General features: G+C 38.1%; 11 protein-coding genes across 19 annotated transcripts; all 11 read right to left on the bottom strand.

Annotated features, from left to right (window-relative positions):
- Positions 1-12478: 12478 nt before the first annotated feature.
- LOC116205934 (terpene synthase 10-like) lies at positions 12479-15299 on the bottom strand. The gene is made up of 7 exons (XM_031538632.1): positions 15043-15299; positions 14563-14827; positions 14109-14484; positions 13773-13988; positions 13512-13650; positions 13136-13387; positions 12479-12960 (listed from the first exon to the last, which is right to left on the bottom strand). Exons 1-7 carry the CDS (start codon positions 15223-15225, stop codon positions 12664-12666), a joined length of 1728 nt encoding a protein of 575 aa, XP_031394492.1. The 5' UTR covers positions 15226-15299; the 3' UTR covers positions 12479-12663.
- Positions 15300-22862: 7563 nt separating this feature from the next.
- On the bottom strand, positions 22863-25385 carry LOC116205620 (beta-bisabolene synthase-like). Its single transcript, XM_031538253.1, has 6 exons — positions 25124-25385; positions 24340-24718; positions 23985-24200; positions 23737-23875; positions 23391-23639; positions 22863-23281 (listed from the first exon to the last, which is right to left on the bottom strand). The coding sequence occupies exons 1-6, from the start codon at positions 25359-25361 to the stop codon at positions 22949-22951; spliced, it is 1554 nt and encodes a 517-aa protein (XP_031394113.1). The 5' UTR covers positions 25362-25385; the 3' UTR covers positions 22863-22948.
- A 4178-nt stretch (positions 25386-29563) lies between these two features.
- Positions 29564-32382, bottom strand: LOC116205924 (terpene synthase 10-like). Its single transcript, XM_031538625.1, has 7 exons — positions 32126-32382; positions 31646-31910; positions 31192-31567; positions 30856-31071; positions 30595-30733; positions 30219-30470; positions 29564-30045 (listed from the first exon to the last, which is right to left on the bottom strand). The coding sequence occupies exons 1-7, from the start codon at positions 32306-32308 to the stop codon at positions 29749-29751; spliced, it is 1728 nt and encodes a 575-aa protein (XP_031394485.1). The 5' UTR covers positions 32309-32382; the 3' UTR covers positions 29564-29748.
- Positions 32383-39946: 7564 nt separating this feature from the next.
- Positions 39947-43045, bottom strand: LOC116205547 (beta-bisabolene synthase-like). Its single transcript, XM_031538174.1, has 7 exons — positions 42772-43045; positions 42207-42474; positions 41423-41801; positions 41068-41283; positions 40820-40958; positions 40474-40722; positions 39947-40364 (listed from the first exon to the last, which is right to left on the bottom strand). The coding sequence occupies exons 1-7, from the start codon at positions 43018-43020 to the stop codon at positions 40032-40034; spliced, it is 1833 nt and encodes a 610-aa protein (XP_031394034.1). The 5' UTR covers positions 43021-43045; the 3' UTR covers positions 39947-40031.
- A 3604-nt stretch (positions 43046-46649) lies between these two features.
- Positions 46650-49468, bottom strand: LOC116205927 (terpene synthase 10-like). The gene is made up of 7 exons (XM_031538627.1): positions 49212-49468; positions 48732-48996; positions 48278-48653; positions 47942-48157; positions 47681-47819; positions 47305-47556; positions 46650-47131 (listed from the first exon to the last, which is right to left on the bottom strand). Exons 1-7 carry the CDS (start codon positions 49392-49394, stop codon positions 46835-46837), a joined length of 1728 nt encoding a protein of 575 aa, XP_031394487.1. The 5' UTR covers positions 49395-49468; the 3' UTR covers positions 46650-46834.
- A 6783-nt stretch (positions 49469-56251) lies between these two features.
- On the bottom strand, positions 56252-59208 carry LOC116203205 (alpha-terpineol synthase, chloroplastic-like). Its single transcript, XM_031534870.1, has 7 exons — positions 59010-59208; positions 58393-58663; positions 57897-58278; positions 57441-57656; positions 57210-57348; positions 56880-57128; positions 56252-56748 (listed from the first exon to the last, which is right to left on the bottom strand). The coding sequence occupies exons 1-7, from the start codon at positions 59139-59141 to the stop codon at positions 56437-56439; spliced, it is 1701 nt and encodes a 566-aa protein (XP_031390730.1). The 5' UTR covers positions 59142-59208; the 3' UTR covers positions 56252-56436.
- Positions 59209-70602: 11394 nt separating this feature from the next.
- Positions 70603-73697, bottom strand: LOC116203204 (beta-bisabolene synthase-like). The gene is made up of 7 exons (XM_031534869.1): positions 73424-73697; positions 72861-73128; positions 72078-72456; positions 71723-71938; positions 71475-71613; positions 71130-71378; positions 70603-71020 (listed from the first exon to the last, which is right to left on the bottom strand). Exons 1-7 carry the CDS (start codon positions 73670-73672, stop codon positions 70688-70690), a joined length of 1833 nt encoding a protein of 610 aa, XP_031390729.1. The 5' UTR covers positions 73673-73697; the 3' UTR covers positions 70603-70687.
- Positions 73698-87162: 13465 nt separating this feature from the next.
- Positions 87163-109212, bottom strand: LOC116202963 (alpha-terpineol synthase, chloroplastic-like). Of its 3 annotated transcripts, XM_031534602.1 has the most exons (8): positions 108804-109211; positions 108223-108487; positions 107751-108126; positions 107386-107604; positions 107137-107275; positions 106813-107048; positions 106761-106780; positions 87163-87187 (listed from the first exon to the last, which is right to left on the bottom strand). In XM_031534602.1, coding segments are annotated over exons 1-8 (1332 nt in total). In that variant the 5' UTR covers positions 108879-109211; the 3' UTR covers positions 87163-87185. The 3 variants fall into 3 exon arrangements, with proteins under 3 accessions (XP_031390462.1, XP_031390460.1, XP_031390461.1); XM_031534600.1 differs by lacking the exons at positions 87163-87187; positions 106761-106780 and adding an exon at positions 106249-106718 and having other exon boundaries at positions 106800-107048; XM_031534601.1 differs by lacking the exon at positions 87163-87187 and having other exon boundaries at positions 106553-106780; positions 108804-109212.
- Positions 104831-105493, bottom strand: LOC116202964 ((+)-epi-alpha-bisabolol synthase-like). The gene is made up of 2 exons (XM_031534603.1): positions 105234-105493; positions 104831-105111 (listed from the first exon to the last, which is right to left on the bottom strand). The coding sequence occupies exons 1-2, from the start codon at positions 105487-105489 to the stop codon at positions 104975-104977; spliced, it is 393 nt and encodes a 130-aa protein (XP_031390463.1). The 5' UTR covers positions 105490-105493; the 3' UTR covers positions 104831-104974.
- An 8275-nt stretch (positions 109213-117487) lies between the features above and the next one.
- Positions 117488-128069, bottom strand: LOC116206090 (monoterpene synthase-like). Of its 6 annotated transcripts, none has more exons than XM_031538854.1 (8): positions 127771-128069; positions 127495-127559; positions 119604-119838; positions 119106-119481; positions 118748-118963; positions 118501-118639; positions 118163-118411; positions 117488-118077 (listed from the first exon to the last, which is right to left on the bottom strand). In XM_031538854.1, exons 2-8 carry the CDS (start codon positions 127552-127554, stop codon positions 117763-117765), a joined length of 1590 nt encoding a protein of 529 aa, XP_031394714.1. In that variant the 5' UTR covers positions 127555-127559; positions 127771-128069; the 3' UTR covers positions 117488-117762. The 6 variants fall into 6 exon arrangements, with proteins under 6 accessions (XP_031394714.1, XP_031394710.1, XP_031394712.1 ...); XM_031538850.1 differs by lacking the exons at positions 127495-127559; positions 127771-128069 and adding an exon at positions 120115-120414 and having other exon boundaries at positions 119106-119373; positions 119452-119481; positions 119604-119871; XM_031538852.1 differs by having other exon boundaries at positions 127495-128069.
- A 5227-nt stretch (positions 128070-133296) lies between these two features.
- Positions 133297-136135, bottom strand: LOC116203133 ((-)-alpha-terpineol synthase-like). 2 transcript variants are annotated; one of them, XM_031534794.1, is made up of 7 exons: positions 135818-136135; positions 135237-135501; positions 134765-135140; positions 134400-134618; positions 134151-134289; positions 133827-134062; positions 133297-133794 (listed from the first exon to the last, which is right to left on the bottom strand). In XM_031534794.1, exons 1-7 carry the CDS (start codon positions 135890-135892, stop codon positions 133710-133712), a joined length of 1395 nt encoding a protein of 464 aa, XP_031390654.1. In that variant the 5' UTR covers positions 135893-136135; the 3' UTR covers positions 133297-133709. The 2 variants fall into 2 exon arrangements, with proteins under 2 accessions (XP_031390654.1, XP_031390653.1); XM_031534793.1 differs by having other exon boundaries at positions 133297-133732; positions 133814-134062; positions 135818-136132.
- Positions 136136-143760: the final 7625 nt, after the last annotated feature.

The raw sequence follows: 143760 nt of genomic DNA, 5'->3' as shown, positions 1-143760 counted from the left end.
ATGGCTGAAATATATGGAATTTGTATTGAAGTTCCTGTATAAATACAGTTATTTCTTTTATATTGAAAATCGGATATTTCAATAATTTCTTAAGCTAATATATATATATATATATATAATTCAAAGTACTCACACAAGAGCCTCCCGTTAGATTAACGAAGACGTGTCACATTCGCATCCTGGGACACTCTCCGCTCCCGACAGTGTTTTGAGAGACCCCCAACTCTTAGTGAAGAATCTCTTAACATTTTTCGCATTAAAGTGTATACATAAATGTGTCAACTTTTATAATTTTCACAGAATCTCTTTATTTCTCTAGAAGATACTCTTTAGTAATACCATTAATGAATTTTGAATTTTTCGAAATTTTATCTAATAAATGTTCAATCTACTTAAACTTCTCCCAAAAATGTAAGTACCTTCACAACGCTCGCGCTGAGGGATTCGTTATTTTATTATTCTAAGCTTCGTATATAAAATTATAATAGTTCTAACTCTGCTTCTTGCATAAAGAGAAAGCAGTAAAAACTAAAAAGTATGCAAATGAGAAAGCCCCATGTGCGATGAAATAAATGCTAAAGTCAAATAGAATATCGCACATGGGGCTTGCGTAACAATCAATTATATCAATAGGTGTTGACCATGCGCGTAAGAGAATACTGGGCAATCTTCTATGGAGACCTTGACCTTGTCAGAGAACGTGTGGAAGAAGAAGAAGAAGAAGAAGAAGAAGAAGAAGAAGAAAGAAGAAGAAGAAGAAGAATGATCATCCGCCTCTCGTTCAATTCGGGTGCTCGTCCTCCTCTCCCATCCCCTGAATTTAGGCAACACCCTCAGCTCTATTTCTTCTAAGGATGGAAAGAAATTATTATTAGACTGCGGCATCCCACTCTCCTTGTCCTCCTGGCCGCCAGTACCCTCCCACAATTCGATGCTCTCCAAATTGTGCAAGGACTGCAAGGAGACTTTTTTGAGGAAAGGGAGCTGATCTAGAGGTGGTAGATGGCTGCATTTATTACAACGGATAATCTCAATCTGGACTAGTCTATCCAGTTGAGAAACCCACGATGAAAGCCAAGCACCTCTGTATCCTATTATACCCAATCCCTTCAGATCTGGATGGGATCATTGTTGTAACAATCAATTATATCAATAGTATATGTAAAATATAAAAGCAAGTGTTTTTCATAATTAATGTAATAAAAGTTGCTGGTAGAGATTAAAATTTTTCTTAAGGATAATTGCATATTTCGGTTATCAGGAAGGTTAGAATAAAGAAATAAAAAGTTAAGTGAAAGGGTACGAGGTGTTTCATTAACGAGAATCGAAATTAAGACCTCTTCATTCTTATAAGAGGGCACGGTATAGCAGTACATTCTTTTTCTAAAAATAAAATAATTGCATTTAATTCATTGTTTCTAAAAATACAATAATAAAATGCAATACCTGCCGAAGAGCCATAGTTCAACTTTCTGTATCGTATTTTTAGTTTCTCGTGGGTTTTTTTAAGAAAATTTTTCCTAAAGGCATACTTTTCTATTAGCGGGGCAACTACAAGGTCACCATTTCCATGAGATTTATAAGAATTTAATAAGATCTCAACTCTTTGTTTCCTCTCTCTTTCATTTTGTCGAAGTGATGCATGTCTCAACGTGGACGTACTGATCAAATCAACTTTCATTCGGTTTGTGACTGCCCGTAAATATATGTGTATATTCACGGGTTGGTCTAGACGGTACATTGGGGTCGCACATATGGTTAAAATGTTCAGCATATTCAAGCGTCTTACAATGGTTTAGTCTACAATACGTTGGGTTGAAAAAGTACGTGTATGATACATTCAAGTAATTTCTTTTTACTTTCTTTAATAAATTACTGGACCTCAAACAATTTACTTGATTTTTACATAATTCATTTAAATTATAGTAAGTAAATTATTTGAAAATTCTCAGAAATTACTTGTATGTATTACATTTAATTTTACCTCAATGTATTGTGAAATTTTCAGTCATAGAAACGTCTGCTCTGCTGTACTGTGTATACATAGATAAACACAATGCAATGCGATACCAAGGAAAAAGGAAGAGAAGGGGAAGAAAAAAAAAAACCAATGCAATATTCTCCATTGGGGGGCGGTGCAAGGGGAATCTTAATGCGCATAATTTGTGTTTCCATGAGAACCACGTTCGAGATCTGGGACTAATGGAATAATTTCTTCCTCTCTCTCATCCAATTTCTCTGTGTCTTTGATCCGATAATTTATAGTAGTTGCCTTGCGTTATGCCCGGGAATCGGAAGATCCGAAGAAAACAAACATGCTTTGGTATGATTTTGCAAAATGGGAAGTTTCCTAGTTGGTGGGGGTAGATATGTTCTTTCTTACTATTAGGATCCATATAGTTTCGTTCATGTCAATATACTCCCTGGGAACAGGCGAATCATCTCCATTCACTACAGATCTCTAACAGCATTATCAGTTTGGAAGGAACGAGAGTTTTGTGCAATTCACATGACTCTTTAATAAAAAAAAGTACAATAGAAATTTAACATATGCAGACGCACATTTTTCTTTGTTAATGCATGTCAAGTTTTTTCTTCTCACTTTATGCGCAAGAAGAGTCGAAACATAGAAGAAAAATTAGGAACAATGCTCTGTTGGGTATCCCTCCAATTTGGAGGAAGTTGGACTCAAATTGTATTGGGCTTTTATCGGGCTTTAATAGGCCCAAGAACCCACTTTTGTTAGGGTTAATTTTCAGCTAAATTAGCTGGGTAAGAGGCAGCAGAATATAGCAGCAAATTAGCACAGAATAACAGAGAAGAGCAGAGCAGAATTCGGATCAACAGGGGGCAGCGCGCAGCTAGAGATCAAACCTCGATCGGTACGTCAAACGAACTCCGATTGGGACGAAATTTTGACAGCAGCTTCACAACACGTGGGGCTAAGTTCGAAACGGTCAGAATTTCTATTCGAGCTCTGTAGGTGCTATTTTAGCTGACTTTGTGAACCACCCGGTGTGAGTGACGAATTTAGTATTTGGGTGATCCAAGAAAGTGTTTTTCTTGAGTTTGGTGATCCAAGGGTTTACCCTTGATGAAAGACATTGTATAACCTTCATTCATAGTGGATTGTTGATTCGGAGTTGGTCCCGTGGTTTTTCCCCACATCGGGGTTTTCCACGTAAAATTCTTGGTATTCTTTTACTTTACTGCTTGTTGGTTGATTTGATTAGTTCCTATCTCGATTACACTAATAGGGGAGAAAGATTAATCGCTGCGTTATTATTTGGTTAAGTACATCCCTTCCCAACAAGTGGTATCAGAGCCTCGGGTTAGAGAAGTTTGAGTTTTTTTCGGTGTTTTCGAGATGGAGGAGTCTACAGGATCTATGTTCAAGTTGAATGCAACCAACTACTCTATATGGAAGTCTCGGATGGAGGATCTTCTATTTTGCAGGGATTTGTACGATCCCATTGAAGGGGATTCCGCGAAACCCAAAGATAAGGATGACAAGGCTTGGGAACGCACAAATCGGAAGACTATTGGTTTGATTCGGCAGTGGATAGACAATAGTATTTATCATCATGTTGCTCGCGAAAGCTTTGTGGGATAAATTGACAAATCTCTATGCGAGGAAGACACCGCAAAATAAGGCAGTCCTCGTGAAGAAGCTGGTTCATCTTCGTTACCATGATGGAGGTGATATGGCTGTGCACATGAGTAATTTCCAGGATTTTATTAACCAGTTGACGAACCTGGAGATAATATTACCCGATGAGTTGCAGGCTTGTCTACTTTTAGGGACTCTACCAGATAATTGGGACACACTTGTGGTTGCTTTAAGTAATTCTGCGCCAAACGGGAAGTTATCGTTGGCCACGGTGACAGACAGTTTATTTAATGAGGAGACTAGAAGGAAATGCTCGGGGATTTCCATTCAGTCTGAAGCTTTGGTTACTGAACAACGGGGGAGAAGTCAAAGCAGAAATTTCTCTTCCAAGCATAGTAACTCACGTGGCAAATCGAGGGGTAGATCAAAGTCGAAGACGAGGAAAGTGGTCACTTGCTATCACTGTGGAAAAAAGGGACATTACAAAAGGGAGTGTAGAGCTTTGAAGAAAAATCAGAATGGCAACGGTGAGAGCAAGAAGGAAGAAGGCACTACAGCAGTGGCATCTGATGGAGAGACCTACATCGTTTGTGATGAAGCCTATGTGAATTTCACGTGTCAGGACTCTACCTGGGTTGCAGATACAGGTGCCTTGTTTCATGTCACTCCTCATCGGGATTTCTTCTCATCTTACACTACCGGGGACTACGGTTATGTGAGAATGCGGAATGGACAATCATGCAAGATTGTCGGTACTGGTGATGTCTGTCTAGAGACCGAGCTTGGCTGCAAGTTGCTTCTAAAAAAGGTGAGGCATGTTCCAGAAATTCGCCTTAACCTAATCTCGACGAGTCAGCTTGATGATGAAGGCTACAGTAATGAATTTAGCAATGGGAGATGGAAGCTCTCCAAAGGTTCGTTGATTGTGGCACGGGGTCAGAAAACCGACACTCTCTACAGGCTGCGTGCCAGGCACAATTTCGGTCAGGTTAATGTTGCTGAGGATTATCCTATCGAGTTATGGCACAGGAGACTTGGGCATATCAGCGAGAAAGGTATTCAAATTCTTGCTAGAAAGCAGTCTTTGCCCGTTAAAGGTATGCACTTGAGCACTTGTGATCACTGTTTAGCTAGTAAGCAGAGGAGAGTTTCTTTTATTAGAAGTCGTCCCTCTAGATGCGATCACATACTTGATCTTGTGCATACTGATGTTTGTTTCATGTCGGATAGATCTCTTGGTGGTGCTCTCTATTTTGTGACTTTTATAGATGATCATTCCAGGAAGGTTTGGGCTTACCCTATGAGAACTAAAGATCAAGTGACTGAGATTTTCAAGAACTTCCATGTAGCAGTGGAAAGAGAAACGGGCATGAAGCTGAAATGTGTCAGAGCTGCTAATGGTGGTGAGTATAGGAGTCCTTTCGAGAACTATTGCAGGACTCACGGTATCAAACTTGAGAAGACGGTACCGAAGACACCACAGCAGAAAGGGCTTGCAGAGAGGATGAACCGCACAATTGTTGAGAGAGTTCGTTGTATGCTTTCTCAGGCGAAACTGTCTAAGTCTTTCTGGGGCGAGGCAATGAGGTCAGCGGTTGATCTTATTAATCTTACACCGTCAGTTGCACTTGATGGAGATGTACCCTAGCAGGTGTGGACCGACAAGAAAGTATCATACAAGCATCTCAGAGTCTTCGGGTGCAAGGCATCTGTTCACATTCCTCGAGATGAAAGATCAAAACTCGATGCCAAGGAAAAACAGTGCATCTTCTTGGGTTATGCACATGAAGAGTTCGGGTATAGGTTTTGGGACCCTGATAGCAAGAAGATCATCAGGAGCAGGGATGTTGTCTTCTTTGAGGACTAGACAATCGATGATTTGCAAAAGTTAGAGAAGGCCAGAGTAGGCAATCCTCACGAGGTGATCTCGAAGCCCCTGTAGGATGCGAGGAAGAGCGTGCCGGACCAGTCAATCTTCACACCTTGCGTGCCCAGTCATCCGCGTTTCATATGGAGCTATATAGTATAAACCCCTTGGGCTTGGCCATTGGGGATTGGTATCCCCTGGTGCTCCAGGTTGGCATGGATCCCCAGGTGTCTCGTCAAATAGAAATCTGCAGTTAAAAGGCCAAAGATTTGTAGCATAAGATTTGAAAACCATCACAGGTTCGTAGACAAAATTACCACACCATGAACTGACCAAATTCAATAATATGCTGATACAACAAATATCACGGCTCTAGATAATCATGCACGTGTATGTGAATATTTCTTGTCCCGATTTATTTCTTCTAAAAAATTCGATTTTTCAAACCCTACTCGTCCATCCAGTAATGAAAGGCTATAACTATGTAGGTTCTAGCTTGTCTTGATCTCCATATTGATGATCAGTCCGGATATGATGTTTTCATTTGCTGATATTGGAAGGACATCGAAATTCACATGGAGTTGTCGAGCTTACTAATTGCCTTATTGGTAAAAGGAAAAAATTATTATGTCAACTGTCATTAATTACTTTTTTTATTTTTATTCTTTTTCTATTTTTTTCCTATGATCATTTTTATCTTTTAAATTTTTTCTATTTTAATACTTTCGTTACCAATACTGTTAAAAGTGTTGAGTTGAAGCTACGTCAATTGCTATAAGTGATACCCATTCCACATCATCAATAATGAGGGCCATATTTACGGCTTATATGTAATTTTATTGGATATTACTCAACCAAATTCCCCGAAATTTGCTCCTTTTACTAGCACTAATGATTCATTATCATGTCAAGCGAAACTACGCTGCTTCTAATTGGTCATATGGGTTTTTATTTCGTCAACTGCATGCGCGAATCGATTTTTTACAAGTGGCTTCTCTAATTACGCCATATGTCTCATCTAACCCCAAAGACTAAGCATGTGTTTGATAACACATATTGAGTGTTGAAATTAATTATTCAGCACTTAATGAAGTTAAGCTTGTTTGATAAACACTAAACCAAGTGGAGGATGCAACCAATTGATCGGAACGTCACCGTTTCGTTCAACTTTACATGTATTGAAGGAGGGCATTCCGTCGAGGCAGGGTACACCTGTAAAGTGGATAAGGGAGAAGGAATTAAACAGAAATCAAATAATTGTTGGATTAGATTGATCAACAATGACAGTGCCATGCAAAAGATGCATCCGATTGTCAAACATAACAAGTTTCTCTAATACTTTTGATCCTGAGCCATTATTGGAAGTTAATGCTTTAAATCAGCAATGTCATGTAGAACATCAATCGGCAATGTCATCAATCGACTATCTAAAAAAAGAACGGTGCTTTGGCAATCAACGGTTGGGCTGATAGTACGGATGCGTTGGCGTCATTAGCAAGTACAGTGTAATAATCAAACTAATTAAAGCGTTGTTGAAGGAGGCAAAATGGCACCACGCGGAACACGAACTGAGGTTGCAGTAGTATCACGAAACTTACAATTACAGGAAGGTCTAAGTTGCAATTACTAGTAAAGTGATTTCATCATATACACAAATAAATTACAATGTTGTAATAAAGTTGTCCCAATTAATTAATTTTTTTTCCATTTAGATCTTTCTTAAGTCATATACAACCATTTTCTCCATCAAAACAATGAAAATGATGAAAATGAATAATTGGGTTTCCTTGGAGGCCGTTTGCTTTGTGATCAAATTTATCACTTTTTTTGTTTTGTTCTTTCAGGCCAAATGCTTAGGTGATTTACTTTTTAGAGGAAATCACGGTGGAGGGAGAGAGGAAAAACCTTGTTATTTCCGTATAAATTTGCAGTGGAATGGTATAGTGATAATTTTCTTCTTATATAAAATTCAAATATCGATATAGGAATATTATCCACCCACCGTTATATCTTAATCTTCTACTCCCTATTTAAAAGTAAATTAAATAATAAAAATGCTTTATATAAATATTTACAAATATTCTTCACCAACTTTTTTTTTTTTACTTTTACATTTCTCATCCTATTGTGAGAATTATATCGGTTACTTTTCTTTTTTTTTTCAAAACACTTTTATTCTAATAAAATTTATTTTCATTACTAAAGGAGCGGTTGCTTATATATACACACACACACAAAATTTAGTTATAAAATGTGCAAGAGGCAAAGAAAATTTATTTACTTTTAAATTATAAATATCCAAATTATCTTTCGACAAATTATTATTTAATAAAATCAAATTTATTATCGGTATTATCTTAAAAATATCTCATATATCATATCTATTATATTATATAATACTCTATAGAATATTATTTACATTAAGTGTTAATCACTAAGAAAAATACAACTTTTGCACTTTTTTTCAATGTAGCACGACCTTTGAAAAGTAGCACAAAAAGGCGGGACCTTTGATTTTTCCTATCTATAGCACGACCTTTGGAGAGTAGCACAAAAATGCACGACTTTTGCACTTTTTTTTTATATATCATTGCTTTTAAAAAATAGCACAGAAATACACGACATTCGAGCACGATCTTCTTTTTAAACGTGCTAAAATCGCAACTAAAATTGAAGGTTGTGCCTTTTTGTTTCATTTTTAAAGGTCCTGCTATATCTAGGAAAAAGTGTGACGGTCGTGCCTTTCTGTGACTAAAAGTCGTGTTATATTTAGGAAAAATACAAAGGTTATGCATTTCTATGTTATTTTTTAAATGTCGTGTTATATTTAGAAAAAAGTACAAGTGTCGTACTTTTCTAGGTGATTAACCCTGAATATAATATATAGATTAATAATATTATATTATCACTTAATACTAGCAAGTTTGCTTTTTGTCTCATTTATATTACTAGGGTGATAGCCAGTGCTAGCGCGGTCATTAATGATATTATTATGAAAATTTTTTATTATGACATTTAAGCTAATATAAGATAGTTAATGGGGAAAAATTATGTGAGGTTAATCATTTTTAAAGTAATAAGATAATTAATATTATGTAGTGGGTGGAAATTAAATTTAAGCAATTAATGAAACTAGTAGTCCTTCTCATTGAATAATATCAGAGTTAACATGTATTTGGTAAGCAGCAAAAACAACACTTTTTTTTTTGCGTCGGCTAAACTTAACAATGTCAGCATAGGGTTAACAAAGGGCAACGTTTTTTAAAATGTTGGCTATAAAGTGGTCAATGCCGACATTTTCCAAAACGTCGGGATAGGTCCTTTCCAACAAATGTTTTCTCCACGTTTTTCTTCGCATCGGGCCAAAAACGTTGGGTTGGGCCCATTTTTCTGTTTTGATGCATGGCAGTAAACACATCTCTCCACATCCCTCAGTTCAAATTAAAGTACCAACTTGTGTGCCCAAATTTTCATATTATTATTATTATTATTTGTTATAAATATTTATTATTTATTCTTCAACTGCCCAAATTCTCCTGTATAATTACAAAAAATTAATGAATAATGTATGTTTACACTTATTTTCCATAATTTCTGAAGATTGCTGAGTCGTGACGTATAATTGGTAATTTCAATGATTTTCCCGGGTTTTGGGACATGTTGGTTCGGGTAGAGGAAGAGGGCTGAGATCATTCCATTGGGTCGGGTTAAATTCAGGTAAAGGTGAATAGAGAGCCCAAGAATCTATGAAGATTGACCCATTTATGAAGAGCCCAATGGAAGTCCATCAACATGAAGACATATACATATATGGCATATATATGGACGTCCATCTCATGTCCAAAGGCGGTGGAGGAAATATCTACGGCAGCCGGTATTCTTGTGGCCTAAGCACACGTTATTTTCGTGATATTTTCGCATTATATTTGATTTTAGAAAATAGAATATGTCGGATGTTCCTCTGATTTTATTTGATATCTTATCTTTTGGTAAATTGGGTATTCTAGATGGGCATTTCCTATTTGATTTTATCTCGATATCTCGTAATTATAGGTACTACTGAAGAACACATCAATCGTACTCTTTACTTATCTTTCCTTTTTCTGCACTTTACATTTATTTATCTGCTATTTTCCTTGCACATTTATCTTACCTGCACTTTCGTTTATCCCACTTCTTTTACCGTACGTTTCAATTCCCGTTCGCTTATCACTCAATTGATTCCCCGTGGATCGAAGCACTCCGTTCTTGAAGCTTCCAGGCATCAAGTCGAAGACTTTTATCATTTTCGACAACGGTTGCTGAAGTTACTCAAGAATTTGGGGTTCCCTAGAATTAGCGAATTTCTCAAATTCATAACTCAGTTTACTGAGTTGAATTGGCTGAGAAATGCGTGGATAATTGGTGGAGAACTCATATTAGCTAAATCTCCGAGTCAAGAAATCATATGAAGCATACTTTAATTCGAAGATTTAAAATCTAGCCGTTGTGTAATCCTGTGAACTTCTAGAGCCGCGTGGTACACGCTTTGAATCGGTGGGGTCGGCTAGTGGCACGTCACATATCTTAAAACTACTTCCTAGCCTGCTTGTAATCACCACGAGCGTGGCTAAAATTGTTGTGACTTGTTGTGTGTTTGGGTTGGAGTCACAGAGCTAAGAATGTTTTTTTTTTCGGTGCGAACCTTGATATCTGAAAACCTAATTGGTCCCTGACTAATCCAATCTAGCCGAGTCAGCCCACTATGACTTTTCTTTGCATTTATTTTCCTCTTATTGTTGATGATGTCGAATGGGTATCACATATAGCAGTAGACGTGACTCCAACTCAGCACGTTTTGACGGTGTTAGTAATGGAAGTACAAAAATAGAAAAGTTTCTAACAGTAAAGGATGAAAATAAAAAAGAAAATAGAAAAAGGATAAAAATAGTAAAGTATTTAAAGGTAGAAGACTAAAATTAAACTTTTTCCTTGCGAAAACCCAAGGCCGGGAAGCACCTTTAACCGGAAATAATTTTTACCATCCTTGATCGATGCATGGTTCCTGATCTACACCTACCACATTCATCATGTATGGTCCAATGGCAACGTGAAAACTTCAAGCTTTTCTCTTACATGTCGCGTTTTGTAATGAAAAATTCCCAAAAGTTCACTCAAGACCACCGTGGAAACGTTTTCTTTTCCGGATTTTAAGACAGAATACGAGGTGATCCTTGCAGTACTCCTCGTCTAGACGTAAGTTTGATACCCTGGAAGGTACCAAATTAGTGCAGAGTATAGAATGCAGAGTTTGGAAGTGGACTTATATCCATTCAATTTTAATCTATTATTTAAAAATTTTCTAAGGCAGTCTTAACATTTATTTTCTGTTTCAAATTTAGCCTAACCATCAATTTTCCGTCCAAACTTCACGAACGGAAACGTACGACGTCACATTTTCCGCAAGTTCTCAAGGTGCAGCATGCACAATGACGTACCCCGATGAATGTGAGGGGTTTAGGGCCATTGGAGGAATACGAGGAAGAATAACATAATGAGGAGAAGGATAAGGAGGAGAGAGCTATGATGATAACATGACGACTTGATTAATTAAAGCCGTGAGCTAAGCTTAAAGCTTTCTCCTTCCCTCCCAAATTGATGTTCGTACATATTGATTAATTAGGTCCAACACCAAGAATTCAATGAGAAAAATTTGGACCTATACATGGACTGAACTCAATCACCTCACTCTTAAATTTTTGGATTGAACACGAATTGACGAGACAAAAAATATCTGTAGGGCCTAACTATATATATGACATACCGAATTACCAATAGTTCCATGTGGGATGTAATAAATGGACACGAAACTATTAGAAATAACATTATTTCCTCTTTCAATGAGATAAAGCTTAAAATTATGTCCCAAATGGGAAAGTTGAGGTGTACGGAAATCACACAGGTATATATGATATGATGTCCTTGCGCGTAACTGAGATATTTCCATTGTCTTGATTGTATAATGATAGAATTGGTCCCAAACACATGAAAGTTCTATCCAATTTTATTTGGGGAGGAATTGTCGAAGTGAGAAAGATACAGTATAAAATACTGCTCACAAACATGTATGTATGTTCATGAAATTTGTCAAGTGCACGAGTGCTAATTATAGCGTTTACGCATCCAGCATCCATAGCCATTACCAAACACGACTTTTGCAATAATTCCACTGATGAAGGATGCGACTCACTGCTTGAACACGACCAAAGTGTTTTACACAGGTTACGTTTCATTAGTCGATACTAGTTTATGATCCAATCACCACCTGATTATATAGGTATATAGAAAACCTCAGACGACAAACCATATGATCCAAAAGCCTAGAGTATATATGCTGTCTTTAATGTTTCAATTATTGTGAATTTGGGAGCAGAAGTCACTCATGCTGATCAGACTCCTGGCTTGGACTAGAGGTTTGGCTCAATTACTATAATCGACAAGATTTATGGACAATATTAACATTATAAACACCTATATAAACGAAGTGGGTCCTTCTTGTCCGTCCACAATTGTAATTAGTCATCTAACTGACCATATCAATTGTGATTTAACCGATTTTTTGTTTTTGTATGAAACAGATATACAACATCGACATGCATGCACCGCTCCATTTATGGGCTTAATACTTGCAAATGGTCAAGTCTACTTTACTCCATTTAGGACGGCGGTTGATTCATATATGATTTTTTATACAAAATATACAGAAGAATTATGATTTTAATTACCAAAAAAACTAAAAAAACTGATCAGTTTTTTGGAGCTCAGTCTCGATGACATGAAGTAGCAGTCCAACGCATGCAACGGGTTAAGGTTGTGCCCGCGGGCACGAGTATTTTAGCACGAGGGTTGCGGATGGGGCTGCACGGCTAGGGCCAAAGCGAAGGTGGTATCTCGGGAGTCTGTAATTGTAAATCAATCAATGAATTGTTACAAGTCGTGTTCCCTGAAAAAAGATCATAATATGAGGGAAAATAATTTGGAAATACTCTGAAAATATTATAAATTCAGAAGTCAAATTATGATTACATTCTTAATCTAATTTTTGTTATATATCGTACAGCTAGCAGTAGCAAATCATGATCTGATCGTACTTTAAATTGAAACCACTACCCAAAATAATATTCCATGCTTATGGACCATTATGTAACTAATACATCGGAACTGGCTGGATCAGAACGGAGTTGAGATGCTCTTTGGTCTCCCTGTCAGGAATACCGTGCCCATCCCCGTATTGGTAAAAGCATTGAGAAGCCCGTGCAAGATCTAGACACGCGCCCACGAAAGTTTCCGAGAGCGGGTAGTGATCGGCCATATCCTCATTCAAGTTCTTCCAGGTTTCACGTATAAGATCCTTGATGTGGTCCCGAGCGGCTTCTTCTGAACATCCTGTCTCGTTCATGTAGCACTCCACCGACTTCAAAACATCCCCCCTCGCTAGCTCATGCTGCAATCAACCAGTTAGATCGTAAATTTCATTTAGGCATCCCTGCCATATATTTATCTATCTTTACGTGATAGCTATGAAATTTGATCCAGCTACATACAATAGTTTGGATACTTTAGGACGAAGCTAACTGTTGCATATATGGGCGTATATATATATATATATATATGCGTACCGACGATGTGCCCAAATCATTGCTGAGTCGAACAATCAAGGACGAAGAGAGCATTATCCTGGGTATTTCGGAAATGGAATCGAGTGTCTCAGCTGTTAATGTGTCTGTTGTAGCCAAAAAAACACATTGCAGCAGAAGAAACCCTCCGACGGTTGTTACGGCCGAGTTGAGATACTCCTTCAGTGTCGGAGGCTTCAAGCCCCGGTGATACCACTTCGCCTCAACCAAATATGCTTTGCATTGATCGGCCCACTGATACGAAATGTGTTGACCAAATTAAAAACAAGTTCAACTTTTTGTTCAATTGAACCACGACTATAGTATACACTTTATGTTACTGGTCTAAAGTGAGAACTATATATAGAGTATGTCTTACCATTTTTCGAAGATATGGGATGATGTTGATGCCACGTTCTATCAACACTGAAAGGCCAATCTCGTTCGTGGTGTTGTACAAAGCCAAGAAACAGGTTTTTATCGTATATGGAAGCTTGTCAATGCCAGTAATATCCCATCTATTCAAACATATATATAATCATGTATCAATTAGAGATGTGTATGTGTGTATATGTCTCTTTTCCAATGTAATTATATGCAATATTTTACAGGTAGACAATTATATAATTTGGAGAAAGACCTGTTTACGAAATCTGTCAAGAGTTCGAGTTCTTCCAGCAAGCCATATACGTCGTAAACATCATCAATCATCGTTATCATGGAACCCAATTTGGTAGTTATCGCTCGGGCAGTTTCGCACTTTGGTTCGAAAACCATAAGAATACTCCATAGGTAATGTTCCAAGAGTCTATCCCTGAAGATGCTCAACTTGGTAATGCCCAATTCCTCCCACCACCTACGAAATACTTCAATCAATTAATTGCTCTAAAAGATTATTTATAATAGTTAATCTTCATCGTGACAAAAATTATGTAAGTTCATCCGATGATGTCTTGGTTAAATTATAATTATGTACCTTGCCAATTTGCTAACTTCCTTCATGTAGATTGATTGCACTATGTTGTAGTCCAATTTTGCTAATTTAAGCAACGTACGGTTTATGCTGGTTTCTTCCTCGTACACCGGCATGAACCATCTTGCCTCCAATCTGTTGGTCCTCCAGTGAATGGGCATGTCTAGGGCGTGATCTACTTTCATGGCCAATCTCTTTGGCAATTTATCTTTGTCCAATGCCTTCAAACAGGTAGAAGAGAACTCCATGGCTTTATCAATGATGGTTTCGCCTTTCAGTCCATGGAATGAAGCTTCATAGAGACTCAGCAGGCCCTCCACATTCTCCTCTAATGATTCCCTAAAACTGCCGGTCTCGTCCACGAAACCTTTGAAGACATCTAGATTCGAAGAAGGTGTCATCAAAGTCAACAGGACCTGAAAAACTAACCTAATAATAAATTGGAAGGTGCCCATACCTTGAGATACATGATATCCATGCTGCCTTAGAAGCCTAAATCGTAGGGCTATGGCATAGATATCATCAGAAAATCGAGAATCCTCTGCTCTCTGATGAATTACATGCAATGCATGTTTTATCTCCGCCTTGAATTGGTATTGCAATCCGAGCCGATGAACAGCATCTATCAGCTCGAGTTTTGCTAATGGATTCTCTTGATTTGCCTTGGTGAGATCTTTCACATCTTCCTTCATCTTCTCAAGCTCCTCTTTGTAGTCCTCCTCCTGCATCTCCAGCAAAGCTTGTTACTGCGGTGAAAATAAGTACCGGACTAAATTCTTCTCATAAATAATTTAGAGGAACACATTTGACAACATTTTCTTGTGAAAAATGTTTATGCTCATAACCATTATTTACTAAAAGCTCTGTCTAAGGACTTCCAATTTCAATACAGAGAAGAACGACGAGTGCAGTTGAGTTTTAGATAATTTAATTATACGTTGAACCCATTGTTGAGCGATTGCATAGAGCCGTAGTCCCACAAATTAGGGTGATAGCTAGCGTTGCGTCTGATGACCGGCTGATCATTATGCTCAATTGATCTCGAGGAGAAAGAAGGAGCTGGGGGATGAGAGTGTGAGCGCTGGGAGACGGACATGCCTTTGGTAACAATTAGAGCCATAATATGGATTGAGCTTTTAGTTTAACCTCTCTCACTCTCTGGTTCCTCCTCCTACTGCGAGGAGCAAAAGGTGAAGACGGGCACCTATTTATATTGAAAATTAGGAGTTCATATCCCCTTGGTGATATCAACACTAATAAAATACTATTAATAATTGAATCTTTAGCCTGGACATGAATTCATACTCTTATGTCGGTCTGAAATACTTGTCCATGTGTCACGTGACAATGGGCCAGACCTTGGCATGTAATAAATGGTCACGACACCATTCTTTCTTCTTAGAGTTACATAATACAAATTTCATGATATCATTATAATCAAATGGTCACGTATAACCCAAAAAAGAAACATTAGATGGTCACGGGATCATTCTTTCTTCTTAGAGATATTATGACGACAAATCAAATGGCTTGTCGGAGCGTCCTCCTGTGGGCCATTTCATCGTCCGCTAGTACATGAGATCGAGGGGCTACTTCAGAAGGATTGGGACGTCTAGATTTGTCATGTGTGTTTCGTGAGGGAAACTTTTGTATAGATTCGGCTTGCCCGACGTACCATTTTTCGGCCTATCGGCATTCAAGTCCTTAATTATGCTCCTAATGGTTTAGGATTGCTACTGTTAGGAGATATTGTAGGGGTCATCACAGCCCGTTTTTATTATTTTTTTCGGTGTAAACCCTGATATCCGGAAGTCCAATTGAACTTCAACTAATCCAGTCGAGCCGGGTTGACCCACTAAGGGATAAAACTCTATCAGAGTGGATTTTATACATTCACGAGGACTGAAACCTGAGATCTTGCTTAAGCGGAACAAACGCCGAACCGCTTAAACCAAAAGACCTTGCTTTTAGCTCAATTTCTCGTCCAGTTATACTCTCGTGGTTTTTCTAGGTACAATAAGTCGGAATAAAAAATGGAATGAAAAGTTTTTGCTTTTGTTTGGTTCGATAAGGAACCAGAGATCCATTGCATTTGCTTCAATTTGGCTCATCACCTAAGAATTGGAATTAATTTTTCAAATTTAATAATTGTTTGTAAATTGTAATATATCAGATAAACAACTAACAGATATCTATGCAGGTCAATGATTAGTCATATAACATATATGAGAAAATTCAATAAATTCATAAAATTTACCAAATCTATTTAATAACATGTTGCGAAGTAATATATGAAGAAAAGTCTGATCCGAGTACGAGTTCTTAGAAAACATTAAAAGATTTTTCGTAATTACTCATAATATATAAACAGTTGAAAAAGTGTGATATTAGTCTAGATTATTCAAGAAGTAAGCAATAACTAATAAATAATTCGGCTTCTCCATTTATATTATTAATTAAAGTTATCATTAAAATTATATAGAAAGAAAAAATTATTTTAGATTTTCTCTTCTCCTCCTCTAGGGGATCTCAGGGACGGATGATTCTCTCGTATGGGAGAGTCAATTTCCCATTAATAAGGAATCAGAAACCGATTCTCTTCAACCAAACAACTACAATCTTAGTGCTTCATTCCTATTCCGATTATGATTCCCATCTTATTTAAAAAGAACCAAAGGTGTCCAGAGGTCAATAGCTGTCTCCGCTCAAGTGTACTCATCAGTTATTTTTAGTGGGTTTCAATTTTTATTTCCTTTTTCAGATTGCACCACTTCGATTGTATCTGGAAGTTTAATGAGCCTTAAACAATCCATATTTAAATTAAGGTAAAACTCTTCTAGTCTCATTATCTCTCTCTTTTTTTATTTTATATTATTAATATGATAATGAATTTCCCGATCCCATAAATATCTCATAGGATTCTTATGGTAAACTAGTGAGCTATAGTACATGTGATAAAGGCCTCATTGAAAGCTAGATGTGCTCACGGATATCTAGACTTACGGCCCTAGAAAAACATTAAATGAGCATTACTCATTTACTATCGATGAGTAACTACTAATGAAAATGCATATAATTATGGAGCGATTATGGGCTATATATACCACTTACATGTAATTTTATTGGATATTACTCAACCATACTCATCGAATATTTGCTCATTTTACTAGCACCAATGATTCATTATCATGTCCATCGAAACTACGTTGCTTCTAATTGGTCATATAGGTTTTTATTTCGTCGACTTTCTGTGCGAATTGATTTTTCATAGGTAGCTTCTCTAATTATGCCATGTGTCCCTTTTAACCCCAAAGACTAAGCATGTGTTTGATAACACACATTGAGTGCTAAAACTAATCATTCAACACTTAATGAAGTTAAGCTTTTTTGATAAACACTAAAAAAGCACTTAGACTTAAATAAAAAAGACGCTTAATGATTAAGTAAGTGAAGACCTAATTAATCATTAAGTATCTTTTTGCTGACTCGCTCAGTCAGGGAGCTTTATGAACTTATTGCACCGGTGCGCCCAAAGTTTTCATGTGTTTGCAAATCAGTGGTCCACCCCTTACCCCATCTGGTAGAGAGAGAGAGAGAGAGAGAAGACGGGCGATTGAGCCCCCTTCCATCGATTTGGGGCGGTGGTGGCCCCGTCGCCGACCACCACCCCTCTGGCAAGGTTGCCTTCCCCGGATCTCCCTCCTTCTCTCTCTTTGAAGAGAAAGTGGAGGAGACAACTGTGTGCAGTGGTGGCTTGTCGATGGCCACCACCGCCACAGACAAGAGAGAAGGATGAGAAATTACGGGCAATGGTGGTTCGTCACCCACTACCATTGCTATAGACGGGTCGCGGGCGAGTTTTGTGCTCGTCGACGACCTCTGCTAGGGTGTTGGGAGCCATCGACAGAGCCCCCACCACCCCATCCCTTCCCCTGCAATTGGATCTCGATCTATTTTTTTTTATTCTTAGAAATTTAAAATAATAAAATATGAGGTCAAAATAGAAACAAGCAAAATATTGGACTGACAAATAAATCTACTACGAAATAACTTTAATTTTTACCCATTTATTTCACCAATCAATTTTGACTTAACCAATTATGCACTTATTTATTAAGTGATTAAAAATTCAGCACTTAAACTTTAAGTACTCAATTTTATTTTTTTTTTGATAGAGAACTCGGAGCAAAGGCTCAGTAGAAAGTGCTTAATTTTAAGTGGAAACACATATGCTAATAGTGTTAGTTATTCAATTAATTTTATTTTCTTGATTAAAATTTTCTACTAATTGTCTATTTTGGTGCGACTTCATTATAACTTGAAGATCCAACAAAAAGGTCATGACCACGAGAAGGTTGACTGTCGTTATGCTTGGCTGAATGCAAGCGAAGGTGGAGAATTGTTGGATGTGTTGCACTGTGTCTTGCATTAACCCTCAATCTCGAAGACTCAGTATACGAGGAAAAAAATCATGAGAGATATTATTTTCAATATTTCGTAATATCTTGTCACCTCAGAATATATTCAAAGGGGAAATTATCGTTGGAGAGATATTATGATATCTTTAGGATATATCTTTTGGATATTATAAATGGGGTCTTGTATGACTTGTAAAATAAGGCTCAATTGCTGTGAAACTCCGATCCCTTAGGGGGCCGATTAAGAGAGTCTAGTATCTCGGAGATAGTGATGGCGGATTTTTTTGGAGTTATTTTGTGGAAATTTCTTTGTAACTCTGGAGTAATAGGGTAACAAAGTTAAAGAGAATTGAGAGATCAGATTTGACGTATTAGGGTAACAAAGTTAAAGAGAATTGAGAGATCAGATTTGACTCTCCTCGGTGGGGGTTTCGATAACTTAAAATAGTATATATTCACAAGAAAATCAATGGAGGACGAATACATTGACCAAATAATTGAATGAATTAAATGGGATGGTTGATTTGAAGGTCGAGATGGCCAAGTGGGTTTATGCAATAACTGATAAAACTTCTCAATATAAAAAAAAATTAAAAAATATTTTTGATGCCATAATGTTGGCATTTCGTTGTGGACCAATTCCAAAAGAATAGCATGTTCTGCTGTTTGGTTGCATTTTTCGGCCATGATTCAGCCCAATGTGGATATGAGTTTCCCCGTCAAGAAACGCAGATTATTCAATTTGGGCCGGTTTCTTGTGGCGTGAAAAAATAAAATCCATACTGAAATTTTTTTACTCCTTAATAAATGATTCAACTCAAATTAGATAAGTCGAGGTACATTGAGTTTTAAAATATTATGGTGCACACTGAAAAGAAAAGAATTAATGAAATACCATTATTGACCCAAAGCTTACAATAACTAACAAGAAAACCTATACTAATCATTCACTTTCTGAAGGCCTAGGGGAATGCATGATTGACTGACACGGCAGGCAAGAGCAACGGCGATTGTTACGTAGGAGGCAGCAATGGTGGCGACGGCAATAGCAAAACTGAAACCGTAGTAGCCACGACGAATATATTTGAAGCATTTTTTTCGACATTCTCTCTCTCACACACACTTCAGTCTCGGTTCTCCACGAGCTCATTGACTCTCCTATCTCCGATCATCTCCGTCGCAAATCTCCAGCGAGAAAGTACATAGCAATCACCAACTAGGCATGCACATCATTCAGACTTCTCGGTCTTCTTTGAAGTCGATAGTCTGTGTCATTGCAATGTCAGGTTTTTTTTTTTACGCAATTCGGAGAAGCTTAGTTAACTTTCAGAAAATTATCTTTCACTTCTCGTTTTCATTTTCTTCTCTTTCTCTAAACAAAATTTTCTATAGAATAGAGTAAGATTTCATCTTCCATACATGGTAAGAGGAGGAGAGAGGATATTAACAACGACCCACTTAACCTGCCTTGACGATAGATTATACATGACATGAGCCCACACGTGTATCAAACTCGTAATTGCTACCGCCATTATACCATATAAGAACTTCCACCAGGTCTATTAAGCCATCAGGTCCGTTTCTAATTCAAAAGTTTGAGATGAAAAGTTGTTATACCTAATTTATTAGGGGTATTTACCTAAAATGGCCCATTGTTTGCCCGTTTTGTCAAATATATCCTATGCTTTTTTTTGTCAAATATATCACATGGTTTACTTTTTGCATCAAATCTATCACGGCGTTATCTTTTCCGTCAACACCTAACGGCCGTGCTGACGTGGCGCCTACGTGGCAAGTGTGGCCCACTATCTCTCCATTTGCCACTTCAGCACGGCCGTTAGGTGTTGACGGAAAAGATAACGCCGTGATAGATTTGATGCAAAAAGTAAACCATGGGATAGATTTGACAGAAAAAAGTATAGGATAGATTTGACAAAACGGATAAACCATGGGCCATTTTAGGTAAAAACCCCAATTTATTATAAACTTGTGATTTTCTACTTAACTTTTTTCATGTGGGATATTTTGACCCTACACATTGTAATTGTTGGGCGTGTCTTGTATTGATCCGCAATCTGAAAGACCTAATGAACAAGGAAGAAATCAGAAGAAAAATTATTTCCAATATTTCGAGATATCTTGTAATAACAGAATATATAAAAAGGGGGAAAATATGTATTATGATATCTTTAGGAATAGTGATGGTGAATCTTTCTGGAGTTCTCTTGGGAAATTTTCTCTGGAACTTTAGAGTATTAGGGTGAGAGAGTTAGAGAAAATTGAGAGATCAAGATAAACTCTTCTCGGCATGCGGTTTGCAACAAGGGCTAGGATAAGAGACATCTCTAAGGGTTGTAATCTCCAGTTCATTATCTAGTAGATTCTCATGCTCTGTGCCGTGGATATTTCCTCTTTCTCATTGGGAAGGGTTTTACCACGTATATCCGATGTCCGAGTACAAAAGTTGAGCACTCCGTTTGTGCTGTAGCACAGAGATGGATGTTGCAGCACTGGAAGGCCGCGTGCGAGATTTTGTTTCTATTTTGACGCGACTTCATTATAACTCGAAGATCCAACAAAAAGGTCATGACCGCGAGAAGGTTGACTGTCGTTATGCTTGGCTGAATGCAAGCCGAGGTGGAGAATTGTTGGATGTGTTGCACTGTGTCTTGCATTAACCCTCAATCTCAAAGACTCAGTAAACGAGGAAAAAAATCATGAGAGATATTATTTCCAATATTTCGTAATATCTTGTAGCCTCAGAATATATTCAAAGGGGAAATTATCGTTGGAGAGATATTATGATATCTTTAGGATATATCTTTTGGATATTATAAATGGGGTCTTGTATGACTTGTAAAATAAGCCTCAATTGCTGTGAAACTCCGATCCCTTGGGGGGCTGATTAAGAGAGTCTTGTTTCACGGAGATAGTGATGGCGGATTTTTCTGGAGTTATTTTGTGGAAATTTCTTTGTAACTCTAGGGTATTAGGGTAACAAAGTTAAAGAGAATTGAGAGATCGGATTTGACTATTCTCGGTGGGGGGTTTGTAACGAGGACTGGGATGAAAGACATCTTTGAGGGCTGTAATATCCGGTTCATTATCTAGTGGATTCTCTTGCTCTGTGCCGTGGACGTTTCCCTTTTCTCGTTAGGAGGGATTTTACCAAGTATATCTGGTGTCCGATCTTATTTTTATGTTATCTCATCTCATATTACAAACATCTTGTCACAATAATTGGTATCAAAGCCTAGTTTCTGGAATTGGACCCTGAAGATTTCAATTGTGAGATTTGAGGTTGAGAAGGTTGATGGATAGAGCAACAACTAATTATGCAGATGGAGTGGAAGGTATTACTGGGGTAGCATGGCCTTGATGGAGGACTAGGAGGAGAAGCCCCGACGACCATGACTCGAGCAACGACAAATGAGGTGGAGCCATTGGAAGCTATAGCAGAGTAGGAGGCAAATACGAGTCAAGGTGGAGACTTGAAGACTCGTAAAGAAGGACGAAATATCGACTAAAGATAAGGAGGAGTATTCAGCAGTTGATGTCGCAGCACATAAAGGGATGTTGCAGCACTGCTCGAGTACAAAAGTGGAGCACTCTATCTGTACCGCAGCACAAAGATGGATGTTGCAGCACTGGAAGTCCGCGTGCGAGATTTTGTTTCGATTTTGATGCGATTTCATCGTAACTCGGATATCTAACAAAAAGGCCGTGACCACGAGAAGGTTGATTGTCACGATGCTTGGCTGAATGCAAGCCAAGGTGGAGAATTGTTGGTGTGTCTTGCACTAAGCCGCAATCTCGAAAACTCGGTAAGCAATGAACAAATAAGGAGAAATATTATTTTTAGTATTTCGGGATATCCTGTAACCTCAGAATATATTCAAAGAGGAAAATTACCCTTGGAGAGATATTATGATATTTTTAGGATATATCTTTTGGTTATTATAAATATGGTCTTATACGGCTTGTAAAATAAGCCTTAATGTTGTGAAACCCCTGCCCATCGGGGGGGCGGTTGACAAAGTTTTGTATCACGGGGATAGTGATTGTGGATCTTTCTGGATTTCTCTTGGGGAAATTTCTATGTAACTCTAGGGTATTAAGGTGAGAAAGTTAGATAGAATTGAGAGGTCGAGTTAAATTCTTCTAGGTGTGAGGTTTGCAACGAGGGCTAGGATGAGAGACATCTCTGAGGGGCTGTAATCTTCGTTTTATTATCTAGTGGATTCTCCTGCTCTGCGCCGTGGATGTTTCCCCTTTCTCGTTGGGAGGAGTTTTATCACGTATATCCAATGTCCGATCTTATTTTCTCTGTTATTTCATCTCGTGTTACATGCATCTTATCACAACAGTACTTAATATGAGAATGGCAGACATTAATATATGTAAGCATTTTTCAGAGCTTCGGCCTTATTTCACCCCCAAAATGAATTTATGATCCAATTGCTCGATTGGAATAGGTTGGACTAGAGCCGACATGAGATGCTCTTTGGCTTCTTGGCTTCTTATCCCATGCCCATCTCCGTATCTGTAAATCCAATGAGATGCCCGTGCAGCATTCAGGCAAGCCGTCACGAAAGGCCCGGAGAATTGGCAGCTATCATTGAACACATCTTTGTTCAAGGTCTTCCACGTTTTGTGCACGAGATCTTTGATGTGTCCTCTTGCCTGCTCCTCAGAAGCTCCCGTTTCGTTCATAAAGCACTCCAACGAATTCAGTTTGTCTCCCTCGGCCAACCCTACCTGAAAATGATGATGTGACCTAGCCGAACACACTAGCTCATGGCAGATAATACCACAAGAACAATTAAGTTGATAATATTGTGAGTGCAATTTGGACAATCACACATACCGCTGTTGGAACCAGATCATTGTTAAGTCGAATAAGTAATGATGAACACCGGACAATACTTGGGATCTTGACGATATAGTTTAGTGCGTCTTCTGTTAGGTTGTCCGTAGTAATCAAGAAACAACATTGTAGAGTAAGGAACACTCCGACCGATCTCACCGCGCTGCTGAGGTACTCCTTCAGCGTAGGCATGAAGTGCTTTTGACACCACTTTGCCTCTTCTAGATATGCCTTGCATTGATCTGACCACTGTTAATATTTTCGGCAAAAAAAGGCTGTCAAATACTTTACGGTAACGGCTTTGAGAGGGGCTTAAAAGAAACTTTAACCGATATATATATCTTACTGCTTCCCGCATATATGGGATGATGTTGATGCCTCGCCTTGTCATAGCCCAGAGTCCGATTTCATTCGTGATGTTGTATAGAGCAACAAAGCAAGTGGCCATATTAAGAGGAAGCTCGTCAATTTTGGTGATATCCCATCTGAATATTCCATTTCACGAAAAGATATTTAGATGTTGAACGGTGAATTAAAGTCCTTTTGATCATTCAGAGCTGAAAAGTTTGAGGTATGGTAAGATGGACGACTAACTGATTGATGAGATGAGTTAAGAGCTCGAGCTCCTCCAGAGTACCCAACAAGTCGTAGACATCATCTATAAGTGTTATCATAGCAACGACTTTTGTTGTCATTTCTCTCAGGTCACTGTATTTTGGGTCGAAAATCACGAGAGATGTCCAGAGGCAATGTTCGACGAGGTTATCCCTGAAGAAGGTCATATTGCCCAATCCCAATTCAGTCCACCACCTGCAGGAAGCAAAACATGGAAAAACCATTTCCGCACATAGGATACGGCAATCAAATGTGATTATGTATACGCTACTTTAGGCAGTACATCCTATTTCATGAACCCTTGGTGCTTTAGGTAGAGAAATCTGGTATGCACCTCACGAGGCGGCCGAATTCCTCTCGGTGGATCAACTGAACAATGTTGTAATCAAGTTTGGCCAACTTAAGCAGATTGGGGTTCATGTCTGGCTGTTCCTCATACACTTCCATGAACCATCGCGCCTCTAGTCTGTTTGGCCTCCAATGGATCGGCATATCCAAGGCATGCTCCACTTTTACAGCTAAATCTGGGGATGATATTATCTTCTTCTTCTCCTTCAAATGTGCAGTGGAAAACGCCAGAGCCTTGTCCATGACAACTTCGCCTTTGAATCCTAGAAAAGAAGCTTCATACAGACTCAACAATCCCTTCACATCATTAGCCAACACTGACCTAAAGTTGCCCGTCTCACTGTCTATGAATTTTCGAAATACATCTGCATGAAAAAGAGGAGAGATATATTGATGATCAATAAGCACTTGGGCTTGGGAGCATGGAGAGGAACGACTATTACGAACTATTTTAAGATACGCACACATCATCTTTCACACTTGAGTCGCTCACTAACGGTTTTTGACTTAGGCATCGAAGGGTCAAAATGGGCCATCACCATCAAATTTTGACTTTCCTTGCCTGCTCCAGGAAGTGGAGCTCTCAACCTACTTCAGTGGACCGATTGTACCCAAGCCATCTAAGACATGTTACATTCAATATGTAATATCAAGTCCAATGATTTGATTTGGTGAACAAGCAAATCCTCATCCCGGTTTGTTTCTCTCAGTTTTTCCTTTTGGTGAGAGATATCTTTCAATAGAAAATAACTAATGCATGTACAGTGTACCTTGCGGTATTTCGTAATAATGGTGCTGCCTGAAGATTCTGAATCGAAGAGCTGCGCTGTATAGATCATCATATTCATGTTGAGCAGCAGCAGCACTTTCATAAAGTGACTTCAATGAGTGCTCGATCTCCATCTTAAAATGGTACTCTAATCCAAGTCGCTGAATGGCATCAATCAACTCGAGCTTTTCCAACGGTTCCATCTTTTTGTTCATTATGACCCGCACGTCATCCCCCATCGTCTGGACCTCCTCCGCCCACTCCTTTTCCTTCACATAAGAATTAATAAACGTGCTAATATTATTAATTTAGGAAATGAATCAGCCACGACTAATTCAAACATACATACATAATTCATCAATATATATACACACACACACACACATATGTATACCTAGTGTGCTTGGGGTATTGGATATGATCCATTTCACAGTCGCATAATTTGGTAAAATAATTTGGTATACTCAATGAGATCAGGCAACGAGAAATTAGTACATGTATAGTAGCTCGTGACAAAAAAAAAATTGGGATAAAGAAAAAAAGATTAGGCAACATTGTACGTACAGTGTACTCAGTGTTGCTGAGTGACGGTACGATTCCGTAGTCCCACGTCCTTGGTTTGGTACTCGCAGAGCTGGCAGTAATCGTCGGATTCCAAGTCTCTGAAGTGCAAACGATAGTCTGATGAGCAGCCCGAGCATATGCATGGGACGTAAGGGCTTGGAAGGGATTAGAACGCAGAGAACAAGGAATCCGACTCAAGGGGTCGATTAACAGCTGTGATTGTGTGAAGAAGATAGCCTGAAGAGCCATAGCTTTCTTTCTTTCTGCTGGACAATGAACTACTGCTAGTACGTTGATGCATTATATAGCACAGTGCCAACTACAAAGTAGATCACGTTTTCTATGAGATTAAAAAAGAAATAATTAACAAGATTTTCGGAGGTTTCCTCTCTCTCTCGTTTTGTCCAAGTGAACATGCGGTGATTAAACTAACTCTCATTCTGTTCGTGTCTACTTGTCAATATATGTATTGTAAAATTTCTATTTACCTTATAAGTTATTGGGTCCATCTTCAACCCAAAAATTTGAGCACATAGGTTATGGTTCTCAATCTTTTAAGGAATGTTTTGAATAAAATGCCAATTTACATAAACTCATGAAATTCTTCTTATATTTCCGATGTGGGATTAACTCATTTTTTAAACTCTCTCAACATGTATATATTCATTGCGCCTCAGTAATGTCTTTGCTCCCCTGTGTACAAATAAAACAATACAATGGTCACCAGGTGCGTTGGTACAGTTAAATCGGCATCTCTTTCCTAGTAAAATTTTCGATTCGAGTCTTGTGAATAGAGAGGAAAGTCAAGATTGAGAGAGTTTTACCCCTTAATTAATAGGCTGATCCAGCTCAAACCTAGATTGGTTGGGTTGCATTGTGCTTCCAAATACCAAGTGATTTATACAAAAAGAAATGCAATATAGTCAAGGAAGTGGGTTTCGTCCACTTCAATCGTACTCTTTACTTATCTTTCCTTTTTCTGCACTTTACATTTATTTATCTGCTATTTTCCTTGCACATTTATCTTACCTGCACTTTCGTTTATCCCACTTCTTTTACCGTACGTTTCAATTCCCGTTCGCTTATCACTCAATTGATTCCCCGTGGATCGAAGCACTCCGTTCTTGAAGCTTCCAGGCATCAAGTCGAAGACTTTTATCATTTTCGACAACGGTTGCTGAAGTTACTCAAGAATTTGGGGTTCCCTAGAATTAGCGAATTTCTCAAATTCATAACTCAGTTTACTGAGTTGAATTGGCTGAGAAATGCGTGGATAATTGGTGGAGAACTCATATTAGCTAAATCTCCGAGTCAAGAAATCATATGAAGCATACTTTAATTCGAAGATTTAAAATCTAGCCGTTGTGTAATCCTGTGAACTTCTAGAGCCGCATGGTACACGCTTTGAATCGGTGGGGTCGGCTAGTGGCACGTCACATATCTTAAAACTACTTCCTAGCCTGCTTGTAATCACCACGAGCGTGGCTAAAATTGTTGTGACTTGTTGTGTGTTTGGGTTGGAGTCACAGAGCTAAGAATGTTTTTTTTTCGGTGCGAACCTTGATATTTGAAAACCTAATTGGTCCCTGACTAATCCAATCTAGCCGAGTCAGCCCACTATGACTTTTCTTTGCATTTATTTTCCTCTTATTGTTGATGATGTCGAATGGGTATCACATATAGCAGTAGACGTGACTCCAACTCAGCACGTTTTGACGGTGTTAGTAATGGAAGTACAAAAATAGAAAAGTTTCTAACAGTAAAGGATGAAAATAAAAAAGAAAATAGAAAAAGGATAAAAATAGTAAAGTATTTAAAGGTAGAAGACTAAAATTAAACTTTTTCCTTGCGAAAACCCAAGGCCGGGAAGCACCTTTAACCGGAAATAATTTTTACCATCCTTGATCGATGCATGGTTCCTGATCTACACCTACCACATTCATCATGTATGGTCCAATGGCAACGTGAAAACTTCAAGCTTTTCTCTTACATGTCGCGTTTTGTAATGAAAAATTCCCAAAAGTTCACTCAAGACCACCGTGGAAACGTTTTCTTTTCCGGATATTAAGACAGAATACGAGGTGATCCTTGCAGTACTCCTCGTCTAGACGTAAGTTTGATACCCTGGAAGGTACCAAATTAGTGCAGAGTATAGAATGCAGAGTTTGGAAGTGGACTTATATCCATTCAATTTTAATCTATTATTTAAAAATTTTCTAAGGCAGTCTTAACATTTATTTTCTGTTTCAAATTTAGCCTAACCATCAATTTTCCGTCCAAACTTCACGAACGGAAACGTACGACGTCACATTTTCCGCAAGTTCTCAAGGTGCAGCATGCACAATGACGTACCCCGATGAATGTGAGGGGTTTAGGGCCATTGGAGGAATACGAGGAAGAATAACATAATGAGGAGAAGGATAAGGAGGAGAGAGCTATGATGATAACATGACGACTTGATTAATTAAAGCCGTGAGCTAAGCTTAAAGCTTTCTCCTTCCCTCCCAAATTGATGTTCGTACATATTGATTAATTAGGTCCAACACCAAGAATTCAATGAGAAAAATTTGGACCTATACATGGACTGAACTCAATCACCTCACTCTTAAATTTTTGGATTGAACACGAATTGACGAGACAAAAAAATATCTGTAGGGCCTAACTATATATATGACATACCGAATTACCAATAGTTCCATGTGGGATGTAATAAATGGACACGAAACTATTAGAAATAACATTATTTCCTCTTTCAATGAGATAAAGCTTAAAATTATGTCCCAAATGGGAAAGTTGAGGTGTACGGAAATCACACAGGTATATATGATATGATGTCCTTGCGCGTAACTGAGATATTTCCATTGTCTTGATTGTATAATGATAGAATTGGTCCCAAACACATGAAAGTTCTATCCAATTTTATTTGGGGAGGAATTGTCGAAGTGAGAAAGATACAGTATAAAATACTGCTCACAAACATGTATGTATGTTCATGAAATTTGTCAAGTGCACGAGTGCTAATTATAGCGTTTACGCATCCAGCATCCATAGCCATTACCAAACACGACTTTTGCAATAATTCCACTGATGAAGGATGCGACTCACTGCTTGAACACGACCAAAGTGTTTTACACAGGTTACGTTTCATTAGTCGATACTAGTTTATGATCCAATCACCACCTGATTATATAGGTATATAGAAAACCTCAGACGACAAACCATATGATCCAAAAGCCTAGAGTATATATGCTGTCTTTAATGTTTCAATTATTGTGAATTTGGGAGCAGAAGTCACTCATGCTGATCAGACTCCTGGCTTGGACTAGAGGTTTGGCTCAATTACTATAATCGACAAGATTTATGGACAATATTAACATTATAAACACCTATATAAACGAAGTGGGTCCTTCTTGTCCGTCCACAATTGTAATTAGTCATCTAACTGACCATATCAATTGTGATTTAACCGATTTTTTGTTTTTGTATGAAACAGATATACAACATCGACATGCATGCACCGCTCCATTTATGGGCTTAATACTTGCAAATGGTCAAGTCTACTTTACTCCATTTAGGACGGCGGTTGATTCATATATGATTTTTTATACAAAATATACAGAAGAATTATGATTTTAATTACCAAAAAAACTAAAAAAACTGATCAGTTTTTTGGAGCTCAGTCTCGATGACATGAAGTAGCAGTCCAACGCATGCAACGGGTTAAGGTTGTGCCCGCGGGCACGAGTATTTTAGCACGAGGGTTGCGGATGGGGCTGCACGGCTAGGGCCAAAGCGAAGGTGGTATCTCGGGAGTCTGTAATTGTAAATCAATCAATGAATTGTTACAAGTCGTGTTCCCTGAAAAAAGATCATAATATGAGGGAAAATAATTTGGAAATACTCTGAAAATATTATAAATTCAGAAGTCAAATTATGATTACATTCTTAATCTAATTTTTGTTATATATCGTACAGCTAGCAGTAGCAAATCATGATCTGATCGTACTTTAAATTGAAACCACTACCCAAAATAATATTCCATGCTTATGGACCATTATGTAACTAATACATCGGAACTGGCTGGATCAGAACGGAGTTGAGATGCTCTTTGGTCTCCCTGTCAGGAATACCGTGCCCATCCCCGTATTGGTAAAAGCATTGAGAAGCCCGTGCAAGATCTAGACACGCGCCCACGAAAGTTTCCGAGAGCGGGTAGTGATCGGCCATATCCTCATTCAAGTTCTTCCAGGTTTCACGTATAAGATCCTTGATGTGGTCCCGAGCGGCTTCTTCTGAACATCCTGTCTCGTTCATGTAGCACTCCACCGACTTCAAAACATCCCCCCTCGCTAGCTCATGCTGCAATCAACCAGTTAGATCGTAAATTTCATTTAGGCATCCCTGCCATATATTTATCTATCTTTACGTGATAGCTATGAAATTTGATCCAGCTACATACAATAGTTTGGATACTTTAGGACGAAGCTAACTGTTGCATATATGGGCGTATATATATATATATATATGCGTACCGACGATGTGCCCAAATCATTGCTGAGTCGAACAATCAAGGACGAAGAGAGCATTATCCTGGGTATTTCGGAAATGGAATCGAGTGTCTCAGCTGTTAATGTGTCTGTTGTAGCCAAAAAAACACATTGCAGCAGAAGAAACCCTCCGACGGTTGTTACGGCCGAGTTGAGATACTCCTTCAGTGTCGGAGGCTTCAAGCCCCGGTGATACCACTTCGCCTCAACCAAATATGCTTTGCATTGATCGGCCCACTGATACGAAATGTGTTGACCAAATTAAAAACAAGTTCAACTTTTTGTTCAATTGAACCACGACTATAGTATACACTTTATGTTACTGGTCTAAAGTGAGAACTATATATAGAGTATGTCTTACCATTTTTCGAAGATATGGGATGATGTTGATGCCACGTTCTATCAACACTGAAAGGCCAATCTCGTTCGTGGTGTTGTACAAAGCCAAGAAACAGGTTTTTATCGTATATGGAAGCTTGTCAATGCCAGTAATATCCCATCTATTCAAACATATATATAATCATGTATCAATTAGAGATGTGTATGTGTGTATATGTCTCTTTTCCAATGTAATTATATGCAATATTTTACAGGTAGACAATTATATAATTTGGAGAAAGACCTGTTTACGAAATCTGTCAAGAGTTCGAGTTCTTCCAGCAAGCCATATACGTCGTAAACATCATCAATCATCGTTATCATGGAACCCAATTTGGTAGTTATCGCTCGGGCAGTTTCGCACTTTGGTTCGAAAACCATAAGAATACTCCATAGGTAATGTTCCAAGAGTCTATCCCTGAAGATGCTCAACTTGGTAATGCCCAATTCCTCCCACCACCTACGAAATACTTCAATCAATTAATTGCTCTAAAAGATTATTTATAATAGTTAATCTTCATCGTGACAAAAATTATGTAAGTTCATCCGATGATGTCTTGGTTAAATTATAATTATGTACCTTGCCAATTTGCTAACTTCCTTCATGTAGATTGATTGCACTATGTTGTAGTCCAATTTTGCTAATTTAAGCAACGTACGGTTTATGCTGGTTTCTTCCTCGTACACCGGCATGAACCATCTTGCCTCCAATCTGTTGGTCCTCCAGTGAATGGGCATGTCTAGGGCGTGATCTACTTTCATGGCCAATCTCTTTGGCAATTTATCTTTGTCCAATGCCTTCAAACAGGTAGAAGAGAACTCCATGGCTTTATCAATGATGGTTTCGCCTTTCAGTCCATGGAATGAAGCTTCATAGAGACTCAGCAGGCCCTCCACATTCTCCTCTAATGATTCCCTAAAACTGCCGGTCTCGTCCACGAAACCTTTGAAGACATCTAGATTCGAAGAAGGTGTCATCAAAGTCAACAGGACCTGAAAAACTAACCTAATAATAAATTGGAAGGTGCCCATACCTTGAGATACATGATATCCATGCTGCCTTAGAAGCCTAAATCGTAGGGCTATGGCATAGATATCATCAGAAAATCGAGAATCCTCTGCTCTCTGATGAATTACATGCAATGCATGTTTTATCTCCGCCTTGAATTGGTATTGCAATCCGAGCCGATGAACAGCATCTATCAGCTCGAGTTTTGCTAATGGATTCTCTTGATTTGCCTTGGTGAGATCTTTCACATCTTCCTTCATCTTCTCAAGCTCCTCTTTGTAGTCCTCCTCCTGCATCTCCAGCAAAGCTTGTTACTGCGGTGAAAATAAGTACCGGACTAAATTCTTCTCATAAATAATTTAGAGGAACACATTTGACAACATTTTCTTGTGAAAAATGTTTATGCTCATAACCATTATTTACTAAAAGCTCTGTCTAAGGACTTCCAATTTCAATACAGAGAAGAACGACGAGTGCAGTTGAGTTTTAGATAATTTAATTATACGTTGAACCCATTGTTGAGCGATTGCATAGAGCCGTAGTCCCACAAATTAGGGTGATAGCTAGCGTTGCGTCTGATGACCGGCTGATCATTATGCTCAATTGATCTCGAGGAGAAAGAAGGAGCTGGGGGATGAGAGTGTGAGCGCTGGGAGACGGACATGCCTTTGGTAACAATTAGAGCCATAATATGGATTGAGCTTTTAGTTTAACCTCTCTCACTCTCTGGTTCCTCCTCCTACTGCGAGGAGCAAAAGGTGAAGACGGGCACCTATTTATATTGAAAATTAGGAGTTCATATCCCCTTGGTGATATCAACACTAATAAAATACTATTAATAATTGAATCTTTAGCCTGGACATGAATTCATACTCTTATGTCGGTCTGAAATACTTGTCCATGTGTCACGTGACAATGGGCCAGACCTTGGCATGTAATAAATGGTCACGACACCATTCTTTCTTCTTAGAGTTACATAATACAAATTTCATGATATCATTATAATCAAATGGTCACGTATAACCCAAAAAAGAAACATTAGATGGTCACGGGATCATTCTTTCTTCTTAGAGATATTATGACGACAAATCAAATGGCTTGTCGGAGCGTCCTCCTGTGGGCCATTTCATCGTCCGCTAGTACATGAGATCGAGGGGCTACTTCAGAAGGATTGGGACGTCTAGATTTGTCATGTGTGTTTCGTGAGGGAAACTTTTGTATAGATTCGGCTTGCCCGACGTACCATTTTTCGGCCTATCGGCATTCAAGTCCTTAATTATGCTCCTAATGGTTTAGGATTGCTACTGTTAGGAGATATTGTAGGGGTCATCACAGCCCGTTTTTATTCTTTTTTTCGGTGTAAACCCTGATATCCGGAAGTCCAATTGAACTTCAACTAATCCAGTCGAGCCGGGTTGACCCACTAAGGGATAAAACTCTATCAGAGTGGATTTTATACATTCACGAGGACTGAAACCTGAGATCTTGCTTAAGCGGAACAAACGCCGAACCGCTTAAACCAAAAGACCTTGCTTTTAGCTCAATTTCTCGTCCAGTTATACTCTCGTGGTTTTTCTAGGTACAATAAGTCGGAATAAAAAATGGAATGAAAAGTTTTTGCTTTTGTTTGGTTCGATAAGGAACCAGAGATCCATTGCATTTGCTTCAATTTGGCTCATCACCTAAGAATTGGAATTAATTTTCAAATTTAATAATTGTTTGTAAATTGTAATATATCAGATAAACAACTAACAGATATCTATGCAGGTCAATGATTAGTCATATAACATATATGAGAAAATTCAATAAATTCATAAAATTTACCAAATCTATTTAATAACATGTTGCGAAGTAATATATGAAGAAAAGTCTGATCCGAGTACGAGTTCTTAGAAAACATTAAAAGATTTTTCGTAATTACTCATAATATATAAACAGTTGAAAAAGTGTGATATTAGTCTAGATTATTCAAGAAGTAAGCAATAACTAATAAATAATTCGGCTTCTCCATTTATATTATTAATTAAAGTTATCATTAAAATTATATAGAAAGAAAAAATTATTTTAGATTTTCTCTTCTCCTCCTCTAGGGGATCTCAGGGACGGATGATTCTCTCGTATGGGAGAGTCAATTTCCCATTAATAAGGAATCAGAAACCGATTCTCTTCAACCAAACAACTACAATCTAAGTGCTTCATTCCTATTCCGATTATGATTCCCATCTTATTTAAAAAGAACCAAAGGTGTCCAGAGGTCAATAGCTGTCTCCGCTCAAGTGTACTCATCAGTTATTTTTAGTGGGTTTCAATTTTTATTTCCTTTTTCAGATTGCACCACTTCGATTGTATCTGGAAGTTTAATGAGCCTTAAACAATCCATATTTAAATTAAGGTAAAACTCTTCTAGTCTCATTATCTCTCTCTTTTTTTATTTTATATTATTAATATGATAATGAATTTCCCGATCCCATAAATATCTCATAGGATTCTTATGGTAAACTAGTGAGCTATAGTACATGTGATAAAGGCCCCATTGAAAGCTAGATGTGCTCACGGATATCTAGACTTACGGCCCTAGAAAAACATTAAATGAGCATTACTCATTTACTATCGATGAGTAACTACTAATGAAAATGCATATAATTATGGAGCGATTATGGGCTATATATACCACTTACATGTAATTTTATTGGATATTACTCAACCATACTCATCGAATATTTGCTCATTTTACTAGCACCAATGATTCATTATCATGTCCATCGAAACTACGTTGCTTCTAATTGGTCATATAGGTTTTTATTTCGTCGACTTTCTGTGCGAATTGATTTTTCATAGGTAGCTTCTCTAATTATGCCATGTGTCCCTTTTAACCCCAAAGACTAAGCATGTGTTTGATAACACACATTGAGTGCTAAAACTAATCATTCAACACTTAATGAAGTTAAGCTTTTTTGATAAACACTAAAAAAGCACTTAGACTTAAATAAAAAAGACGCTTAATGATTAAGTAAGTGAAGACCTAATTAATCATTAAGTATCTTTTTGCTGACTCGCTCAGTCAGGGAGCTTTATGAACTTATTGCACCGGTGCGCCCAAAGTTTTCATGTGTTTGCAAATCAGTGGTCCACCCCTTACCCCATCTGGTAGAGAGAGAGAGAGAGAGAAGACGGGCGATTGAGCCCCCTTCCATCGATTTGGGGCGGTGGTGGCCCCGTCGCCGACCACCACCCCTCTGGCAAGGTTGCCTTCCCCGGATCTCCCTCCTTCTCTCTCTTTGAAGAGAAAGTGGAGGAGACAACTGTGTGCAGTGGTGGCTTGTCGATGGCCACCACCGCCACAGACAAGAGAGAAGGATGAGAAATTACGGGCAATGGTGGTTCGTCACCCACTACCATTGCTATAGACGGGTCGCGGGCGAGTTTTGTGCTCGTCGACGACCTCTGCTAGGGTGTTGGGAGCCATCGACAGAGCCCCCACCACCCCATCCCTTCCCCTGCAATTGGATCTCGATCTATTTTTTTTTATTCTTAGAAATTTAAAATAATAAAATATGAGGTCAAAATAGAAACAAGCAAAATATTGGACTGACAAATAAATCTACTACGAAATAACTTTAATTTTTACCCATTTATTTCACCAATCAATTTTGACTTAACCAATTATGCACTTATTTATTAAGTGATTAAAAATTCAGCACTTAAACTTTAAGTACTCAATTTTATTTTATTTTTTGATAGAGAACTCGGAGCAAAGGCTCAGTAGAAAGTGCTTAATTTTAAGTGGAAACACATATGCTAATAGTGTTAGTTATTCAATTAATTTTATTTTCTTGATTAAAATTTTCTACTAATTGTCTATTTTGGTGCGACTTCATTATAACTTGAAGATCCAACAAAAAGGTCATGACCACGAGAAGGTTGACTGTCGTTATGCTTGGCTGAATGCAAGCGAAGGTGGAGAATTGTTGGATGTGTTGCACTGTGTCTTGCATTAACCCTCAATCTCGAAGACTCAGTATACGAGGAAAAAAATCATGAGAGATATTATTTTCAATATTTCGTAATATCTTGTCACCTCAGAATATATTCAAAGGGGAAATTATCGTTGGAGAGATATTATGATATCTTTAGGATATATCTTTTGGATATTATAAATGGGGTCTTGTATGACTTGTAAAATAAGCCTCAATTGCTGTGAAACTCCGATCCCTTAGGGGGCCGATTAAGAGAGTCTAGTATCTCGGAGATAGTGATGGCGGATTTTTTTGGAGTTATTTTGTGGAAATTTCTTTGTAACTCTGGAGTAATAGGGTAACAAAGTTAAAGAGAATTGAGAGATCAGATTTGACGTATTAGGGTAACAAAGTTAAAGAGAATTGAGAGATCAGATTTGACTCTCCTCGGTGGGGGTTTCGATAACTTAAAATAGTATATATTCACAAGAAAATCAATGGAGGACGAATACATTGACCAAATAATTGAATGAATTAAATGGGATGGTTGATTTGAAGGTCGAGATGGCCAAGTGGGTTTATGCAATAACTGATAAAACTTCTCAATATAAAAAAAAATTAAAAAATATTTTTGATGCCATAATGTTGGCATTTCGTTGTGGACCAATTCCAAAAGAATAGCATGTTCTGCTGTTTGGTTGCATTTTTCGGCCATGATTCAGCCCAATGTGGATATGAGTTTCCCCGTCAAGAAACGCAGATTATTCAATTTGGGCCGGTTTCTTGTGGCGTGAAAAAATAAAATCCATACTGAAATTTTTTTACTCCTTAATAAATGATTCAACTCAAATTAGATAAGTCGAGGTACATTGAGTTTTAAAATATTATGGTGCACACTGAAAAGAAAAGAATTAATGAAATACCATTATTGACCCAAAGCTTACAATAACTAACAAGAAAACCTATACTAATCATTCACTTTCTGAAGGCCTAGGGGAATGCATGATTGACTGACACGGCAGGCAAGAGCAACGGCGATTGTTACGTAGGAGGCAGCAATGGTGGCGACGGCAATAGCAAAACTGAAACCGTAGTAGCCACGACGAATATATTTGAAGCATTTTTTTCGACATTCTCTCTCTCACACACACTTCAGTCTCGGTTCTCCACGAGCTCATTGACTCTCCTATCTCCGATCATCTTCGTCGCAAATCTCCAGCGAGAAAGTACATAGCAATCACCAACTAGGCATGCACATCATTCAGACTTCTCGGTCTTCTTTGAAGTCGATAGTCTGTGTCATTGCAATGTCAGGTTTTTTTTTTTTACGCAATTCGGAGAAGCTTAGTTAACTTTCAGAAAATTATCTTTCACTTCTCGTTTTCATTTTCTTCTCTTTCTCTAAACAAAATTTTCTATAGAATAGAGTAAGATTTCATCTTCCATACATGGTAAGAGGAGGAGAGAGGATATTAACAACGACCCACTTAACCTGCCTTGACGATAGATTATACATGACATGAGCCCACACGTGTATCAAACTCGTAATTGCTACCGCCATTATACCATATAAGAACTTCCACCAGGTCTATTAAGCCATCAGGTCCGTTTCTAATTCAAAAGTTTGAGATGAAAAGTTGTTATACCTAATTTATTAGGGGTATTTACCTAAAATGGCCCATTGTTTGCCCGTTTTGTCAAATATATCCTATGCTTTTTTTTGTCAAATATATCACATGGTTTACTTTTTGCATCAAATCTATCACGGCGTTATCTTTTCCGTCAACACCTAACGGCCGTGCTGACGTGGCGCCTACGTGGCAAGTGTGGCCCACTATCTCTCCATTTGCCACTTCAGCACGGCCGTTAGGTGTTGACGGAAAAGATAACGCCGTGATAGATTTGATGCAAAAAGTAAACCATGGGATAGATTTGACAGAAAAAAGTATAGGATAGATTTGACAAAACGGATAAACCATGGGCCATTTTAGGTAAAAACCCCAATTTATTATAAACTTGTGATTTTCTACTTAACTTTTTTCATGTGGGATATTTTGACCCTACACATTGTAATTGTTGGGCGTGTCTTGTATTGATCCGCAATCTGAAAGACCTAATGAACAAGGAAGAAATCAGAAGAAAAATTATTTCCAATATTTCGAGATATCTTGTAATAACAGAATATATAAAAAGGGGGAAAATATGTATTATGATATCTTTAGGAATAGTGATGGTGAATCTTTCTGGAGTTCTCTTGGGAAATTTTCTCTGGAACTTTAGAGTATTAGGGTGAGAGAGTTAGAGAAAATTGAGAGATCAAGATAAACTCTTCTCGGCATGCGGTTTGCAACAAGGGCTAGGATAAGAGACATCTCTAAGGGTTGTAATCTCCAGTTCATTATCTAGTAGATTCTCATGCTCTGTGCCGTGGATATTTCCTCTTTCTCATTGGGAAGGGTTTTACCACGTATATCCGATGTCCGAGTACAAAAGTTGAGCACTCCGTTTGTGCTGTAGCACAGAGATGGATGTTGCAGCACTGGAAGGCCGCGTGCGAGATTTTGTTTCTATTTTGACGCGACTTCATTATAACTCGAAGATCCAACAAAAAGGTCATGACCGCGAGAAGGTTGACTGTCGTTATGCTTGGCTGAATGCAAGCCGAGGTGGAGAATTGTTGGATGTGTTGCACTGTGTCTTGCATTAACCCTCAATCTCAAAGACTCAGTAAACGAGGAAAAAAATCATGAGAGATATTATTTCCAATATTTCGTAATATCTTGTAGCCTCAGAATATATTCAAAGGGGAAATTATCGTTGGAGAGATATTATGATATCTTTAGGATATATCTTTTGGATATTATAAATGGGGTCTTGTATGACTTGTAAAATAAGCCTCAATTGCTGTGAAACTCCGATCCCTTGGGGGGCTGATTAAGAGAGTCTTGTTTCACGGAGATAGTGATGGCGGATTTTTCTGGAGTTATTTTGTGGAAATTTCTTTGTAACTCTAGGGTATTAGGGTAACAAAGTTAAAGAGAATTGAGAGATCGGATTTGACTATTCTCGGTGGGGGGTTTGTAACGAGGACTGGGATGAAAGACATCTTTGAGGGCTGTAATATCCGGTTCATTATCTAGTGGATTCTCTTGCTCTGTGCCGTGGACGTTTCCCTTTTCTCGTTAGGAGGGGTTTTACCAAGTATATCTGGTGTCCGATCTTATTTTTATGTTATCTCATCTCATATTACAAACATCTTGTCACAATAATTGGTATCAAAGCCTAGTTTCTGGAATTGGACCCTGAAGATTTCAATTGTGAGATTTGAGGTTGAGAAGGTTGATGGATAGAGCAACAACTAATTATGCAGATGGAGTGGAAGGTATTACTGGGGTAGCATGGCCTTGATGGAGGACTAGGAGGAGAAGCCCCGACGACCATGACTCGAGCAACGACAAATGAGGTGGAGCCATTGGAAGCTATAGCAGAGTAGGAGGCAAATACGAGTCAAGGTGGAGACTTGAAGACTCGTAAAGAAGGACGAAATATCGACTAAAGATAAGGAGGAGTATTCAGCAGTTGATGTCGCAGCACATAAAGGGATGTTGCAGCACTGCTCGAGTACAAAAGTGGAGCACTCTATCTGTACCGCAGCACAAAGATGGATGTTGCAGCACTGGAAGTCCGCGTGCGAGATTTTGTTTCGATTTTGATGCGATTTCATCGTAACTCGGATATCTAACAAAAAGGCCGTGACCACGAGAAGGTTGATTGTCACGATGCTTGGCTGAATGCAAGCCAAGGTGGAGAATTGTTGGTGTGTCTTGCACTAAGCCGCAATCTCGAAAACTCGGTAAGCAATGAACAAATAAGGAGAAATATTATTTTTAGTATTTCGGGATATCCTGTAACCTCAGAATATATTCAAAGAGGAAAATTACCCTTGGAGAGATATTATGATATTTTTAGGATATATCTTTTGGTTATTATAAATATGGTCTTATACGGCTTGTAAAATAAGCCTTAATTGTTGTGAAACCCCTGCCCATCGGGGGGGCGGTTGACAAAGTTTTGTATCACGGGGATAGTGATTGTGGATCTTTCTGGATTTCTCTTGGGGAAATTTCTATGTAACTCTAGGGTATTAAGGTGAGAAAGTTAGATAGAATTGAGAGGTCGAGTTAAATTCTTCTAGGTGTGAGGTTTGCAACGAGGGCTAGGATGAGAGACATCTCTGAGGGGCTGTAATCTTCGTTTTATTATCTAGTGGATTCTCCTGCTCTGCGCCGTGGATGTTTCCCCTTTCTCGTTGGGAGGAGTTTTATCACGTATATCCAATGTCCGATCTTATTTTCTCTGTTATTTCATCTCGTGTTACATGCATCTTATCACAACAGTACTTAATATGAGAATGGCAGACATTAATATATGTAAGCATTTTTCAGAGCTTCGGCCTTATTTCACCCCCAAAATGAATTTATGATCCAATTGCTCGATTGGAATAGGTTGGACTAGAGCCGACATGAGATGCTCTTTGGCTTCTTGGCTTCTTATCCCATGCCCATCTCCGTATCTGTAAATCCAATGAGATGCCCGTGCAGCATTCAGGCAAGCCGTCACGAAAGGCCCGGAGAATTGGCAGCTATCATTGAACACATCTTTGTTCAAGGTCTTCCACGTTTTGTGCACGAGATCTTTGATGTGTCCTCTTGCCTGCTCCTCAGAAGCTCCCGTTTCGTTCATAAAGCACTCCAACGAATTCAGTTTGTCTCCCTCGGCCAACCCTACCTGAAAATGATGATGTGACCTAGCCGAACACACTAGCTCATGACAGATAATACCACAAGAACAATTAAGTTGATAATATTGTGAGTGCAATTTGGACAATCACACATACCGCTGTTGGAACCAGATCATTGTTAAGTCGAATAAGTAATGATGAACACCGGACAATACTTGGGATCTTGACGATATAGTTTAGTGCGTCTTCTGTTAGGTTGTCCGTAGTAATCAAGAAACAACATTGTAGAGTAAGGAACACTCCGACCGATCTCACCGCGCTGCTGAGGTACTCCTTCAGCGTAGGCATGAAGTGCTTTTGACACCACTTTGCCTCTTCTAGATATGCCTTGCATTGATCTGACCACTGTTAATATTTTCGGCAAAAAAAGGCTGTCAAATACTTTACGGTAACGGCTTTGAGAGGGGCTTAAAAGAAACTTTAACCGATATATATATCTTACTGCTTCCCGCATATATGGGATGATGTTGATGCCTCGCCTTGTCATAGCCCAGAGTCCGATTTCATTCGTGATGTTGTATAGAGCAACAAAGCAAGTGGCCATATTAAGAGGAAGCTCGTCAATTTTGGTGATATCCCATCTGAATATTCCATTTCACGAAAAGATATTTAGATGTTGAACGGTGAATTAAAGTCCTTTTGATCATTCAGAGCTGAAAAGTTTGAGGTATGGTAAGATGGACGACTAACTGATTGATGAGATGAGTTAAGAGCTCGAGCTCCTCCAGAGTACCCAACAAGTCGTAGACATCATCTATAAGTGTTATCATAGCAACGACTTTTGTTGTCATTTCTCTCAGGTCACTGTATTTTGGGTCGAAAATCACGAGAGATGTCCAGAGGCAATGTTCGACGAGGTTATCCCTGAAGAAGGTCATATTGCCCAATCCCAATTCAGTCCACCACCTGCAGGAAGCAAAACATGGAAAAACCATTTCCGCACATAGGATACGGCAATCAAATGTGATTATGTATACGCTACTTTAGGCAGTACATCCTATTTCATGAACCCTTGGTGCTTTAGGTAGAGAAATCTGGTATGCACCTCACGAGGCGGCCGAATTCCTCTCGGTGGATCAACTGAACAATGTTGTAATCAAGTTTGGCCAACTTAAGCAGATTGGGGTTCATGTCTGGCTGTTCCTCATACACTTCCATGAACCATCGCGCCTCTAGTCTGTTTGGCCTCCAATGGATCGGCATATCCAAGGCATGCTCCACTTTTACAGCTAAATCTGGGGATGATATTATCTTCTTCTTCTCCTTCAAATGTGCAGTGGAAAACGCCAGAGCCTTGTCCATGACAACTTCGCCTTTGAATCCTAGAAAAGAAGCTTCATACAGACTCAACAATCCCTTCACATCATTAGCCAACACTGACCTAAAGTTGCCCGTCTCACTGTCTATGAATTTTCGAAATACATCTGCATGAAAAAGAGGAGAGATATATTGATGATCAATAAGCACTTGGGCTTGGGAGCATGGAGAGGAACGACTATTACGAACTATTTTAAGATACGCACACATCATCTTTCACACTTGAGTCGCTCACTAACGGTTTTTGACTTAGGCATCGAAGGGTCAAAATGGGCCATCACCATCAAATTTTGACTTTCCTTGCCTGCTCCAGGAAGTGGAGCTCTCAACCTACTTCAGTGGACCGATTGTACCCAAGCCATCTAAGACATGTTACATTCAATATGTAATATCAAGTCCAATGATTTGATTTGGTGAACAAGCAAATCCTCATCCCGGTTTGTTTCTCTCAGTTTTTCCTTTTGGTGAGAGATATCTTTCAATAGAAAATAACTAATGCATGTACAGTGTACCTTGCGGTATTTCGTAATAATGGTGCTGCCTGAAGATTCTGAATCGAAGAGCTGCGCTGTATAGATCATCATATTCATGTTGAGCAGCAGCAGCACTTTCATAAAGTGACTTCAATGAGTGCTCGATCTCCATCTTAAAATGGTACTCTAATCCAAGTCGCTGAATGGCATCAATCAACTCGAGCTTTTCCAACGGTTCCATCTTTTTGTTCATTATGACCCGCACGTCATCCCCCATCGTCTGGACCTCCTCCGCCCACTCCTTTTCCTTCACATAAGAATTAATAAACGTGCTAATATTATTAATTTAGGAAATGAATCAGCCACGACTAATTCAAACATACATACATAATTCATCAATATATATACACACACACACACACACATATGTATACCTAGTGTGCTTGGGGTATTGGATATGATCCATTTCACAGTCGCATAATTTGGTAAAATAATTTGGTATACTCAATGAGATCAGGCAACGAGAAATTAGTACATGTATAGTAGCTCGTGACAAAAAAAAAATTGGGATAAAGAAAAAAAGATTAGGCAACATTGTACGTACAGTGTACTCAGTGTTGCTGAGTGACGGTACGATTCCGTAGTCCCACGTCCTTGGTTTGGTACTCGCAGAACTGGCAGTAATCGTCGGATTCCAAGTCTCTGAAGTGCAAACGATAGTCTGATGAGCAGCCCGAGCATATGCATGGGACGTAAGGGCTTGGAAGGGATTAGAACGCAGAGAACAAGGAATCCGACTCAAGGGGTCGATTAACAGCTGTGATTGTGTGAAGAAGATAGCCTGAAGAGCCATAGCTTTCTTTCTTTCTGCTGGACAATGAACTACTGCTAGTACGTTGATGCATTATATAGCACAGTGCCAACTACAAAGTAGATCACGTTTTCTATGAGATTAAAAAAGAAATAATTAACAAGATTTTCGGAGGTTTCCTCTCTCTCTCGTTTTGTCCAAGTGAACATGCGGTGATTAAACTAACTCTCATTCTGTTCGTGTCTACTTGTCAATATATGTATTGTAAAATTTCTATTTACCTTATAAGTTATTGGGTCCATCTTCAACCCAAAAATTTGAGCACATAGGTTATGGTTCTCAATCTTTTAAGGAATGTTTTGAATAAAATGCCAATTTACATAAACTCATGAAATTCTTCTTATATTTCCGATGTGGGATTAACTCATTTTTTAAACTCTCTCAACATGTATATATTCATTGCGCCTCAGTAATGTCTTTGCTCCCCTGTGTACAAATAAAACAATACAATGGTCACCAGGTGCGTTGGTACAGTTAAATCGGCATCTCTTTCCTAGTAAAATTTTCGATTCGAGTCTTGTGAATAGAGAGGAAAGTCAAGATTGAGAGAGTTTTACCCCTTAATTAATAGGCTGATCCAGCTCAAACCTAGATTGGTTGGGTTGCATTGTGCTTCCAAATACCAAGTGATTTATACAAAAAGAAATGCAATATAGTCAAGGAAGTGGGTTTCGTCCACTTCAATCGTACTCTTTACTTATCTTTCCTTTTTCTGCACTTTACATTTATTTATCTGCTATTTTCCTTGCACATTTATCTTACCTGCACTTTCGTTTATCCCACTTCTTTTACCGTACGTTTCAATTCCCGTTCGCTTATCACTCAATTGATTCCCCGTGGATCGAAGCACTCCGTTCTTGAAGCTTCCAGGCATCAAGTCGAAGACTTTTATCATTTTCGACAACGGTTGCTGAAGTTACTCAAGAATTTGGGGTTCCCTAGAATTAGCGAATTTCTCAAATTCATAACTCAGTTTACTGAGTTGAATTGGCTGAGAAATGCGTGGATAATTGGTGGAGAACTCATATTAGCTAAATCTCCGAGTCAAGAAATCATATGAAGCATACTTTAATTCGAAGATTTAAAATCTAGCCGTTGTGTAATCCTGTGAACTTCTAGAGCCGCGTGGTACACGCTTTGAATCGGTGGGGTCGGCTAGTGGCACGTCACATATCTTAAAACTACTTCCTAGCCTGCTTGTAATCATCACGAGCGTGGCTAAAATTGTTGTGACTTGTTGTGTGTTTGGGTTGGAGTCACAGAGCTAAGAATGTTTTTTTTTTCGGTGCGAACCTTGATATCTGAAAACCTAATTGGTCCCTGACTAATCCAATCTAGCCGAGTCAGCCCACTATGACTTTTCTTTGCATTTATTTTCCTCTTATTGTTGATGATGTCGAATGGGTATCACATATAGCAGTAGACGTGACTCCAACTCAGCACGTTTTGACGGTGTTAGTAATGGAAGTACAAAAATAGAAAAGTTTCTAACAGTAAAGGATGAAAATAAAAAAGAAAATAGAAAAAGGATAAAAATAGTAAAGTATTTAAAGGTAGAAGACTAAAATTAAACTTTTTCCTTGCGAAAACCCAAGGCCGGGAAGCACCTTTAACCGGAAATAATTTTTACCATCCTTGATCGATGCATGGTTCCTGATCTACACCTACCACATTCATCATGTATGGTCCAATGGCAACGTGAAAACTTCAAGCTTTTCTCTTACATGTCGCGTTTTGTAATGAAAAATTCCCAAAAGTTCACTCAAGACCACCGTGGAAACGTTTTCTTTTCCGGATATTAAGACAGAATACGAGGTGATCCTTGCAGTACTCCTCGTCTAGACGTAAGTTTGATACCCTGGAAGGTACCAAATTAGTGCAGAGTATAGAATGCAGAGTTTGGAAGTGGACTTATATCCATTCAATTTTAATCTATTATTTAAAAATTTTCTAAGGCAGTCTTAACATTTATTTTCTGTTTCAAATTTAGCCTAACCATCAATTTTCCGTCCAAACTTCACGAACGGAAACGTACGACGTCACATTTTCCGCAAGTTCTCAAGGTGCAGCATGCACAATGACGTACCCCGATGAATGTGAGGGGTTTAGGGCCATTGGAGGAATACGAGGAAGAATAACATAATGAGGAGAAGGATAAGGAGGAGAGAGCTATGATGATAACATGACGACTTGATTAATTAAAGCCGTGAGCTAAGCTTAAAGCTTTCTCCTTCCCTCCCAAATTGATGTTCGTACATATTGATTAATTAGGTCCAACACCAAGAATTCAATGAGAAAAATTTGGACCTATACATGGACTGAACTCAATCACCTCACTCTTAAATTTTTGGATTGAACACGAATTGACGAGACAAAAAAATATCTGTAGGGCCTAACTATATATATGACATACCGAATTACCAATAGTTCCATGTGGGATGTAATAAATGGACACGAAACTATTAGAAATAACATTATTTCCTCTTTCAATGAGATAAAGCTTAAAATTATGTCCCAAATGGGAAAGTTGAGGTGTACGGAAATCACACAGGTATATATGATATGATGTCCTTGCGCGTAACTGAGATATTTCCATTGTCTTGATTGTATAATGATAGAATTGGTCCCAAACACATGAAAGTTCTATCCAATTTTATTTGGGGAGGAATTGTCGAAGTGAGAAAGATACAGTATAAAATACTGCTCACAAACATGTATGTATGTTCATGAAATTTGTCAAGTGCACGAGTGCTAATTATAGCGTTTACGCATCCAGCATCCATAGCCATTACCAAACACGACTTTTGCAATAATTCCACTGATGAAGGATGCGACTCACTGCTTGAACACGACCAAAGTGTTTTACACAGGTTACGTTTCATTAGTCGATACTAGTTTATGATCCAATCACCACCTGATTATATAGGTATATAGAAAACCTCAGACGACAAACCATATGATCCAAAAGCCTAGAGTATATATGCTGTCTTTAATGTTTCAATTATTGTGAATTTGGGAGCAGAAGTCACTCATGCTGATCAGACTCCTGGCTTGGACTAGAGGTTTGGCTCAATTACTATAATCGACAAGATTTATGGACAATATTAACATTATAAACACCTATATAAACGAAGTGGGTCCTTCTTGTCCGTCCACAATTGTAATTAGTCATCTAACTGACCATATCAATTGTGATTTAACCGATTTTTTGTTTTTGTATGAAACAGATATACAACATCGACATGCATGCACCGCTCCATTTATGGGCTTAATACTTGCAAATGGTCAAGTCTACTTTACTCCATTTAGGACGGCGGTTGATTCATATATGATTTTTTATACAAAATATACAGAAGAATTATGATTTTAATTACCAAAAAAACTAAAAAAACTGATCAGTTTTTTGGAGCTCAGTCTCGATGACATGAAGTAGCAGTCCAACGCATGCAACGGGTTAAGGTTGTGCCCGCGGGCACGAGTATTTTAGCACGAGGGTTGCGGATGGGGCTGCACGGCTAGGGCCAAAGCGAAGGTGGTATCTCGGGAGTCTGTAATTGTAAATCAATCAATGAATTGTTACAAGTCGTGTTCCCTGAAAAAAGATCATAATATGAGGGAAAATAATTTGGAAATACTCTGAAAATATTATAAATTCAGAAGTCAAATTATGATTACATTCTTAATCTAATTTTTGTTATATATCGTACAGCTAGCAGTAGCAAATCATGATCTGATCGTACTTTAAATTGAAACCACTACCCAAAATAATATTCCATGCTTATGGACCATTATGTAACTAATACATCGGAACTGGCTGGATCAGAACGGAGTTGAGATGCTCTTTGGTCTCCCTGTCAGGAATACCGTGCCCATCCCCGTATTGGTAAAAGCATTGAGAAGCCCGTGCAAGATCTAGACACGCGCCCACGAAAGTTTCCGAGAGCGGGTAGTGATCGGCCATATCCTCATTCAAGTTCTTCCAGGTTTCACGTATAAGATCCTTGATGTGGTCCCGAGCGGCTTCTTCTGAACATCCTGTCTCGTTCATGTAGCACTCCACCGACTTCAAAACATCCCCCCTCGCTAGCTCATGCTGCAATCAACCAGTTAGATCGTAAATTTCATTTAGGCATCCCTGCCATATATTTATCTATCTTTACGTGATAGCTATGAAATTTGATCCAGCTACATACAATAGTTTGGATACTTTAGGACGAAGCTAACTGTTGCATATATGGGCGTATATATATATATATATATGCGTACCGACGATGTGCCCAAATCATTGCTGAGTCGAACAATCAAGGACGAAGAGAGCATTATCCTGGGTATTTCGGAAATGGAATCGAGTGTCTCAGCTGTTAATGTGTCTGTTGTAGCCAAAAAAACACATTGCAGCAGAAGAAACCCTCCGACGGTTGTTACGGCCGAGTTGAGATACTCCTTCAGTGTCGGAGGCTTCAAGCCCCGGTGATACCACTTCGCCTCAACCAAATATGCTTTGCATTGATCGGCCCACTGATACGAAATGTGTTGACCAAATTAAAAACAAGTTCAACTTTTTGTTCAATTGAACCACGACTATAGTATACACTTTATGTTACTGGTCTAAAGTGAGAACTATATATAGAGTATGTCTTACCATTTTTCGAAGATATGGGATGATGTTGATGCCACGTTCTATCAACACTGAAAGGCCAATCTCGTTCGTGGTGTTGTACAAAGCCAAGAAACAGGTTTTTATCGTATATGGAAGCTTGTCAATGCCAGTAATATCCCATCTATTCAAACATATATATAATCATGTATCAATTAGAGATGTGTATGTGTGTATATGTCTCTTTTCCAATGTAATTATATGCAATATTTTACAGGTAGACAATTATATAATTTGGAGAAAGACCTGTTTACGAAATCTGTCAAGAGTTCGAGTTCTTCCAGCAAGCCATATACGTCGTAAACATCATCAATCATCGTTATCATGGAACCCAATTTGGTAGTTATCGCTCGGGCAGTTTCGCACTTTGGTTCGAAAACCATAAGAATACTCCATAGGTAATGTTCCAAGAGTCTATCCCTGAAGATGCTCAACTTGGTAATGCCCAATTCCTCCCACCACCTACGAAATACTTCAATCAATTAATTGCTCTAAAAGATTATTTATAATAGTTAATCTTCATCGTGACAAAAATTATGTAAGTTCATCCGATGATGTCTTGGTTAAATTATAATTATGTACCTTGCCAATTTGCTAACTTCCTTCATGTAGATTGATTGCACTATGTTGTAGTCCAATTTTGCTAATTTAAGCAACGTACGGTTTATGCTGGTTTCTTCCTCGTACACCGGCATGAACCATCTTGCCTCCAATCTGTTGGTCCTCCAGTGAATGGGCATGTCTAGGGCGTGATCTACTTTCATGGCCAATCTCTTTGGCAATTTATCTTTGTCCAATGCCTTCAAACAGGTAGAAGAGAACTCCATGGCTTTATCAATGATGGTTTCGCCTTTCAGTCCATGGAATGAAGCTTCATAGAGACTCAGCAGGCCCTCCACATTCTCCTCTAATGATTCCCTAAAACTGCCGGTCTCGTCCACGAAACCTTTGAAGACATCTAGATTCGAAGAAGGTGTCATCAAAGTCAACAGAACCTGAAAAACTAACCTAATAATAAATTGGAAGGTGCCCATACCTTGAGATACATGATATCCATGCTGCCTTAGAAGCCTAAATCGTAGGGCTATGGCATAGATATCATCAGAAAATCGAGAATCCTCTGCTCTCTGATGAATTACATGCAATGCATGTTTTATCTCCGCCTTGAATTGGTATTGCAATCCGAGCCGATGAACAGCATCTATCAGCTCGAGTTTTGCTAATGGATTCTCTTGATTTGCCTTGGTGAGATCTTTCACATCTTCCTTCATCTTCTCAAGCTCCTCTTTGTAGTCCTCCTCCTGCATCTCCAGCAAAGCTTGTTACTGCGGTGAAAATAAGTACCGGACTAAATTCTTCTCATAAATAATTTAGAGGAACACATTTGACAACATTTTCTTGTGAAAAATGTTTATGCTCATAACCATTATTTACTAAAAGCTCTGTCTAAGGACTTCCAATTTCAATACAGAGAAGAACGACGAGTGCAGTTGAGTTTTAGATAATTTAATTATACGTTGAACCCATTGTTGAGCGATTGCATAGAGCCGTAGTCCCACAAATTAGGGTGATAGCTAGCGTTGCGTCTGATGACCGGCTGATCATTATGCTCAATTGATCTCGAGGAGAAAGAAGGAGCTGGGGGATGAGAGTGTGAGCGCTGGGAGACGGACATGCCTTTGGTAACAATTAGAGCCATAATATGGATTGAGCTTTTAGTTTAACCTCTCTCACTCTCTGGTTCCTCCTCCTACTGCGAGGAGCAAAAGGTGAAGACGGGCACCTATTTATATTGAAAATTAGGAGTTCATATCCCCTTGGTGATATCAACACTAATAAAATACTATTAATAATTGAATCTTTAGCCTGGACATGAATTCATACTCTTATGTCGGTCTGAAATACTTGTCCATGTGTCACGTGACAATGGGCCAGACCTTGGCATGTAATAAATGGTCACGACACCATTCTTTCTTCTTAGAGTTACATAATACAAATTTCATGATATCATTATAATCAAATGGTCACGTATAACCCAAAAAAGAAACATTAGATGGTCACGGGATCATTCTTTCTTCTTAGAGATATTATGACGACAAATCAAATGGCTTGTCGGAGCATCCCCTGTGGGCCATTTCATCGTCCGCTAGTACATGAGATCGAGGGGCTACTTCAGAAGGATTGGGACGTCTAGATTTGTCATGTGTGTTTCGTGAGGGAAACTTTTGTATAGATTCGGCTTGCCCGACGTACCATTTTTCGGCCTATCGGCATTCAAGTCCTTAATTATGCTCCTAATGGTTTAGGATTGCTACTATTAGGAGATATTGTAGGGGTCATCACAGCCCGTTTTTATTCTTTTTTTCGGTGTAAACCCTGATATCCGGAAGTCCAATTGAACTTCAACTAATCCAGTCGAGCCGGGTTGACCCACTAAGGGATAAAACTCTATCAGAGTGGATTTTATACATTCACGAGGACTGAAACCTGAGATCTTGCTTAAGCGGAACAAACGCCGAACCGCTTAAACCAAAAGACCTTGCTTTTAGCTCAATTTCTCGTCCAGTTATACTCTCGTGGTTTTTCTAGGTACAATAAGTCGGAATAAAAAATGGAATGAAAAGTTTTTGCTTTTGTTTGGTTCGATAAGGAACCAGAGATCCATTGCATTTGCTTCAATTTCGCTCATCACCTAAGAATTGGAATTAATTTTTCAAATTTAATAATTGTTTGTAAATTGTAATATATCAGATAAACAACTAACAGATATCTATGCAGGTCAATGATTAGTCATATAACATATATGAGAAAATTCAATAAATTCATAAAATTTACCAAATCTATTTAATAACATGTTGCGAAGTAATATATGAAGAAAAGTCTGATCCGAGTACGAGTTCTTAGAAAACATTAAAAGATTTTTCGTAATTACTCATAATATATAAACAGTTGAAAAAGTGTGATATTAGTCTAGATTATTCAAGAAGTAAGCAATAACTAATAAATAATTCGGCTTCTCCATTTATATTATTAATTAAAGTTATCATTAAAATTATATAGAAAGAAAAAATTATTTTAGATTTTCTCTTCTCCTCCTCTAGGGGATCTCAGGGACGGATGATTCTCTCGTATGGGAGAGTCAATTTCCCATTAATAAGGAATCAGAAACCGATTCTCTTCAACCAAACAACTACAATCTAAGTGCTTCATTCCTATTCCGATTATGATTCCCATCTTATTTAAAAAGAACCAAAGGTGTCCAGAGGTCAATAGCTGTCTCCGCTCAAGTGTACTCATCAGTTATTTTTAGTGGGTTTCAATTTTTATTTCCTTTTTCAGATTGCACCACTTCGATTGTATCTGGAAGTTTAATGAGCCTTAAACAATCCATATTTAAATTAAGGTAAAACTCTTCTAGTCTCATTATCTCTCTCTTTTTTTATTTTATATTATTAATATGATAATGAATTTCCCGATCCCATAAATATCTCATAGGATTCTTATGGTAAACTAGTGAGCTATAGTACATGTGATAAAGGCCCCATTGAAAGCTAGATGTGCTCACGGATATCTAGACTTACGGCCCTAGAAAAACATTAAATGAGCATTACTCATTTACTATCGATGAGTAACTACTAATGAAAATGCATATAATTATGGAGCGATTATGGGCTATATATACCACTTACATGTAATTTTATTGGATATTACTCAACCATACTCATCGAATATTTGCTCATTTTACTAGCACCAATGATTCATTATCATGTCCATCGAAACTACGTTGCTTCTAATTGGTCATATAGGTTTTTATTTCGTCGACTTTCTGTGCGAATTGATTTTTCATAGGTAGCTTCTCTAATTATGCCATGTGTCCCTTTTAACCCCAAAGACTAAGCATGTGTTTGATAACACACATTGAGTGCTAAAACTAATCATTCAACACTTAATGAAGTTAAGCTTTTTTGATAAACACTAAAAAAGCACTTAGACTTAAATAAAAAAGACGCTTAATGATTAAGTAAGTGAAGACCTAATTAATCATTAAGTATCTTTTTGCTGACTCGCTCAGTCAGGAAGCTTTATGAACTTATTGCACCGGTGCGCCCAAAGTTTTCATGTGTTTGCAAATCAGTGGTCCACCCCTTACCCCATCTGGTAGAGAGAGAGAGAGAGAGAAGACGGGCGATTGAGCCCCCTTCCATCGATTTGGGGCGGTGGTGGCCCCGTCGCCGACCACCACCCCTCTGGCAAGGTTGCCTTCCCCGGATCTCCCTCCTTCTCTCTCTTTGAAGAGAAAGTGGAGGAGACAACTGTGTGCAGTGGTGGCTTGTCGATGGCCACCACCGCCACAAACAAGAGAGAAGGATGAGAAATTACGGGCAATGGTGGTTCGTCACCCACTACCATTGCTATAGACGGGTCGCGGGCGAGTTTTGTGCTCGTCGACGACCTCTGCTAGGGTGTTGGGAGCCATCGACAGAGCCCCCACCACCCCATCCCTTCCCCTGCAATTGGATCTCGATCTATTTTTTTTTATTCTTAGAAATTTAAAATAATAAAATATGAGGTCAAAATAGAAACAAGCAAAATATTGGACTGACAAATAAATCTACTACGAAATAACTTTAATTTTTACCCATTTATTTCACCAATCAATTTTGACTTAACCAATTATGCACTTATTTATTAAGTGATTAAAAATTCAGCACTTAAACTTTAAGTACTCAATTTTATTTTATTTTTTGATAGAGAACTCGGAGCAAAGGCTCAGTAGAAAGTGCTTAATTTTAAGTGGAAACACATATGCTAATAGTGTTAGTTATTCAATTAATTTTATTTTCTTGATTAAAATTTTCTACTAATTGTCTTATATTAACTTTTTAATTCAACCCATTTTATTAAAGGCAACAATCCCATATACAATATGTAAAGCATAAAAGAAAAAACCTTTTTGTATGGTCTGTTAAACGCTCATCAGTTCCCCTGTGCAACCTTCAAATCATACCAACCCCATCTAACTTTTTTCTTCCTATGATCAAAAGTCTGTTCTTTTCAAGATGTTGATAATCTTCTAAAAAATTCGATTTTTGAAACCCTAGTCGTCCTTCCACGGCTCTACACGGAGTTTCTCTCCATATACATAAGGAGTTGTCGAGCTTATTATTGTCTTATTGCGAAAACCTACCACAATCATCGTGCATGGTCCAGTGATAACGTGAAAACACCGAACTTTTCTCTTTCATGTTGCGTTCTGTAGTGAAGAACCCCCAAGAGTTCACTGATGGTCCAGTGATAACGTGAAAACACCGAACTTTTCTCTTTCATGTTGCGTTCTGTAGTGAAGAACCCCCAAGAGTTCACTCAAGACCACCCTGAAAACGTTTTTCCCGGATATTAAGACAGAATACGAGGTGATCCTTGCAGTACTCGTCGTCTAGACATAAGTTTGATACCCTAGAAGGTACCAAATTAGTAATTCACAGTCAATAAGAGGATAGGGGTCCTAACGGACAAAGCAAAATGTGGTCCATCTCCCTTAAAAATTTTATGCTACGTTTGTTTCGCCGTAATGGAATAAGAGATTAATGGAATTAGTAGGGAATATAAATACATAAAATAATAAAATGAAAATTACAACTTATTTGTTTGGCTGGATGTAATAATGAAAATGAGAATTGTAATTCTCAATTTGGTCTGCAAGAATGAATATGGAGAGGTTTAACATAAAAAGACAAAATTATCCTTATTATAGAAACAGCCCCATATTAGAATTTATTTATTAGAAATATATTTGAATATTTTTTTGTTGAATAAATAATATTTTAGGGAATTAATCTTAAAATCACTCGTCGATAGACAGTCTTTGAAGCGATTAACGTTAGGCAACAATTATGAGGAAGGACATCACGTCCTCGAGCAGCTAGACACAGCAGGGTGCAAGCTAGATGGTTCAAATATATTTATACTAGTTTTCTAGACCAACTCATTGCACTGATTTTATAAAGAAAAATTTTATTATAAAAATAATAATTATATAAATTTATAGTTTATATCAAAATGCAAAAATTTATTTTTTTATATTTTATAAATTTTAATACGATAAATTCAGACTTGTGATCAAAGAATATATATATATATATATATATCAAAATTCTTAAGAAAGAAATTTATACATCATTGCAATTATCAACTTAATTTCTTGAAAATTTTTATTTAAAATTTCAATACTTTTGTATCAAATCGTTAATTTTATTTGATGGAAGAATAATACTCTTAAAGTCTATCAAATTTTTTAAATTTTATTGTTTGCTTCTTTTATTATAACAAACATTTCATATATTGATTTTTTATGAATTCGAATACTTTAAGAAAAAATGACCCAATCACCTCAATAAATAATTTACTTAATTGAGCTCTACTAAGATTAGCTATAATTCTTAAAATTTTTAAATTGAATTTAACTTTATATAATTATAAATAATTCTTTATTTTTTAATTATGTATATATTTATTATTTAATGAAATGACAACAAGTGATCGAAAATTTGAAATATTCTCTTCTTTAATATTTTCTATATCCATATATTACTATTAATTATAATATAAATTATTATCTTTTAATTTTTTATATAGTATATTAACATATGAATTATTAATGGATTTACTATTTTACTCCTATTTATTGGAGTGCTGTCAACTTTATATATATATATATATATTGTATTTATTTATTGATTAATGAAATGGCAATAAATGGTCGAATATTTGAAATATTCTCTTCTTTGAATATTTTCTTTATATTCATATCTTATTATTAATTGTAATATTAATTATTACCTCTTAATTTTTCATTCCTTGCTTTTAGAGGAATTTTCTCAAATTTTTTAATATTTTTAATGACGCCTTTTTTATTTTTTAATATATATATATAGATGTAGATTCGTCAGACCAGTCATTAGTTTCTTCATTTGAACTTTCTTTAAAAAAATAATTTTTAAAGTTTTTACATTTTAATAGTTTTAAAAATTGTATGATTTATGGGATTGGTTGTTATGTTCTCGAATTTTTAAGCATTTTTGAGGTGACGAATTTTTGATTTTTTAATTTTTAAACACACAGATATAGATTTATATGATCTACACAAAATATAATAGATATAGATGTATAGATATTTTGTATAAGATGTTATGGATGGGATGTATTATATATTTTCTATGGTTCCATTAACCAGTGAGACGGATACGTTATTATGTATACTAAAATTGAGTAGGATCTTATCTTATTTATAGAAATATATCATTTTTGTGTTTCAAAAGATCCAATATCATATTTACTTTTTAAAAAATAAATCAAATCGTATATTTTTTTAAGATATGATTTGCTACCGTATCTACAAAAATAGAAAACTTTCTTTATCTAGTCACACATATATACTCGATAAATTACGTTTTCTATTTAACAATTCTTGCATGAACTTTTTTTAATAACCTAAAAATGCACAAACTTTTTATTTGATAACAATTCTAGCATGACATCAAATTTTCCGTTAATTTAGACGGAATCAATGCCCTAGAGGGCGCCAGTGATCCCAGTCAGGGGAGGGCGTCGGTGACCCCAATCGAGGGGTGGGACCGGGGTCATGGCTTCATTCGCCAGAATTGGAAAAATCCCCAATTTGAGTGTCCTCTCGATTTCGGGGGTTGGGGGCTCTCGATTCCTGCCACTACCCCTTGATTGGAGTCGTCGGTGTCCTCCCCTCTGATAGGGGTTATAGGCGCCCTCTGTTATCTCGATTCTGTCCAAATTAATAGAAAATTTTGACATTGTACTAGAATTGTTATCAAATCGAAAGTTTGTATATTTTTATGTTAAGGAAAAAAGATCATGCTAAAATTATTAAAATGTAAAAAATTTATGGTTTTTTTTGTTATTAACCCTAGTTTTAATGATAGTAAATTACGATTTATAAAATTTCAAAACATGCATATAATATATAATAAAATTGAAAAAAACATAAACATTGAACAAATACGATCTCGTGCAACGTAGGGCTCCACGTCTAGTTTGAGAATGTAGCAAGATTTCGTGATTTTCACAACTTTTTTTTTTGTTTTTTGTTGCAAGATTTTATGAGTTACTATAAGAAAATAAAAATCTTAATAATTGATAAAGGGGTAGGAGAAGTCCCATGCGAGAATCGAACCTGGACCTCTTCATTGCCAGGTGAAGGTTATACTATTGCATTACGCCCCTTTCTCTCGCCAAAACCAGACATTTAAAAATATGTAACATTTAGCGATGCAGTTTGGTTTGTTAACAATTTGACACTTTTCCTCCTTAAATTAATATGGTGTCAGATTTATAATTTGCAATGTAGGAAATTCATGATTGTGAGAGTTTTCATCTCTTAATAAACCGATATGGTTCCATATGGATTAACTAAATAGTTAGAGGATATTGAGTTTTTGGGTACCTATTGAAAAAAAAAAGATGAAGCTTATATATATAAATATATATATGGGCGCAAGTAATTACCATATATATGCTCCATTATAACAAGAAGTAATTATCTTTTTGTCTGTAATCATCATATGATCATAGTGTCAATTGAAACACTGCAGCAAAATGATTTTGCAATGCTTATAGTCCTTTGAGACTTTTGATCAAGCCGAATAATATGGACTAGCTGCTAGCTGCTGGAAACCATTCGATATTATGGCAATTAGCCTAAAGATCTTTTACATACCTATTAATTCTTGGATAGGGACTGGTCGGACAAGGACTGACATCAGGTAGTTCTTCGTTTTGCCGCCAGGAACCCCATGCCCGTCCCCATATTGGTAAAAGCACTGAGCCGCTCGAGCGAGATTCAGGCAGGCATTAAGGAAAGGCCCCGTGATCGGGTAACTCTTGCAGACATCTCTGTTCATGTTCTTCCACATTTCCCACACCAGACCCTTGACGTGCTGCCTTGCAGCTTCTTCACAGGCCGCGCTCTCATTCATGTAGCACTGTATCGACTTGTAGTTATCCCCCCGTTCCATCTCATCCTGAACACGGTTGTAAATGCAATCGGAAAAAAAATTACCTCAAATGTAACTCTATAATACGGTGGACGACTGATCAAAACTGCAAAATTATTGTATATACGAATTTGTGCACATGGAACTGTTGTACAAACCGAGGAGGTGGCAAGGTCATTGTTGAGTCGAACGACTGCGGTGGAGCAGAACATGATACTCGGGTACTCAGAGATGAAATCCAGGGCTTCCTTCGTGATCTTGTTAGTGGTCAGTAAGTAGCAACACAACATCATCAGAAGTCCTCCTATAGAAGTAACCGAAGTTTTGAGATATTCCTGCAACCTCGGCTTGTGTCTGGCATGGTACCATTTTGCCTCCTTCAACAATGCTTTAGTTTGGTCCGCCCACTGTGTTAAGAAAAATTGAAGTTCCTGAAGAAACGGTGCTGCATAGATTTCTGAATAAACGATGAAAATTTAGTTTCTTACCATCTTGTGGATGTAAGGAATGACGCTAAAACCTCGCTCTTTAATGGTCCACTGGTTGATATCATTGCTGATGTCGTACATGGCCAAGTAACATGTTCTTATTGCCGGTGGAAGCCTTCCTATTTCAGATATGTCCCACCTGATACAATGTTTCATCCCTTAAGTACTCAGCTTCCATGGACATATGCACATTTTACAGTAGGCTTGTTAAACCGACTATGCTATGCGAACCTGTCTACGAAATCTGTCAAGATCTCAAGTTCTTCCAATGTGCCAAACACATCGTAAACATCATCCATTGCCGTTACCAAGCAGATGATCTTTGTGGTCATTTCCCTGCAGGCTCCGAACTGCGGCTCGAAAACGACCAGGGCGTTCCATAGGTAATGTTCCATTAGCCGGTCCCTCGCGAATGCCAAGTTGTTCACGCCCAAATCCACCCACCATCTGGATGCATTAATTACCGGTCTTAATGAAGCAGTTGACAAAATCAGATGATATGCCGCCTATGTCTATATATAGCCTATGCTCATGTTAATGTTGATTAGGCTGTTTGATCATTTCAGTTTACACATCTAAATTAAAAAGAGTCAGCTACCCTCTTTAAGTTACGCCTATGAGAGCCGTTAATTAATTACGGAAGAAATCCTCGCTTCACCTCTGAAACAGAGTAACATGGATATGTACCTTGCAAGCTCGCTAACTTCCTTCTTGTGGATCGACTGGACCATATTATAGTCCAGTTTGGCCAACTTGAGCAAAATTGGGTTCCTGTCGCGCTCTCCCTCGTATGCATTAATGAACCATCTAGCCTCCAGCCTGTTAGGTCTCCAGTGGATGGGCATGTCCAGGGCGTGATCCACTTTTCTAGCCAAGCTTGGGGACATATTAATGTCCTTTTTCACATTCATCAAGCATGTTGAGGAGAAAGCCTTGGCATTGTCTAGGATCATTTCGCCTTCAAGGGCGTGAAATGAGGCTTCGTACAGGCTTAGGAGCCCCTTCACACCATCTTCGTTCGATGGCACTCCAAAACTACCCTTGTCATCTGTAAACCTCTCGAACACGTCTTCTCACATGCAATAAATTTCACCAAAATTTAGATAAAATTCAAAATCAAAGAAATAGGGCGATTGTGGATTTCTTGCACAATGGATTCTACTCTAGAACTGTGTTGCATTACCTTGGCATACGAGGAACTTGTGCTGTCGGAGAAGCCTGAATCCGAGGGAGCTCGAGTTAAGGTCCTCGAAGCCCCAGCCGAACTTGGCTTTCTCATCATAGATGGCGCTCATTGCCTTTTCAATCTCTTCCTCAAAATGGTAACCCAACCCGAGCCTCCGGACACAGTCTATTAGCTCCAACTTCGACAATGAATCCATCTCTTTACTATTGATTAGCCTCTTCACTTCCCCCTTCATCCTCTCGACCTCTTCCGCATACTCCTCAATCTCCTACACCGTTTGAGATGAGATATTTTTTCTGAGGACATATATAGACAGTTCATACACACCAGGAACTCAAGTATATAAAACAATATATATGTACTGCTACGCATCCATTTATGGCATGTGATTTCGATTCTTGCAAAAATTTCATATGATATATATGTTAGATTGAGCGTCGGTCTTTTTAGAATAGCACGTATTGTTGGATATAAATGCATTTAGCCACTCAAATTAAGTTTACGGTGTCATGCATCGGTATGTTATATATATATATATATATATATATATATGGAATTACTCCACGAGTAGCGAGTCAGATTGTACGTATAAATATATGTTATAGTATGCATACAGAATATTCGGAGCCAAGCGATTGCACGAAGCCATAGTCCCACACACTCGGCTGGAAGTTCGCAGAACGTCTGATGACTTCTTCACCAAGATTGTTGATCGACAGGGTGGTCGCTTCGTTCTGGGCAGCCATGGAGGGTATATGATGCTTATGGAAGGGGGACGACGATTTAGGGAGATGGACAGAATGGAATCAGGCGATAGTCGAAGTGCTTTATAAGCCATATGATTACTTGGTATTTATAATGCGACGGTGGTGTCCACAGTAAAGAACGAAACATCTTCACTTTTATATATATAATTTTTTGGATGTGAACCATGATGTTCGGAAACCCAGTTGAATCCCGACTAATCTAGTCGAGTCTGAAGATCCCAACGTGGATTTTTTGTATCCACAAAAATTCGAACCTGAAACCTTACTTTACCAAAACAAACGCCGAACTGTTTGAATCAACCCACATTAGTTATATATATATATATATATATATATTTTCAATTCCAATTTTTGCTCGAAAAAACAACAAGATCTATTTATTAATATATTAGAAGAAATTATTATTCTGTACTGCAAGGGATAGAAACAAAATCTTATCCAGCGATCGACACAAAAAATGATATGTAGAAACAAAAAGAAAAGAATTCGGAAAACAAATCGAAAGAGATTATAGTGCAGTGAAGCACGCGCTTGTCTAATAACTAATAAATTTCAGATTTAATACTTAGTGAGACTCCATGTTCTCTTTTAGTTATTAGGATTTTTCCATTTTATTGTTATAGGCTCTTTTTTAGTTATTAGGATTTTCATTTTATTGTTATAGACTTATAAGTCTCTAACCGAGAATTTGGACAACAAAGAAATTCTTAGATCATCCAATACCTCACTATATGACGTGAGAAAATACCAATTAAGTTATATAAAATAAGAAAATAAATATTAATCACTCAAGCATTTATCATAATTGTTTTTAATTAATAAAATTTCGTTACTTCTTTCTCACCAAATTATTGTGATCAAATAACATCATTTAAGATTTTCCACTATTGTTCTGTTGACCATGAGAATTAATGAAGTCAAATATAAGGCATGTCGACCACAAAAACAAGCCTATCAGTGCATCTATATGTGTTGTCTATAATCAATGAAATAAAATCGAATTGAATTTTGTGTATATAATTTTCTTTAACTTGAAATGTGTAAAGTATGCCTTGAATTTTGAGCCGGAACTTATAGAAGCAGCTGACGGGCAAAACCGTGGATAGGTTGAATCAAGGGGAGATCTAGAAATTCAATTTAAGGGGCAAAATTAAAGAGAAGTTAAAGAAAAAGTAAATTCATAAAGATAAGGAGGCAAGATATAACAATATCATTAAAAAAAGTACCAAATTCATTTGGATATATTAAAAATTTGTAATTTTTTTTTAGTCCAGGTGGGCTACCGCCCCCCAGCGCCCCCCCTGGATCCGTGCCTGGGTTGACTGTAGTTTTGTGGACAAAAAACGATAGAATGGTGTATAAAGAGGTATTTCAGGCAGAGACCAAGGGTAGTCGACTATAGTATCTGCGTAATTTAAATTAGATCTGGTCAATTTTTTACTTTCTTACTCAGCTGATCTCTTTCCTAGCATAATCATCGATTTCATTTCCCATTTTTCAAGATATAGATCTCTATCTTCTTTTTTTTTTTTGATAATATCTTGATAATATTATATTTTAGGATATTATGAATGTGGCATTTATAAGTCGTGATCTTTGAGAGCATTGTATACGGATACAGAGAAAGCACCTAGAGTGCCGAGAGTATTTTGCTCGAAGGCCATTTGAGGCTATTTGTTAGTAAATGTTTCCTCTCTTTATATGGAGATATTTTTACCATGTATATTTTGCGTGTAATTTCTTCTACTTTCCGCTTATTTTGGTTGATATTAAGTCGATCTTTAACAAAAAGAGAATGCAGCGCAATGATGCATATCCTTGCCTGGTAATAATGAGGTTCCAAGTTCGATACTCAATATGACTGTTTATGTCACGTTATAAGTTATTAGGATTATAATTTTTATTTTATTTTATTAGGTCATGAACCTTTCTTGTTATTGAAAAAAAAAATTGTGTATATCTCTATATATTATATGATGATTTGATAATACGAGAGAGATACAAGCATTGTTATCAGAACCGGACCGGACTGGCCGGTTCGACCGGTCAGATCGAGAATCGATACCATGTCCGGTCCGATTCGCCTGAAAACCCAAAATGCACATTTGAACCGCCGGACCCATAGAACATGCCGGTTTTGAACATAATTCCATTGACCGGCCGGTTCTATGAGTTTTATGGGTTTACTATTTATTGTAAAAATTGTTTGATTGTGTAAGGATTTAAACTTATGACCTCTTACTTCTTATACTAGTATACTACCAACCAAACAACCACTACTTTCTTGTTCTTTTAACTCTACTTTTAAGTACTTATTAAAATTCAATATTTATTTTGAAGTAAGAAATATTAAATATATTTATATTTTCTTACATTATTCTCATATATCTTTGAAATCATCATACTTCTATCTTAATTATCATATTTTTTTAATAATATGAATATTTATTTTATTTTAATTAAACGTGCGGTCCGATCCATCGAACTCCCGATTGGACCCATAAACCCGTGAACCCATACCCCTTCCAGTTCATCATCCGATCCGATTATGATAACACACTGGATACAAGTTGCTTCATGAGTCGTGTGACTCCTGTTTGCGTTGTTCCGGTTTGACCCCATTAATTGTAAGTAAGATTTGACCCCATTAATTCTACGGGAAGTGTCTATACCAAATACATGCATCTCCAATTCATTGGGCACTTTACCTATTTGCAGTAGGAAAGTACTTTACAGTGCAGTTACCGTGAGAACAATAACCCAATGCAGTCTACGTCAGCGTCAGAGAAGCGGTCAGAGACTGCCGGTGCTGGAGCGCATCACTCAATCGAGAGATGCAGGGATAGAATCACGTGACGGCTCAGGAGAAAAGTTGCTTTCCTCCCCCTTGGCCCTTTTTTTATATGTGTGTGGATCTCATAAAGAGACTTCAAAACATAAACAATTAGATTGATGAATTTTTTTTTATTGAGAGTATTTTTAAATAATGTAATAATTATGCGGCAGTGATGTGTCCATTTTAGAGATTCAAATCAGAGACCGTTAGAGATAGTCTAATATCGCTTATTGATTCTGCACTGGCAATTAGGGGAAGTGAAAACATATTTTCCCACCAATAAAAAAAACCGCGATTATCTGTATTTATTAAGTCAAATTAAATAATTAAATGAAATGTATAAAAATATAATAACTTGAAATTAAGAAAATCTATAAGTGAAAATTATTTTAAATCATCGGACTTTAGGCCCCTATTTTATCCAAAATATTATTTTGAATCTATCATTATATATCCCGAATTTTATTAGGGTTTTATTAAATCGAATGAGAAACCAAGCAGATTAGAAAATGAGCTTAAAGAATGGATTAGAACATTGAACATAAACTATAAATATGGGACTTTTATCCGTGTTTTTTTCTTATTAGAACCATATTCAAACCACATCATAGTTAGATTTTAAAATTAAAAATCATGTCCGCACCATATTCATTTAATACGGTTATGCAATGAAAAATGTGATGCGATTATCCTCGGACACGATCTCTTCTCTGCACCATTGTCATATCTGATTCGAACAAACATACAATATGGTAGACTGACAAGAGAGGAAGAACCCACATCCCTATCTCTACTACATAGATACTCATACTACTGATACGACACAAATCCGTACCTCGATATGTCATTATTATCATATGAAAAATAAGTTTAACATAATGACACACTGATTTTTTCAGTAACTAATATGTATCAATTGCACCACTTCTTAAAAGAATTTCCCGCATATAAATTAATTGCTTCTAATGTTGATTATATATTACAATTTCGTTGAACCTATAGGAGGAGAACGGCGCAGTGATGATGGATAATTGAATCGGATCAACAGAATGTCCGCGATGTTCATTCAATGTGGGAGTTTCGATAACTTAAAATATTATATATTCACAAGAAAATCAATGGAGGACGAATACATTGACCAAATAATTGAATGAATTAAATGGGATGGTTGATTTGAAGATCGAGATGGCCAAGTGGGTTTATGCAATAACTGATGTATATATTAATATAAATTCCCTTTCAATATCTTGGAAGAGCTCCACATTACCGTTAATGGCAGCGCAGACATGGACCAATTAATATATATTGATGTATATCTTGGATTGACTCAGAATTCAGTTCTCGTAGTTTTCGGAACCTCAGAGGACGCATAGTGTGCTCCAATCCCCCGTTTAGCTTGGACTCTCTCCGGTTCGAATGAAGCCATAAACTAGCCCAATTGGATGTTATAGGAGTCACTTAACGTCGATATCATGTGCGGCACGTTCGGCGGAAGCTAAAGTAGCGCTCTTGGCCCTCAACATAGCAGCAGAAAGTGGAGTTAAGAAGATCTAGCTACGTTGCGATGCTCTTCTTCTTTCTGAAGCCATTTTGAACCCTAGCTCCTGTCCGTGGGTGTGTTTGTTTTATAAACAATGTTCAACTCAACTCCACTTATCTTCAATTCAATATCACAATTATTACTTTTTTTTTTATTTTTAAAATACTTTTTAACCATTCAATTCAATTTTTAATATTAAATTCTCTCAACTATTCATTACTTTTTCACAATTCAACAACACAATCATTACTTAATCATTATTTTTCTCTCAATTATTTATTACTTTTTCACACTTTTTCTCATAATTTAACAATACAATCATTACAAACCAATTAAAATCAAAACTCAACTCAACTCAACTCTCAATCCAAACGCACTCTAAAGTTTTCTCTGTTTGGTTCTGTTCCTGGATACCTAGGTCGGATAATACCCTTTCTCATGATTTGGGCCAACTTGGCTCGAGATCCAATTTTCAGTCTCTGTGTATTTTTAAAGTGTATCCTGACCTCAGGTCTTCTGTAGACTCACTTCTTCATTATTAATATCTTGAATTCTTCATCGAAAAAAAATGTGCGGCACGTTGGGTAGTGATGAATGGAATTCATGAGTAATGGACGGTGAATAAAATCGATGAGAAGGAGTATTGAGTATAATGATTGAAGTAGGAATTAAAAGGATGCGAGTGTAATGACCAAAATTTCCTTGACATTTAAAACGAATAAGATGATGATGAATTATTTCTCTATATAATCCACATATATATAATATATAACTGGATGATATTCGTGCAGTATTTATAATTAAATAAAGATAATCAAGACATATAATGTAAATAAATAAAATTTTAATAAATGTATGTACCGAGTAGATTTGTAAATATCTACTTTGCTGGTCTACCCCCTTCCCTTCCCCTTCCCCAACCGGTCTCCCCCGTCCCTCACAAAAGCATAAAGGATTTAAAAATAAAATAAAATAAATAAATTGTTGTTTTGGACAAATATAATTAAAAAATAATATTATACTGGATTCATAAAACTTCTCAATATAAAAAAAATTAAAAATATTTTTGATGCCATAATGTTGCCATTTCGTTGTGGACCAATTCCAAAAGAATAGCATGTTCTGCTGTTTGGTTGCATTTTTCGGCCGTCAAGAAACACAGATTATTCAATTTGGGCCGGTTCCTTGTGGCTTGAAAAAATAATATCCATACTGAAAAAATTTATACTCTTTAATAAATGATTCAGCTCAAATTAGATAAGTCGAGGTACATTGAATTTTAGAATATTATGGTACACATTGAAAAGAAAAGAATTAATGAAATACCATTATTGACCCAAAGCTTACAATAACTAACAAGAAAACCTATACTAATCATTCACTTTCGGAAGGCCTAGGCGAATGCATGATTGACTGACACGGCAGGCAAGAGCAACGGCGATGGTGACGTAGGAGGCAGCGATGGTGGCGACGGCAATAGCAAAACTGAAACCGTAGTAGCCACGACGAATATATTTGAAGCATTTTTTTCGACATTCTCTCTCTCACACACACTTCAGTTTCGGTTCTCCACGAGCTCATTGACTCTCCGATCTCCGATCATCTCCGTCGCAAATCTCCAGCGAGAAAGTACATAGCAATCACCAACTAGGCGTGCACATCATTCAGACTTCTCGGTCTTCTTTGAAGTCGATAGTCTGTGTCATTACAATGTCAGGTTTTTTTTTTTACGCAATCCGGAGAAGCGTAGTTTACTTTCAGAAAATTATCTTTCACTTCTCATTTTCATTTTCTTCTCTTTCTCTAAACAAATTTTTCTATAGAATAGAGTAAGATTTCATCTTCCATACATGGTAAGAGGAGGAGAGAGGATATTAACAACGACCCACTTAACCTGCCTTGACGATAGATTATACATGACATGAGCCCACACGTGTATCAAACTCGTAATTGCTACCGCCATTATACCATATAAGAACTTCCACCGGGTCCATTAAGCCATCAGGTCCGTTTCTAATTCAAAAGTTCGAGATGAAAAGTTGTGATACCTAATTTATTATAAACTTGTGATTTTCTACTTAACTTTTTTCATGTGGGATATTTTGACCCTACACATTGTAATTGTTGGGCGTATCTTGCATTGATCCGCAATCTCGAAGACCAAATGAACGAGGAAGAAATTAGAAGAAAAATTATTTTTAATATTTCGAGATATCTGGTAATATCATAATATATTAAAAGGGGGGAAAATATGTATTATGATATCTTTAGGAATAGTGATGGTGAATCTTTTTGGAGTTCTCTTGGGAAAATTTCTCTGGAACTTTAGAGTATTAGGGTGAGAGAGTTAGAGAAAACTGAGAGATCGAGTTAGACGCAACAAGGGCTAGGATAAGAGACATCTCTAAGGGTTGTAATCTCCAGTTCATTATCTAGTAGATTCTCATACTCTGTGCCATGGATATTTCCTCTTTCTCGTTGGGAAGGGTTTTACCACGTATATCCGATGTCCGAGTACAAAAGTTGAGCACTCTGTTTGTGCTGCAGCACAGAGATGGATGCTGCAGCACTGGAAGGCCGCGTGCGAGATTTTGTTTCTATTTTGGTGCGACTTCATTATAACTTGAAGATCCAACAAAAAGGTCATGACCACGAGAAGGTTGACTGTCGTTATGCTTGGCTGAATGCAAGCGAAGGTGGAGAATTGTTGGATGTGTTGCACTGTGTCTTGCATTAACCCTCAATCTCGAAGACTCAGTATACGAGGAAAAAAAATCATGAGAGATATTATTTTCAATATTTCGTAATATCTTGTCACCTCAGAATATATTCAAAGGGGAAATTATCGTTGGAGAGATATTATGATATCTTTAGGATATATCTTTTGGATATTATAAATGGGGTCTTGTATGACTTGTAAAATAAGCCTCAATTGCTGTGAAACTCCGATCCCTTAGGGGGCCGATTAAGAGAGTCTAGTATCTCGGAGATAGTGATGGCGGATTTTTTTGGAGTTATTTTGTGGAAATTTCTTTGTAACTCTGGAGTATTAGGGTAACAAAGTTAAAGAGAATTGAGAGATCAGATTTGACGTATTAGGGTAACAAAGTTAAAGAGAATTGAGAGATCAGATTTGACTCTCCTCGGTGGGGGTTTCGATAACTTAAAATAGTATATATTCACAAGAAAATCAATGGAGGACGAATACATTGACCAAATAATTGAATGAATTAAATGGGATGGTTGATTTGAAGGTCGAGATGGCCAAGTGGGTTTATGCAATAACTGATAAAACTTCTCAATATAAAAAAAAATTAAAAATATTTTTGATGCCATAATGTTGGCATTTCGTTGTGGACCAATTCCAAAAGAATAGCATGTTCTGCTGTTTGGTTGCATTTTTCGGCCATGATTCAGCCCAATGTGGATATGAGTTTCCCCGTCAAGAAACGCAGATTATTCAATTTGGGCCGGTTCCTTGTGGCGTGAAAAAATAAAATCCATACTGAAATTTTTTTACTCCTTAATAAATGATTCAACTCAAATTAGATAAGTCGAGGTACATTGAGTTTTAAAATATTATGGTGCACACTGAAAAGAAAAGAATTAATGAAATACCATTATTGACCCAAAGCTTACAATAACTAACAAGAAAACCTATACTAATCATTCACTTTCTGAAGGCCTAGGCGAATGCATGATTGACTGACACGGCAGGCAAGAGCAACGGCGATTGTTACGTAGGAGGCAGCAATGGTGGCGACGGCAATAGCAAAACTGAAACCGTAGTAGCCACGACGAATATATTTGAAGCATTTTTTTCGACATTCTCTCTCTCACACACACTTCAGTCTCGGTTCTCCACGAGCTCATTGACTCTCCTATCTCCGATCATCTCCGTCGCAAATCTCCAGCGAGAAAGTACATAGCAATCACCAACTAGGCATGCACATCATTCAGACTTCTCGGTCTTCTTTGAAGTCGATAGTCTGTGTCATTGCAATGTCAGGTTTTTTTTTTTACGCAATTCGGAGAAGCTTAGTTAACTTTCAGAAAATTATCTTTCACTTCTCGTTTTCATTTTCTTCTCTTTCTCTAAACAAAATTTTCTATAGAATAGAGTAAGATTTCATCTTCCATACATGGTAAGAGGAGGAGAGAGGATATTAACAACGACCCACTTAACCTGCCTTGACGATAGATTATACATGACATGAGCCCACACGTGTATCAAACTCGTAATTGCTACCGCCATTATACCATATAAGAACTTCCACCAGGTCTATTAAGCCATCAGGTCCGTTTCTAATTCAAAAGTTTGAGATGAAAAGTTGTTATACCTAATTTATTAGGGGTATTTACCTAAAATGGTCCATTGTTTGCCCGTTTTGTCAAATATATCCTATGCTTTTTTTTGTCAAATATATCCCATGGTTTACTTTTTGCATCAAATCTATCACGGCGTTATCTTTTCCGTCAACACCTAACGGCCGTGCTGACGTGGCGCCTACGTGGCAAGTGTGGCCCACTATCTCTCCATTTGCCACTTCAGCACGGCCGTTAGGTGTTGACGGAAAAGATAACGCCGTGATAGATTTGATGCAAAAAGTAAACCATGGGATAGATTTGACAAAAAAAAGTATAGGATAGATTTGACAAAACGGATAAACCATGGGCCATTTTAGGTAAAAATCCCAATTTATTATAAACTTGTTATTTTCTACTTAACTTTTTTCATGTGGGATATTTTGACCCTACACATTGTAATTGTTGGGCGTGTCTTGTATTGATCCGCAATCTCAAAGACCTAATGAACGAGGAAGAAATCAGAAGAAAAATTATTTCCAATATTTCGAGATATCTTGTAATAACAGAATATATAAAAAGGGGGAAAATATGTATTATGATATCTTTAGGAATAGTGATGGTGAATCTTTCTGGAGTTCTCTTGGGAAATTTTCTCTGGAACTTTAGAGTATTAGGGTGAGAGAGTTAGAGAAAATTGAGAGATCAAGATAAACTCTTCTCGGCATGCGGTTTGCAACAAGGGCTAGGATAAGAGACATCTCTAAGGGTTGTAATCTCCAGTTCATTATCTAGTAGATTCTCATGCTCTGTGCCGTGGATATTTCCTCTTTCTCATTGGGAAGGGTTTTACCACGTATATCCGATGTCCGAGTACAAAAGTTGAGCACTCCGTTTGTGCTGTAGCACAGAGATGGATGTTGCAGCACTGGAAGGCCGCGTGCGAGATTTTGTTTCTATTTTGACGCGACTTCATTATAACTCGAAGATCCAACAAAAAGGTCATGACCGCGAGAAGGTTGACTGTCGTTATGCTTGGCTGAATGCAAGCCGAGGTGGAGAATTGTTGGATGTGTTGCACTGTGTCTTGCATTAACCCTCAATCTCAAAGACTCAGTAAACGAGGAAAAAAATCATGAGAGATATTATTTCCAATATTTCGTAATATCTTGTAGCCTCAGAATATATTCAAAGGGGAAATTATCGTTGGAGAGATATTATGATATCTTTAGGATATATCTTTTGGATATTATAAATGGGGTCTTGTATGACTTGTAAATAAGCCTCAATTGCTGTGAAACTCCGATCCCTTGGGGGGCTGATTAAGAGAGTCTTGTTTCACGGAGATAGTGATGGCGGATTTTTCTGGAGTTATTTTGTGGAAATTTCTTTGTAACTCTAGGGTATTAGGGTAACAAAGTTAAAGAGAATTGAGAGATCGGATTTGACTATTCTCGGTGGGGGGTTTGTAACGAGGACTGGGATGAAAGACATCTTTGAGGGCTGTAATATCCGGTTCATTATCTAGTGGATTCTCTTGCTCTGTGCCGTGGACGTTTCCCTTTTCTCGTTAGGAGGGGTTTTACCAAGTATATCTGGTGTCCGATCTTATTTTTATTTTATCTCATCTCATATTACAAACATCTTGTCACAATAATTGGTATCAAAGCCTAGTTTCTGGAATTGGACCCTGAAGATTTCAATTGTGAGATTTGAGGTTGAGAAGGTTGATGGATAGAGCAACAACTAATTATGCAGATGGAGTGGAAGGTATTACTGGGGTAGCATGGCCTTGATGGAGGACTAGGAGGAGAAGCCCCGACGACCATGACTCGAGCAACGACAAATGAGGTGGAGCCATTGGAAGCTATAGCAGAGTAGGAGGCAAATACGAGTCAAGGTGGAGACTTGAAGACTCGTAAAGAAGGACGAAATATCGACTAAAGATAAGGAGGAGTATTCAGCAGTTGATGTCGCAGCACATAAAGGGATGTTTGCAGCACTGCTCGAGTACAAAAGTGGAGCACTCTATCTGTACCGCAGCACAAAGATGGATGTTGCAGCACTGGAAGTCCGCGTGCGAGATTTTGTTTCAATTTTGATGCGATTTCATCGTAACTCGGATATCTAACAAAAAGGCCGTGACCACGAGAAGGTTGATTGTCACGATGCTTGGCTGAATGCAAGCCAAGGTGGAGAATTGTTGGTGTGTCTTGCACTAAGCCGCAATCTCGAAAACTCGGTAAGCAATGAACAAATAAGGAGAAATATTATTTTTAGTATTTCGGGATATCCTGTAACCTCAGAATATATTCAAAGAGGAAAATTACCCTTGGAGAGATATTATGATATTTTTAGGATATATCTTTTGGTTATTATAAATATGGTCTTATACGGCTTGTAAAATAAGCCTTAATTGTTGTGAAACCCCTGCCCATCGGGGGGGCGGTTGACAAAGTTTTGTATCACGGGGATAGTGATTGTGGATCTTTCTGGATTTCTCTTGGGGAAATTTCTATGTAACTCTAGGGTATTAAGGTGAGAAAGTTAGAGAGAATTGAGAGGTCGAGTTAAATTCTTCTAGGTGTGAGGTTTGCAACGAGGGCTAGGATGAGAGACATCTCTGAGGGGCTGTAATCTTCGTTTTATTATCTAGTGGATTCTCCTGCTCTGCGCCGTGGATGTTTCCCCTTTCTCGTTGGGAGGAGTTTTATCACGTATATCCAATGTCCGATCTTATTTTCTCTGTTATTTCATCTCGTGTTACATGCATCTTATCACAACAGTACTTAATATGAGAATGGCAGACATTAATATATGTAAGCATTTTTCAGAGCTTCGGCCTTATTTCACCCCCAAAATGAATTTATGATCCAATTGCTCGATTGGAATAGGTTGGACTAGAGCCGACATGAGATGCTCTTTGGCTTCTTGGCTTCTTATCCCATGCCCATCTCCGTATCTGTAAATCCAATGAGATGCCCGTGCAGCATTCAGGCAAGCCGTCACGAAAGGCCCGGAGAATTGGCAGCTATCATTGAACACATCTTTGTTCAAGGTCTTCCACGTTTTGTGCACGAGATCTTTGATGTGTCCTCTTGCCTGCTCCTCAGAAGCTCCCGTTTCGTTCATAAAGCACTCCAACGAATTCAGTTTGTCTCCCTCGGCCAACCCTACCTGAAAATGATGATGTGACCTAGCCGAACACACTAGCTCATGGCAGATAATACCACAAGAACAATTAAGTTGATAATATTGTGAGTGCAATTTGGACAATCACACATACCGCTGTTGGAACCAGATCATTGTTAAGTCGAATAAGTAATGATGAACACCGGACAATACTTGGGATCTTGACGATATAGTTTAGTGCGTCTTCTGTTAGGTTGTCCGTAGTAATCAAGAAACAACATTGTAGAGTAAGGAACACTCCGACCGATCTCACCGCGCTGCTGAGGTACTCCTTCAGCGTAGGCATGAAGTGCTTTTGACACCACTTTGCCTCTTCTAGATATGCCTTGCATTGATCTGACCACTGTTAATATTTTCGGCAAAAAAGGCTGTCAAATACTTTACGGTAACGGCTTTGAGAGGGGCTTAAAAGAAACTTTAACCGATATATATATCTTACTGCTTCCCGCATATATGGGATGATGTTGATGCCTCGCCTTGTCATAGCCCAGAGTCCGATTTCATTCGTGATGTTGTATAGAGCAACAAAGCAAGTGGCCATATTAAGAGGAAGCTCGTCAATTTTGGTGATATCCCATCTGAATATTCCATTTCACGAAAAGATATTTAGATGTTGAACGGTGAATTAAAGTCCTTTTGATCATTCAGAGCTGAAAAGTTTGAGGTATGGTAAGATGGACGACTAACTGATTGATGAGATGAGTTAAGAGCTCGAGCTCCTCCAGAGTACCCAACAAGTCGTAGACATCATCTATAAGTGTTATCATAGCAACGACTTTTGTTGTCATTTCTCTCAGGTCACTGTATTTTGGGTCGAAAATCACGAGAGATGTCCAGAGGCAATGTTCGACGAGGTTATCCCTGAAGAAGGTCATATTGCCCAATCCCAATTCAGTCCACCACCTGCAGGAAGCAAAACATGGAAAAACCATTTCCGCACATAGGATACGGCAATCAAATGTGATTATGTATACGCTACTTTAGGCAGTACATCCTATTTCATGAACCCTTGGTGCTTTAGGTAGAGAAATCTGGTATGCACCTCACGAGGCGGCCGAATTCCTCTCGGTGGATCAACTGAACAATGTTGTAATCAAGTTTGGCCAACTTAAGCAGATTGGGGTTCATGTCTGGCTGTTCCTCATACACTTCCATGAACCATCGCGCCTCTAGTCTGTTTGGCCTCCAATGGATCGGCATGTCCAAGGCATGCTCCACTTTTACAGCTAAACCTGGGGATGATATTATCTTCTTCTTCTCCTTCAAATGTGCAGTGGAAAACGCCAGAGCCTTGTCCATGACAACTTCGCCTTTGAATCCTAGAAAAGAAGCTTCATACAGACTCAACAATCCCTTCACATCATTAGCCAACACTGACCTAAAGTTGCCCGTCTCACTGTCTATGAATTTTCGAAATACATCTGCATGAAAAAGAGGAGAGATATATTGATGATCAATAAGCACTTGGGCTTGGGAGCATGGAGAGGAACGACTATTACGAACTATTTTAAGATACGCACACATCATCTTTCACACTTGAGTCGCTCACTAACGGTTTTGACTTAGGCATCGAAGGGTCAAAATGGGCCATCACCATCAAATTTTGACTTTCCTTGCCTGCTCCAGGAAGTGGAGCTCTCAACCTACTTCAGTGGACCGATTGTACCCAAGCCATCTAAGACATGTTACATTCAATATGTAATATCAAGTCCAATGATTTGATTTGGTGAACAAGCAAATCCTCATCCCGGTTTGTTTCTCTCAATTTTTCCTTTTGGTGAGAGATATCTTTCAATAGAAAATAACTAATGCATGTACAGTGTACCTTGCGGTATTTCGTAATAATGGTGCTGCCTGAAGATTCTGAATCGAAGAGCTGCGCTGTATAGATCATCATATTCATGTTGAGCAGCAGCAGCACTTTCATAAAGTGACTTCAATGAGTGCGCGATCTCCATCTTAAAATGGTACTCTAATCCAAGTCGCTGAATGGCATCAATCAACTCGAGCTTTTCCAACGGTTCCATCTTTTTGTTCATTATGACCCGCACGTCATCCCCCATCTTCTGGACCTCCTCCGCCCACTCCTTTTCCTTCACATAAGAATTAATAAACGTGCTAATATTATTAATTTAGGAAATGAATCAGCCACGACTAATTCAAACATACATACATAATTCATCAATATATATACACACACACACACACATATGTATACCTAGTGTGCTTGGGGTATTGGATATGATCCATTTCACAGTCGCATAATTTGGTAAAATAATTTGGTATACTCAATGAGATCAGGCAACGAGAAATTAGTACATGTATAGTAGCTCGTGACAAAAAAAAAAATGGGATAAAGAAAAAAAGATTAGGCAACATTGTACGTACAGTGTACTCAGTGTTGCTGAGTGACGGTACGATTCCGTAGTCCCACGTCCTTGGTTTGGTACTCGCAGAACTGGCAGTAATCGTCGGATTCCAAGTCTCTGAAGTGCAAACGATAGTCTGATGAGCAGCCCGAGCATATGCATGGGACGTAAGGGCTTGGAAGGGATTAGAACGCAGAGAACAAGGAATCCGACTCAAGGGGTCGATTAACAGCTGTGATTGTGTGAAGAAGATAGCCTGAAGAGCCATAGCTTTCTTTCTTTCTGCTGGACAATGAACTACTGCTAGTACGTTGATGCATTATATAGCACAGTGCCAACTACAAAGTAGATCACGTTTTCTATGAGATTAAAAAAGAAATAATTAACAAGATTTTCGGAGGTTTCCTCTCTCTCTCGTTTTGTCCAAGTGAACATGCGGTGATTAAACTAACTCTCATTCTGTTCGTGTCTACTTGTCAATATATGTATTGTAAAATTTCTATTTACCTTATAAGTTATTGGGTCCATCTTCAACCCAAAAATTTGAGCACATAGTTATGGTTCTCAATCTTTTAAGGAATGTTTTGAATAAAATGCCAATTTACATAAACTCATGAAATTCTTCTTATATTTCCGATGTGGGATTAACTCATTTTTTAAACTCTCTCAACATGTATATATTCATTGCGCCTCAGTAATGTCTTTGCTCCCCTGTGTACAAATAAAACAATACAATGGTCACCAGGTGCGTTGGTACAGTTAAATCGGCATCTCTTTCCTAGTAAAATTTTCGATTCGAGTCTTGTGAATAGAGAGGAAAGTCAAGATTGAGAGAGTTTTACCCCTTAATTAATAGGCTGATCCAGCTCAAACCTAGATTAGTTGGGTTGCATTGTGCTTCCAAATACCAAGTGATTTATACAAAAAGAAATGCAATATAGTCAAGGAAGTGGGTTTCGTCCACTGATATCGCCCTCAACCGAGAGAAACTGATGCAGCGTACACGCAAAGAATCTGTCACTGACCTGTTGATTCCACAGAATACCAAAACTATGACCTTCAATCCTATTGATTTTTCGAATTCCTAGGAAATTGGCATCCAACTCGAATCGAATCCAAGAATGGGTAAAGAGCATGGTAGCTCAAAACTTTATTGAATGATCAAAAAGACAACTGTTAAACCCTAGGTTTTACAATGCTTAAATAGTAATTAACACGAAAAACATAAACTTTTCCTAAAATTACAAAAACGCTCAAATATAATTAAAATGCCGTTTGAGGCCCTAAACGATGGAATTTAGCCTAAATCTCCTCTTTTCACGGCCAAAGGCGGTGAGCTGTGCTCCGGAGGCCGTTTCCCTCCAAATAGGGTCGTCAGAACTTGTTTTTCTCGAGATACCTATTTATCATGTTTTCTGCCGCATCAGAAACCAAGAGGTCTTAATTAAATTTTATTTTCACTAGTGAATCTTTTTGTGCATCTTTATATAAAATGCAATGGCTGCCAGCGCAGGGCAAGCGTAATTTAACTAATAATCATTGTGGTTTTGAGATTGCCGATCGAGATCTGGGAGTATAATTAAATAACTTCTGCCTCTCTCCCATCCATTCTGCATCTCTAATCGGTTTAATTTGTTCCAAAGCACTGCTACCGATGTTGGTTCAATAATTGCTTTTAATAGGATCTTTGTTCTAGCTCTACGATGGGTGTTGCTTCGGTAATTATAAGAATTTTCTAATTTCTATGCAAATTTAAAATTGATTTCTTCAATATTGATTCTTTCAACGTGATACTAGGTACCGCTTTGGTAATTGCTAGACTTTTATGATATCTATTTTTTATTGTGAATTTGAAATTGATTTCTTCGAAGTGATTTAATTCATTCCTATAGCACTACTACTGGTGTTGATTCTTCTATTTCTTCAATATTCTTTTTAATTACTATAATGTAATTTATGAACTTTGAGTTTAGTAGTTTATTTTATTATTTATTCTTATTTCTTGCTGTACGATTTTGAGTGAAAATTTTAATACAAATTTTAAACTGATCGCCTTATATTGGTTGTTTTGATAGGAACACATCTTAGGTCTACAGTGGGCATCACTTCATAAATTGTAAGACTTTTGAAAATAACATTTTATATTCTTCTTTTATGTTCCGAAATGGAGTTTTTTTCATAAAATTTGGATTCAGTAGTTTTATTAATTAGAGTACTCATTAGAATGACAATATTAATGTTGATTTTTGGTCCAATAATCAATTTCATTTGTGGACATATTAGTTTTCCCACTCATTATTTCATACATGGACTATGGTAATTGCTATCTGATGAGAGTTTTCTTTAACTTTCAAATTATTTTACTTCTATTAGACAATTAGTAAAATATTGAGAAAATATTTCATATTTTTAATCTAAATAACTTTTGTGTGTATAATTATTACCTTCGATTTTATAAAAAGCAATCTTATTAAACGCGAACTAAAATTTAATTTTTTTTAATTTTCTTATCAGAAGTTGTCTTTCAAGCATTTTTTAGATAATACATGAAACTAGAGAGATAATACCAGCTCGGTATTTGTTACTTTAGACTCATTTTTCTATAAGTAACTGTAACTCAATTAATTATAATATATATTAAGATCAAATATCGTACTATTAAATGATACTAATAAGTTTTTATGTTTCGGTATATTCTTTTCAAATTCCTCAGTAATTATTTGCACGACGTGGAGGTCTTCATCTAATTTCTAAAATATATAAAAGAATATCAAAATGACGCACAATCTTGCATCATAAGAATGCATAATGTATATTTATTATGTAATAGGTATTGTAATTTTTATAAGGCAATTATATATAATATATTTAGTTGTCTGATATATTATGGTAACATATATATATATATATATATATATATAGTTGAAGACGTATATTGCACATACAATATTACATTATATATTGGAGCTACATTAGACATCATTTGCACGGAACCTTTACCATTATATTTCCGTGTGAAACGACGTGTTGGTGTCTTTACGAATTTTATGTGTATTATGTTGCATGTTCACTGACTACCAACACTGATCTATGTTAATTTGATCGCTTCAGAAATGCTTCATCATGTTTTCTCTTCACTAACTTTTATTGATATATTTGCTCAAATATTTTAATTCAATTACATTCTTTTCACATATGTCTCATATATCAATTTTCTTTAATGAGTATATAATTCATGTATATATTTATAGCATTTTTCTCTTTCAAAATAATTAAGAGATTATTTATGCGATTCTTGTGCAACGCACAGGTATACAACTAGTTTATTTACTACACGGGTACGATTTTTTTTATTAATAAAAAACAGATCACCTTGTTTTGCGTACCTTCTTCACAGCTTATCTTCTCCACCGCCTTACTTTTTGTTTAGCTCTTTAAAAATTTATTCCTTTCATTCTTCTAAGAGTTAAGAGATACCAGAGAGAAAATGGCAGAATTAAAAATATGGCAAAACATATAGAAAAATCAAAAGCAACCGTCCTTCGATATTTTGAGTTCAAAAGGACTTGTAAACTGAGTAACCCAGATCGAAATCAGCATAAAATCGAAATCAGTTATTTTATGCTGATCATGTTAGTATTTTTAGAATTCGTAGTAATGACCATGTCAGTACTGATCATGTATGTATTCTTATTTACGACATATTATGATATTGAAAATGTGTTAGGGAGTTTTTAATATCATATTGATATTGATGGAAGTTTGTAAATTCTATGTATGCCACCTTGAGCCAACAGTGAGTCAAACAAGAGGAAAGAGTTACCTGGACAAAAGACGTTGTCATTGTGGTTTGTCACCACTATGGTCCGTAGCCGGGAAGGGGTTCGGGACAATTTGATTTATGGCGATCTCGACGATATTCAACATTATATTTTTGATCCCAGTGCAATAATCCATTTTGTCTAGATTATTGTTATTATGCACTAGGCTTCAAGTTTACCATGCACCATAATATGTTTTTTAGGTTCTTTTTTATTAGGTTACATAGAGTGGTGTGGCGAAACGTGGGATTTATTGCAATTTTTACATATTCAGTCGAACTTGGATGGCTGAAATATATGGAATTTGTATTGAAGTTCCTGTATAAATACAGTTATTTCTTTTATATTGAAAATCGGATATTTCAATAATTTCTTAAGCTAATATATATATATATATATATAATTCAAAGTACTCACACAAGAGCCTCCCGTTAGATTAATGAAGACGTGTCACATTCGCATCCTGGGACACTCTCCGCTCCCGACAGTGTTTTGAGAGACCCCCAACTCTTAGTGAAGAATCTCTTAACATTTTTCGCATTAAAGTGTATACATAAATGTGTCAACTTTTATAATTTTCACAGAATCTCTTTATTTCTCTAGAAGATACTCTTTAGTAATACCATTAATGAATTTTGAATTTTTCGAAATTTTATCTAATAAATGTTCAATCTACTTAAACTTCTCCCAAAAATGTAAGTACCTTCACAACGCTCGCGCTGAGGGATTCGTTATTTTATTATTCTAAGCTTCGTATATAAAATTATAATAGTTCTAACTCTGCTTCTTGCATAAAGAGAAAGCAGTAAAAACTAAAAAGTATGCAAATGAGAAAGCCCCATGTGCGATGAAATAAATGCTAAAGTCAAATAGAATATCGCACATGGGGCTTGCGTAACAATCAATTATATCAATAGGTGTTGACCATGCGCGTAAGAGAATACTGGGCAATCTTCTATGGAGACCTTGACCTTGTCAGAGAACGTGTGGAAGAAGAAGAAGAAGAAGAAGAAGAAGAAGAAGAAGAAGAAGAAGAAGAAGAATGATCATCCGCCTCTCGTTCAATTCGGGTGCTCGTCCTCCTCTCCCATCCCCTGAATTTAGGCAACACCCTCAGCTCTATTTCTTCTAAGGATGGAAAGAAATTATTATTAGACTGCGGCATCCCACTCTCCTTGTCCTCCTGGCCGCCAGTACCCTCCCACAATTCGATGCTCTCCAAATTGTGCAAGGACTGCAAGGAGACTTTTTTGAGGAAAGGGAGCTGATCTAGAGGTGGTAGATGGCTGCATTTATTACAACGGATAATCTCAATCTGGACTAGTCTATCCAGTTGAGAAACCCACGATGAAAGCCAAGCACCTCTGTATCCTATTATACCCAATCCCTTCAGATCTGGATGGGATCATTGTTGTAACAATCAATTATATCAATAGTATATGTAAAATATAAAAAGCAAGTGTTTTTCATAATTAATGTAATAAAAGTTGCTGGTAGAGATTAAAATTTTTCTTAAGGATAATTGCATATTTCGGTTATCAGGAAGGTTAGAATAAAGAAATAAAAAGTTAAGTGAAAGGGTACGAGGTGTTTCATTAACGAGAATCGAAATTAAGACCTCTTCATTCTTATAAGAGGGCACGGTATAGCAGTACATTCTTTTTCTAAAAATAAAATAATTGCATTTAATTCATTGTTTCTAAAAATACAATAATAAAATGCAATACCTGCCGAAGAGCCATAGTTCAACTTTCTGTATCGTATTTTTAGTTTCTCGTGGGTTTTTTTAAGAAAATTTTCCTAAAGGCATACTTTTCTATTAGCGGGGCAACTACAAGGTCACCATTTCCATGAGATTTATAAGAATTTAATAAGATCTCAACTCTTTGTTTCCTCTCTCTTTCATTTTGTCGAAGTGATGCATGTCTCAACGTGGACGTACTGATCAAATCAACTTTCATTCGGTTTGTGACTGCCCGTAAATATATGTGTATATTCACGGGTTGGTCTAGACGGTACATTGGGGTCGCACATATGGTTAAAATGTTCAGCATATTCAAGCGTCTTACAATGGTTTAGTCTACAATACGTTGGGTTGAAAAAGTACGTGTATGATACATTCAAGTAATTTCTTTTTACTTTCTTTAATAAATTACTGGACCTCAAACAATTTACTTGATTTTTACATAATTCATTTAAATTATAGTAAGTAAATTATTTGAAAATTCTCAGAAATTACTTGTATGTATTACATTTAATTTTACCTCAATGTATTGTGAAATTTTCAGTCGTAGAAACGTCTGCTCTGCTGTACTGTGTATACATAGATAAACACAATGCAATGCGATACCAAGGAAAAAGGAAGAGAAGGGGAAGAAAAAAAAAACCAATGCAATATTCTCCATTGGGGGGCGGTGCAAGGGGAATCTTAATGCGCATAATTTGTGTTTCCATGAGAACCACGTTCGAGATCTGGGACTAATGGAATAATTTCTTCCTCTCTCTCATCCAATTTCTCTGTGTCTTTGATCCGATAATTTATAGTAGTTGCCTTGCGTTATGCCCGGGAATCGGAAGATCCGAAGAAAACAAACATGCTTTGGTATGATTTTGCAAATGGGAAGTTTCCTAGTTGGTGGGGGTAGATATGTTCTTTCTTACTATTAGGATCCATATAGTTTCGTTCATGTCAATATACTCCCTGGGAACAGGCGAATCATCTCCATTCACTACAGATCTCTAACAGCATTATCAGTTTGGAAGGAACGAGAGTTTTGTGCAATTCACATGACTCTTTAATAAAAAAAAGTACAATAGAAATTTAACATATGCAGACGCACATTTTTCTTTGTTAATGCATGTCAAGTTTTTTCTTCTCACTTTATGCGCAAGAAGAGTCGAAACATAGAAGAAAAATTAGGAACAATGCTCTGTTGGGTATCCCTCCAATTTGGAGGAAGTTGGACTCAAATTGTATTGGGCTTTTATCGGGCTTTAATAGGCCCAAGAACCCACTTTTGTTAGGGTTAATTTTCAGCTAAATTAGCTGGGTCAGAGGCAGCAGAATATAGCAGCAAATTAGCACAGAATAACAGAGAAGAGCAGAGCAGAATTCGGATCAACAGGGGGCAGCGCGCAGCTAGAGATCAAACCTCGATCGGTACGTCAAACGAACTCCGATTGGGACGAAATTTTGACAGCAGCTTCACAACACGTGGGGCTAAGTTCTAAACGGTCAGAATTTCTATTCGAGCTCTGTAGGTGCTATTTTAGCTGACTTTGTGAACCACCCGGTGTGAGTGACGAATTTAGTATTTGGGTGATCCAAGAAAGTGTTTCTCTTGAGTTTGGTGATCCAAGGGTTTACCCTTGATGAAAGACATTGTATAACCTTCATTCATAGTGGATTGTTGATTCGGAGTTGGTCCCGTGGTTTTTCCCCACATCGGGGTTTTCCACGTAAAATTCTTGGTATTCTTTTACTTTACTGCTTGTTGGTTGATTTGATTAGTTCTTATCTCGATTACACTAATAGGGGAGAAAGATTAATCGCTGCGTTATTATTTGGTTAAGTACATCCCTTCCCAACAAGTGGTATCAGAGCCTCGGGTTAGAGAAGTTTGAGTTTTTTTCGGTGTTTTCGAGATGGAGGAGTCTACAGGATCTATGTTCAAGTTGAATGCAACCAACTACTCTATATGGAAGTCTCGGATGGAGGATCTTCTATTTTGCAGGGATTTGTACGATCCCATTGAAGGGGATTCCGCGAAACCCAAAGATAAGGATGACAAGGCTTGGGAACGCACAAATCGGAAGACTATTGGTTTGATTCGGCAGTGGATAGACAATAGTATTTATCATCATGTTGCTCGCGAAAGCTTTGTGGGATAAATTGACAAATCTCTATGCGAGGAAGACACCGCAAAATAAGGCAGTCCTCGTGAAGAAGCTGGTTCATCTTCGTTACCATGATGGAGGTGATATGGCTGTGCACATGAGTAATTTCCAAGATATTATTAACCAGTTGACGAACCTGGAGATAATATTACCCGATGAGTTGCAGGCTTGTCTACTTTTAGGGACTCTACCAGATAATTGGGACACACTTGTGGTTGCTTTAAGTAATTCTGCGCCAAACGGGAAGTTATCGTTGGCCACGGTGACAGACAGTTTATTTAATGAGGAGACTAGAAGGAAAGGCTCGGGGATTTCCATTCAGTCTGAAGCTTTGGTTACTGAACAACGGGGGAGAAGTCAAAGCAGAAATTTCTCTTCCAAGCATAGTAACTCACGTGGCAAATCGAGGGGTAGATCAAAGTCGAAGACGAGGAAAGTGGTCACTTGCTATCACTGTGGAAAAAAAGGGACATTACAAAAGGGAGTGTAGAGCTTTGAAGAAAAATCAGAATGGCAACGGTGAGAGCAAGAAGGAAGAAGGCACTACAGCAGTGGCATCTGATGGAGAGACCTACATCGTTTGTGATGAAGCCTATGTGAATTTCACGTGTCAGGACTCTACCTGGGTTGCAGATACAGGTGCCTTGTTTCATGTCACTCCTCATCGGGATTTCTTCTCATCTTACACTACCGGGGACTACGGTTATGTGAGAATGCGGAATGGACAATCATGCAAGATTGTCGGTACTGGTGATGTCTGTCTAGAGACCGAGCTTGGCTGCAAGTTGCTTCTAAAAAAGGTGAGGCATGTTCCAGAAATTCGCCTTAAGCTAATCTCGACGAGTCAGCTTGATGATGAAGGCTACAGTAATGAATTTAGCAATGGGAGATGGAAGCTCTCCAAAGGTTCGTTGATTGTGGCACGGGGTCAGAAGACCGACACTCTCTACAGGCTGCGTGCCAGGCACAATTTCGGTCAGGTTAATGTTGCTGAGGATTATCCTATCGAGTTATGGCACAGGAGACTTGGGCATATCAGCGAGAAAGGTATTCAAATTCTTGCTAGAAAGCAGTCTTTGCCCGTTAAAGGTATGCACTTGAGCACTTGTGATCACTGTTTAGCTAGTAAGCAGAGGAGAGTTTCTTTTATTAGAAGTCGTCCCGCTAGATGCGATCACATACTTGATCTTGTGCATACTGATGTTTGTTTCATGTCGGATAGATCTCTTGGTGGTGCTCTCTATTTTGTGACTTTTATAGATGATCATTCCAGGAAGGTTTGGGCTTACCCTATGAGAACTAAAGATCAAGTGACTGAGATTTTCAAGAACTTCCATGTAGCAGTGGAAAGAGAAACGGGCATGAAGCTGAAATGTGTCAGAGCTGCTAATGGTGGTGAGTATAGGAGTCCTTTCGAGAACTATTGCAGGACTCACGGTATCAAACTTGAGAAGACGGTACCGAAGACACCACAGCAGAAAGGGCTTGCAGAGAGGATGAACCGCACAATTGTTGAGAGAGTTCGTTGTATGCTTTCTCAGGCGAAACTGTCTAAGTCTTTCTGGGGCGAGGCAATGAGGTCAGCGGTTGATCTTATTAATCTTACACCGTCAGTTGCACTTGATGGAGATGTACCCTAGCAGGTGTGGACCGACAAGAAAGTATCATACAAGCATCTCAGAGTCTTCGGGTGCAAGGCATCTGTTCACATTCCTCGAGATGAAAGATCAAAACTCGATGCCAAGGAAAAACAGTGCATCTTCTTGGGTTATGCACATGAAGAGTTCGGGTATAGGTTTTGGGACCCTGATAGCAAGAAGATCATCAGGAGCAGGGATGTTGTCTTCTTTGAGGACTAGACAATCGATGATTTGCAAAAGTTAGAGAAGGCCAGAGTAGGCAATCCTCACGAGATCTCTATTCCTGTACTGGTTGATGTAGAGCATCCAGTGGAAGAGGTACCTGGTGAGTATGAAGAAACCACGACTGGGGGTGAGATTCCTCAAGTAGATGATGATGTGACTACGGATGATACAGGCTCGCAGTTACAGTTGGAGCCTGCAGATCTACCTAGACGATCTGATAGAATAAGACGACCATCTACAAGATATCCGCCTCATGAGTATGTGCTACTGACTGATGGGGGAGAACCTGAGTGCTATGGTGAAGCTGTGGCATATGAGCACAATGAGCACTGGTTGAAGGCGATGAATGAGGAGATGAACTCCTTGTCTGAAAATCACACGTATGACCTAGTGAAGCTACTGCAAGGTAAAAGAGCATTGAAGAACAAATGGGTCTATAGGTTGAAGACGGAGAACTCTCGACCTCGATACAAGGCTCGACTGGTAGTGAAAGGTTTCAACCAGAAGAAAGGAGTTGACTTCGAGGAGATCTTCTCGCCCGTTGTCAAGATGTCATCAATCCGAGTTGTTCTCGCACTAGCAGCTAGTCTGAATTTGGAGATCAAGCAGCTCGATGTAAAAACAGCTTTCTTGCATGGTGACTTGGAGGAAGAAATATATATGGAGCAAGCCTGAAGGATTCCAAGTTAAAGGTAAGGAGCATTTGGTGTACAAGCTGAGGAAGAGCTTGTATGGGCTTAAGTAAGCACCTCGGCAGTGGTATAAAAAGTTTGACTCTTTCATGTTGAGCCATGGCTATACACGGACAACTGCAGATCATTGTGTGTTCGTGAAACAATTCTCGGATGGTGATTTTATCATTTTACTGTTATATGTGGATGATATGTTACTTGTTGGTCATGATATGAGCAAGATTGCAGAGTTGAAGAAAGAGCTCAGTAAGTCCTTTGCCATGAAGGATTTGGGACCGGCAAAGCAGATCCTTGGGATGCATATTTCTCGTAACAGATCAAGTGGAAAAATTTGGCTTTCTCAAGAGAAGTACGTCGAGAAGATTTTGGATCGGTTCAACATGGGTAATGCTAAACCAGTTTCATCACCACTTACTTCTCATTTCAAACTTAGCTCGAAGCAATGTCCTACAAGTGAGAAGGAGAAAGAAGAGATGAAGAAAGTCCCTTACTCATCAGCTATAGGGAGTTTGATGTATGCCATGGTCTGTACAAGACCAGATATCGCTCATTCTGTTGGTGTGGTTAGTCGTTTTCTCTCCAATCCGGGGAAAGAGCATTGGAATGCAGTTAAGTGGATTCTGAGGTATCTCAGAGGAATATCCAAGGTGTGTTTACACTTTGGCACTGGTAAGTCGGAGTTAGTGGGCTACACGGATGCGGATATGGCAAGAGATATCGATTCCCGGAAATCTACTTCGGGATACTTGATGACTTTTGCAGGGGGAGCTATCTCATGGCAATCAAGGCTTCAAAAGTGCATCGCTTTGTCTACAACGGAAGCAGAATACATTGCAGTGACCGAAGGTTGCAAGGAGATGTTGTGGTTGCAAAAATTTTTGCAGGAGTTGAGCTTGAAGCAAGAAAGGTATGTTCTACACTGTGATAGTCAAAGCGCCATTCATCTTTGCAAGAATCCCACTTTCCATTCGAGGTCGAAGCATATCGATATCAAGTTTCATTGGATTAGAGATGTGTTGGAGTCTAAGTTGGTGAAGCTACACAAAGTGCACACTGATGAGAATGGAGCTGATATGATGACAAAACCTCTCGTTAGGGAGAAACTTCATGTTTGTTGAAGTATAGCCGGTATGCTCGAAACCTCCAAATAGTCGGGAGGGGGAGTTTGTTGGGTATCCCTCCAATTTGAAGGAAGTTGGGTTCAAATTGTATTGGGCTTTTATCGGGCTTTAATAGGGCCAAGAACCGACTTTTGTTAGGGTTAATTTTCAGCTAAATTAGCTGGGTAAGAGGCAGCAGAATATAGCAGCAAATTAGCACAGAATAACAGAGAAGAGCAGAGCAGAATTCGGATCAACAGGGGGCAGCGCGCAGCTGGAGATCAAACCTCGATCAGGACGTCAAACGAACTCTGATTGGGACGAAATTTTGACAGCAGCTTCACAACACATGGGGCTAAGTTCTGAACGGTCAGAATTTCTATTCGAGCTCTGTAGGTGCTATTTTAGCTGACTTTGTGAACCACCCGGTGTGGGTGACGAATTTAGTGTTTGGGTGATCCAAGGGTTTACCCTTGATGAAAGATATTGTATAACCTTCATTCATAGTGGATTGTTGATTCGGAGTTGGTCCCGTAGTTTTTCCCCACATCGGGGTTTTTCACGTAAAATTCTTGGTGTTCTTTTACTTTACTGCTTATTGGTTGATTTGATTAGTTCCTATCTCGATTATACTAGTAGGGGAGGAAGATTAATCGCTGCGTTATTATTTGGTTAAGTACATCCCTTCCCAACATACTCTAAGTTCTTTTGCTGGGGGCAAAACCGGAGTACCTATTATAAGACGTCGGAAGTATCGTCTCAAGGTCAAGGCAAATAATTTCTTTTCACCTCTTCGATGGATAATTTTTTTTTTTTGATTTCCGATTATTTGATGAAGAGTAATGTGGACTGTACGTATTTCTGTTTCCATCTAAACAGTCAACGGTGTTCGATGTTTTTAGTGAGTTGAGACAATTTGCATATATATTTTGAGAAAAATGAAATTAAAGGGAGTATTTTGAAAGTACCGCTCTAATCAGCATAAGGAGTATATTGAAATTAACCCTGCTTTTAGGAATTACTAGTGAGTCAAGAATATATATTTTCAATAAATTAAACAATTTGTTGATAAATGATGAATAAGTTATACTTTATTAAATTTTGTTGTAGTGCTTTACACTTTCACTGCGAAACTGTACCTATTCTAATTAACCGGGGCCAGATATAATATATGCTCTCTTTTGGCTTCGGCTTGTATTTCATCCCCCAAAATGAAGTTCAGTCCAGCTACCGCATTGGAATAGGATGGATGGACTAGAGCTGACTCGTGATCCCCATGTCCATCTCGGACGTCGATAAATCCAATGAGATGCCCGTGCAAACTTCAAACAAGCTATCACAAATTGCAGGGAGAATCGACAGTTATCGTTGAGCACATCTTTGTTCGAGCTCTTCCACGTTTCATGAAAACCTAACATGATGTGTTGGAGGTCTTGAACTTATACATCTTTGTTCAAGGTCTTCCACAAGAACAAATCAATGAGATAAGAGCTTGAGCTCCCCAAATTAAAGTACCCGACTATATATTCGTGGACATTGTCTATAAAATATTATCATAGGAGTAACTTGTAATTAATTAGCCGTTATTTCTCTTGATCGAGTCATTCTAATTTGGATCAAAAACCATCAGAGCTCGGGTTTGATTCTGGCAGTTTTCATAACCGGAATGAACATGGAACCAGTTGGCCATTAATTTGATTCATGTGGTTTCGAATCGTAAACTGGTTCGACTACAAGCTTGGGTTGAGCTCGGTTCGAGCTCTCAAAGTTTGAGTATGATGATGAAAGCTAGAGATCCGATGGCCTTGTAGTATCATCTGCCTATATCGAAAGTCTTTCATCGTAGTAACTATGTTTAGTCATTTTAACGTTGTTGCCATTTCTAGAGAATAATAAATCTACTGATGGCTACCTATAACTTTCTTAATAGATAAACAAGTCAATCTGTTCGATCAATTTGAACCAGCTGGTCGGACCAGGATGGACATTAGTTGCTCTTTGGCTTCTTGACTTCGAGCCTCATGCCCATCTCCGTACCGGTAAATCCAATGAGATGCCCGTGCAAGATTCAGACAGGCCTCGACAAAGGGACCAGGAAGTCGATACTTGTCAGTGAACGCATCACGATTCAGAGCCTTCCATGTTTCATGCACGAGATTCCAAATGTGCTCTCCCGCCTCCTCATTAGAAGCTCCACTTTCGTTGATATAGCACTCCACCGAATTCAATTTATCTCCAGCAGCCAATTGGCACTGCGCATGCATGAAAACTACATACATTACAAATTTGTGACACCGAATAAAAGCAGAATTAAGCAGATGTGAACAATCAGGCGACATACTGATGATGGAACCAAATAATTATTCAGTCGGCCGATTAGGGTCGAGCATTGCATGACACTCGGAATTCTGGAAATGTACTCCAGTTTGTCTTTGGTTAAGTCATCCGTGGTGATGAAGAAACAGCACAATAAATCCTCAGACTGATCTAACTGCGTTACTGAGATAATCCTGCACCAAAGGCTTGACGCCTCTGAAGCACCAGTTTGCCTCGACAAGGTATGCCTTGCATTGATCTGCCCACTGTTAGATCATGTGGAAGAAATAATCGGATGGTTTAAAGCCAGTCGATACAAAATGTGTTTACACTTGGCTTTCTAAATACATTACTGCTTTCTGCAGGTATGGGTGGACTTCGATGCCTCGCTCTTTCAGCACCCAGCAACCTATTTCATTGGTGATATTATACAGAGCCTGGAAGCAAGTCCTCATTGTCAGAGGTAGCTCGTCCGCTCTAGTAACATCCCAACTGACGTGTTAAGATTGACCAACATGCAAATAACTGTTCCATGTTAATACCGCCATGCTTTCTCGAGTGCATAAAGGCCGATACATGAACATTCATATTGATGAACCAAACCTGTCAATGAGATGGGTCAGGAGCTCCAGCTCACCGGGCGACCCTAATTTGTCATAAACATCATTGATAAGTGTTATCACACAGGTCATTGTCGTTGTCATTTCTCTGAAGGCTTTGTGCTGGGGCTCGAACACCATGGTAACATTCCATAAGTAGTGTTCAAGCAGGTTGTCCCTGGAGAAGGTCATGGACGTGCCTAATCCAAGTTCAGACCACCACCTGAGAAGAATCAGATGTAACAAAATCTTACATTAATATTAACAAATCGGGTGGTTAATTTCCCAGAGTAAATTATAAATTTTGCATTATACATTGCAAATGCAGAGTTGTTAAGGTACAAACACAATGTTCGTTCGGATGTGTACCTTGCTAGTTGGCTAAGTTCCTCCCGATGGATTGACTGGACAAGGTTGTAGTCAAGCTTAGCCAATTTGAGCAAAGTCGGGTTCATGCCAGGGTCATCCTTGTACACTTCCATGAACCACATTGCCTCCGACTGGTTTGGCCTCCAATGAATAGGCATTTCCAGGGCATGCTCAATTTCCCAGGCCAAAACTGGTGATGAGTCCTTGTGTCTCCTCAGAGGCGCAATAGAGAGCACCCTAACTTTGTCCATTATGGTTTCACCTTCGAATCCATGGAATGAAGCTTCATACAGACTCAACAGTCCCTTCACGTCATCTCTGACTGCCGACATAAAGTTGCCAGAATCGTTGGTAAATTTGCAGAAGACATCTGTATATAGGAAAGACAAAAGATAGACATTAATCAGTATGAAACCTCTTGAATATCTTTTTTTTTCTGTCAAAATCATAATCGACAGTACAACGTACCTTGGAGCATTTCGTAATAACCGTGCTGCCTGAGGAGCCTGAATTGGAGAGTAGCCGCACATAGCTCTTCATATTGGCATTGATTCGCATTAGTGTGCTCTTGGACGGAGTCTAGCATGCACTTAATCTCCCTCTTGAAATGATACTCTAGCCCGAGCCGCTGAATGGCATCTATTAACTCGAGCATTGCTAATGGATCCATCAGCTGATCTATTAGTCCTCTTACATCATCCTTCATCTTTTCTACCTCCTCCAAATACTTTTCCTGCTCATTCATCATGAGAAATTTCAAGATTGAAAAGACCAATTTCATTATTCATAAGACATATGCTTGACTAAAAGGATCACAATATCTTCAACACTCAACTCTGAAAATCCTATCAATACATTGGGACACCCCACATTCAACCCCGGTATATTCGATTAGTTTGATCTTAGAGTTGAACTTAATCTTACGATTTCGAATTCGTGTTGTAACTTGTGCAGCCCTAATGACGCCTCTTTGCGGCTTAACTAATTATTAGTTCACAAGATAATCATTGCAGCACAGGTTTTAATATAAACCATGAGTTGATGAAGTCTCCTCATATATTATACTCTTGTACAGAGCTGCAGTCCCACATCCTTGCATGTTTGGTACATGCAGACCCGATGTTAGGACTCATGACATCGGGTGGCAAAATGCGGCAGGTGACAAGATGAGCTGCTCACAGGGCTAGATGAAGGACGTGAAGGCTGTGAGAGGAAGGTGATAACGGAAGATTTGTCCATGAAATGGGTACAATTTAGAGTTGGTTTTATGTTGTTTTCATGGTATCTGATGCTTGGATGACGTTTCTATGAAAATTTGGGCGAGAAAAGAGTTGGAGGCAATTTGATGCATGTTCGGGATGAATTGCACACCATTGAAGTGTCAAGATGGAACTTGCAAGGATACAAGAACTTCATATTAGTTGTGCACCAGACTGCACGACCGATGCGAGAGGGAGTTCAGAATCAATCCCCAATTTATTTGCAAATCCAAAGATTCCCCTTCAATTACAATGGAAGTTTTTAGGAAATCTTTAAAGATAGGCTCATTATTGTTTCCTATTTTTGAGGGAGATATATAAACCTAAGGATCATCTAGGTTTAGTTTTTTTAAAAGTTTTTTGGGAGGAGAAACTATGAAAGGAGGCAGACGGCTACGGAGTGTTCTTCCATCGATCGTTAGTTTTCATGGATTCCTGCATAGCCATGTGTGGCTAATTCGTTTCGTTTGACTTGAGAACGAAAACCTCACGGTTTGGTTGTGAGGAGCAGGTTTTAATATTTCGATTTCAACACTTATTCATTCTTGAATATTATCTTTACAAGTATTCCCTCTCGATCGTGAATAGGATAGTTGTAAGTTAGCTTATCGACGACTACTACGGTGTTTATAGAAATTGATTCGAAGCAAGACTAATTAGGAACGAATGGTAGTTGCTGCCCTAATTGGTTAGAGAATGATAGGACGAGTCAATTAATTGACAAGTCGATTAATCGCTCGGGTTAAGGTATCACTGTGCTTAAAGCCGTTGCGTAGTTAATTAGGGAATCGGTCGATACCTTGTTAACTGGTTGATGAACTTACTAGTTAGATGGTGTTTTGACTAGTTAGAATTTAGATGCTAGTTGATTCCTTGCGGTCTCGGGAACTCAACTCTTAGCTGCCGAAATTTACATTTTGATGCTTCTATGATCAACCAAACGCTAGGTGGTTTTCGAACTCAAGTCATACGTTTCCCGGTTATTGATTACGCACTCTCCTTTGCACTTTTAAATTGTTTTTGCTGCAATTTAATTTCTTGATTATCAAAATTCCCCTTTTGTTACTTTTGCTAGCTCATCAATTTAGAGAATCCCTTAACTTCCTTTGGGATTTCAACTCGGCTCTCACCCTTTTCTTACTACAAGTTTTAGGGAAACTGATTTTATTTTGGGGGCTTCAACAGGCCGTGCCAAAATTTGGCGTCGTTGCCAGGGAGGCAATTTAATTCTCTTAACTGTTGAGCTAATATATGCCCCATTCTTTTTGTACAGGTGAACTTATCTTTGATTCAGAGATCGAGAAGACCGCAAGGGAAAATCGGAAAGCCAAAAGGTTAGCCGACAGGCTAGTGGAGCCAACCTCTTCTTCCAACAATAGTGAGAGTGAAGAAGAACAAGAACTGACTCCAACCACAATGGCTAGAGAATGAACATACAGGGAGCTAGCAGCTTCCGACTTGAACCAGCAAACATTGTGCATTACATGCCCAGAAACAGAGACCGCTTTCGAGCTGAAATCAGGGCTGATATACCTTCTACCTACCGTCCACGGACTTTCAGAAGAGTACCCACACAGGCATCTCAAGGAGTTTCACACCGCGTGCTCCACTATGAAACCCCGAGGGGTAACAGAGGAGCAGATTAAGATGAGAGCCTTTCCTTTTTCCTTTAACTGACAAGGCCAAGGATTGACTCTATTACTAACCGCCGGGGTCCATCGCTACATGGAACGATCTAAAGAGACAATTTATCGAAAAATTCTTCTCCAGCTTCGAGGCTAGGCACCATTAGAAAGCAAATCGGTGCCATTCAACAATTCTTGGGCGAGATGCTATATGAATATTGGAAGCGGTTTAATCAACTCTGCGAGAGCTGCCCCAATCATCAGATCTCAGACCAGCTCCTGCTCCAGTATTTCTACGAGGGTTTGCTCCCTATGGATAGAACCTTATTAGAGACAGCAAGTGGAGGAGCGTTAGAGGATAAAACGTTACGTGAAGCTCAAGATTTGATCTATAGAATGACAGATCATTCTCAAAAATTTGGAGGTAGACAAGATTCAGTTCCTAGTAGAGTGAACAAGGTGGGATGCTCGAGCCTAGAGAGCCAGATATCAGAATTAACAACTTTGATGAAGTAAGTGGTATTGGGCCAAGTACAGAACACCAAGAAATGTGGCATATGCTTCCTCCAAGGCCACGCCACCGACGCTTGCCCACAGCTATAGGATGAACCCGATCCGCAAGCAAATGCCATCAGCGGGTTCTCAAATCAGCAAAGGCGGTACGATCCATACTCCAATCAGTACAATTCAAGATGGAGAGATCACCCCAATTTGAGATATAGACAGCAGAATCAGTAGCCACCACCACAGACTTTCAGATATAAGAAACCCGATCCTCCACATAACCAAGAATCGGACTCTTCGACATTGTTGGAAGATCTCGTCAAGAGCTTAGCAACTAGCACCCTTTCATTTCAAAAAGAGGCAAGGGAGCATTCAAAATTTGGAGAATCAAATGTCTCAACTCGCCACCACCGTAAGCAAACTAGAAGGTGCGAAAGGGAAGCTACCATCCCCAATGGAAATAAACCCAAGGGAGAATGCAAGTGCAATCACGCTAAGGAGTGGGAAGGTGTTGGAACTTGCAGTTCCTTCTCAAAATCGGGCACAAGACAAAATTGATGAGGGTGAAACAAGGAAAGAGAAGTCAGCTGACGAGACGAAGGAAGACATCATTAACACTCCCATTCAAAAGATAGTCATTTCTCCACCATTCCCAGGTCGATTCGCGAGCGCTAAGAAAGAAGAAGCGAAACAAGAAATTCTCGAGACCTTCCGGAAGGTAGAAGTGAACATTCCTCTACTCGACGTGATCAAGCACGTGCCCAGATATGCTAAGTTCCTCAAGGAACTATGCACCAACAAGAGGAAGCTGAGTAAGGGCGAAAAAATAAGTGTGGGGAGAATGCATCGGCCGTCATCCAAAGAAAATTGCCATAGAAGTGCAAGGATCCAGGTATGTTTACCATTCCATGCACTATAGGTGAGAAAAGAATTGAAAAGGCCATGCTAGATCTAGGTGCATCCATAAATGTCATGCATTTATCCATTTACAGGACTTTGAATTTAGGGCTTTTGAAGGACACTAGAATTATCATTCAGCTTGCTGATAGGTCTAATTCATACCCTGAGGGAATGATTGAAGATGTGTTAATTAAGGTCAATGAATTCATCTTTCCCGTAGACTTTTATATCATTGACATGGGTGACAAGCACAATTCTAACTCGTCACACATTTTGCTTGGAAGGCTATTCATAAAAACGGCTCGAACAAAAATCGATGTGTATAATGGGACACTTTCTTTAGAATTTGATGGAGAAACCATTACATTCAACATATTCGATGCTATGAGACATCCGGATACTTTGGAATCTATATCTTGTGTTGATGTAATTGATTCGTTTGTTCGAGACGTGGCAGAACAAATTTTTATGCAGCATGAGGTCGATTGGGCAATCCAACAAAGCAAGGATGACTATGATGCCCAATGGGAAGAAGATGGAAGAGCAAAGGATTCGATTCGGCCCTTAAACTCACTTATAGATGTGTCGATAGGGTTTAAAAGTTCAGTTTTACCGTTACCGACCTCCACTGATTGCATTCTCCCTTCTATTGTGCAGGCTCCCAAGTTAGAATTGAAGAGGCTTCCAGAGAACTTGAAATACGTTTACTTGGGGTGAAGAGGAGACCTTACCAGTCATCATCTCAAAGGAACTAATAAGGGTGCAAGAAGAACAACTAATTCAAGTTTTGAAGGAGAACCAAACAGCCATTGGATGGACGCTCACAGACATCAAAGGCATAAGTCCCTCTGTGTGTATGCACCAAATCTTATCGGAAAAACATGGACAGCCGAAGCGAGACCCACAGAGGAAGCTTAATCCAACGATGAAAGAAGTCGTTATGAAGGAAATATTGAAACTCCTGGACTTAGGAATTATCTACCCCATATCAGACAGCCAATGGGTAAGTCCGATACATGTGGTTCCCAAGAAAACAGGACTCACCTTGGTGAAAAACGAGCGTGTCAGAACCCTATTTCGGTCTATCGACTCCGAGAGGGGCAAAATTGTCATTTCCTAAAAAAAATTAATTAAATAAAATTATATATGTATTTAAAAAAAATCGATTTGGGCAGGCCGGGCAGCGCTCGCCGGCTGCCCGCGACCCCGCCGGCCCAGAGATTCCCGAATTGAGGATTTCCGCGATTTCCTCCAAGATCGGCCGAAATCTCAACGGAAAAGGGGAATGAATCGCAATTAATTAAACAGAAAGTCGTTTCGGTAAGGAAGAAAGAGGACCCAAGGAGAAGAAAAAAAAATTGGCTCTCGTTTGAGAGAATTTGGAGATCGGTGCGATTCCGGAACCGTCACCGGAAAATCGCGAAAACTCCCTCGATTCCGACCGTTTCGACCTCGGTGAAGTCCAAATCGGACACCGCGTGGCCCAAGCGACGCCCAGAGCTATCTCTCGCACTCTCTCGTGCCGTCGTCGCGGCGTTCAGAGGCGCGAATCGCCGCCCGTAGCGCTATCGCTGCCGTCCCCGGCGATCTCGACCGCCGCCGGCTAACGGGCCTCTCGGCCCATTTCCCTTTCTTCGCAGGTTCAACCCATTCAGGCCCAACACGCTTCAGTCTAGCCCAGCGCTCTTCCGAGCGGTTTCTTCCCTCGGGTGGGCAATCCGATCCGATCCGGTCCGACCCGATTGTCCGGCGATTTTTTTTTCTATTTTTACAGAGAAGCCCCTCAACTTTCCGAACTAGGTAAATTCTCGACTTAGTGGCATGATTAGGGCTCCTTTCCTAAATATTATTGCTTGCTTGATGGATATAATGTGAAATGAGTGTTCTTGGGTCGTGTGGGTGATCGGATTTGTCCCGATCACATTTCAGTCTAGAGGACTCATTTTATCTTTTTCAGATATGCCCAGAATTTCAAAATTATTTTCAATCAAGCCCCAGTCATTTTTGTTATTTTCCAATCAGTCCTTGGATTTATCTGAATTTTTCCAAGAATCCCAAAGAAGTTTTCAAATTGTTTCAGTTTAGTCCCGGGACCATTTTCACCCTTTTCAGATCTGCCCCGAATTTCAAAATGTCTTCTCAATCAAGTCCCAGTCATTTTATTATTTTTCAATCAGTCTTGGAATTTCTAGAATTTTTCAAGCATCCCAAAGAACTTTCAAAATTGTTTCAGTTTAGTCCTGGAGTCATTTTATTTATTTTCAGATCGATCCCGATTTTCAAATTCATTTCAAATAAGTCCTAGGACATTTTCAATAATTTTTTTACACAGTCCCGATTTCTTAGAATTTTCAAATCAATCTCCAATTTCTTCAGAATTTTCAAATCAGTCCCTGCTTTTTTTAAAATCGTTCAATTCAGTCCCCTGGACATTTTCTAAAAATATCCGACCCTTTCCTACTCGGATCACCCACCGACAATGTATATGCCCATTTAAATATTTTATTTTTGTAATTATATGTGGCCATGTCGGAAATTAGAGTTTATCGGGCAGTCAATTAATAGCTATATCGACGGCTCGAAATCCGTTTACTAAAGCATTCGGAAAATTTCTAATTAACCTAAAATTCTACATACGGGATAATCGGGACGTTAAACGTGGCTGAATTAAATCACTCGACACTTTTAAGTGAATTGCACGAACCGATTTAATAACCTATAATCGCACCGACAGTTCAAGAACTATTAATCATGCCCTTTTCAAAATTCACAATTTCAAAAGTACCGAGATACGTACAAACGTAATCTTGATTTTCATGCACACACATATTTACCGATTCAAGAGCATGATTACCGGTTCTTGTCCTGTTGTCACTCTAGTGTAGGTTTGTGTTTAGAACGGGTTAAAACATGGGAAAACGGATTAATTTCAAATTCGGCTTAAATCAAACATGGCCAACAGTCAAATAGAGGGTTATATCTTTTGGGTTTTAGGTGAAAATACTCTTAATCTGTAAAAGTCATATTGTCACGATACAGAATAATCTAAAAATAACCCACACATTCGAGACTTGACTACGGACATCACGTCTGTCGGGTCCGTTAAAATAATGCCAGATGCTACATACCCTATTCATCACCCCTTTTTGCTTGTTTTAAGGTAGGATTTGTATGTCAAGATACCTCGGGTAATAATCAGTTAATTCACGTAAATTCGACGATAACAAAACCCCATTGATTGCTTATCTAAGCTTGTTTGTTACGTCTTTTGCACTTGATTGTTATACGGATCGAGCCTGATCCTTTAGGACTCGATTCACACTGGGTCCAACGCCCATAACCGTCGATCACGGGGTCCAGGGCCCCCATACACTGAGTGCGTATTTAATTTAATTTTCGGTATTTTTCAAAATATACGGTGAGCATGAGTGAAATCATGACCGAATGCGAACCGACCGGGATTTAGTTATTATAGCTTGTCTTTTATTTGTTTGAGAGAACAATGTAAGGTTTTATATTATACATACATTTATGTAAAATTTCGGTCGGAGAGTAGACGGTCAGAGTACTTCTCCGAATTTACGGTGTCAAAACGCATAAGATGAACGGAACTCAATTAAGCGATAATTAAATTAAAATGACAAACCTAAACAAGCTAGAGTACCGAAAGGGCGTGTGGGTTATAGGCCCATACATTATAGAACCCCCGAATTTGGAATTTTCGGTTCCGTACAGACCATTGCCTTAGCATTTTAGGTGTACCCCGTACCTCTAGACCTAGGTAACTTGCCGGCCCTCGACCTTCGAGTCGTAAAATGGCAAGTGGCGACTCCTTCTCAAGTGCGTCCGTCGCGCGTCCCTGGGAAGGTGGACACTCCCAAGCCGCGTTGCATTTAGGCGCGCGCATGCGTGCCCCGACGAGACGAAATTTGGGTGCACACAGAGCGGGATGAACTGGTTCCAACAAGAGTGCAAAACGGGTGGCGAGTGTGCATCGACTACCGCAAACTTAATGCGGCTAGCAAGAAAGATCACTTTCCTTTGCCATTTATCGATCAGATGCTTGAAAGATTCGCTGGTAAGTCATACTTCTATTTTCTCGACGAGTATTTGGGATATTACCAAATAGTGGTAGCACTAGAAGACCAAGAGAAAACGACTTTTACTTGCCCATTCGACACTTTTGCTTATCGTCGTATGCCTTTTGGATTGTGTGATGCCCCTGGAACATTTCAACGTTGCATGATGAGTATCTTTTCTAACATGATAGAAAACTGCATAGAAGTGTTTATGGATGATTTTACAGTCTATGGTGATTCTTTTGATCGTTGTTTAGTTAACTTGTCCAAGGTCTTGCACCGTTGTATTGAGTCGAACCTAGCACTTAACTATGAGAAATGTCATTTTATGGTGACTCACGATATAGTTCTACGTCATGTGACATCTTCTAGAGGCATTGAAGTTGATAAATCCAAGGTTGATCTAATTTTAAATCTGCCATATCCATCTAACATTCGAGACATTAGAAGTCTTCTTGGCCATGCAGGTTTCTATCGGCGATTTATAAAGGATTTTTCAAAGATAGCTCAACCATTGTGCCATTTACTTCAGAAGAACACTAATTTTGTATTCGGAAAGAATTGCAAGGAAGTGTTCGATAAGCTCAAGAAGCTCCTTACATCAGCTCCAATCATCCAACCACCTGATTAGAAGCTCCCTTTCGAAATCATGACCGATGCAAGCGACTACGCTATAGGAGTTGTTTTGGGGCAACGAATGGATAAACGCAGCCATGTGATCTATTATGCCTCCAAAACCTTGGATGCAGCGCACCGCAACTACTCGACCACAGAGAAGGAGCTTTTGGCCATTGTATTTGCATTAGAAAAGTTTCGATCATATATGCTAAGATCGAAAATTGTTGTATTTACTGATCATGCTGCACTTAAGTTATTATTGGGCAAGAAAGAGTCCAAACCTCGGTTAATTCGTTGGATCCTTTTGTTGCAGGAATTTGACTTAGAGATCAAGGATCGGAAAGGATCTGAGAACTTCGTGGCAGACCGCCTGAGCCGACTTGTGCGATATGAGGAACCCTTCCCTATCTCTGACTCCTTCCCAGATGAACACCTCTTTCACATGCAAGGAGAAGAACCCTGGTATGCCGATTTGGTAAACTTCATTGTAACAAGTACATTTCCCCCTGGATTAACTAAGGCAAGATGGAACAAGCTACGTAGTGACTCTAGATATTACATATGGGATGAACCATATTTATGGAAGTTATGTAAAGATCAAGTCATGCATCGTTGTGTTCCCAACAATGAGATTCATTCCATCCTAGCACATTGTCATTCATATGCATGTGGTGGGCATTTTGGGCCCAAGAGAACAGCTAGGAAAATTATGGATAGTGGATTCTATTGGGAAACATTGTTCCGTGATGCACATGAATTTTGTAAGGGTTGTGAAAGGTGTCAAAGAGTCGGGAATATATCTCGTAGGAACGAGATGCCTCAAGTGCCTATGCTATTTTCTGAGGTTTTCGACGTTTAGGGCATGGATTTCATGGGACCTTTTCCTAGTTCATTTGGTTTCAATTACATTTTGCTTGCCGTTGATTATGTCTCTAAATAGGTTGAAGCAAAAGCTACTCGGACTAACGATGCTAAAGTTGTTGTAGGATTCTTGAAATCTAACATCTTCAGTAGGTTTGGAATTCCACGAGCCATCATAAGCGATCAAGGAACTCACTTTTGCAATCGCTCCGTCGAAGCATTGATGAAGAAGTATGGAGTTCACCACCGTGTAGCCACCTCGTACCATCCTCAGTCCAATGGCCAAGTCGAGGTGTCCAACCAGAAAGTTAATAGCATTTTAAAGAAGACGGTCAACCCATTGAGGAAGGATTGGAGTTTGAGATTGGATAATGCGCTTTGGGCCTACAAAACTGCGTATGAAACTTCAATAGGTATGTCACCGTACCGTTTGATTTTTAGGAAGCTTTGTCATTTACTTATTGAAATTGAGCACAGAGCCTTTTGGGCGGTCAAACAATGCAATATGGATTTGAGACGTTCCGGTGAGGAAAGAAAATTCCAGTTGCAAGAACTGGAGGAAATCCACCTTGAGGCATACGACAATGCGGCCATGTATAAGGAACGCACTAAATTTTTTCATGACAAGGTACTCCTTTGGAAGGATTTCTCCATTGGCCAAAAGTTATTACTCTTTGATTCAAGATTGAAACTCATGCCTGGTAAGTTACGTTCCCGGTGGAAAGGTCCTTTCGTGGTTTATAATGTGTTATCTAATGGGGTTATTGAAATTCAAAACTTGGAGACGAACCAAATTTTCAAGGTGAATGGATATCGATTGAAATCTTTTGTCGAGAATTTTGTAGTGTCTCTATTGGAAGAAGTGCGTTTATCGCACCCCATCTACATGGATTAGCAGGTCAACGGTATCGTCGAACTAACGACATTAAACTAGCGCTAATTGGGAGGCAACCCAATCTTGAATTTTCCATTTTATTTTAGTTTCCCTTATTTTATTTTTATTTTTTTACGCGGACACATTGCACTGAAAGGGTCTCATCCGGTTCTCTAGGAACACAGTCCACTTGCTACCTCTTCACCACTGCCGCAGTATCAAACTATTGCGTCTAACTCTCTAGCTACCCATGGTGATCCAGCACAGGCCGCACCTAGATCGCTGCGAGAAAGAACAGAGGCGCCAAGGTCGGACGTTGGAACGCATCCTAGCTCATCATGACCATCCCTATCACCGTCACCACAGCCCCACCAGCCGTAGGGGAGTCTCGTTCCTCTCTCTATTACTTTGTGTCTCTCATTCTGTTTTATAATTTGTGTTTGCATCTTGCATATTGTGTTGTATTGTCCACATGGAGGACCATGTGAGTCTTAAGTGTGGGGGGTTTTAATTCTATGTGCATATCACTTACATCTCATTGACATTCACATGTTGCATTTTAGATAGTTGCATACTCATGAAATTTGCATGATAGGAACCCCCATATGAATGGCAAGATTATACATGTTTGAGTGAGGTTAGCTAAGTCATGTGATAGATGAATTGCCTAAGGGAATGAGGCCATTGCTCGAGTTGTGAATCGCGGTATCGAAGCGTGTTGATACAGTAGATCAATAAACACATGTGTGAGGTCTTGGGCCTGTGATTGATACACCTCTTTATCAATAATTTTTTTTCTTGAGTGTGTCATTTCATGATTAAGTACTCTAGAACTTGCTTGGAATCTTATTGAAATTTGTTTAATTGCAAGCATGGAAGTGATGAAGGCATAGGATTATCGATTGAGCCAAACAACCTACCCATCATGTTTATCTCTTTAGTGACCCCCTTTGAGCCTTGATGACGTAAGCCTTTCCTTTCTTCATCCATATTGCATTATCCCAAACTATGCACAAGACGTTTTTTTTAGATACACCATGTTCCCTTTTCCCTCATGATCATAAGGAAAGTCGAGCATTTAGCTTAGATGAATGGAGGAAATGAGTAGTGTATATTTTGTGTGCGGGAACAATGGGATGAGGTTATTTATTCAAAAAAAATTCAAAAAAAGAAAAGAAAAGAAAGAAGGGATGTAAAACGAGAAAAAAAAAAGAAGAAGAAAGAACTGTTGCAAATGAAAAGGAACAAAAGAAAGAAGAAAAAAAGTGCTCATCAATGTCGGTATCAATTGCACATCATCATGGGATCTGGAATATAAGGAGAAAGGTGTTAATTTGTTTGAATTGTGTTCTAGTGGTCTAAATGCTCTGCTTTTCTTATAGTTCTCTTGTGCTTGCATGAACCCGAATTTTTCCACCTCTTTTTGTCCAAGCTACATTACAACCCGGAAAAAGTCCTTCAGATTCATGCCTTGCAATTTATTTATAGTGGAGATGAGATGTAAAGGCAAGCATATGGTAGTGCATTCTCATGAAATTGGATTTGAGTGACAAACACATAGCCTAAACACTTGAGAGAGAGTGCATACATATCCCTGGTGAGCATTTACTGTATCAACATGTTAGGCAACGTTTTCTTGAGTAAGAGGAAAGTTCGTGTATGCAATTCTGTGCTCTCAAATGATTTAGTTGTACACTCATTTGGGTATGTATCGTTCTGTTAATACTAGGGAGCTTGATTTTTCTTTGGTGTCTTGCTCGAGGATGAGCATTGTTTAAGTGTGGGGGAATTTGATAACGAAAGATTTGTCCATGAAATGGGTACAATTTAGACTTGGTTTTATGTTGTTTTCATGGTATCTGATGCTTGGATGATGTTTCTAGGAAAATTTAGGCGAGAAAAGAGTTGGAGGCAATTTGAGGCATGTTCAGGATGAATTGCAGACCATTGAAGTGTCTAGATAGAACTTGCAAGGATACAAGGACTTCAGATCAGTTGTGCACCAGACTGCACGACCGATGCGAGAGGGAGTTAAGAATCAATCCCCGATTTATTTCCAAATTCAACGATTCCCATTCAGTTACAATGGAAGTTTTTAGGAAATCTTTAAAGATATGCTCATTATTATTTCTTATTTTTGAGGGAGATATATAAACCTAAGGATCATCTAGGTTTAGTTTTTTTTAAAGTTTTTTGGGAGGAGAAACTATGAAAGGAGGCAGGCGGCTACGGAGTGTTCTTCCATCAATCGTTAGTTTTCATGGATTCCTGCATAGCTATGTGTGGCTAATTCGTTTCGTTTGATTTGAGAACGGAAACCTCACGGTTTGGTTGTGAGGAGCAGGTTTTAATATTTCGATTTCAGCACTTATTCATTCTTGAATATTATCTTTACAAGTATTCACTCACGGTCGTGAATATGATATTTGTAAATTAGCTTATCGACGACTACTACGGTGTTTGTAGAAATTGATTCGAAGCAAGACTAATTAGGAATAAATGGTAGTTGCTGCTCTAATTAGTTAGAGAATGATAGGACGAGTCAATTAATTGACAAGTCGATTCATCGCTCAGGTTAAGGCATCACTGTGCTTAAAGCCGTTGCTTAGTTAATTAGGGAATCGATCGATACCTTGTTAACTGGTTGATGAACTTACTAGTTAGATGGTGTTTTGACTAGTTAGAATTTAGATGCTAGTTGATTCCTTGCGGTCGAGGGAACTCAACTCTTAGCTGCTGAAATTTACATTTTGATGCTTTTATGATCAACCAAACGCTAAGTGGTTTTCGAACTCAAGTCATACATCTCCCGGTTATTGATTACTCACTCTCCTTTGCACTTTTAAATTGTTTTTGCTACAATTTAATTTCTTGATTGTCAAAATTCCCCTTTTGTTACTTTTGTTAGCTCATCAATTTTGAGAATCCCTTAACCTTCTTTGGGATTTTAACTCGGCTCTCACCCTTTTCTCACTACAAGTTTTGGAAAATTAATTTTATTTTGGGGCTTCAACAGGCCGTGCCAGAAGAATAACTGACGAGGCGTGGATTCCTTATGGCATAACGTACGGCGGAGATGGAGATACCGGCAAGGAAGAGATCAGAGCTTCTAGTACTGGCAGAGGTTCTCGAATGCGTGATAAAATCAGCTTTGAGTCCACGAGGTCTATTCTGGGGTCCCTGAGGTTTTTATGAGGCCAAAAACGCCGAGGTTTTGCCGACATTTTCAAGCGCATGACACGAATATATATATATAAATCAGGATCCTTTCCTCCTCCAGCAAATATTTTTCCCATGCTTTTTTTTGTTTAACGTGTGGGAGGATTATTGCTCCAAGAAGAAATGCAGCAAATCAATTACGGATATAAGATAATTAATAACCACACCCCCGAATTACACACGATTCCTGTTGTACGGGGTTGATGAAGAGGTTAGGTATTTGCAATCATTATAGTGTAAAAATTTAAAATTCACTGAAAGTATTTCATGATTAAGATAAGTCTATTTTCATTAGTCTCAATTAATACATTGGTGATATATTTCCGTAGCCTTGTATTAAGAATTCAATTTATCATTCAACCATATTTCCGTGGCTGATAATTGCATTCATTGGCTTGCCAAAATTTGTCCACGAATTAAGATAATTTAAAATTTAATAATAACTTGGTTTTTGTCACCTTTCCTTATATAGATGTATCTGTTTGTTTTTTTTCGGTGGAAGATGGATGTGTTTCCAATTATCAAAAAAAAAACAAAGATCTATCCGTTTCCTTCCGTCTTTTTCCACATGAGGGGGACCCAGCAGCCACGTTTAGATTTTTATGCTGATGGCATCCCCACCTTTCATTTATATAAATTTAAATTATCCACATCTTAGAGCGCTTTTGTTTGATGATGTTGTTGAAGGTTTCATACATCACTTGTATAGTTCATATCTATTTTATTTCTATAATAGGCATTTGTCTCGTTTCATTATCAATATATATATATATATATATACATATCATTTTATTTAAAAAAATGGAGAAAAGTTATTTTTACCCTTAACCTTACATCGCTTCTTCATATTCGTCTTAAACATTTATTTTTGTTTAATTTCGTTATTAGCATTGCACCATTTGTTCACTTCAGTCCTTCCATCCACTTATCCGTCATTTTTACTTAAAAAATATTTTGAAAAAGTTCTAAAACTAAAAAAATAAAAATAAAAGAGCAAAGAGAAAGATCAGAGAAAGGAAGGAAGAGGAGGAGGGGAGCAGTCGGAGCCTCGTTGGTGGCTGCCCCTCTCCCACAGGGTCATTGGCAGCCTCTAGAATCACCTGCAACCTTGCTAGGGAAGGGGTTGCTGCCGGTGAGCCCCCTTCCCCAAGAATAGAGAAATTCCAATCGAAAATCAAAAGTGAAGTAACGTTGAGATCAAAGTTGCTTTATTTTCTTTCCAAAAAAATACATCGTTTTTATATAATACACAATAACTGTTGTTTATTGTGCTCATATATAGATATATATATATATATATATATATATATATAGTAACTACTCTAATATATACAGTAACCTAAAAAATAAAATTTTAAAAATATTTTTTTAAAAAAAAAAAAGAAGAAGAGAGAGGTTCGCTGGATGCAGTGAACTGGGAAAGAGGAGAGATCAAAAGCATGTGCAATTGAGAGAGGATTTGGCTCTTCGTTGATGCTAAAGAGTATAAAACACAATTAAATCGAGTGGATTGGGAATTTTTGGGTTCCTACTCTGCAATATAATATTGTTCCAGAGTCATAAGTTTTAATTTTAGGAAGGACGAGTATCATCTTGCGTAGGTCGTGTTCGTATATCTACTATCGATGTGGTACATGGAGTCTGACAATGCAGTGTCACTATAGGCTAAGCTCCGATGTGAAATTGTATATGTCCATATACAGGAGGAGCACTGCCATTCTCACGCCGAGCATTTTATCATCCGACTTGTTTTTTGACCAAAAGAAGGCATTATTGTATTTTTTAAGCCAAAGAAAAGGCTTGTGATATCTTTTTTTTGGCCATAAAAGGCGGCTTATTATATTGAAGCAGCAAATTTCACTGGATTATTGTGGCTTTATTTCTTTTTTGGCGGCTCCGTTAACTGACCTTGTAATTGTTATTTTCGGTAAGAGAGAGGAAGACATTATATATAAAAGTATATATATTAAAAGTATGAATTTTTATATATAAAATTAGTATTTTGTTTCTTTAAATTTTTAAATTTTTAAATTTTACCTCCAGAAATATGAGTTTGCTCCCCTAAATGAAAATTTTGACCCCACCCCTGGCCTCTAGAGTCACCTGCAACCTTGCTAGGGGAGGGATTGCTGCCGGCGAGCCCCCCTTCCCCAAGAATAGAGAAATTCGAACTGAAAATCAAAAGTGAAGTAACGTTAAGATGACAATTGCTTTATTTTCTTCCAAAAAATTATATCGTTTTTATGTAATACACAATAACTGTTGTTTATTGTCCTCATATATAGATATATATATATATACAGTAACTGCTCTAATATATACAAACAAATTAAATATGATTTTATGTTTATTTACACAATTTTCCTTCAATCAATCTTAAATAACGAGTATTTATCAAAAAATCTTAGTTGAGTGTCGTTACCTAATCAGGTTTTCATACCCCATTATAGGCTGTAGGCCGAGGCCTCTCATCTTAAAATTCGGTGCTGATATTTAGCCAGACTGAGTTTCAGTATCTTTGGAGTTATACGCAAGCTCTCGCGCTATATGCGTCTAGCCAATAGGGCTCAATGGCAGCTCGAGAGAGAAGCATTTTCTGCTGCCGCGCTCTTCAAAGCCAATCAATACTCTGAATATATAGTTCAATTCTCATTATAAAATTATTCATATATTTTATTCCAAATCATTACCTCCTTTGTAAAAAAAAAAAGGAGGAAAAAATATAAAAAAATAAAAAAGAAATCTTAATGAGTAATAATGGAGGACGGATGGGCACATTATGGGGCTAAACCTGGACACATCATACAATGAACGACCGACAACAGCTTCATCGAGAATTTGTTTCTTTGCCTGCTGAAAAATCAGAGAATCTGTCTTCTTTTATAATTACACAATGCTCTATTAAATCGAAATGATTTAGATTTAGACATGGTTATCCAAAAACATAAAAAGAAAAATTAAATTAAATATTATTACAGGGAATCAAAGAAAATATCTTCGCCTTTGAATCCATGAAAAGAAGCTTCATACAGACTCAGCAATCCTTTAACATCATCAGTCAATGTTGCCCGAAAATTACCAGTCTCGTCTATGAACTTCCGAAATACATCTGCATGAACGAGAGCAAACACTCGTCTCAACACATAATATATCAAGTCCAATGATTTCGTCATTGTTTCCCCTCAATTTTCCTTTTTTGGTGAGAAAATAAAAATTAATTCATGTATGCACCTTGCGGTACTTCATAGTAGTAGTGTTGCCTGAAGATTCTAAATCGAAGAGCTGTGCTGTGTAGATCATCATATTGAGGCCGACCGGTAGCAGCACTTTCATAAAGGGAGTTCAACGCGTGCTTGATCTCTCTCTCGAAATGGTACCGTAACCCGAGTTGTTGAATGGCATCAATCGACTCGAGCTTTTCCAGCAGATCCATCTGTTTGTTCAATAGGTTCCTCGCATAATCCGCCATCTTTTGTACCTCTTCCATATGCTTCTTTCCCTTCACACAAGAACTAATAGAGAACATGCACGCTAATTCCATAATCTAGGCAATGAACCAGCACAACCACATATAACTGTAATATGAATATATAGTTCAATTCTCGTGGTGAAATTATTCATATTTTTTTAATAATTTTTTTTTTAATTTTAAATCATCACTTCCTTTGTAAAAAAAAAAATCGTAATGAGTAATAATGGAGGATGGATGGGCACATTGTGGGGCTAAACCTGGACACGTCATATACTGAACGACCGACAACAGCTACATCGAGAATTTGTCCTCTTTGCCTGCTGAAAAATCAGAGAATTTGTCTTCCTTTATAATTACACAACATGTAAATCTTTGTTCAAGGTCTTGAACATGATGCAAAAACCTAACATGATGGGTTGGAGGTCTTGAACATGTACATCTTCGGTCAAGGTCTTCCACAAGAACAAATCAATGAGATTAGATCTTGAGCTCCTCCAAATTAAAGTACCCGACTATATATTCGTGGATATAGTCTATAAATATTATTATAGAAATAACTTTTAATTAATTAGTTGTTATCTCTCTTGATCGAGTCATTCTAATTTGGATCAAAAACCATCAGAGCTCGGGTTTGATTCAGGCAGTTTTCATAACCGGAATGAGCATGGAGCCAGTTGGCCATTAATTTGATTCGTGTGGTTTAGAATCGTAAACTGGTTCGACTGCAAGCTCAGGTTGAGCTCGGTTCGAGCTCTCAAAGTTTGAGTATGATGATGAAAGCTAGAGATCGGATGGCCTTGTAGTATCATCGGCCTATATTGAAAGTCTTTCATCGAAGTAACTATGTTTAGTCATTTTAACGTTGTTGCCATTTCTAGAGATTAATGAATCTATTGATGGCTACCTATAACTTTCTCAATAGATAAACAAGTCAATCTGTTCGATCAATCCGAACCAGCTGGTCCGACCAGGACGGACATTAGTTGCTCTTTGGCTTCTTGACTTCGAGCCTCATGCCCATCTCCGTACTGGTAAATCCAATGAGACGCGCGTGCAAGATTCAGACAGGCCTCGACAAAGGGACCGGGAAGTCGATACTTGTCGGTGAACGCATCACGATTCAGAGCCTTCCATGCTTCATGCACGTGATTCCGAATGTGCTCTCTCGCCTCCTCATTAGAAGCTCCACTTTCGTTGATATAGCACTCCACCGAATTCAATTTATCTCCAGCAGCCAATTCGCACTGCGCATGCATGCTTACATTTCAATTTATGACACCGAATAAAAGCAGAATTAAGCAGATGTGAACAATCAGGGGACATACCGATGATGGAGCCAAATCATTATTCAGTCGGCCAATTAGGGTCGAGCATTGCATGACACTCGGAATTCTGGAAATGCACTCCAGTTTGTCTTTGGTTAAGTCATCCGTGGTGATGAAGAAACAGCACAGTAGCACAATAAATCCTCCGACTGATCTAACTGCGTTACTGAGATAATCCTGCACTGAAGGCTTGAGGCCTTTATAGCACCAGTTTGCCTCGACAAGGTATGCTTTGCATTGATCTGCCCACTGTTATATCATGTGGAAGAAATGATCAGATGGTTTAAAGCCAGTCGATACAAAATGTGCTTACATTTGCCTTTGTAAATTACATTACCGCTTTCTGCAGGTATGGGTGGACTTCAATGCCTCGCTCTTTCAGCACCCAGCAGCCTATTTCATTGGTGATATTATACAGAGCCTGGAAGCATGTCCTCATTGTCAAAGGTAGCTCGTCCGCTCTAGTAACATCCCATCTGACGTGTTAAGATTGACCAACACGCAAATAACTGTTCCATGTTAATACCGCTATGATGTCTCGAGTGTATAAAGCCGATACATGAACATTAATATTGACGAACCAAACCTGTCAATGAGATGGGTCAGGAGCTCCAGCTCATTGAGCGACCCTAACTTGTCGTAAACATCATCGATAAGTGTTATCACACAGGTCATTTTCGTTGTCATTTCTCTGAAGGCTTTGTACTGGGGCTCGAACACCATGGTAACATTCCATAAGTAGTGTTCCAGCAGGTTGTCCCTGGAGAAGGTCATGGACGTGCCTAGACCAAGTTCAGACCACCACCTGAGAAGAATCAGATGTAACGAAATCTTACGTTAATATTAACAAATCGGGTGGTTGATTTCCCAGTGTAAATTTTTAATTTTACATTATACATTGCAAATGCAGAATTTTTAAGGTACAAACACGATGTTGGTTCGGTTGTGTACCTTGCTAGTTGGCTAAGTTCCTCCCGATGGATTGACTGGACAAGGTTGTAGTCAAGCTTAGCCAATTTGAGCAAAGTCGGGTTCATGCCAGGGTCATCCTTGTACACTTCCATGAACCACATTGCCTCCAACCGGTTTGGCCTCCAATGAATAGGCATTTCCAGAGCATGCTCAATTTTCCAGGCCAAAACTGGTGATGAGATATCATCCTTTTGTCTCCTCAGATGCGCAATAGAGAGCACCCTAGCTTTGTCCATTATGGTTTCACCTTCGAATCCGTGGAATGAAGCTTCGTATAGACTCAACAGTCCCTTCACGTCATCTTCGACTGCCGACATAAAGTTGCCAGAATCGTCGGTAAATTTGCAAAAGACATCTGTATATAGGAAAGACAAAAGATAGACATTAATCAGTATGAAACCTCTTGAGTATCTTTTTTTCCGTCAAGATCATAATCAACTGTACAACGTACCTTGGGGCATTTCGTAATAACCGTGCTGCCTGAGGAGCCTGAATCGGAGAGTAGCAGCATGTAACTCACCATATTGGAATCGATTCGCATTAGTGTGCTCATGGACGGAGTCCAGCATGCCCTTAATCTCCCTCTTGAAATGATACTCTAACCCGAGCCGCTGAATGGCGTCTATTAACTCGAGCATTGCTAATGGATCCATCAGCTGATCTATTAGTCCTCTTACATCATCCTTCATCTTTTCTACCTCCTCGAAATACTTTTCCTGCATATTCATCATGAGAAATTTCAAGATTGAAAAGACCAGTTTCATTATTCATAAGACATATGCTTGACTAAAAGGATCACAATATTTTCAACACTCAACTCTGAAAATCCTATCAATACATTGGGACACCCCACAGTATATTCGATTAGTTTGATCTTAGAGTTGAACTTAATCTTATGATTTCGAATTAATGCTGTAACTTATGCAACCCTAACGACGCCTCTTTGCGGCTTAACTAATTATTAGTTCACAAGATAATCATTGCAGGACATGTTTTAATGTAAACGAGAAGTTGATAAAGTTTCCTCATTACATTGTACTCTTGTACAGAGTTGCAGTCCCACATCATTGCATGCTCGGTATATGTAGACCCCATGTTAGGACTCATGACATCGGGTGGCAAAATGCGGCTGGCGACAAGATGAGCTGCTCACAGGGCTAGGTGAAGGACATGAAGGCTGCGAGAGGAAGGACAACTGATGAGGGTGGATTCCTCAGGGCATAACACACAGCGGATATGGAGATTCCAGCAAGGAAGAGATCAGAGCTTCTAGTACTGGCAGAGGTTCTCGTATGCGTGATAAAATCAGCTTTGAGTCCACGAGGTCTATTCTCGGGTCCTTGAGGTTTTTATGAGGCCAAAAACGCCAAACGTTTTGCCGACGTTTTCAAGCGCATGACACGAATATATATAAATCAGGATCCCCTCCTCCTCCCTCTAGCTAATATTTTCCCATGCTTTTTTTTTTTAACGAGTGGGAGGATTATTGCTCCAAGAAGAAATGCAGCAAATCAATTATGGATATAAGATAATTAATAACCACACCCCCGAATTGCACATGATTCCTGTTGTACGGGGTTGATGAAGAGGTTAGATATATTTGCAACTTTTTTGTTGCTGAGACTATGGAAATATATCATTAATGTATTAATTGAGACTAATCAAAATAGACTTATCTTGATCATTAAATACTTTCAATAAATTATAAATTTCTACGCTATAATTGAAAATCTATCATTCACCATAAAACAAAATGTTCATATTAAGAATTCAATTTATCGTTCAACCATATTTCCGTGGCTGATAATTGCATTCATTGGCTTGCCAAAATTTGTCCACGAATTAAGATAATTTAAAAATTAATAATAACTTGGTTTTCGTCACCTTTCCTTATATAGATGTACCTGTTTTTTCTTCTTTTTTTTCGGTGGAAGGTGTATGTGTTTCCAATTATCAAAAAAAAACAAAGATCTATCTGTTTCCTTCCGTCTTTTTCCACATGAGGGGGACCCAGCAGCCAGGGTTAGATTGTTATGCCGATGGCATCCCCACCTTTAATTTATATAAATTTAAAATATCCCAATTTGAATTATTCACACCTTAGATCGCTTTTATTTGGTGATGTTGTTGGAGCTTTCGTACATCACTTACGCAGTTGATAGTTAATTTATTTCTATAATAGGCATTTATCTGGTTTCATTATCAATATATATATATATATCATTTCATTTTATTTAAAATAATGAAAAAAAAAGTCATTTTTACACTTAACCTTACATAGCTTTTTCATATTTAAACATTTATTTTTTGTTCAATTTTGTTATTAGCATTGCACCATTTGTTCACTTCAGTCCTTCCATCCACTTATCTGTTATTTTTACTTAAAAATTTTTTTGAATAATAATATTTTGAAAAAGTTCTAAAACTAAAAAAATAAAAATAAAAGAGCAAAGGGGGAGATTAGAGAAAGGAAGGAAGAGGAGGAGGGGAGCAATCGAAGCCTCATTGGTGGCCGCCCCTCCCCCACGAGGTCATTGGCAGCCTCTAGCAAGGCAGAGCCAATGTATTGTCAAGGAAGTAATTGTCTCCCCTGAACTTTGAAGTTTTTAAATTTTATCCTTGAAAGTATGAGTTTTTTTATGTAAAATTAATATTTTGTTCTCTTAAATTTAAAATTTTTTAAATTTTGCCCCTAAAAATATGAGTTTGCTCTCCTAAATGAAAATCTTGACCTCGCCCCTGGCCTCTAGAGTCACCTACAACCTTGCTAGGGGAGGGATTGCTGCCGGCGGGCCCCCTTCCCGAAGAATAGAGAAATTCCAACTGAAAATCAAAAGTGAAGTAACCTTGATATCAAAGTTGCTTTATTTTCTTCCAAAAAATTATATCGTTTTTATATAATACACAATAACGGTTGTTTATTGTGCTCATATATATATATATAGTAACTGCTCTAATATATACAGACACACTAAATATGATTTTATGTTTATTTACACAATTTTCCTTCAATCAATCTTAAATAACGAGTATTTATCAAAAAATCTGAGTTGAGTGTCGTTACCTAATCAGGTTTTCATACCCCATTATAGGCTGTAGGCCGAGGCCTCTCATCTTAAAATTCGGTGCGGATATGTAGCCAGACTGAGTTTCAGTATCTTTGGAGTTATACGCAAGCTCTCGCACCATATGCGTCTAGCCAATAGGGCTCAATGGCAGCTCGAGAGAGAAGCATTTTCTGCTGCCGCGCTCTTCGAAGCCGATCAATACTCTGAATATATAGTTCAATTCTCATGATAAAATTATTCATATATGTTATTTCAAATCATTACCTCCTTTGTAATAAAAAAAGAAAAAATGAAAAAAAAAGAAGAAATCTTAATGAGTAATAATGGAGGACGGATGGGCACATTATGGGGCTAAACCTGGACACATCATCCAATGAACGACCGACAACAGCTACATCTTTGCCTGCTGAAAAATCAGAGAATCTGTCTTCTTTTATAATTACACAATGCTTCTATTGAATCGAAATGATTGATTTAGATATGGTTATCCAAAAAAATAAAAAGAAAAATTAAATTAAATATTATTAGAGGAAATCAAAGAAAATATGAGAATATTAAAATATCTGATTTGATATGATAACGCCATCACAACAAATCATATATTATGATATTTTAATGTTTTTCTTTTTTATTCTCTCGAATAGATATGATAAAGCTATCATGTCAACAGAGTCATTTACTACTTGAATTATATATAAAGGACTGCACTCTAATTGATTATGTTGAATTTTGTAATTGGCTGTGTTTATTTCTGGACCATACATGACTGCATTGGATAAATTTTCAACTTATAGTGGCGGATGGGCAAAACTTTGCAGTACTTTTAGGGGGCTTAAGCTTGAATTGCTAGCCAAAGAGTAAACAATATGTCTTCTACATCTTTTACCGAATAAAAATATACCTTCTGCACCTGTTCCAGTGTTATTAAAATTGGACTAGACAGTGAATCGATCAAGGTATGAGTTCATAGATTTATTGGTCCAATTGAGGGTTCAATGGATTTGACCGCATATTTAATTAAAAATATATAATATTTATTTTATTATAAAAGTATGATAATTAGTAATAAATGTAAATATATCTGAAAGATAGTAAGAGGAGAAAATGTTAATATAACTCAAAATACGGCTAAAAGATATATTTTGTGCCTACATACACAAGTCTCAAGTAGTAGGTGGTTGATGGAGTTGGCTTTGAACTTGAGAGCTCCCTTTGGTCATGTGTTTGAGACACCACGCATGCATCTATTTAAATTTAATTTTTCCTTAACAGAAAAAAAAATGTTCTCACGGACTGGTCTGGTTCATTTGGGTTCAGTGGGTTCACAAGAAAACCAGCCGGTCCATGAGTTCATGGGTTCAAAGCTACATTTCGATCTTTTGAGCAGACAAGAATGGATAGGATGTCGATTCCCAATTAAACCGGTTCAGTTCGGTTTTAGTAACAGTGATAGGTTGAATATTGTACCATATATGGTATAAATGGACCACAATGTCAACCTAAAAAGGAAAAATAGACCACAAATAAAAAGAAAAATTTGAAAATCCGTCAATCATTTTCTCTCACGTGATTCCAGGCAGATCAGGCATTTCACTATTGGTCCAAGTGGTAAGAGATACTATCTTGTTGTGGCACGCTTGCTCCTTAGACCATCTCTAATGGATCTCTCATTTTGGAGTGTCTGAACTGCGCTCTATACTATAAACGTTACGTCAGATAGAAACAAACTCAAGAAAAAATAGAGACGTCGACTCCAATACAAGTCTCTGATCTGAACCCCATTTTTAAATTTTTATTTTTTCAAAAAAGATAGAGGACAGTAGCTGCGGCATGGGGCCCATAGCTGCCACGCGATAGATGCTGGTTGATGCATCTCTGTCGTGAGAAGTCTCTCTCCACAGAGACATCTCTGGCCACGTGGGAGCGCCTTTGAGTTGCTCTAGCGACAGGTAGGCGCGTCTCTGACTGGCTCCACATGGAGAGAGGGACGACATGGAGAGACTGGCTGGAGATGGTCTTACAACATGACACGAGGTTGTTCTACTTCTACTCCATTGTTTTAATCGATTAAAAAGTGAGACTTGTAACCAACTTAGGTTGATTTAAGTGGTTTAACATTTATTCAGCTCAACTAAGGTTTCGGGTTCAAGTCACTGTTAATGCAAAAAAATTCACATTGGGAAAACTTTGTCAATTAGCGGGCTGACCCGACTAGACTGAATTAGTCAAGATCAAATTGGATTTCCAGAGACGAGAATTCATACGAAAAAAAAATAGAGGCTTCTGAGATTCATTTTAATGATTCCGCACTCTCCAGTTCTCATAATATTAATAAATTTTAATTTTAGTGAAATTATGATACTTAATTATACATTGAAAGTCACGAACAAAAATTAGAATTTTGTTAGATAATAAAAAGTTTTCTCCATGATGCTTTCCTAGAGAAAAAAAATAATTTTCTCAAAAATTTTAAAAATTCCATGACCATGATAAATGTCAAATAAATTATACTATATTAATATTCTAAAACACCTAATCAACACGAATATGTATCAAGTTCAAACAAAAACTAGGTGAATACTTGCGCGTTTCAAGGGCGTACTTGACGATTAATAATTATAAAGATTAAATACATTATTTTAAAATATTCTTTATAGGAATATCGAATTAATTATGTTGTAATGTGCAATTATAATTTGTTTTGATTGCTATATAAATAATAAAACATAATTTTACATTTGGATCTCTGACATATCTTGAACATATATTTGGCATATATTTTATTTTTCCAAGGAAATTATTATTGTAATTATTTTAAACGTTTTAAAATGCATACTTATTTTTACTTATATCTATATATGGTTGAACAAATACTTTTTAAGTTTTCAAATATGATATAATTAAAAGGAAATAAGAATGGTCATCCAAGAAAAAAAAAGTGCAATATTGCTACTTATGCCGATTGGACAAAACTGATCCACTAATATATGGCTCTTTACATCAGTATTTATTGGACGGTACTTCAATGAAGTTATAGTTATCTTGAAATTCTTGACGGTGTATAAACCTCATTCATGAACTAACAGTTGAAATAAGTCTATCTAAGACTTTTTTATGCTAGCATGCATTAATGAACCCTAATTTCAGTAGAATTAATAATTTAATAAATAATCAAATTATATATTAAAAGAAAATATATTTAGTCAAAACTGCAAACCATACCTCTTCATCAGGGAAAATCATATATTCAAGGGATCTCACAATCTTGTGAATCTCACTCTAACTTTTCATGTATCCTTTGCAGGTCTCAATTTTTTTATCATATGATAAATTATTGTGGAACATCAAAATCTGCACTACAATACATAGGAAAGATAAATTAATTAAAAAATTAGTTATGTCACATGTGAGCATTAATTTAGTGTTGCCCATACACACTTGATCAAGTTTAAGGGAAAAGGAGAAGTCATAGTTACATTTGCTCATGTCGCGCACCAGAATGTTGCTTTTCTTTAAAAGATCCACGCACTATATTCAATTTTTTTTATATAAATATATATATATATATATATATACAGATAAAAGATCAGAAGAGTCAAAACGACATATATCATATGCATATATCTTTGTATAATTTACATGGCACTATATATGCATATAGATACAAACATCATATATATATATATATATACACACGTAAGGGAAAATTCCCTAAAAAATAATGAACTATGTAATTTGTCTCAAATCTACCATGAACTTCAGATTTTATCAAAAATATACACAAACTATTACTTAAGTATCACATCTACCACCGGTTCAATTTTTCGTCTACTTTATTAACGTGGCACACATACGTGGCTAACGGCTCCTACGTGTCGATTGACACCAATTAATGGTGCCACGTGGCACATAGGGATTGGTTGCATAAACTAAAATAAAAAAAAAATTGAAAAATAAAAGGGAGGAAGGGGCCGCATTCCGACCACGGGGGCCCTTGGTGCCGTCCCTCGCCCCTCAAATTGGGGTCGCTAGTGAGTTTTTTTATTTCAACCTCGGGGGGCCTCGATCTGGCCCCCACCACCCAAACTGGGGTCACCCATGCAATCTCTTATCATCGGCAACCCCAATTTGGGGGGTAGGGCCTCGATTCGGCCCTCGCCCCACAAATTGGAATTGCTTATGACATCCCTTATCACCGGTGATCCCAATGTAGGTGGTGGGGGCCGGCGCCGAGGCCTCGAGGCTGGAATTCGCCCCCTTCCTCCTTTCTTTTTTTCTCAATTTTTCAATTTTTTTTATTTTAGTTGATACAGCCAATCCCTATGTGCCACGTGGCCCCGTTAACTGCCTTGAGTCAAAATGTCGGAGGTGTTAGCCACGTATGAGTGCCATATCAACAAATTGGATGGAAAATTGAACCAGTGGTAGATGTGAAATTTAAGTGATAATTGATGTATGTTTTTGATAAAATTTAAAGTTCCTGATAGGTTTGAGACAAAGTCCATAATTCGTGATTTTTGAAATAATTTTCCCTATATATAATCTATCTCTCTCTCTATATATATAAACAACATTTATAATCTATAAACTATGTATGTATGTATATATATATATATAAATGCAAACGGCATATGCATGTACATATATATGTGAACGGTATATACATAATATATGCATATAGTTTGGACTATATGCCATTGTATATCATCTTTATTTTGGGCAATGTATATATAATCTATGCATTTTAATGCATATTCTTTCCTTGTGTATAATATATATATATATATATATATTGTTGGGTTATATGTGTATATAAGTTATAAACTCCGTTGAGAATTTATATGCGACTATTTTCTTGATAAAGGAATATAATTTTTTTTATATTTTTATGATGACGAGGTTAAGCCGTAGAGCTCTATTTTAGACTTTTGAACGCGTAGCGACGAGAGATTTCAGTTTGACTTTATTATTAGATATATATATAGAGAGAGAGAATATATAGATATATGCTATCTATTTTATTTTTAAGTTTTACTTTGTTAAGTTGTAGATAATCTATATATTGCATAATGAATATATAATATATATAGTCTATTGCATATTTAGTTCCCTTGTGTATATTCTATTGGGCTATATGCATATCAATATATATTTATATATATATAATATAAAGCGGATTTGTGGTGGGCTCGACCATATGACCGCAGAGCACACGGATCGTTAAATGGAATTTTCTCGAGTTTTTGATTTTTTGATTTTAATCTTTTAATAAAAATGATTTTTTAAGACTATAAAAGATATGATATGATAAAATCCAATTTTCTCATTTTCTCATTTTTAAATTTTTAAATTTTTATGATAATCTTTTAAAAATATTTTTGAAATCTTAAAAAAAAATTGACAATTAGAGTAAAACAAAATATTTTCTACTTTTCAGATAAGATATTATTTGATTACACAATATTTAATTTAATAAATCCTAAATATTTGAATTTTAAAATAAAATAAATATTTTTTATAAGATATCGATATAGCGGAGTATTTCCAAAAATTAGAAATTTTTATTATCTACATAATATTTGATAATCTTGAACTTTTTGTCTAAGAAAAATATTTAATATCTAGTCAGATAAATATTAGTACTAAAATAACTATATATTAAGATATATTTATATATAATATAAATGTATTTATATATATTTCTTCAGATAAAATAGAGTCGCGCGACTATCTCTCATATAGTTAATTTTTGAATTTTAAATTGAATGAATATTCTTCATTAGTTATTGATATAATAGAATATTTTCGAAAATTTTTAGAAGATTCTACCATCTACCTAATATTTGATAATCTTGAATTTTTTTATTTGGGATAAAATTACTATTTAATCAAATAGATATTAAAATAATATTAAAATAAATTTATATTTATATATGAATAACTATATATTTTTGCTTAATTTGATAGTAAAATTTAGTTAACATCAGCAATATATATCCAATATAATATTTTTTTTCATTGATTGTAAATTCTAATTTGTATCAATAACTATATACTTTTTTTTGGTAGGAATAACTCATAACTATTTATTTTTACATAATTTATTGTTTGAGGTGAGCATATATATAATACTAGAGATAACTCGTCTTATGCAATGCTATGCACGGAAAATATACAACGTAAACAAAATGAGATATGTATTGATAATGCTGAATTTAATTTTAGATAAAGTTCAATATTGCAAACTCGATAGATCTTCGACTTCAACCCTATCATCAAGTATTTTATGAGAATACGTTAGATATATTCTTGAAGAAATAACATAAAAAAGAACAGTGAAATGAGGAGAAAGGAGAGGGAGTGGTTGAGACAAAATATGGGTAGTTTTTCTTTCAAAATTACCATGATATTTCTAATCTGATGGTTACTATTAATTGTAAATATTTCGCTAAGGATATTTTTGGAAGTTGAAAGTTACACCACTAAAGTGTTCTCCAATATGAGTATTATAGAATAATATAATTGACAAAAAGAAAAAAGATATTACATTCGAACCTGTGCAATGAATGGGCTTTACAACTAGTAATCTATATATTTTCCTTTATAACTAATGATAAAAGAATATAAAAAAATTTATGAATCCATAAGTGACGATGTGACAATGCGAGAGAGCTCTATTTTATATTTTTTACTTTGTTTTCACATATATATATATATAGATATAGATAAGGGCGGTACATGTCGTCAACTTGAAACCACGAGGTCGTGCATTTGATCCTTACTACCTGAATTTTCATACCCCTTTATTTTATTTTTCATATTCTTAAATTAGATTCATAAATAAATCTCCTTAGGGAAAAAGCGGGTGACGGATATAATGTGTACTTTGTTTTGGGCCTCGGCCCCTAATTTCACCTCCAAACTCAATTGAGTCCCAGTTGCATGATGGGGACAGGGTCTACTAGAGCTGAGATGAGATGCTCCTTGGCTTCCTCGCTTCTAATCCCATGCCCATCTCCATACCTGTAAATCCAATGAGATGCCCTTGCAAGATTCAAGCAAGCCGTCACGAAAGGACCGGAGAATCGGCAGTTGTCATCAAATATATCTTTGTTCAAGGTCTTCCATGTTTCGCGCACGAGATATTTAATGTGCTTTCTTGCCTCTTCTTCAGAAGCTCCCGTTTCATTCATAAAGCACTCCAATGAATTCAGTTTGTCTCCCTCGGCCAGCCCTACCTGATATCACCCAAATTATATACATAATAATACCACGCGGACAAATCAACAGTATTGTGACTGTAGTTTAGAAGGTCACACTTACCGACAGTGGAGCTAGATCGTTGTTTAGTCGAATAAGTAACGAAGAGCACCGCACGATCCTCGGAATTTCAGCCATATAATTTAGGGTGTCTTCTGTTAAGTTGTCCGAGGTAATGAAAAAACAGCATTGAAGTGCAAGGAACCCGCCCACCGATCTCACTGCATTGTTGAGATACTCCTTTAATGTAGGCATGGAATCCTTGTGACACCATTTTGCCTCTTTTAGATATGCCATGCATTGATCTGACCACTGATAATATTTTGGGCATGCAGAAATTGTCAATTTACGATATCGATCGGTTTCATGGGAAGTGCAATAAATTTTAACTGAGATCTTACTGTTTTCCGTATATATGGGATGACGTTGATGCCTCGCGTTATCATTGCCCAGAAACCAATTCCGTTGGTGACGTTGTATAGAGCGATAAAGCAAGTGGCAATATTAGGAGGAAGCTCATCGATTCCGTTTACATCCCATCTGAAAATTTCATTTCACGAAAGATACTAAGGTGTAAAATAGTGAATCTTGAGTACTTTTTAATCATTCAAAACTCAAATTCTGAGAGGGATGGTAAGGTGGACAAACCGATCAATCAGACGAGTTAAGAGCTCGAGTTCCTCTAAAGTACCCAACGAGTCGTAGATGTCGTCTATAAGTGTTATCATAGCAATGACCTTTGTTGTCATTTCTCTTAGGTCTTTGTACTTTGGATCAAAAACCATGAAAGCTGTCCAGAGGTAATGTTCGACGAGGTTGTCCCTGGAGAAGGTCATCTTGCCCAGTCCCAATTCAGTCCACCACCTGCAGGAAAAGAAATATAGAAAGTCTGTTTCCGCTTATCAAATACGCCAATTAAATGCGGTTTGATCAATAAGCTATCATTAAGGGAATAAATATAATTTCGTGAAACCTAGTGCTTTATGTAGGGAAATTTGGTATGCACCTTTCGAGGCGGCCATATTCCTCTCGGTGGACTGACTGCACAATGTTGTAATCAAATTTGGCCAAATTAAGCAGAGTACGGTTCATGTCTGGCTGTTCCTCGTACGCTCCCATGAACCATCGCGCCTCTAATCTGTTTGGCCTCCAGAGTATCGGCATATCCAAGGCATGCTCCACCTCTCGGGCCAAACTTGGGGATGTTATTAGTCTCTTCTTCTCCTTCAAATGTTCGACGGAGAATGCCTCAGCCTTGTCCATGATATCTTCACCTTTGAATCCATGAAAAGAAGCTTCAAACAGACTCAGCAATCCTTTGACATCATCAGTCAATGTTGCCCGAAAATTACCTGTCTCATCTATGAACTTCTGAAATACATCTGCATGGACGAGCACAAACACTCGTCTCAACACATAATATATCAAGTCCAATGATTTCGTCCTTGTTTCCTCTCAATTTTCCTTTTTTGGTGAGAAAATAGAAATTAATTCATGTATGCACCTTGCGGTACTTCATAATAGTGGTGTTGCCTGAAGATTCTAAATCGAAGAGCTGTGCTGTGTAGATCGTCATATTCGGGCCAACCGGTAGCAGCACTTTCATAAAGGGACTTCAACGAGTGCTTGATCTCTCTCTCGAAATGGTACTCTAACCCGAGTCGTTGAATGGCATCAATCAACTCGATCTTTTCCAACGGATCCATCTGTTTGTCCAATAGGTTCCGCGCATAATCCACCATCTTTTGTACCTCTTCCATATGCTTCTTTCCCTTCACATAAGAATTAATAGAGAACATGCACGCTAATTCCATAACGTAGGCAATGAATCAGCACAACCACATACAAATTATAGCATTGATCTTCGATTAACGCACAGCGTAATGAAAATTCCAATCAAGGTCTCATATTGTTCTCGATAATTTTGATAAATTTCATTACCCTTTATAGTTTGTTTTACTTTCAGTTGATCTTGCACGAAAGAGAAATTATACCCACAGAGAAATTATACTCACAGTGTAGTCTTTGTTACAATTGACCAGCTCAACGAGACTGCGGTCCCACGTCCTTGGTTTGGTATTGGTAGAACTGGCAGCAGTATCCTTCGAATTTCCAGCTGCCGAACGGATGATACATTGAGTAGTCCGCGGTTGTGTCAGGGGTTTGAAGGCTTGGACAGGATAATAATGCAGGGAATGAGGTAGCCCGTGATTTGAGGGGCCGATAGCTCCGATTGTGAGAGGACTATCGATCGATGCAAGCATTTCCTTAGGGCTTTCTTTCTTTCCTTCTTTATCCTGACATATATATAACAGCTAGCCAGTTAGATGCACTTATATAGATGTGCATTATAACCATGCAATATCACAACGAGCCACGGAAACACATTTAACATTTTCAAATTAAAGTGTTTAATATTTTAGTTCAAGTATTAAGTATTTTAATTCAAGTATATTTATTCCATATTTATTTTAATACATATATTTAGTACTTTCGTTCAAATATTTATTACTTCTATACCATAATAAAAAGCACAAAATATTAAATATTTAAACTGAAATATTAAAAATCAATGCCAAATATAAGGTCACGTTTTTCATGACCTTTTTGGACTCTTTTTTCTCTCTTTACTTAATGTTTCGTTCTTGTTTTTCCTTCCGTCTTTTTCCACGTGATGGGGACGCAGCAGCCCCGTTTAGACTTTATGCCGATGGCATCCCCACCTTTCATTTATATAAATTTGAATTATCCACTCGACCGATAAAAAGAATTGAATTATCCACACCTTAGACCGCTTTTGTTTTGCGATGTTATTGAAGGTTTCATATATTACCCATGTAGTTCGTAGTTATTTTATTTCTGCAATAGGCGTTTGCCTCATTTCATTATCAAAAAAAATTATATCATTTCTTTTTTGATTAATTGTACCGGTGGTCCAAAAGATTTCATAAATATTTCAAGTTGGTCTAAAATATTTTTTTGGTAATTTGATGGTACATTAAGTTTCAAAACCGTTTCAATGTGGTACATTCCATCATCTTACACTTGACGCCGTTATACTCCAAACTTTTTAAAATTGTAAAACGACCCAAAATTTTATAATTTTTCAATGTTGCCCCAACTCCCCTCTCTCCTCCACTATTCATCATCTTCCTCCTCCCCCTCCACAGTTCCTCCTCCTCTCCCATCTGTTCGACCCGGCGAGTTCCCATCCAATGGCCCCTAGAGATCCGACGAGCCAACCAATTCCACGGGGTCACGGAAACGGAAATCAAATCGAAGTGGACCAAGCAGGATGGCAAGGAGAATCCCTTCGGCTATGAGGATGATGTCCTTCGTGGTTAACTTCCGTTTCCGTGACCCTGTGGACTTGGTTGGCTCGCCGGATCTCTGGGAGCCATTGGATGGGAACTCGCCGGGTCGAATAGATGGGAGGGGGAGGAGGAAGACGATGAATAGTGGAGGAGAGAGGGGAGTTGGGACAAAATTGAAAAATTATAAAATTTTGGGTCGTTTTGCAATTTTAAAAAGTTTGGAGTGTAACGGCATCAATGGTAAAATGACAAAATGTACCACATTGAAACGGTTTTGAAACTTAATGTACCATCAATTTACCAAAAAATATTTTGAACCAACTTGAAATATCCATAAAACCTTTTGAACCACCGGTGCATTTTACCCTTTCTTTTTATTCAAAAGAGTGGAAAAAGTCATTTTGACCTCAATCTTACATCGCTTTTTCATATTCGTCTTAAACATTTATTTTTGTTTAATTTTGTTCTTAGCATCGCACCGTTTGTTCACTTTAGTCCTTCCATCCACTTATCTGTCAAAAGGCCGATTTTACTTAAAAAATATTTTCAAATAATAATATTTTTAAAAAGTTGGAAAACTAAAAAAATAAAAATAAAGGAGCAAAGAGGGAGATCGGAGAAGGGAAGGAAGAGGAGGAGGGGAGCAGTCAGAGCCTTGGCGGCCGCCCTCCCCCACGAGGTTGTTGGCAGCCTCTGGAGTCACCCGCAACCTCACTAGGGGAGGGGTTGCTGCCGGAGAACCCCTCTTCCCCAAGAATCGAGGAATTCCAACTGAAAATCAAAAGCGAAGTAAGGTTGAAGATTAAAATTGTTTTTTTTTCCAAAAAAAAATATATCCTTTTTATATAATAGACAATAACTGTGGTTTATTGTGCTCTTATATACATAACAGTAGTAACTGCTCTCACATATACAGACACTAAATGTGATTTTATGTTTATTTAGACAATTTTCCTTTAATCAATCTTAAATAACAAGTATTTATAAAAAAATCTTAGTTGAGTGTCGCTACCTAATCAGGTTTTCATACCCCATTATAAGCTATAGGCCGAGGGCTCTCATCTTAAAATCCGGTGTGGATATTTAGCCAGATTGAGTTTCAGTATCTTTGGAGTTTACGCAAACTCTCGCGCTATATGCGTCTAGCCAATAGGGCTCAATGGCAGCTCGAGAAAGAAGCATTTTCTGCTGCCGTGCTCTTCGAAGCCGATTGATACTCTAAATATATAGTATTCTCGTGGTGAAATTATTCATATTTTTTTTATAAAATTTTTTATTTTTTTATTTCAAATCATCACCTCCTTCGTAAACAGAAAAAAAAAATGAAATCTGAACGAGTAATAATGGAGGACGGATGGGCACATTGCGGGGCTCAACCTGGACACATCATACACTGAACGACCGACAACAGCTTCATCGAGGATTTGTTTCTTTGCCTGCTGAAAAATCAGAGAATTTGTCTTCCTTTATAATTACACAACATGTACATCTTTGTTCAAGGTCTTCCACAAGGTCTTGAACATGATGTAAAACCTAAAGGGCTTACTTTTCTTTTAGCTGGGCAACTACGAGGTCACGTTTTCCATGAGATTTATAAGAATTTAATAAGATCTCAACTCTTCGTTTCCTCTCTTTCATTTTGTCGAAGTGATGCATGTCCCAACGTGGATGTACTGATCAAATCAACTTTCATTCGGTTCGTGACTGCCCATAAATATATGTGTATCTTCACGGGTTGGTCTATACGGTACATTGGGGTGGCTAACGCAGCGTACAACGCGAGTAACCGTCACAGACCCGTTGATTCGCGAAAATACAATTGAGCAACTCGCACAGCATCAGTGGTCTTCTTGCACGGAATAAAATGTGCCATCTTGGAGAACCTGTCTACGACCACATATATAGAATCATTTCCTCTTTGGGTACGAGGCAGGCCGAGGACGAAATCCATACTGATATCCACCCATGGCTGCGAGGGAATCGGCAGGGGCATGTACAACCCCGCGTTAGTTGCTGTACCTTTGGACACTTGACAAACCTTACAGCGCTGCACATACTTCTCCACTTCTTTGCGAATTGTAGGCCAGAAATACGATGACTGGACCAACTGCAATGTCCTGTCTCTTCCCACATGGCCCTCGTCGTGTAGCTGCTGAATAATGTGGGCTCGCAAACTACAATCAGGAATACAGAGCTGCTTTCCCCTAAAAAGAAAACCATCTTGCAATACGTATTCTGTTCTTTCCCCAGCCCGAACTTTAGCTAACGTCACAGAAAAATAGGGATCAACTTCAAGCAACTCAGCAAAAGAACTAAAACCAGGTACCTCAACCGTCATCCTGTTCAGAATGCTACGCCTCCGACTAAGAGCATCTGCAACGCGGTTAGTGACTCCGCTCTTGTGCTTTACCACAAAAGTAAAACGCTCCAGGTAAGTCACTCATGATGCATGACGAGCAGACACCTTATCTTGGCTATGGAGGTGCTTCAGGGCCTCGTGGTCGGTATACAAAATGAACTCCTTGTGGAAAAGATAATGTCGCCAATGCTTAATCGCCTGCACTACCGCATAAAATTCCACGTCGTAGGTGATGTATCTCACTTTTGCCCCCGTCAACTTCTCGCTGAAGAAAGCAATTGGCCTGCTGTTTTGGCTCAAGACTGCTCCAATCCCTACCTTCGATGCATCAAAATGCAACTCAAAGGGCTGCTGAAAATCTGGCAGGACAAGAATCGGGGCGGTCGTCAAGCGCTCCTTAATATTCTGGAATGCCGTTTCTGCCCCCTCAGTCCACTCTAATTTGCCTCCCTTCATGCAGTCCGTTAAGGGAGCCATAATATTGCTGAAATGAGGAATAAACCGCCTGTAGAAGGAGGCTAACCCATGGAAACTCCTGACTTCAGTAATGCTCGTTGGTCTAGGCCACTGCCTGACTACCTCGACCTTAGATGAGTCAACCCTCAAACCATCAGCAGCAACAACATAACCAAGAAAGAGAACTTCTAACCTCATAAAAACATATTTCTTCAACGCCGCATATAGTTTCTCGCGTCGAAGAACAGAGAGGACTTCACGCAAGTGGGCCAGGTGTTGCTCGGGGTCGGCGCTGTAGATCAAGATGTCATCAAAATACACGACCACACACCGACCAATGAAAGGCCGCAGAATCTGGTTCATCACCCTCATGAACGTACTTGGTGCATTCGATAGCCCAAACGGCATTACCAGCCATTCATATAGCCCCTCCCTAGTCTTGAATGCGGTCTTCCATTCATCCCCAAGACGAATCCGAATCTGGTGATATCCGCTCTTCAAGTCCAGCTTCGTAAAAATCCTAGCGCTACTCAGCTGGTCAAGCAAATCATCCAAGCGAAGAATGGGAAAACGATACCTGACTGTTATCTTATTGATGGCTCGGCTGTCTACACACATACGCCATGATCCATCTTTCTTAGGCACTAAAAGTGCCGGGACAACACACGAGCTCATACTCTCCCGAATAAACCCTTTCGATATCAGCTCCTCCACCTGTCTCCTTAACTCTTCATGTTCAGCCGAGCTCATCCTGTAGTGTGGTCTGTTCGGAAGGGCCGCACCAGGCTGCAAGTCGATATGGTGCCGGATGTCCCGCAAGGGTGGTAGACCATTTGGTAGCTCCTCAGGAAAGACATCCTGAAATTCTTTCAAGATCGGTAAGGACTCACAAGACGTAAGACCCTCCTCCACAACCTCCCTACCCACAAGAGCAAACATATACTCTGCATCATGCAACTCTTCCTGAAATCGGGCAAGGGACAGCAAGTTGGTTGCGGTAACCGGATTCGCAGGTTCGGGCTCAATAGCGTCCCTCCCTCTGTTTGGTACCAGCACAATCTTTAATCCCTTATGCGTGAAGCTGTATTTATTGGTCCGTCCATCATGGCTCACGCTCCTATCAAACTGCCAGGGCCTTCCCAACAACAAGTGACACGCGTCCATCATGACAACATCACACCACACAGAGTCCCTATACCGAGGACCAATAGAGAAAGTAACCAACGCACGTTTCAGCACACTCACTTCACCTCCTTTCTTCAGCCATGCCAGCTTATATGGCTTGGGATGTGGCTCACTTCGTAGGCTCAATTTCTGCACGGCCTCAGCAGATACGATGTTCTCGCAGCTGCCCGAGTCTATCATGAAACGACAGACTTTATTTCCGATGGTGCAGGTGGACTGGAAGATGTTGTTGCGCAGCCAGTCTTCGTCCGCAGCTCTCGGGGTCATACAAGACCTTCTAACCACCAGATTGGGCACTCCGTCTCCAGTCATAATTTCTTCCTCCTCGTCAAACTCGACCTCTCCATTGCCTCCAGCTACATAAACTGCGTCATCAGACAATTCCTCTTCAATAAACATCGCCCTTTTTTCCCCTTTTCTACACTCAGATTGCCGATGCCCGGGCTCTCCACACTTGAAGCACTTCGCCCCGCTACTGCTCGGCCCAATGTTGGCAGGCCTCATCGGACGTCCAGGAATAGCACTACTACCGCCAGCTCGGACGGCCCCACCGGTTCCTGCAACGGCAACACCTCCACCGAACGCCCCGCTGCTCGCTCACTTCTGCTGTCTCTGGATAATCAGGGCCCGCTGATGGGCGGAAGACACGTTAATAGGGTCGAACAAATTAACCGTGTCCTGTAGCTGAACTCTCAGGCTCGTTTCGAGCAACTAACTGGTAAAACTCATTGGTGTAATCATCCATCGACCTACTGCCCTGCCTCAAGTTCTGCAGGCGTTGGTACATGATCCTCTGAAAATTATAGGGCAGAAAGGTGGCCTTCATCTTTTTCTTCATCTTTTCCCATGACGTGATCTTCGGTTTGCCCATCCTACTACGGGTAAGTTTCGTCTGCTGCCACCACGCCGACGCCCTACCACGCAACCGAGTCGCCACAAGCTGTACCCGCTTGGTCTCAAGTACCCCTTTGAACTCCAAAACCTCTTCTACCGTTGCCAGCCAATCTAGAAACTCTTCTGGCTGCAAACCCCCTTGGAATTCGGGAATATCGGTCCGAATGCCTGTCTCCCATCGCTGCCTGTCTTCCTCGATTGGGTCCCTTTGCCGTCTTCGTGGAACATCAGCGAAAAAATTCTCCCTTTCCGACCCCGCTTCAGTTTCCTCTCGATCAATGTCAGAATTCGAAGTAGGGTTTCTCCGATTCTGATTTTCCATAAGTGCAGCCACCTGCTGTGTTAGCTGCTCCATCATACGATCCAGCCTCTGATCCCTCTGCTGATTCCTCTGATCCTGCTGATCCAGCCTCTGCTCCAGATGTCGCAGATTATCACGATCATAAACATCTTCCACACGATCCCTCCTCCTGGGTGGCATCGCTGATCCAAGATCAACCGTAGGCTCTGATACCAACTGACGCAGCGTATAACGCGAGTAACCGTCACAGACCCGTTAATTCGCGCACGAATACCGGAACTACGACCCTCTATACCTGTTGATTCTACGAATACCAGGAAATAGGCATCAAACTCGAATCCGAGATTGGACAAAGCACGAAAGCTCTGAATTTTATTGATAATTCAAAAGACGACTCTACTCTTGCCCTGGGGCTTACAGAAAGCTTAAATAGGATATTAATAAACTTAAATTGCATAAAAGAACTAAACTTTTCAAAAATTGCAAAAACACCATAATTAACATAAATTGCCTGTTTGAGACCCTAAACGATGAAATTTGCCTTAAATATCGAAAAATCACGGCGAAGCAGTGAGTTTTGCTTTGGAGGCCATTTCCTTCAAGATAGGGCCGTCATAACCTATTTTTTTTCCAGGTACCGACTTGCCAGGTCTTCTGCCGTATCAGTGGCACATATGGTTAAAATGTTCAGCATGCTCATGAGTCTTACAATGGTTTAGTCTACAATACGTTGGGTTGAAACAGTGCGTGTATGATACATTCAAGTAATTCTTTTTTTGTATTTTCTTTAATAAATTACTGGACCTCAAACAATTTACTTGATTTTTATATAATTCATTCAAATTATAATAAGTAAATTATTTGAAAATTCTGAGAATTAATCCACCATCTTTTGTACCTCTTCCATATGCTTCTTTCCCTTCACATAAGAATTAATAGAGAACATGCACGCTAATTCCATAACGTAGGCAATGAATCAGCACAACCACATACAAATTATAGCATTGATCTTCGATTAACGCACAGCGTAATGAAAATTCCAATCAAGGTCTCATATTGTTCTCGATAATTTTGATAAATTTCATTACCCTTTATAGTTTGTTTTACTTTCAGTTGATCTTGCACGAAAGAGAAATTATACCCACAGAGAAATTATACTCACAGTGTAGTCTTTGTTACAATTGACCAGCTCAACGAGACTGCGGTCCCACGTCCTTGGTTTGGTATTGGTAGAACTGGCAGCAGTATCCTTCGAATTTCCAGCTGCCGAACGGATGATACATTGAGTAGTCCGCGGTTGTGTCAGGGGTTTGAAGGCTTGGACAGGATAATAATGCAGGGAATGAGGTAGCCCGTGATTTGAGGGGCCGATAGCTCCGATTGTGAGAGGACTATCGATCGATGCAAGCATTTCCTTAGGGCTTTCTTTCTTTCCTTCTTTATCCTGACATATATATAACAGCTAGCCAGTTAGATGCACTTATATAGATGTGCATTATAACCATGCAATATCACAACGAGCCACGGAAACACATTTAACATTTTCAAATTAAAGTGTTTAATATTTTAGTTCAAGTATTAAGTATTTTAATTCAAGTATATTTATTCCATATTTATTTTAATACATATATTTAGTACTTTCGTTCAAATATTTATTACTTCTATACCATAATAAAAAGCACAAAATATTAAATATTTAAACTGAAATATTAAAAATCAATGCCAAATATAAGGTCACGTTTTTCATGACCTCTTTGGACTCTTTTTTCTCTCTTTACTTAATGTTTCGTTCTTGTTTTTCCTTCAGTCTTTTTCCACGTGATGGGGACGCAGCAGCCCTGTTTAGACTTTATGCCGATGGCATCCCCACCTTTCATTTATATAAATTTGAATTATCCACTCGACCGACAAAAAGAATTGAATTATCCACACCTTAGACCGCTTTTGTTTTGCGATGTTATTGAAGGTTTCATATATTACCCATGTAGTTCGTAGTTATTTTATTTCTGTAATAGGCGTTTGCCTCATTTCATTATCAAACAAAATTATATCGTTTCTTTTTTGCTTAATTGCACCGGTGGTCCAAAAGGTTTCATAAATATTTCAAGTTAGTCTAAAATATTTTTTTGGTAATTTGATGGTACATCAAGTTTCAAAACCGTTTCAATGTGGTACATTCCATCATCTTACCCTTGACGCCGTTATATTCCAAACTTTTTAAAATTGTAAAACGACCCAAAATTTTATAATTTTTCAATGTTGCCCCAACTCCCCTCTCTCCTCCACTATTCATCATCTTCCTCCTCCCCCTCCACAGTTCCTCCTCCTCTCCCATCTGTTCGACCCGGCGAGTTCCCATCCAATGGCCCCTAGAGATCCGACGAGCCAACCAATTCCACGGGGTCACGGAAACGGAAATCAAATCGAAGTGGACCAAGCAGGATGGCAAGGAGAATCCCTTCGGCTATGAGGATGATGTCCTTCGTGGTTAACTTCCGTTTCCGTGACCCTGTGGACTTGGTTGGCTCGCCGGATCTCTGGGAGCCATTGGATGGGAACTCGCCGAGTCGAACAGATGGGAGGGGGAGGAGGAAGACGATGAATAGTGGAGGAGAGAGGGGAGTTGGGACAAAATTGAAAAATTATAAAATTTTGGGTCGTTTTGCAATTTTAAAAAGTTTGGAGTGTAACGGTATCAATGGTAAAATGACGAAATGTACCACATTGAAACGGTTTTGAAACTTAATGTACCATCAATTTACCAAAAAATATTTCGAACCAACTTGAAATATCTATAAAACCTTTTGAACCACCGGTGCATTTTACCCTTTCTTTTTATTCAAAAGAGTGGAAAAAGTGATTTTGACCTCAATCTTACATTGCTTTTTCATATTCGTCTTAAACATTTATTTTCGTTTAATTTTGTTCTTAGCATCGCACCGTTTGTTCACTTTAGTCCTTCCATCCACTTATCTGTCAAAAGGCCGATTTTACTTAAAAAATATTTTCAAATAATAATATTTTTAAAAAGTTGGAAAACTAAAAAAATAAAAATAAAGGAGCAAAGAGGGAGATCGGAGAAGGGAAGGAAGAGGAGGAGGGGAGCAGTCGGAGCCTTGGCGGCCGCCCTCCCCCACGAGGTTGTTGGCAGCCTCTGGAGTCACCCGCAACCTCACTAGGGGAGGGGTTGCTGCCGGAGAGCCCCTCTTCCCCAAGAATCGAGGAATTCCAACTGAAAATCAAAAGCGAAGTAAGGTTGAAGATCAAAATTGCTTTTTTTTCCAAAAAAAAATATATCCTTTTTATATAATAGACAATAACTGTGGTTTATTGTGCTCTTATATACATAACAGTAGTAACTGCTCTCACATATACAGACACTAAATGTGATTTTATGTTTATTTAGACAATTTTCCTTTAATCAATCTTAAATAACAAGTATTTATAAAAAAATCTTAGTTGAGTGTCGCTACCTAATCAGGTTTTCATACCCCATTATAAGCTATAGGCTGAGGGCTCTCATCTTAAAATCCGGTGTGGATATTTAGCCAGATTGAGTTTCAGTATCTTTGGAGTTTACGCAAACTCTCGCGCTATATGCGTCTAGCCAATAGGGCTCAATGGCAGCTCGAGAGAGAAGCATTTTCTGCTGCCGTGCTCTTCGAAGCCGATTGATACTCTAAATATATAGTATTCTCGTGGTGAAATTATTCATATTTTTTTATATAAAATTTTTTATTTTTTTATTTCAAATCATCACCTCCTTCGTAAACAGAAAAAAAAAAAGAAATCTGAACGAGTAATAATGGAGGACGGATGGGCACATTGCGGGGCTCAACCTGGACACATCATACACTGAACGACCGACAACAGCTTCATCGAGGATTTGTTTCTTTGCCTGCTGAAAAATCAGAGAATTTGTCTTCCTTTATAATTACACAACATGTACATCTTTGTTCAAGGTCTTCCACAAGGTCTTGAACATGATGTAAAAACCTAAAGGGCTTACTTTTCTTTTAGCTGGGCAACTACGAGGTCACGTTTTCCATGAGATTTATAAGAATTTAATAAGATCTCAACTCTTCGTTTCCTCTCTTTCATTTTGTCGAAGTGATGCATGTCTCAACGTGGATGTACTGATCAAATCAACTTTCATTCGGTTCGTGACTGCCCATAAATATATGTGTATCTTCACGGGTTGGTCTATACGGTACATTGGGGTGGCACATATGGTTAAAATGTTCAGCATGCTCATGAGTTTTACTGATGCGGCAGAAGACCTGGCAAGTCGGTACCTGGAAAAAAATAGGTTATGACGGCCCTATCTCGAAGGAAATGGCCTCCGAAACAAAACTCACAGTTTCGTCGTGATTTTTCGATATTTAAGGCAAATTCCATCGTTCAGGGTCTCAAATAGGCAATTTATGTTAATTAGGGTGTTTTTGCAATTTTTGAAAAGTTTAGTTCTTTTATGCAAGTTAGGTTTATTAATATCCTATTTAAGCTTCTGTAAGCCCTAGGGCAAGGGAGGAGTCGTCTTTTGAATAATCAATAAAATTCAAAGCTTTCGTGCTTTGTCCAATCTCGGATTCGAGTTTGATGCCTATTTCCTGGTATTCGTAGAATCAACAGGTATAGAGGGTCGTAGTTCCGGTATTCGTGCGCGAATCAACGGGTCTATGACGGTTACTCGCGTTGTACGCTGCGTCACTTACAATGGTTTAGTCTACAATACGTTGGGTTGAAACAGTGCGTGTATGATACATTCAAATAATTCTTTTTTTGTATTTTCTTTAATAAATTACTGGACCTCAAACAATTTACTTGATTTTTATATAATTCATTCAAATTATAATAAGTAAATTATTTGAAAATTCTGAGAAATTAAATGTATGTATTACATTTAATTTTAACTCAATGTATTGTGAAATTTTCAGTCTAAGAAAAGTCTGCTCTGCTGTACTGTGTATTCATAGATAAAACAATGCAATGCGACACCAGAGAAAAAGGAATCGAAAAAAAAAAAAAAGCAATAGTCTCCATTGGGGGGCGGCGCAAGGGGAATCTTAACGCACGTAATTTGTGTCTCCATGAGAACCACGTTCGAGATCTGGGATTAATAGAATAATTTCTGCCTCTCTCTCATCCAATTTCTCTGTGTCTTTGATCCGATAATTTATAGTAGATGCCTTGCGTTATGCCCGGAAATCAGAAGATCCGGAGAAAACAAACATGCTTTGGTATGATTTTGCAAAATGGGAAGTTTCCTAGTTGGTGGGGGTAGATATGTTCTTTGTTATTATTAGGATCCATATAGTTTCGTTTATGTCAATCTACTCCCTGGGAAAAGGCGAATCATCTCCATTCACTTCAGATCTCCAACACCATTAACAGTTTTGAAGGAACGAGAGTTTTGAACAATTCACATGACTCTTTAAAAAAAAAAAAGTACAATAGAAATTTAACATATGCAGATGCACATCTTTCTTTGTTAATGCATGTCAAGTTTTTTCTTCTCACTTTATGAGCAAGAAGAATCGAAACATAGAAGAAAAATGAAGAACAATACTCTAAGTTCTTTTGCGAGGGCAAAACCGGAGCACCCATTCTAAGACGATGGAAGGATCGTCTCAAGATCAAGGCAATTAATATCTTTTCACCTCTTTGATGGATAATTTTTGTTTTTTTAATTTCAGATTACTTGATGAAGAGTAATGTGGATTGCACATATTTCTCTTTCCATCTAAATAGTCAACGGAGTTCGATGTTTTTAGTGAGTTGAGAATTTGCATATATATTTTGAGAAAAATGAAATTATACTGAGTATTTTGAAATTACCACTCTAATCACTATAAGGAGTATATTGAAATAAACCCTGCTTTTAGGAATTACTCGTGACTCGAGAATATATCTTTTCAATAAATTAAACAATTTGTTGATAAATGATGAATAAGTTATACTTTATTAAATTTTGTTGTAGAGTTTTTTTACACTCACCGCGAAAGTGTACCTATTCTAATTAACCGGGGCCAGATATAATATATGCTCTCTTTTGGGCTGCGGCCTGTATTTCATCCCCCAAAATGAAGTTCAGTCCAGCTACTGCATTGGAATAGGATGGATGGACTAGAGCTGACTCGTGATCCCATGTCCATCTCGGACGTCGATAAATCCAATGAGATGCCCGTGCAAAATTCAAGCAAGCTATCACAAATAGCAGGGAGAATCGACTGTTATCGTTGAGCACATCTTTGTTCGAGCTCTTCCACGTTTCGTGAAAACCTAAAATGATGTGTTGGAGGTCTTGAACATATACATCTTTGTTCAAGGTCTTCCACAAGAACAAATCAGCGAGATAAGAGATTGAGCTCCTCCAAATTAAAGTACCCGACTATATATTCGTGGACATAGTCTATAAAATATTATCATAGCAATAACTTGTAATTAATTAGTCGTTATTTCTCTTGATCGAGTCATTCTAATTTGGATCAAAAACCATCAGAGCTCGGGTTTGATTCTGGCAGTTTTCATAACCGGAATGAGCATGGAGCCAGTTGGCCATTAATTTGATTCGTGTGGTTTAGAATCGTAAACTGGTTCGACTGCAAGCTCGGGTTGAGCTCAGTTCGAGCTCTCAAAGTTTGAGTATGATGATGAAAGCTAGAGATCCGATGGCCTTGTAGTATCATCGCCCTATATCGAAAGTCTTTCATCGTAGTAACTATGTTTAGTCATTTTAATGTTGTTGCCATTTCTAGAGATTAATAAATCTATTGATGGCTACCTATAACTTTCTCAATAGATAAACAATTCAATCTGTTCGATCAATCTGAACCAGCTGGTCGGACCAGGACGGACATTAGTTTCCCTTTGGCTTCTTGACTTCGAGCCTCATGCCCATCTCCGTACTGGTAAATCCAATGAGACGCCCGTGCAAGATTCAGACAGGCCTCGACAAAGGGACCGGGAAGTCAATACTTGTCGGTGAACGCATCACGATTAAGAGCCTTCCATGCTTCATGCACGTGATTCCGAATGTGCTCTCTCGCCTCCTCATTAGAAGCTCCACTTTCGTTGATATAGCACTCCACCGAATTCAATTTATCTCCAGCAGCCAATTCGCACTGCGCATGCATGCTTACATTTCAATTTATGACACCGAATAAAAGCAGAATTAAGCAGATGTGAACAATCAGGGGACATACCGATGATGGAGCCAAATCATTATTCAGTCGGCCAATTAGGGTCGAGCATTGCATGACACTCGGAATTCTGGAAATGCACTCCAGTTTGTCTTTGGTTAAGTCATCCGTGGTGATGAAGAAACAGCACAGTAGCACAATAAATCCTCCGACTGATCTAACTGCGTTACTGAGATAATCCTGCACTGAAGGCTTGAGGCCTTTATAGCACCAGTTTGCCTCGACAAGGTATGCTTTGCATTGATCTGCCCACTGTTATATCATGTGGAAGAAATGATCAGATGGTTTAAAGCCAGTCGATACAAAATGTGCTTACATTTGCCTTTGTAAATTACATTACCGCTTTCTGCAGGTATGGGTGGACTTCAATGCCTCGCTCTTTCAGCACCCAGCAGCCTATTTCATTGGTGATATTATACAGAGCCTGGAAGCATGTCCTCATTGTCAAAGGTAGCTCGTCCGCTCTAGTAACATCCCATCTGACGTGTTAAGATTGACCAACACGCAAATAACTGTTCCATGTTAATACCGCTATGATGTCTCGAGTGTATAAAGCCGATACATGAACATTAATATTGACGAACCAAACCTGTCAATGAGATGGGTCAGGAGCTCCAGCTCATTGAGCGACCCTAACTTGTCGTAAACATCATCGATAAGTGTTATCACACAGGTCATTTTCGTTGTCATTTCTCTGAAGGCTTTGTACTGGGGCTCGAACACCATGGTAACATTCCATAAGTAGTGTTCCAGCAGGTTGTCCCTGGAGAAGGTCATGGACGTGCCTAGACCAAGTTCAGACCACCACCTGAGAAGAATCAGATGTAACGAAATCTTACGTTAATATTAACAAATCGGGTGGTTGATTTCCCAGTGTAAATTTTTAATTTTACATTATACATTGCAAATGCAGAATTTTTAAGGTACAAACACGATGTTGGTTCGGTTGTGTACCTTGCTAGTTGGCTAAGTTCCTCCCGATGGATTGACTGGACAAGGTTGTAGTCAAGCTTAGCCAATTTGAGCAAAGTCGGGTTCATGCCAGGGTCATCCTTGTACACTTCCATGAACCACATTGCCTCCAACCGGTTTGGCCTCCAATGAATAGGCATTTCCAGAGCATGCTCAATTTTCCAGGCCAAAACTGGTGATGAGATATCATCCTTTTTTCTCCTCAGATGCGCAATAGAGAGCACCCTAGCTTTGTCCATTATGGTTTCACCTTCGAATCCGTGGAATGAAGCTTCGTATAGACTCAACAGTCCCTTCACGTCATCTTCGACTGCCGACATAAAGTTGCCAGAATCGTCGGTAAATTTGCAAAAGACATCTGTATATAGGAAAGACAAAAGATAGACATTAATCAGTATGAAACCTCTTGAGTATCTTTTTTTCCGTCAAGATCATAATCAACTGTACAACGTACCTTGGGGCATTTCGTAATAACCGTGCTGCCTGAGGAGCCTGAATCGGAGAGTAGCAGCATGTAACTCACCATATTGGAATCGATTCGCATTAGTGTGCTCATGGACGGAGTCCAGCGTGCACTTAATCTCCCTCTTGAAATGATACTCTAACCCGAGCCGCTGAATGGCGTCTATTAACTCGAGCATTGCTAATGGATCCATCAGCTGAGCTATTAGTCCTCTTACATCATCCTTCATCTTTTCTACCTCCTCGAAATACTTTTCCTGCATATTCATCATGAGAAATTTCAAGATTGAAAAGACCAGTTTCATTATTCATAAGACATATGCTTGACTAAACGGATCACAATATTTTCAACACTCAACTCTGAAAATCCTATCAATACATCGGGACACCCCACAGTATATTCGATTAGTTTGATCTTAGAGTTGAACTTAATCTTACGATTTCGAATTCATGCTGTAACTTATGCTACCCTAACGACGCCTCTTTGCGGCTTAACTAATTATTAGTTCACAAGATAATCATTGCAGCACATGTTTTAATGTAAACGAGAAGTTGATAAAGTTTCCCCATTACATTGTACTCTTGTACAGAGCTGCAGTCCCACATCCTTGCGTGCTCGGTATATGTAGACCCCATGTTAGGACTCATGACATCGGGTGGCAAAATGCGGCGGGTGACAAGATGAGCTGCTCACAGGGCTGGGTGAAGGACATGAAGGCTGCGAGAGAAAGGACAACTGATGAGGCGTGGATTCCTCATGGCATAACGCACAGCGGAGATGGAGATTCCAGCAAGGAAGAGATCAGAGCTTCTAGTACTGGCAGAGGTTCTCGTATGCGTGATAAAATCAGCTTTGAGTCCCCTAGGTCTATTCTCGGGTCCCTGAGGTTTTTATGAGGCCAAAAACGCCAACGTTTTGCCGACGTTTTCAAGCGCATGACACGAAAATATATAAATCAGGATCCCCTCCTCCTCCAGCTAATATTTTTCCCATGCTTTTTTTTTTTAACGAGTGGGAGGATTATTGCTCCAAGAAGAAATGCAGCAAATCAATTATGTATATAAGAAAATTAATAACCACACCCCCGAATTGCACATGATTCCTGTTGTACGGGGTTGATGAAGAGGTTAGATATTTGCAACTTTTTTGTTGCTGAGGCTACGGAAATATATCATCAATGTATTAATTAAGACTAATGAAAATAGACTTATTTTAATTATGAAATACTTTCAGTGAATTATAAATTTCTACGCTATAATTGAAAATCTGTCATTCACCATAAAATAAAATGTTCATATTAAGAATTCAATTTATCGTTCAACCATATTTCGGTGGCTGATAATTGCATTCATTGGCTTGCCAAAATTTGTCCACGAATTAAGATAATTTAAAATTTAATAATAACTTCGTTTTCGTCACCTTTCCTTATATAGATGTACCTGTTTTTTCTTCTTCTTTTTTTTCGGTGGAAGGTGTATGTGTTTCCAATTATTAAAAAAAAAAAAAAAAAACAAAGATCTATCTGTTTCCTTCCGTCTTTTTCCACATGAGGGGGATCCAGTAGCCAGGTTTAGATTTTTATGCCGATGGCATCCCCACCTTTAATTTATATAAATTTGAAGTATTCACACCTTAGATCGCTTTTATTTGGTGATGTTGTTGGAGCTTTCGTACATCACTTATGTAGTTGATAGTTATTTTATTTCTATAATAGGCATTTATCTGGTTTCATTATCAATATATATATATATATATATATATCATTTCATTTTATTTAAAATAATGAAAAAAAGTCATTTTTACACTTAACCTTACATAGCTTTTTCATATTTAAACATTTAGTTTTGTTCAATTTCGTTATTAGCATTGCACCATTTGTTCACTTCAGTCCTTGCATCCACTTATCTGTCATTTTTACTTAAAAAATATTTTGGAATAATAATATTTTGAAAAAGTTTTAAAACTAAAAAAATAAAAATAAAAGAGCAAAGGGGGAGATTAGAGAAAGGAAGGAAGAGGAGGAGGGGAGCAGTCGGAGCCTCATTGGTGACCGCCCCTCCCCCACGAGGTCATTGGCGGCCTCTAGCAAGGCGGAGCCAATGTATTGTCGGGGGCAGAACTTTGAAGTTTTTAAATTTTATCCTTAAAAGCATGAATTTTTATATATAAAATTAGTATTTTGTTTCCTTAAATTTTAAAATTTTTAAATTTTACCTCTAAAAATATGAGTTTACTCCCCTAAATGAAAATTTTGACCCCACCCCTGGCCTCTAGAGTCACCTGCAACCTTGCTAGGGGAGGGATTGCTGCCGGCGAGCCCCGCTTCCCCAAGAATAGAGAAATTCCAACTGAAAATCAAAAGTGAAGTAACATTGAGATGACAATTGCTTTATTTTCTTCCAAAAAATTATATCGTTTTTATGTAATACACAATAACTGTTGTTTATTGTGCTCATATATAGATATATATATATATATATATACAGTAACTGCTGTAATATATACAAACAAATTAAATATGATTTTATGTTTATTTACACAATTTTCCTTCAATCAATCTTAAATAACGAGTATTTATCAAAAAATCTTAGTTGAGTGTCGTTACCTAATCAGGTTTTCATACCCCATTATAGGCTGTAGGCCGAGGCCTCTCATCTTAAAATTCGATGCGGATATTTAGCCAGACTAAGTTTCAGTATCTTTGGAGTTATACGCAAGCTCTCGCGCTATATGCGTCTAGCCAATAGGGCTCAATGGCAGTTCGAGAGAGAAGCATTTTCTGCTGCCGCGCTCTTCAAAGCCAATCAATACTCTGAATATATAGTTCAATTCTCATTGTAAAATTATTCATATATTTTATTTCAAATCATTACCTCCTTTGTAAAAAAATATATATATAAAAAAATAAAAAAGAAATCTTAATGAGTAATAATGGAGGACGGATGGGCACATTATGGGGCTAAACCTGGACACATCATACAATGGACGACCGACAACAGCTTCATCGAGAATTTGTTTCTTTGCCTGCTGAAAAATCAGAGAATCTGTCTTCTTTTATAATTACACAATGCTCTATTGAATCGAAATGATTTAGATTTAGATATGGTTATCCAAAAAAATAAAAAGAAAAATTAAATTAAATATTATTAGAGGAAATCAAAGAAAATATTAGAATATTAAAATATCTGATTTGATCTGATAACGCCATCACATCAAATCATATATTATGATATTTTAATGTTTTTCTTTTTCATTCTCTCGAATAGATATGATAAAGCTATCTTATCAACAGAGTCATTTGCTACTTGAATTATATATAAAGGACTGCACTCTAATTGATTATGTTGAATTTTGTAATTGGCTGTGTTTATTTCTGGACCATACATGACTGCATTGGATAAATTTTCAACTTATAGTGGCGGATGGGCAAAACTTTGCCGTACTTTTGGGGGGCTTAAGCTTGAATTGCTAGCCAAAGAGTAAACAATATGTCTTCTACATCTTTTACCGAATAAAAATATACCTTCTGCACCTGTTCCAATGTTATTAAAATTGGATTAGACAGTGAACCGATCAAGGTATGAATTCATAAGTTTATAGGTCCAATTGAGAGTTTAATGAATTTGACCGCATATTTAATTAAAAAATATATAATATTTATTTTATTATAAAAGTATGATAATTAGTAATAAATGTAAATATATCTGAAAGATAGTAAGAGGAGAAAATGTACAGATATGCAATTGCAAGGAGTCAGGTAAGAATCGTACAGATATGCAATTGCAGACATGTACTGCTCGCCTTCAGTCCTGTTAAACACTGTTTTTGTCCTTCGTATGGAAAGTACCAACTAAAGTCTGATACTTCATACCACAACATGCATCAACCGAGAAAAAAGACAGTAAAAATACAGGCTCAGACAAACAAGCAACAAAATGTTCATACAGCCAACGCTGAACTATGTAATTGCACAAATGTACTAATTATTGTTTGCCCTCTCAATCCGGCCTCATAATCACGTTTTGCCCTAAAATTTCTTGTTTGGCCTCTCAGATTAGGCCTCATACTGTCAGATTTGGCCTCAACGCCAGCATTCATAAAACCCTCCTAGCCTAGCAGAACTAATCGGCAATCGGTAACCTCTGCAGAACCCTAATTCAGGTAACCTCTGCAGAATCAGTCAGCAATCGAAATTAACCATCTCTAATGGATCTCTCATTTTGGAGTGTCTGAACTGCGCCCCATACTATAAATGTTACGTCAAATAGAAACAAACTCAAGAAAAAATATAAACGTCAACTCCAATACAAATTTCTCATCTGAACCCACATTTTTTATTTTTTATTTTTTCAAAAAAGATAGAGGACAGTAGCTGCTGCATGGGGCCCACAGCTGCCACGCGGTAGACGCTGGTTATTGCGTCTCTGCCGTGAGAAGTCTCTCTACACAGAGACGTCTCTAGCCACATGGGAGCGCCTTTGAGTTGCTCTAGCGATAGGTAGGCGCGTCTCTGACTGGCTCCACATGGAGAGAGAGACGACATGGAGAGACTGGTTGGAGATGGTCTTACAACATGACACGAGGTTGTTCTACTTCTACTCCATTGTTTTAATCGATTAAAAAGTGAGACTTGTAACCAACTTAGGTTGATTCAAGCGGTTCAGCATTTATTATGCTTAAGTAAGGTTTCGGGTTCAAGTCACTGTTAATGCAAAAAAATTCACATTGGGAAAACTTTGTCAATTAGCGGGCTGACTAGACTAGATTGAATTAGTCAATGTCAAATTGGATTTCTAGAGACGAGAATTCATACAAAAAAAAAAAACAGAGGCTTCTGAGGTTCATTTTAATGATTCCGCACTCTCCAGTTTTCATAATATTAATAAATTTTAATTTTAGTGAAATTATGATACTTAATTATACATTGAAAGTCACGAACAAAAATTGGAATTTTGTTAGATAATAAAAAGTTTTCTCCATGATGCTTTCCTCGAGAAAAAAAATAATTTTCTCAAAAATTTAAAAAATTCCATGACCATGATAAATGTCAAATAAATTATACTATATTAATATTCTAAAACACCTAATCAACACGAATATGTATCAAGTTCTAGTAAAAGGTAGGTGAATATTCGCGCGTTTCAAGTGCGTACTTGTCGATTAAATATTATAAAGATTAAATACATTATTTTAAAATATTCTTTATAGGAATATCGAATTAATTATGTTGTAATGTGCAATTATAATTTGTTTTGATGGCTATATAAATAATAAAACATAATTTTACATTTGGATCTCTGACATATCTTAAACATATATTTGGAAAATATTTTATTTTTCCAAGGAAATTATTATTGTAATTATTTTAAACGTTTTAAAATGCATACTTATTTTTACTTATATCTATATATGGTTGAACAAATACTTTTTAAGTTTTCAAATATGATATAATTAAAAGAAATAAGAATGGTCATCCAAGAAAAAAATGCAATATTGCTACTTATGCCGATTGGACAAAACTGATCCACTAATATATGGCTCTTTACATCAGTATTTATTGGACGGTACTTCAATGAAGTTATAGTTATCTTGAAATTCTTGACGGTGTATAAACCTCATTCATGAACTAACAGTTGAAATAAGTCTATCTAAGACTTTTTTATGCTAGCATGCATTAATGAACCCTAATTTCAGTAGAATTAATAATTTAATAAATAATCAAATTATATATTAAAAGAAAATATATTTAGTCAAAACTGCAAACCATACCTCTTCATCAGGGAAAATCATATATTCAAGGGATCTCACAATCTTGTGAATCTCACTCTAACTTTTCATGTATCCTTTGCAGGTCTCAATTTTTTTATCATATGATAAATTATTGTGGAACATCAAAATCTGCAATACAGATAAATTAATTAAAAAATTAGTTATGTCACATGTGAGCATTAATTTAGTGTTACCCATACACACTTGATCAAGTTTAATGGAAAAGGAGAGGTCATAGTTACATTTGCTCATGTCGCACACCAGAATGTTACTTTTCTTTAAAAAATTCACGCATTATATTCAATTTTTTTATATAAATATATATATATAGATAAAAGATCATAAGAGTCAAAACGACATATATAATATGCATATATCTTTGTATAATTTACATGGCACTATATATGCATATATATACAAACATCATATATATATATATATATAAAAGGGAAAATTACCTCAAAAATAATGAACTATGTACTTTGTCTCAAATCTACCATGAACTTCAGATTTTATCAAAAATATACACAAACTATTACTTAAGTGTCACATCTACCACCGGTTCAATTTTTCGTCTTCTTTATTAACGTGGCACACATACGTGGTTAACGACTCCGACGTGTCGACTGACATCGATTAATGGTGCCACATGGCACATAGGGATTGGTTGCATAAACTAAAATAAAAAAAAAATTGAAAAATAAAAGCGAGGAAGGGGCCGCATTCCGACCATGGGGCCCTTGGCGCCGTCCCTCACCCCTCAAATTTGGGTCACTGGTGAGTTTTTTTATTTCAACCTCGAGGGGCCTCGATCCGACCCCCACCACCCAAACTGGGGTCGCCCATGCCATCTCTTATCATCGGCAACCCCAATTTGGGGGGTAGGGCCTCGATTCGGTCCTCGCCCCACAAATTGGGATTGCTTATGACATCCCTTATCACCGGCGACCCCAATGTAGGTGGTGAGGGCCAGCGCCGAGGCCTCGAGGCCGGAATTCGCCCTTTTCCTCCTTTCTTTTTTTTTTCAATTTTTCAATTTTTTTATTTTAGTTGATACAGCCAATCCCTATGTGCCACGTGGTCCCGTTAACTGCTAGTTTCACGGGGCCAACGGAAGTGAAAAAGGAACAGAAATCCAAAATTTTCTACCCGTGAAACTAATTTCAAAACCTACTAGAAGAATAAGAGTAAATAAAAGCGTACCTGGAATATTTAAAATTGTCGACCGAGCGTCCCACGCGTGACGCCTCCACCGGTATCCACACCGACTTTATCGACGAGTCTTCGAGATCGACGGTGCTAGCGGCCAACACTCGAAAAAAACACCGATGCGATAGTTGAAATTTTTCAAACTAATGGACCTAATTTGAATTGAATAACTCAACTCAAATTATTTATATATATATGCTCACATATATAAAGCATACACACATATGCACGTACACATATATGTATCAGCACATATATATATGTATATACATATATGTGTTTTATATTCAATATATTTGTGCCGTATGTATCTATAAATATAGAGCTTGGGGGACGATTTTCTTGTCCATGACCGGTGCGGGACAAAGTGAAATAAGGATCCCAAATTGCCATGTGTCATCGTTTTAATCGTGCATCAATTTGGTCCATTTAATCTAATAATCGAGTCTAATTAATCGATAAATTTAATCTCATTAAATATTCGATTAATCGGTCACACCATAAATCATCTAATCTCAATTGGACAATTTTATTGTTTCAAAATATATCGTCAATTTAGTCGTAGTGTGTGACCCCGTAGGTTCCCAATTACGTTGACAGTACTATCGAAATCTCTATTTCAATATTACAAATAGTGAGCGGCATCTAGCAATGTATCACTGTTACTCAAGTAATCGGAAAATCAATTTCTCGACGAACCTTGTGTCTTACATTACCGTGTAATATAATCCATTGTCCTCTATATCTCTATTGAGCCCAAGGCATGGTCGATGACATCCTTGTATGGCTCAATATCTCTCTTTCTTGATTTACCGAGTAAGTCTATCAGAACAAATGAGTTCGATATCGCTATATCGACTCATTTGGGTATGCATACACTTTTAGACTTAACCACCAAGTGGCCATGAGATATCGCTCCCGTTTCGTAGGAGGGACAAATCCCATCTTGATCACTCACATTCCTCTCCATGCTCTGTTGTATACCCAATAACTGTCTTTATAACTAGCCCATTACGGTGGCATTTGACAGTATCAAAGTATATGACATTACATGTAGGAATCCATGGTAATCTCAAGTCAAAGGACCATTACACTATAGTCATTTTGAGATATGCTAATGACAGTCACGTAACAACCCATGTAGCAATCTCATGGCGGGTCAGTCCAATACACATTACTCTTAATGTATACATGTGGTGTGACTTGATATCTCCATATCCATGACCTGTGACCTGTGAGACTTGGTCATCAATCAACACCCACACTAGTCTAATCGTATTATCGTTGTCCTAATTAACGATAATACTTTGACTATGGACATTTAGGAATAATGTTCGGTAATTATAGGATCTCACAATCAAGTCACACTTGATGCCTATAGAACCTACTATTTCAAGGACATTATTATGTAAAATCATATTTAGCGCAATTTACACAATAACAGAAATGCCTCGTTTTATAATAAAATACATATCATATTACAGAACTGATGATAGATTGCCTCTAGGGCATACACCAATTCCTAACATTAACCGCC

The sequence above is a fragment of the Punica granatum genome, chromosome 4 (genome assembly GCF_007655135.1).
Source record: "Punica granatum isolate Tunisia-2019 chromosome 4, ASM765513v2, whole genome shotgun sequence".
Lineage (NCBI taxonomy): Eukaryota > Viridiplantae > Streptophyta > Magnoliopsida > Myrtales > Lythraceae > Punica > Punica granatum.
The sequence above is the reverse complement of the archived record's forward strand: the minus strand, read 5'-3'. Positions and strand labels throughout refer to the sequence as shown.

Bases quoted from the DNA above. Each gene is read 5' to 3' on its own strand.
- LOC116205934 (XM_031538632.1), bottom strand. From the start codon at position 15,225: ATGGCTCTAATTGTTACCAAAGGCATGTCCGTCTCCCAGCGCTCACAC. The intron at 14,485-14,562 runs GTATGGGCACCT...CTTCGAATCTAG, and splicing joins TGGATATCATGTATCTCAAG to ATGTCTTCAAAGGTTTCGTG. The intron at 13,651-13,772 runs GTCTTTCTCCAA...ATGTTTGAATAG, and splicing joins TTGACAGATTTCGTAAACAG to ATGGGATATTACTGGCATTG.
- LOC116205620 (XM_031538253.1), bottom strand. From the start codon at position 25,361: ATGGGGGATGACGTGCGGGTCATAATGAACAAAAAGATGGAACCGTTG. The intron at 24,719-25,123 runs GTACACTGTACA...TTTTTCATGCAG, and splicing joins TTATTACGAAATACCGCAAG to ATGTATTTCGAAAATTCATA. The intron at 23,282-23,390 runs GTATGTGTGATT...CATCATTTTCAG, and splicing joins ATGATCTGGTTCCAACAGCG to GTAGGGTTGGCCGAGGGAGA.
- LOC116205924 (XM_031538625.1), bottom strand. From the start codon at position 32,308: ATGGCTCTAATTGTTACCAAAGGCATGTCCGTCTCCCAGCGCTCACAC. The intron at 31,911-32,125 runs GTATAATTAAAT...CTGGAGATGCAG, and splicing joins CGCTCAACAATGGGTTCAAC to GAGGAGGACTACAAAGAGGA. The intron at 31,072-31,191 runs GTACATAATTAT...AGTATTTCGTAG, and splicing joins GAAGTTAGCAAATTGGCAAG to GTGGTGGGAGGAATTGGGCA.
- LOC116205547 (XM_031538174.1), bottom strand. From the start codon at position 43,020: ATGGCTCTTCAGGCTATCTTCTTCACACAATCACAGCTGTTAATCGAC. The intron at 42,475-42,771 runs GTACGTACAATG...TCTTATGTGAAG, and splicing joins TCAGCAACACTGAGTACACT to GAAAAGGAGTGGGCGGAGGA. The intron at 40,959-41,067 runs GTTAGTCGTCCA...TGGAATATTCAG, and splicing joins TTAACTCATCTCATCAATCA to ATGGGATATCACCAAAATTG.
- LOC116205927 (XM_031538627.1), bottom strand. From the start codon at position 49,394: ATGGCTCTAATTGTTACCAAAGGCATGTCCGTCTCCCAGCGCTCACAC. The intron at 48,158-48,277 runs GTACATAATTAT...AGTATTTCGTAG, and splicing joins GAAGTTAGCAAATTGGCAAG to GTGGTGGGAGGAATTGGGCA. The intron at 47,132-47,304 runs GTACGCATATAT...GGTTGATTGCAG, and splicing joins ATGATTTGGGCACATCGTCG to CATGAGCTAGCGAGGGGGGA.
- LOC116203205 (XM_031534870.1), bottom strand. From the start codon at position 59,141: ATGGCTGCCCAGAACGAAGCGACCACCCTGTCGATCAACAATCTTGGT. The intron at 58,664-59,009 runs GTATGCATACTA...CAAACGGTGTAG, and splicing joins CGCTTGGCTCCGAATATTCT to GAGATTGAGGAGTATGCGGA. The intron at 56,749-56,879 runs GTTTGTACAACA...AACCGTGTTCAG, and splicing joins ATGACCTTGCCACCTCCTCG to GATGAGATGGAACGGGGGGA.
- LOC116203204 (XM_031534869.1), bottom strand. From the start codon at position 73,672: ATGGCTCTTCAGGCTATCTTCTTCACACAATCACAGCTGTTAATCGAC. The intron at 73,129-73,423 runs GTACGTACAATG...TCTTATGTGAAG, and splicing joins TCAGCAACACTGAGTACACT to GAAAAGGAGTGGGCGGAGGA. The intron at 71,614-71,722 runs GTTAGTCGTCCA...TGGAATATTCAG, and splicing joins TTAACTCATCTCATCAATCA to ATGGGATATCACCAAAATTG.
- LOC116202964 (XM_031534603.1), bottom strand. From the start codon at position 105,489: ATGGAAGAGGTACAAAAGATGGCGGATTATGCGAGGAACCTATTGAAC. The intron at 105,112-105,233 runs GTGCATACATGA...TCGTTCATGCAG, and splicing joins CTACTATGAAGTACCGCAAG to ATGTATTTCGGAAGTTCATA.
- LOC116202963 (XM_031534600.1), bottom strand. From the start codon at position 108,878: ATGAGTCCTAACATGGGGTCTACATATACCGAGCATGCAATGATGTGG. The intron at 108,488-108,803 runs GTAATGAGGAAA...ATGAATATGCAG, and splicing joins ACTCTGTACAAGAGTACAAT to GAAAAGTATTTCGAGGAGGT. The intron at 107,049-107,136 runs GTAATGTAATTT...ATGATATAACAG, and splicing joins ACCCATACCTGCAGAAAGCG to TGGGCAGATCAATGCAAAGC.
- LOC116206090 (XM_031538849.1), bottom strand. From the start codon at position 120,363: ATGCTTGCATCGATCGATAGTCCTCTCACAATCGGAGCTATCGGCCCC. The intron at 119,482-119,603 runs GTGCATACATGA...TCGTCCATGCAG, and splicing joins CTATTATGAAGTACCGCAAG to ATGTATTTCAGAAGTTCATA. The intron at 118,640-118,747 runs GTTTGTCCACCT...TGAAATTTTCAG, and splicing joins TTAACTCGTCTGATTGATCG to ATGGGATGTAAACGGAATCG.
- LOC116203133 (XM_031534793.1), bottom strand. From the start codon at position 135,892: ATGAGTCCTAACATGGGGTCTACATATACCGAGCACGCAAGGATGTGG. The intron at 135,141-135,236 runs GTACGTTGTACA...TCCTATATACAG, and splicing joins TTATTACGAAATGCCCCAAG to ATGTCTTTTGCAAATTTACC. The intron at 134,619-134,764 runs GTACACAACCGA...GATTCTTCTCAG, and splicing joins GAACTTAGCCAACTAGCAAG to GTGGTGGTCTGAACTTGGTC.